We start from the raw sequence: 104,124 nt of genomic DNA on the forward strand, positions 1-104,124 counted from the left end.
ACTGAGTATAGACTGGATTTATGGGGCCTCAGATAATAAAACTAGACTAGGAGTTGCAAGGAGGTAGATTTTGGTCCAGCATGGGTGGATACTTTATTGGCCATTACAGCTGTCCAGCTCATGAGGTAGTGAGCACCCCTGTCACTAGCAGAATGCAAACAGAAGCTGATGGTTACTTGTCAGCGATGCCTTGGAAGTGATTCATAGGCGGTTTGCAGGAGATTTTAATCATCCAGAAGAATCTTGTCAAGTTGTTTTTAGATGAAGAAACTCACACCCACAAGGCCATACCCAAAGTCATACAGTTGACATCTTGCTCAGCGCAGTTTTATTTGCAGAAGGAAAAAAACTGAAAGTAACTTAAGTGTCCAGTAGTAGGGGATTGGCAAATAAACTACTGGACATACATCTTGCCACCAGTATCATGGTCCTGAATGGATTTGGAAAATCCGGAGGAAAATGTTTTTAAGATTTATCAAAAGTGACAGTGAGGATATACTATTGGCTGGAAAAGAGTATGTTCCCACTTTTGTAAAAAAATAATAAAAACAATATCTTTTAATGCATGCACGGGGGAAAAGATGGTTGCACACCACTGACACCAGTTCTTTTTTGCTTTAGACATTTTCCTGAGCTAACACGTACCAAGCACGTAGCATTGCTAGGCCCTGTTCTAGGCACTCTTCATTAATGACCCTGTGAGATGGTTAGGATTAGCCTTATACTACAAAGGAGGCACCCGAGGTGCAGAAGGGTTACAAGACTTGCCCAAGGGGACAGGACTGGGAAGTAGTAGAACTGGGATTCAACCCAGACATAAAGCCCAGATTGTGCAATTGGGTGTTTAACTACTTCCAAATCTAGGAACGTAGGATCCCCAACCCTCTGCCACCTCAACAGTAACGATGGAGAGAAGGTGCCCTGACCCCTAGAGATATCAGAGATAGAAGTTTCCATTCCCTCGTGGTCACCTCCCGGTTCTGATTTCTGGCCATCAGCACTTCTTAATAAGTGGGTTTCTATAAGGAGGGTCTCCCCTGCGCCAAGGATAGATAAGCGTGACCCTCGCTGACCTGGGTTCTGTACCAGCACCTTGTAAACCAGGCAGCTGGACTCACCTGCCCAGGGGGACCAAATGTCAGGCAGATGAACACCAAAGATTTCTGGTCGCTGCCAGGCCCTGTGCCCAGAGTCCCCTGATGGTTGTGTTCACCCATGGCAAGCTCAATGTGGGTGGCAGCTGGTTCCACAACACCAGAAACCCCTGTGCAGTTTGCTCCTGCCCCACCGAGGGACTCACTGCTTGGCAAGAGGGCCAAGCTCCTTGCCAAACAGGCTCTCTTTAATAAAGGGAGGTGTCCCCCACACTTGGCCTCTCCCAACAGATTTGTCAAAAGGGGAATGTTCTTCCTTCCCCTCTGACTCTTGCAAAAGAGTTTTCTGACTGTTTTCTGACTATTGTTCCAAATATTCTGTCTCTAAATCATCAAGGCAGCTCACCTGGTACAAGAAAGCACAGGGGATCTAGGGCAGATACGTCACAAAACAAATATGGTTAAATGTTCATTATTGAATCTAGGTGGGAGATAAATGGCTTTTCATTATATAATTCTTTCAACTTCTTCGGCATATGTTAGAAACTTTTCATAATAAAATGTTGGGGAAAGCACTGTGTGCACCTGCTGCTCCCTCTGCCTGAAACCCTCCTCCTGCCAGATAACTGCCCCCGCCTTCTCCTTCTCAGAGCCAAGCAACAGAAGACTAGGGACTTTTGACTCTTGAATCTCAGCACCTAGTGCTCCATCCATAGTAGGTCATCAATAAATATTTTTTAAAAGATTTTATTTATTTGTTTGAGAGATAGCGCACAGGGGGAAAAGAAGCAGACTCCCCTCGGAGCAGAGAGCCCAACCCAGGATTCAATCCAGAACCTATGGGATCATGACCTGAGCCAAAGGTAGGCACTTAACCAACTGAGCCACCCTGGTGCCCCTAAATATTTGTTGAATAAATAATAGCTGCCATTTCTGGAATGCCAAGCACCAGACCAAGCATTTTGCATACTTTATTCCATCTACTTTTCCCCTCTAGCCTGTGAGTACAGGCACAGTCATTCTGTCTTACAGATGAGGAAGCTTCTGCTCAGAGAGGTGATGTGAGTGCTCAATATCACACAGCTAATAAATGCTAGGGGTGGGACCCAACCCACATTCATCTGACGCCACAGCTTATGCTGTCAACTACTTTGCCTTTCCACCTTCCATTTAGTAAACTACTCACAGTCTCAATTTCCTTATGAGTCAAATAAGATGAGCTGCTCTACTTTCCTCACAGAGTTATTGCAAATACAAGAATACATAAGCATGAGTGGCAGCTGGGTTCTAGAATTGAAGGTGGGTGAGTGGTGCCATGTCTGTGGTATTCTAAGTGACCAGGCTTCCTCCAGGTGTGATGAATCAAGTCAGGGAGTCAGAATTCACACATAATCATGCATTTTCTGTAAAAATGGGACTCCATGAGAATGCTCACTATGCCCTCCTCATCTGAGTCAAGCATTGTAAAGCTCGGTCATGGGCAGCAAGCAGGAGGGAGGTGGGTCCTCCATCCTCTCGCTGGAATTTTGTCCACACTAAGAGTATGATCCTGCTCTGGGCATGCCTGGTTAAAGTGTGGCTAAGTCAGTCAGTCATTCATTCAACAAACATGAGCTTTGAAGTCAGGCAGTCTGGGTTCAAATGCTGACTCCAAAAATTATTAGCTACGTGAACCTGGGTATGATGACCAATATCTCTGTTTCCTCACCTATGAAGTAGGGAAACTTGTTGTCAATCTCATAGTGTGGTTGTGAAGATTTTTTTTTTAAGATTTATTTATTTGAGAGAAAGAATGCATGCCAGTGGGGGGAGGGGCAGGGGGAGAGAATCTTCAAGTAGGCTCCCCACCAGTGCGGAGCCTGATGTGGGGCTCAATCCCATGACCCCCAAAATCATGGCCTGAGCCAAAATCAAGAGTCAGGCACCTAACCAACTGAGCCACCCAGGTGCCTGACTGTGAAGAGTAAATGAGAAAGTGCACAAAAGTGTCAGATGTGTGGAAAATTCTCCATAAATGTTAGTAATTATTATTGCAAAGGTTGGCATGCTTAGTGTAGAAAACTCTGAAAGCGCAGATGTGCATAAAGTTCACATAAAGCACTCATGATTTCAACATCTCCAAAAACCAGTTCTACTTCTTTTTGTATATTTTTCAGATTTTTTTTCCTATTCATGTGAATTTACGCCTTGTTTCTTCTCCAATAGAAATAGGATTATACAGCACATACTGTTTGGTAACTTTCTTCTTTCATGAACAGTATATCATAAGTAATTTCCAAGTCCTGAAAATCTTTCTATAACACTATATCACGGTGGCTAAGAACCCATGCACTGATGCCAGAATTTCTGAGTTTGAACCTGAGTTCGAATCTCTTACTGTGTGACTTTAGGCAAAGAACTGAACTGCTCTGTGCCAGTTTTCTAATTTGTAATATGACATCAGTAATAATCTCCACTTCATAGGGTTGTTGTGAGGATCAGATCAAGGTGCATATGGTACTTAGAGCAGTGACTGTACATGGTAAGTGCTATGTGTCACCATTCTCCATGGCACACCAACTTCCATGGTAAGGATGTATGATCATTTGTTTGACCGGCCCCCTTTGCAGGATTATCTGGTTATGTCTAAACTGTTTTGGTTCTAAACACTGCAATGAATACCCTCATTAACAGGGTTCTCTGGGGGACAGAGACACATGTATAAGAAGTGGCCATCCCAATATCTGAACTTTTCTGTGACTCCTGCGGCAGAGGACCACAGTTCAAGACAGCAGGGCCAGCCCTGCCTGGTGGGCTTGGGGGATCAATGCTATTGAAAGAGGTGAGAATCCAATTTTCTTATTTGTGAAACAGGGTGTGGTGATCACTCTCCAAGCTATTCTGAACTATTCTGAGCTCAGGTGAAGCTCAAGTGAAAATCTCAACCCCTTGCCCATCAAATGTTTGAGGAGAAGAGGAGAGGCAGCCCTGAATTCTTTACTGGGCCTTGGTCTTTTGAATGAGAACCAATGATTTCCCTTCCCTGTCTTGCTCATCTGTAAAATGGTCACTGATCTCCCCTGGTTCCTGACTGGTCGTGGAGATACAGGAGCTGGAGGACTCTGTAGCAGGCAGGAGGCCTGCCTCATCTCTGCCCAGGGATGTGCCCTTAGGACACTAGAGAGCCATTTGAGAGTTCAGAGGGGGAAAGGCTGGCACTTGACTAGAGCCCAAAGGGGCTTGGGCTAGGGTGGGCCTGGAAAAGCGATGGTCTGGCTGGAGCAGGAGGACTGAGAAAGAAGGTGAAGGAGAAGGTCAGTCTTACTATGACCTGTGCTTGGGGTCTTGGCAAGGGGACCACTCTCATCACCCCACTCCAGCTAATCATCATATCATAAATCTAATCATCAATAACCATCTATAGGCACAGAACATGGTCTATAACTTCAAAACGTGATCTCACTCAGCTGTTCCTTGAGCTAAACTCCTCTACCAAGCCAATTGCATAATTTTATTTTCTCTAAGCCTCAGTTTTCTCATATGTAACATGGAACTAACACAACCTGCTTCTAAACATAGGGCTTGAAGAGTCTCCAGAGGCGACCTTGGCACAGGGTATACAGGTAATTCAATACTGGGTAGTTGGGACTAGAATCCAGATTGCTTCTTCTCAGACCATCACCCTGAGATTTTCTCTGTTCTCTTTCTCTCATATAGCCCTATGCCTGAAAGTAACTCCCAGTCACTCCATACTTCTGCTACAGCATGGAATGTCCTTGTCAGGATGGTAGGCTAGAGGTGAGCTCCAGCGCCTCTGTCATCTTTTCCCTGGATTACTCACCTATTCATTCCACAGTGTGCCATTGCTCCGTCCTAGATAACAGGGACATAAGGACGAATGGAAAAGATCATGGATATGGCTCCATTATAACCTTACTGAGTTGACTGTCTCTCTCCCAGGTAATCTGGGACCTTGTAGTCATGTAGATGAGATCTATTCAGATCTGGACCCCATGGAGTCTGGAGCCAAGATCTTACCATGTAATCTTCCTAATGCATTCAAGCCTCCAGCATATTGATTTAGGTCTTGTCTGTATCTTCCTCCATGAACCAATTCACCTTGGCAGTTGAAGCCTTTTTCTGCTGCTCCAAGCAGAGCATTCCATTCAGACCCTTTCACAAGGACGGGCAGCCTTGGTGAAAGTTTGAGCTCACAGAGTTTGTTATCCTTGGCCACCCAGTGTCACTTTATCAACATGCTGGAGAAAAGTGAGGGATGAAAAACAAGGATACTACTAACAGTAATTGCTTGCTCTTACCTACTGCGTGCCTGGCCCTGAAAGTTCATTATCCTGTAAGCCTTAAAACATACCTGAGTGGAAAAAAGAGGTTCTAAGATTCTATAACTTGCCCAAGCTAGTAAGCGACCAAGCTGGAATTTCAATCCTGGTCTGAAAAAAGCAGGTACTCTTGAAATTTTTCTAAACTTTATCTCTCCAGAGTATGGATCCAATCCCCCAAGAAGCTTTGTCTTTGGTGGATGAACGAGCCTCACCCAAGAAACCATAACTTAGGAGCAGCACTGGGCTGGAGATGCTCTGTGTGGGAGCAAAGGTAGGAAGGAGGGAAGTTAACGTTGCAGTGGGTTTGAGGACAGTGAGTAGATAAGGCTTGCTGGACTGGATAGGCCTGGAAAAGGAGACTGGGTTCCCAATGTGATAGCTCCGGATGCCATAATAAAAAGAATAAAAAGAATGGTTTTCAGGCACTGGAGGACCTTTAAATATTTGTGAGCAGGATAAAATAATGGAGAACAGCAGATGAGAATGATGAATTTGATACAAATCACAAGTTCCTCCTTGGGGGGGGTGTTGATGTAGGGGGTGATTACAGGGCAGGAAGAGGTCCACCCAACTCAGGGCAAAGTCAGATACCATCTGCTTCCTGGAAGTTTTAAAAATGTGCTGGAAGACCACCTCACAGTCCTACTGTTGGCACATGGTTAAGTTGGTACAGCTACTTGATAGGAGATTCAGCAACCATCAGAAATATTTAGGAAGGACGTATAGTAACATGGGACAATGTTTATATGAAAGAACAGAACACGAGATGCCTGGGTGGCTCAGCAGTTGAGCTTCTGTCTTCGGCTCCGGTGGTAATCCCCGAGTCCTGGGATCCAGTCCTGCATCGGGCTCCTGACCCGAAGGGGAGTCTGCTTCTCCCTCTGCCTGTGTCTCTGCCTCTCTCTCTCTCTCTCTCTCTGTCTCTCTCATGAATAAATAAATGGTTTTTTTAAAAAAAAAAAAAACAAAGAACACAGTACAGAGTTGAGGATCTAGTATGATGACTACTCTGTTCAGTAATAATAGCAGTAACAGTAATAACAATAATATCACTCATGGGGGTGAAAATAGAAAAGAAAGAAAAATTAGGATGCTGATGGTGGTCGTGTTGAGGTGATGAAATCCCTGGGTGTTTTCTTTTCCCTTCAGCTGCTTTTCGACAGCTTCCCAGTTTTCTTTATTTTTTATTTATTTTTATTTTTTTTCCAGTTTTCTTTAATGACCTTCCTTTTTAAAAAGAATCTTTGCTGTCTTCTATAATGTGATTTTGTCACTCCTGCGCTGCAAGGGAGTCATGAGAAGTCAACGAGCAAGTAGATGCAAGGCACTCAGCACGGTGCCTGGCACCAGCTCGTGCTCTAGGAGGGTTGGGTGAGAGGGGTCGCTGCCCGGCGACCCGACGTCCGGCGAGCCCGCCCTGGGTCCCCGCCGCACCGGCCCCTCGCCCGGCACCGACGCGTCCCCGGACGCCGACGCTCGCCGAGTCCAGCAGGCGCTGTGCCCGCGGAGCCAGCCGCACAGCCCGCCCCGCGGACGTGGAGCGAGGGTCGCGCCGCCCCACCACCCCCGGCTGCCCAGTGCGACGTCGCGCGCACCCACGGCCCCGCCCCCTCTGACGCGGCTTCCAGGGGGCGGGACTGCAGAAGCCCCGCCCCGCGCCTCCTCCGATTGGCCGCCGCGCTGTCACCACGTCGCCCGGAGCTGGCACGGTGTATGTGCGTGTGTGTGTGTGTGTGTGTGTGTGTGTGGTTTGCTTTGTCATTCGTACCCCCGTCGCGCGCTGACGCGGCCGCCCTGGCCGCACGCTCCAGGATCCGCAGAAGGGGCCCCCGGCGCTGACCCCGGAGGCTCCCGGGGGCGGGGGGGATGGATGCTGCGAGCCCCTTACATAATGACGCGACGGACTGGAGCACATGTCAGCGCAGAAACAGCACATGCCGCAAACGCAGGCCTCCCGGTTTCATGCGGTCCTAGTGATAGCGGGCAACGAATATACCGCGGTGTGCTCCAGCATGGACTATAATACAACGAAACGCAACCCAACAGTCATGAAGCGCACCTTCGCAGTAAGGCATAATATAGGATGTTATATTTATAGGGCCTATTTATAAGCCTCTATTTAAATCTTTTCTGATAGGCCCAGGCGCGCACACAGGCACCACACTGATTGGCGCATTCTTCTGCCCTTCAAAGAGGCGGGTTCTAGAATCCGTTTTGCCTCAGCGGGCCCTTGGATTGGCCAGCGGCGGCGTAGCGGCGCCTTCGATTGGTCCCGAGGGCCATCCGTCGGAGCCGAGGAGGCGGGGCAGGCGGCTGGCTGGTGCTGGGGCGGGCGGGCCCCGGAATTGTCATTTCTTTGTTTCCGAAGGCGGAGGAGGCTCTGAGCCCCCCCTCCCCGTCCCACCCCCTCCCCCCGGGTGCTGGCTCCATGTCTGTGTGACCGGCCCCAGGGGTAGAGTCCAGGCCCGACGCGGGGCGGGCCGGCGGCGGCGGCGGCGGCGGCGGCGGCGGCGGCGGCGGCGGCTGAGGTGAGAGACGGCGGCGGAGGCGGCGCGGGCACCCGGCCCCCCAGCGGGAGGATGAAGCGGCGGAACGCCGACTGCAGCAAGCTCCGCCGCCCCCTAAAGCGGAATCGGATCACCGAGGGCATCTACGGCAGGTGAGCGGCGGCGCCCCCGCCTCCGCCCGCGCGGGCCCCGCGGCCCCCGGCCGGCTCCGGAGGGGCCCGGCCCCGTTATGTAACCCCGACTAGGCCGCACGCCGCGCCGGGGGCTCTCCGGCGGAGCGCGGCCCGGGGGCTCCGGCCGGCCCGCAGGGGTGCGCCCGGGGGGCGCGGGGCGTGGCGAGGGCCGCCGGCCGGGCGGGGAGGGCGCGGCGGGCGCTGGCCGCGGAAGCCGCCGCGCCGCCGTTGGGAGCTCCCCGGCCCCGCCGGGGGGAGGGGCGGAGGGCCCCCTCCCCTCCCCTCCCGCGCCCCCCGCCCGCGCAGCCCGGCCCCGAGGGCCGCTCCCGGGGCCGCCGGGCCTCCGCTGCCCCCCACCCCCCCGCGCCCGGTGCGGCCCCGGCCTGGGAGTCGCCGGCCTGAGTCGGGAGACGCGTGGACCGTACGCGCTGGGGGGAAAGGCGGACAAAAGTTGGGAGCAGGCGGTGGCCCCACGGCCCCCGGCAGGCTGGGCAGGGGGCCACGTTGCCCCTTGTTTCGCCCTCTACTTCTCTTGCGGGATCTCACACTTGGCACCGAGGGCTGAAGCCGATACCCCCTAATCATGCCCCGTGGCCTCGCTCCAGACTCAGAAGGAGCTGATGATCATTTTCTCGGCGAACATTATTTTGACCATTCTAAGCAGATAGTTTTCTTGTTTTAAAAGGGCTTTTCTGCCCCCCCCCCCCCCCCCGCCAAGCTCGCAATTTTCTTTTTCTTCCGAAAAAAAAAAAAAAAAAAGCAGCGTCCCTTTAAATAGAAACTGGATTCACTGGCTGTGAGAGGGAGAAGGACAACAGGTTCATGGGGCAACTTAGTGACAATCGCAGCTTCCAAAGCAGAACGTGTGTGCGACCTGTTATTTTCTGGTTCGTCTCAGAATGTTCATTCTACATGGTACTTGCGTTGATAAATGATTTCGGTGGAGAAACAGTTGACAGAGGAGAATTCTCAGCATGTGCATTTCGGCTTAATTGAGTCTTCGTGGTATTTTACAATTTAGCCCCTGTAGCTGTGGGACTTAGAGAAATATGTGAAGTAGCTGATGACACCCAAGCTGTCACTAAGCCAGTGACCAAGTCTCAGCATGGCTGTACACCTTGCACATGCTGTTGTTTACATATATGAAGATTGCTTTTCCCAAGCAGCTGAGTGATGTAAACTTCAGGGGTTTTCTTTATTTCAAGTTTAAGAGCGTGAAGCAGTCAGTCAAAGTATAAAGGTCTTGTGTATTTATCCTTATATATAGGTATATCCTTATGTAATGAGACATAGATCATAGGAACAATTCATTCATTCAACAAATGTATATACTATGTGCCAGCCCGTCTTCCAGCTGTAAGGGCCAGGCCAAAATCTATGCTGAATCAGTCAAATCTGACCCTTTAAACTAAAACTGAAAAAACAAGAACCATTTTCTTACAGATTTAATGGGTCCAGGGAAATGTCTCTGTAAGTTAAAGACACTATGATCCTTTAGGAAGGATTTTTGAAAATTGCCCATTGAAAAAGATTTGAACAACTTAATAGTGACACAAGAATAGAAAAAGCGTATTAAACAGAATTATAGATCAAGGGCTTTGAATGGCTGCTATTCACAATAACATATGATGTTATACTTTTATAGAAAGAAGATTGGGGATCCCATATTGTTTACATGTGTTGTATTTTGACATCTCTTTGTATTTGAACAAATGATGCTGAATTTAGTACCTGCCAAGTAGTAACCACTCAGTCAATGTGAGCAATGTGGAGTGAATTCATTGTCTAATGAAGATTTATTATTTTAGTGATGATTTTCTGGAATTTGAATTTTCTTACCCTAAAGTAAATATGCTATGCAAGTGATTCAGAGTTTCGCTGTAAAATTTTAAAACCTAGCAGCTCTCAAATCTGTTTACCCTTCTTTGTTTGGCATTCTTTAAGTTAGATGTTAATCAAAGACCTAGATATATTTCTACCTGTCTTTCCTTTTGGAGTATAATATATCAAATCAGTGTTTTTATTTATTAACCTGTTTCTTAGTTTATAATATGGAGTGTTGGACTAAAGAACAAGATCAGAGTTTTGGTTTTTTCCAGTTCTATTTTAAAAAAAGAATTAGAAAATTGTCCTTTATTTCTAAAGCAAATAGAATGAGTGGGCCAGTTATAATTATGGTGTTTGACGATTTCTGAGTATCAAATTTCTGTGATCATCGAACTTAACTCTGTATTAAATTGTTTTTCATACCATTTATTACCCATTCTGTTTCTTAGCATCTGGCCAATTTTGGTCTCATTAAACAGAGAGCTTTGTTTTTTTCCTGAGGCTCTTTTGACAGTTTTGATGACCACTATCTACTGTTTCACAGCATAACCTTTCATGGACATTATTTTCATGTTCTCAGTCTGCACAACTTTTTGAGCCTGGGCATAGCAAGGAGGCAGCTGTGATGAAGAGAGCACTGGACTGGGGGGTTCAGAATCCCAGCTCTGCCACTTTGAGCCCCATTCTCTCATCTGTCAAATGAGTACTGAGGACTAAAGGAGCTCATATTCAGTTTGTGAATCTCTATAAATTCTAGCAGGCTCTACAAATATTATTTACCATGTTGTTGTTACCACATAACATGTTTAGTTTATTCTTTAAGGAGGCAAGAGAGACTATAAGATTTGTTACGTCTGTAAACAGAAGTTGTGTAGTCAAAACAAAGGGTCATTTGCTGCTTGGTCTTGCTGAAAAAAAATCCTGTTGCTGAGATGCTTTTAATTATGGGCTCCAATCCAGCAACTGTGACTGAGGTGATTGTCAAATGATATGATTATTGTCAGGGGCAAGGTAGAAGGAAGTTGGACATATCAGTATTATCTACACTTATGTATATGCCCATTGTTTGAAAATTGAAGTGTACAGAAATGTTATGTTAATCAATAATACTGATTACTATTATCAAATTAATAATCAAGAATAAGAGAAAAGAAACAGGAATGGTGAGTTTCTTTTATGTTATTAAGGACTAAAATTCAACGTCATTTAAGAACGGTCTGGGCCAGCACAGAGCCACAGTAGGAATTCAGCGCTCAATAAATGTTGAGTGTGTGAGTTAATAAATAAATGAATATAAACAATTCATCCTACTCAGTGAAGAACCTGCATTGTTCAGGGAATTGTGGAAGACACAGGATAAGACATGGTTTCTTGTCTTCAAGGAGATTACAGTCTAGTAGATCATTATGATGCCTTCTTAAATTTGTACAGCGCTTTTGAGGTCCCAAAGAACTTTGTGTTCTGTTCAAGGAAAAATATTTTCGTTGAATTACATTTTAGCTTGCTATTTTAGTTGTTCACCTGATGCATTTTATTTTGCCCTGTGCTATTTTATGATGAAGTAGACGGTCGCCACTAAGTGGGGGTATATTATTCTAACTCAAATGAGATAAATGTGAAAGAACTTCAGAAGTTATAAGGAAAGGTTATTAGTAAGAGAAAGCAAAATAAATGACTTGAACAACTTAACTGTGACATTTCCGAGGTCCTTGGGTTTTATGGCAGTGATTCCCTGTCCATGTCTGCCTTCACACATGCACCAGACACTCCCAACAGTAATGTCTAATTACATGCAGTGCTGCTCCAGGTGAGGTGGGGTTTGAGTGCTCTATAGTTTTTGAAAGCCTTAAGGGGATCCTCTGTGGTTTACCCACCTATCACTTTGCCCTGCTCCCCACTTCCTCTCCCCTGAGAATTACTGACTTTATAATGGGAAGATGGGAAAATGAGAAGATGAAGTGTGTTAAGTAGAAGACAGGTGCAGAGATGTTTATGTTTAAAGCCTCTGCAGTTAAAATTGTTACTTACCCAAGTTGGCATAATAGGCATTTTAAGTAAGGCAAATGCATTAAGCTTCAGGAAACTATTTTATATCTTTGTTACTGGTGGCACCTCTTCACTTGTGAATTTATGAATACTTCCTGTTGTCGGATGCCGGGTTCTGCGTGTAGCATGCTGTTTGAAGCTTAGGTGGTGCAGTACTGTACCTGACTCTTAGATTTTTACAGCTTCATGCCTTCAGACTAGAGCTGAGGACTCAGGACTTCCCTGGTAGATATAATACCTTGTCCCATCTTTGTTTCAGAAAACCATTTCCTGGCCTTTGACTTTTGAAATGATCAAAGTTTGCATCCTTCTCAGCTTCCTAATTTCCTTTTTCAGACCCTAGTCTAAATAATCGGATCTCCAGAGATTTCACTTTCCTGCTTCTCCTGCCTCTTTAATTAAAGATGTTTCCTAAGCCTAGTTTTAGCCTCCTTTGGGCTATGCTTATTAAAGCCACTAGAGGCTGGCATGACCCTTGGCTGCCTTGGTTGTACATGTGTTCTGCAACCGAAACCCCAGACACCAGTGTTGCAACCTCAGAGCTGAAAAGCATTTTGGTAATCTGGGGAGGCTTAACTTCAGCAACACTGGACCTGACATGAAAGTGATAGATTCCGTATTGTTTTAGAGAGGTGCTGGGGAAGGGGTTAAGTTTTGAATAACCTTTCCAGTGAGGTGTTCACCTAATCCTTATATTTGCAGTTACCATGAAATGCCATTTAAACAAATCTGCCACACTGGAGTTTTGTACTTGGTTTTTGCCAGTTGTGTATTACCTTAAAAGAAAGGTACTTTCCTCAAGTTTCATTTATGATGATTCTTGTCTGAATACTCTTGGCAGTTTAGTTTCATTTGGTGTTTTGAAAATCCCTTTAAATTTCTGCTACGAGTTGAGGCAGGAGAATGAAGGAAGGAATGTGATCTAGTTCAGATTATTTGCTTTAGAGCTTCCTGTTTTATTAGTGATAGTCTCCTTTTTTTTTTTTTATTCTTGATGGCCTTTCTTGAACCTCACTAGATTTGGAGATTGATTTTAATGGAAGAATTAATAACTTATTATTTTCATTTTCTTGTTATTTGCCAAATATTCTGAAGCCAATTCCTATTTTGTAAGAACTTGTATTTCCAGAGTCTTTTTCTTTGGCCACTTCTTTCTTTCTTTTTTAAAGATTTCCTTTATATATTTTTAAAAGATTTGATTCATGAGACACACGGAGAGAGAGATGCAGAGACGCAGGTAGAGGGAGAAGCAGGCTCCCTGTGGGGAGCCAGATGCAAGACTTGATCCCAGGACCCCAGCATCACAACCTGAGACAAAGGCAGATGCTCAACCACTGAACCACCCAGGCGTCCCAAGATTTTATTTATTTATTCATGAATGATGGAGAGAGAGAGGCAGAGACCTAGGCAGAGGGAGAATCAGGCTCCCTGCTGGGAGCCTGATGTGGGACTCCATCCTAGGACCCCAGGATCACGCCCTGAGCTGAAGGCAGAAGCTCAACCACTGAGCCACCCAGGTGCCCATCTTTGGCCATTTCCCCCAGATCTTCCCTTTGGGGTTTTGTGTGTGTGTGTGTGTGTGTGTGTGTGTGTGTTTTGTTTTGTTTTGTCATTTTCTAGGCTACCATCCAGGTGATACTTAAGCGAGTATAACAAAAATATGTATCTTGTGGAGTCTTGGGAGTCAGATAGAAATTTTAAACATGGTTAAGGCCTCAAAGTAAAATAACTGTAATTAGGTTACTTTTTTCCTTTCTTTCTACCTGTCATGGGGCTCAAACTCAAAACCCTGAGATCAAGAGTCGCATGCTCTGCCCACTGAGCCAGCCAGGTGCCCCTAGGTTACTTTTCTTGATGAAATTTAGTGTGCTCTTCTTTATATCCTTTCCTACATACTTTAAAGGATGTAGTTTAAAGATACTGATTACTTTTATTCTCTAGGTTTACTAGATTTGTATGTAATTATTTTACTTGGATTGTTTTCAGGAAGTAGGTCCAGAAGAAAAAAGTTGTTTGCTCAACAAGCTACCTAACTATAATGGTACAGACCAACAATAGAAACACATATCCTTTATTAGATGTTTTTTTTTTTTTTTCCCTCATCATAAATTTCTTCAAGTACCCAAGGAGTGATTATTTCCTCAGTGTCTCTCACCTTTAGGCACACGGATCCTGGTAATGGAAACCTAAAAAAAAGAATAATCAACTGTTAGAATATATTTGACATCTAACTTAACTCATGTCAAATTGGCCTCTGCTCATTAACCTTCCAAAATGCCTATCATCCCCAAGTTTTGAAACCCCCTCATAGCACTAACCTTCATTCCTTTGTTTTCCTCTGCTGCTTTTAAGGACAATGTACTCATGTTGAGTCATGGGATTGTGACATCAGAAATAATTTATCCCTCATCCATCTCTTCTGTTGCCTTTTTTTTTTTTCAGAGATTTTGCATTTAGTAGATTGAAATAGTGCATTTAGTCCACTTTAGGTGTATCTGTAGACATCATTGATGGATTTACACTGTTTGAAATCCATTTCCTTAACTAGCATAGGAAAGGTGGCTAAAAACAGTCTAGCTCTGTTTTTAAATTATATCATTACTTTGTTCATTTTCACAGCGCTTCAGAAAACCAAGTAAGTAGCTTAGTGCTAACGTCAGTATTTTGCCTATCTTGTAGTGAGGGCACTTGAATTATAGAGAGAATGCCATGTTCATGGTCAAACAAAATCTCCTATCTCAAATGAAAGAAATATTAAGGCTGGAGTCTTCTTACTCAGGTATAATAAGCATTATTTTCTTGCCTAGCTCTAGACCTGACAAGCTATACCTCATAGTTTGTGGTATTTATGGCTTTTTCAAAAAATGAATTATCTTTTTATTTTTGAAATACATGTTTCTCTATTACAGTGATCATTCTAGGAGTGTGAATTTTCCTGGAAAGCAGTCTTGAGTTGTCCCATCTTTTCTGCCATAGTTATTTCTGTAAAGGATATTTGACTTTAATTTTTTTCTATAGAGCTTCATAGTGTGTTTACTCATTGTTTATAAGTTTATGAATGAGATACTGAGGGTTTATTCTTTCATAAAGTACATCAGATCCTCATTTTTTAAAAACTTGGTTCTCTTGGAGAATTAAAGAATCATGTAACTTGAATGTGTATGTAGGAAAGGATATAAAGAAGGAAAATAATATTTATTGACTATCTAATGTGAGATGAGAAAGTCCAGTGTGATGGATAAGCATATGGACTTTAAAGTCATATGAACCTGACTTCAAAGAATGTCCCTGACACTAGTTGTGTGACCTTGAATAAGTCACTTATTTACTTTAGCCCTCATTTTTCTCATCTGTAGAATGAAGATGGTAAATAATACCACCTACTTTATAGGACTGCTATAAGGGTATTGAGATAAGTCACATAAAAAAAACTTTACCATAATGCCTGACACAGATAATTGCTCATAAAATTATTTGCTGTTACTACTACTACTTTTTTTTTTCTTTGTCTTACTTTGTTCCAGTTAGGGTATTAGCTTCAGTTTCATATGTGAAGAAACCAAAGTTGCCCCAGGTTTAGTTACTTGGTAGAGGCCCATATCTTTCTAACCCCAAAGTCTGTCCTCTTTCTGTTGTATTGTGCTACTTCATCATTTCTGAGTGATGTTTATGTGTAACAACTCATATGATACTTTCAGGCTATCTGCTGCATATAGGGCATGTATCTTTATCTTGGTTTTACAGGTGAAACAACAGGTACCAGGAAAAATTTTTCCTTCTCAAAATGACAATCTCAATTAAATAAATTAAAAAAACAGTATAGATATGACAACGGTACAAAATGTGATTGGACCAGGATCTCTTGATTGATCAATCTCTTATTTATCTGTTGCTTTAAAGGATATTAGTGAGGGGTGCCTGGGTGGCTCAGTTGGTTGAACGTATGACGCTTGGTTTCAGCTCAGGTCATGATCTCAGTGTCATGAGATCCAGTCCCACGTTAGTCTCACTGCTGAGTGTGGAGTCTGCTTGCAATTCTCTCACTCCCTATTCCTCTGCCCTTCCCCCCCCCCGCTCTCTCTCTCTCTCTAAAATAAATAAATCTTTAAAAAAAATAAAGGACATTAGTGAGATAATTACTGAAATTTGAATAAGGTGTCTAGATCAGATAATAGTATGTTACTATCAATGTTAATTTCCGGACTTTGATTTTAAAAAAGAATACAACATATATAGGGAGAGAATGATAAGAACATGATAAAATGTTTTATCATTTGTGCATTCTGAATGAAAGATACAAGGGAATTCTTTGTGCTATTCATGCAACTTTTCTGTAAGTCCAAAGTTACTTCAATATGAAGAATGAAAAAAAGTTAAAGTAATACATACTTGTTATGAAAAAAATGAATACAACAGTATATTAGCATAATGCAACAAACCTTAATTTAGTAGTCCTGCTTTGGGGTGATCACTGTTATATAATTTTTAAGTATTTTTTTTCTTTCTTTCTATGTAAGCAAACTGAATTTCTTCCTTAACAAAAATAAGATTCTGTTTTACATACAAGTTTCTTGGCTTTTCTCCTCACTTAATGTCTTCTCCATTTCTTTCCATAGAAATGTATTCATTAATATTTCTAGCAGCAGCACAGCTTTCCACATAGAAATCACTGTGTTCTCTTCAGTCTCCAGACTCCTGTTTCTGTGCTCTTTCACCAGCACCCTGCAGCCTCTCTGCTCCCAGTTCCTCAGGTTTCTTTCCTGTCAGAGGGTAATAACTACCCTGCGTCTTTCACAGTTGTAAGGCTAAAATGAGATAATTAATGTGAAAGTATTTGGAAAAATTACACATATGATGTAAGTGTAAAGTGTGATTAGGTAGATGATTACTCCTGCTGAAGATAGGAAGTGTAATCCTGTGGGTTGTTCTCTTTCTCTTCCTGTGCTTCGGCAACATCCACATCCCAAACCTCACAGAGGCCACACTGTCCAAAGTAGTATGTTTTCTTTTTTTCAGATGAAAGTATTTTTGAAGCAGAATTTCTTAAAACTCTAAATTCTCCAGTTGTGTTAAGTTACAGTACCTGTCCTTGATATCTCTGTAGTCTATATAGTCCTTTGTAAAAACACCATACTACACAATTTTTTTTAAGATTTGTTTATTTTAGAGAGCGAGCATATGCTTGGTGGGGGGGGGGTTGGAAAGGGACAGAGGGAGAGAGAATTCCAAGCAGACTTAACGCTGAGTCCTGCTTGGGAATGGGGCTCGATCTCACAACCCCAGGTCATGACCCCAGCCAAAACCAAGAGTTAGTCGCTTAACTGACTGCCACCCAGGCGCCCTACCACACAATTCTTAAAAGCTCTTTAAAAAGATTTCTATTCTAGGTTTTCTTTATTCTTTCTAAATGGGGCATATTTTGCACTAGATTTGTTATTGCAGTGGCTGTGTGTGTGTGCGTGCATATGTGTGTGTATGTAATTGACTCTCAGTGGTTCTCTTGGCAGTCTACAGGAAGCCTAGAATAGAAAAGACAAAATAAAGAGTACCTTAGGTCTTCTCAGGAGTCCCTCCTCTCTGGATTGCACACTAGGATGCGGGTGCAGAACATAGCAATGGGGGCTAGGCCATTTTACCTTGATGCTTGCATACAACTTTCTGTAGTACATAATTTCTCAATCATTTTTGTCTCAAGACCTCTTTCTGTTCTTGTTTTATATGGGTAATATTTATCAATATTTACTGTATTAAAATTAAGACACTTTAAATAATTACAAGCTGATATAAAAATAATAATCCAGTAGAAGAGTGGTGTGGTTTTACATTTTTGCAGATTTCTTTCATGTTAGGTTCAATAATAGAAAACACTTTGAGAACCCCCACTGTAGGCTGAGCCAGTCAGTGGCAGGTAGGCCAAGTGGAATGATAGTCTGGTAGGCAGAGCAAGGCTGATTAAATTCATTTTTTCCTGTTGGAGACCAGAACAGATGGGGAGCCAGGTGCAATGGTAATCTTCAGAGCAGAAGCTGTATTTGTCCCCTTTGTTGATGTTGCTTTTTCCTGATACCCTTCCTTGTCATCTGTGCATGATCTCTCCATCTACCTTCACTTTAAGTGTGTACTTTGGTAACAGCTTTACTATAGATCCAAAACACTTGTGTACTGCAGGTCATTCATTCAACAAACGTGTTAAGTTTCTGCAGTGTGCAGGGTACTGAGGATAAAGCAGGCAACAAAATAGGCAGCTCTTCTGTTCTTGTGGACTTTACATTTAAACAGTTAATTAACTAAAGTACTATTTATTTATAAGTGTGATTAAATGTTCCTATGGTACAGGATGCTGTGTGAGCATGTACTGGGTAACAGTCTTTACTGTGGGATCAGGGAGGCCTTTTTAATGAAGTGATGTTTGCTGGGTGTTGAAGGCTGAGTAGTAATAGAAGTACTTCATTTGGTTAAATTGTACTTAGGTGGGGATCTGGTCTGTGATCCCCAGAAAGAAAAATAAGAAAATGGAAGAATTAACCCTGAACAGTGTTCCCAGTTGAGGGAAGGAGAGTTGAGGTTTGGAGATAAATACTGATTATCTAAGTAGATGATGTTTTCTGAGATGTGGTAGTGGAAGTTCCATGAGAGTGAGAGATTTATACCATGGGCCAGTACGTCCCAAGTTTTAATGTATGCACAGATGGTCTAGGGATCTGGTGAAAAAGCAGGCTTAGATAAAATAGGTCGGGGTGGGCCCTGAAATACTGCTCTTCTAAAAAGCTGATACGTGATGCTGATGGTCCATGGACCACACTTTGAGTAGCAGGACTATAATTACACGTAATCAGATTTCAGTAGAAATATCAGCTGGACAAGAGAGGCTGGATGAATATTCTAGAGGTGATGTGGAATAGGGAGAGGTATTTGGTAACACAGAAGATAGTTTTGTGTAAGAAATATCATGCTATATACTGAAAGCTAAAAGCAATTCACAGTTGCTATTACAGAGGTGACAGGAAGGCTAGGGATTGAGATAGATGGCCACTAGCACAGCCAGTAAAATATTCTACAGAGTCATTTCTGTGGTGAGGACCAAGTGAACTAAATGGCCATTAGTCTGCCTAGGGAAAAGGTCAGGTACTGAGGATTGATGGCCACACCATGATAATTACATGGGCTCCAGAAAATGATCTAAATGACAGCAGCTAGTGGTACTGGAGAGAAGGTGCACTTTAAAAAGAAAAATGTTCAGGTCCACTTCTCATTAATCATAGACGATTAATCCATAGGTGAAGAGTATTGCCAAATAGATTTAGGTTAAAAATGGTTGTAAATGGCAAGGGTAGGAATAGAATGGGGGAGGGGAAAGAAACTTATAGTTAATAAGCACTTTGAAAGAATCATCACCATTAAGCTTAATAATTGCACATGTCTCTTCTTAGTTTCACTGGCTTCCGAAACAGAAGCTTATAAGACCATCAAAATTCACTATGTAATTGTGGAAACTATCTTTTCATTGTAGTTATGCTTAAATTTTTTTTCCTGTTCCATAATAGAAGTTTTATTTATTTTGTATTGATACTTTTATTATTTAAATTCAGTAAGCCAACATATAGCAATCTTTAAATATTTGTTCAAGATATTTTATAGTTATTCAAAATGTGTTTGGATCAGAGAAATAACATCAAGTTATTTTTTTTTTAAGATTTTATTTATTTATTCATGAGAGACACATGGCAGAGGGAGAAGCAGGCTCCATGCAGGGAGCCCGATGTGGGACTCGATCCCAGGACTCCAGGATCATGCCCTGGGCCGAAGGCAGGAGCTCAACTGCTAAGCCACCCAGGGATCCCCTAACATCAAGTTATGAGCCATGTTATGAACTGCATGTATGAATGTGTTTTATATTTAATCACATTCTCTTCATGGTTTAAAAGAAATATTGTAGAATGCCATAATAGCTTAAAACCTAACTTTCCCCCATTAGAATGTCATCTCTTTGGATTTGGCAAAATCTTGTGATCTTCAGAACATGGACGGAAAGGAATTAGGATTTCTACACTGATAAGCACTCATTTTTAGATTACTTTAAAATTTTTTACAGGAAAAAAAATTTTTTTACAGGTACTATAGAAGGATAATAAGAATTTGTTGATACAGAGGCCTAAGTGAATACTAAATCAGGCAACTGTTTTAAACTTTCTAGAACCCTGAAGGCAGAAATGAATCAATAGAATTCAGCACTAGTTCTAAAATAAAATCAACTTTTTTTTAGGAGTTGAGTAAAAATTATTTATTTATATATACTTAAAAGTGTGGTCAAACACATAATGTAAAATTCAGCATCTTAACCATTTTCAAGCACATGATTATGCAACTAAGCTCTAGAACTCTTCGTATAAAATTTGTAAAATCTGCTTTGTTAATTAGATCACCTCTTGATTTTTAGAGGCAGGCCCACCTAGAAAGAGAGCCTGAGGAAAGTTGAGGGTTTGGCATATATTTGTGAGAGGTCAAGTTTCCTCAGATAGCTGCACTTCTAAACTGTGACTTAGTAAAGCTGGGTGTCAAGGAACATAAAATGTACGGAAGCATTCTTTCTTTCAAAAGAAATCTATATAAAGAGCTCTCTCTCTCTCTTTTTATTTTTTAAGATTTTATTTATTTACTCATGAGAGACACACACAGAGAGAAGCAGAGACACAGGCAGAGGGAGAAGCAGGCTCCATGCAGGGAGCCTGATGTGGGACTTGATCCTCGGATCACGCCCTGACCCTAAGGCGGAAGCTCAACCGCTGAGCCACCCAGGCATCCCAAGAGGAACTCTCTTAAAGTCACCAACTTGGGCAGCCCGGGTGGCTCAGCGGTTTAGCACTGCCTTTGGCCCAGGCCCTGTTCCTGGAGACCTGGGATCGGACCCGGGATCCAGCCCCACATCGGGCTCCCTGCATGGAACCTGCTTCTCCCTCTGCGTGTCTCTGCCTCTCTCTCTCTCTCTCTCTCTCTCTCTCTCTCTCTCTCTCTCTCATGAATAAATAAATAAATAAAATCTTAAATAAAATAAAATAAAGTCATCAACTTGAAAATGAGTAGTTCACTGTTACAAAGATGATCATTTACGTATTGCCTTCGGTTTCAATGATTGGGTTAGTACAAAGTATTCAACAGGCTGTCATTCTTTGGATCATTCTATCTAAATAGTGCATAGTGCAACAGAAGGTTGCCTCCCAGACTGGGATCCTGCTGTGCCTTGGGAGCATTTGGGGCAGAAACAGTTGATAGTAGTCTACCTTTTCCACCTGGGGAGTGGTGACAACTACACACAATGATGTACTTGCCACATCTCATTCACCTCACCCAGGCACAGCCCCTTGGGAAAAAGTATTCATCCGAGAAGTAAAAACATTTCCAGGCATGCCATTTCTTAAATGCCTTAGAAACAGGGATGAGAGGCTGTTACCACTTCTTTAAAACCTAGAAACTGTCCTAGAGACAGGGGGAAAAAAACCTTTCAGTTTTAAAGCCAAGCAGCTTGGAAATCTAGTTTGAAATTAGATTTGTGTATCTGAGTGCCTAAGTGATTCAGCTGTTCCTTTTAGTAAAATATGCCTTGCTCTCCACTCGATCAGGGATAGATTTAATGGGTGAGAATGAGGGCCTCAGCCTCATCTTCATCTGGCTAATATGATTCTGGTGAAATGGAACTAAAACGTGAGACTTAGAATGCAAGCCTGTTTTCCTCTGGTTTGCCTTGGGTTCTTTGTATACCAAACCTCTTAATCAAAAATTATTATCAAGCCCTAAGACCATCTACTAAGAGTTAGGATTAGAAATTGCTCCTAGTTGCAAATTATGTGTCATTATGCTTCTGTATCATTGAGGGTCATACCTATCTGTTTTTTTCATCTTTTTTTTTTAATTTTTATTTATTTATGATAGTCACAGAGAGAGAGAGAGAGAGAGAGAGAGAGAGGCAGAGGGAGAGAGAAGCAGGCTCCATGCACCGGGAGCCCGACGTGGGATTCGATCCCGGGTCTCCAGGATCACGCCCTGGGCCAAAGGCAGGCGCCAAACCGCTGCGCTATCCAGGGATCCCTGTTTTTTTTTCATCTTAAACCTTGTGGCTTTAGAGGACTCAGAATCCTCCCCAGTGCTAGATCTTGGTTTTGTTGTCTACCGCTCCCCCCCCCCCAAGTTTATGGGGTTTTTTGTAGCTTATTTTAATATACTTAAAATGGTTTATGAAAGTCTTTATTTTGTTGGTGGTGTGTATTCAAACAGCTAATGTAATCACATCAATTTTGAAATGTCTGTGTTATACAAGTTTCTAGCCCAAATCAAAGTGAATTTTAGGTATTTCCAATATATATCTAAGAAAACCCTTTTTTTTTTTTTAATTAAATGCCTAAACTTAACCTGCTCCAGAATTGACTGAGTTAAGGACATAGAATTAGGGGTTTATTAGTAAGGGTTTTATTAATCTGAAGGCTTCTATTATGTATTGTACAACTCATGAACTAGAAGAATGGACTTTGAGATTTTAATCTATGTCCTTACTTTGTTTGAGCTACTGCAGTGGTTAAGTATGTGTCCTGCCTGGCTTTTCAAAGTCTGCTTCTACTTAACGTAAATCCAGAGGGAACTGGAAGTACACATTTACATCTTAGCTAGAGCAAGGCTGAGGTGCTTTAGGATTTTTTTCTTGAATGTACATTTTGTGCTCTCACAATGCATAGTAGTAATTGGCAACTCCTCCCTAAGTTAATTTCTGTTTGGGGAAGTCATTTGGTTTTTGTTTGGCTAATGCCAGGTGTATGCTACATAGAAAGGCAAGAAGAGAAAAGAGGGAAAAAGAACACGTCAAGCATATAAGGATGTGCATCAAGAATTTCAAAGACTCTTCAAACAGATGTAGAGAGTTAGGGAAACAGCACATTTGAAGCCTTTCAATCGTGACATTTTCTTCTAATGAAGAATAGCTGGAAAGCTGAAATTTTTGAGAGTATTGGCAGTATTTTAAAGTCAGACAGCACATTTTAAAATAGTGGTGAAACAGATTTTTTTTTCCATCTTAAGTGGAAATAAGGATTTTTGGTCATCATCTTACATCAATAGTTGTGGGTCTCAGAGCAAATGCCAGAGCTTTTAAAATTTAGGTGGATTATAACAACATCTCTCTATCCTTTATCACCATTGTTTTCATGGTATATGAAGACATTTTTTGTCTCTTAAAACAGTGCAGTTTCTTTTTCCAGTGTTTCACAAATGACCTTGAATTAATTCTTTATTTTTATACTTTGCAGTACATTTTTATACCTGAAATTTCTGGTAGTGTGGGCGCTCGTCCTCCTGGCAGATTTTGTCCTGGAGTTCAGATTTGAATACCTGTGGCCATTTTGGCTTTTCATCAGGAGCGTCTATGATTCCTTCAGATACCAGGGACTGGTATGTTTATTAATATATGTTTTTCAAGTCTAAGGGATTTAATTTTCTGAGAAAATCTTCAGTAACTGATGATTTAAAAAGCCCACTGACCAAATCATTATACTCCACCCCCCCCTTCTACCATTGTAGGGGGAAAAGAAGGGGAAGACCTGGGGAGGGAAGCAGGGTAGTGAAGGAAGCAATAGGTACCCAGTCCTACTCTGAAATATTTCTGGAGCCCTGTTACCATGTTAGTGATTGGGTTTGGGTTAGAGACAGAATGAGTGGTGGTTCTCAAACTTTGTGGTCTCAGGGCCCCGTTAAACTCTTCAAAACTACTGAGGGTTCCAAGGAGCTTTTATTTATATGGGTTAGATCCATATTTACTACATTAGAAATTAAAATAGAAAACAAATTTGAATGTTTATTATTAATTCACTTAAAAATAACAAGCCCATTACATGTTAATGTAAATTACATTTTTAAAGTGGAAAATAACTATATTTTCCAAAACAAAAAAATTAGAAGATTGACTACATTTTTGCAAATCTCTTTAACATCTGGCTCAATGGAAGACAGCTGCATTTTCATATCTGCTTCTGAACTCCGTCGATTGCAATATTACATATCTTGTAGCTTCTAGAAAAAGCCACCTTAGTCCTGAGTGAATGAGCATGAAAAAGGCAGATTACATCTTACTATCGTTATTAAAATGGTATTGACCTGGAAGACCCCCTGAAAGGATCTCAGAGACACCTGCACCCTTCCCCACACCGGGAATCCCCAGACCATGTTTTGAAAACTACTGGATTAGAGCAAGGGCACAGGCCCAGGCTTGTTCCCTTGGTTGACCTGCAGGTTTCTTGTGTTCCATGGCCATACCATAAGCCCGGAACTCTTGTCCTCAGAAATCCAGAACCTTGAAAAGCTGGCTTCAGGTTCATGTCCTCTTGGGAATACCTAGTGGTAGGTATGTCCTGAGAAGGGCTGCATTATTAAAATCTTCAACATCAACATGATTCTTACTATCATGGTTCATTTGTGCTCCAACAGCCTGTTCTTTAAGAATGAGGCTCTTTAGGAATATTTTAGAAGGAGAGAGGAGCCTTTTCTGTGTTAAAATTCTAGTTGTTTTAGGTCACCCACCTATGGAGTTCAAATGAACTCACTGTGATCCAGCCTCAGTTTGTTCTGGTCCAGTTCTTCTTCATGATTTGAGGACATAAATAGGATTACTTTTTAATGTTGGGTTAACCTCTACTTTTTATATGGTGGGTTTTAAATGTTTAAAATTTTCTGTTGTCACTGGCTCTACAGTTCTTGCATGACAGCTTCAGAGATTTTGTCCAACATGCTTTTGATAATCTGTGTTTGAAAATAACAAGTTCTAAGATATGTTTTTAATTTTGTTTTGTTTTTTCCTTTAGGCCTTCTCAGTATTTTTTGTTTGTGTAGCGTTTACGTCAAATATAATTTGTCTGCTGTTCATCCCCATACAATGGCTTTTTTTTGCTGCTAGCACATATGTATGGGTTCAGTATGTGTGGCACACAGGTAAGTCTTAATGGCTTCTTAGATAGAAATCTTAGATTCAAACACAATGTAATGATTTCTTTGAATGCATTATTTGGAGTTGAGTTTAATATGGACATTTTTAAGTGGCCTTTTCCTAATAGATTATAGCTTTAAAATATATTTTATATTTTTTTTCATGATTGAAGGAAAAGTGTTAACCTTTATGATTTGACATATCAAGTGTAGGCATTTTAATGATCAATTCTCATGATGAAGATATTATTTCTTCTTTTCCTTTCTTTTCTTTTCTTTTCTTTTCTTTTCTTTTCTTTTCTTTTCTTTTCTTTTCTTTTTTTTTAAGTTGAAGTGTTTTCTATTTAGGTAGACTCTAAGATAGCCATGTTCCACATAGGAAAACTGTTCCTGGAGTTTCAGCTTTGCAAGGAATGTCTGAGGTCATTTAGTTGAACCCTTATTTGGTATAAGAATCCCCGCAGCATCCCTGACACATAGTGGTTTAGTCTCTAATTGAAAGGCTACAGTGACAAGGAACTCAGCTTTTGGGGCAGCTGTAATAGAAAGTTCTTCCTGATACTAAGCCAGAATTCTCCTCCTTACACTTTTGACCTAGCACATCTTGATTGTTTGGGGGCTCATTTATCTCTTAGAGGATATAAGGAGGTTTCCCCCCACAAATATAGAGAAGTATACAAAACTTTTCCTTCAGATTCAAGGGGTCTGCAGACCATCCCCTCACGCCCCAACACTGCATCCCTGCATTAGAGCCACACCAAAGGAGTGTGGTCTCCCACCCACAGTTAACATTTCTTTAGAGATTTAAAGACACTGTTGTATCCTCTCAGAGCACAACATCTCTGATTTCCTTAGCTTTTCCTTGTATGGTATTTGAAGCACTTTTGCCATCCTCATCTCCCTGATTCTTAGTGGTTCTCTTCATCAAAATGTGCTGTTTCTGGTATGTCCTGACTGGCATGGAGCCATGCAGTCCCTCCTTTCTTCCTAGAGCTGTACTTCTGCTGTCTCAAACTAAGATGAGATGAGATGTTTCCATAGCTCCAGTCCACTGTGAAAGCCTGAGTGGGATGCATGGGGATGTGAGGATTGGCTCTCAGAGTGTTAAACTTGTCTACCAAGCTGCATGAAACCTGATTTTTAGACCCTCCCACAAACTGTAGGATTTTGACCACCTAGGGAGTGCCAGCTCCTAAAAGCTCTCTGGAGCAGCATTCATCCTCTTCTCAGAGGTGCTAAGAGGATAATGTTGGCCCATGTAGAACGTATAGGTCAGCTCTGTTATTTGAAGTATCTACCGTGAGCATAGTTTTCTCCATCTTTAGCACTCTCTCATATCTGACTTGATTTATAAGCTAACAAGACAGTTCCTTAGTCTGCTTTCCTCTAAATAAAGTGATTTTTTTTCAAACTTTAGTTTTTCTTATATTTTCTTGTTCTAGGTCTTAGTTTCAAGTGAGTTGTCATTTACACTTGTCATTTTGTCTAGGTCTCAGTTTCTTCTTCTTCTTCTTCTTCTTTTTCTTCTTCTTCTTCTTCCTCTTCCTCTTCCCTTTCCTCCCTCTTCCTTTCTTCTTTTTCCTTTTTTTTTTTTTTAAAGATTTATTTATCCCAGAGGTTGGGAGAGGCGGGTGATAGGGGCAGAGAGAGAATCTCTAGCACACTCCCCATTGAGTGAAGAGCCCGGTGTGGGGCTGGATCCCATGACCCTGAGATTGTGACCTGAGCCCAAATCAAGAGTCAGCCACCTAACCCACTGAGCCAGCCAGGCTTCCCCATCAGTTTCTTCTTTGTCAGGGGAAAGTGGAATAGTCAAGATAATGTCTAAGGGAGCCTTCCAGTTCAACAATCCGTGACTCTCATGAACTATAATGATTTCCTAAATTACTTTAATAATGTCTTAGTAGTTTGGAAAAACTACTCCTGTAACTATTAACAGAACCTGTTGGGAATGAGTTCAGTGGGTGACCTACACGGCAGCAGTGAAGCTAATATCATAAGTGATACTGGCCTCGCTTTAGCCCAAGGCTCATAAATGTATGCTGGAGTAGCTAAGTTGTGAAGTATGTTTTAATTTGGGATGATTAATGCTCAAATAAACAAAACAAAACAAACTTCGTGTTCTTATTGGGCCGGACAAATATGAGTACAATTTATATGACTTGGGATTAATTTCTCTTAGGACTTGTTAAAATTTAAAATTCTTAAGTTTATTAGGAAGGATTGGCAAAATTATATATTGCCATAAAATAATGATAATATTATATCGTAAATTTCTTTGCTGTTAAGAGGGGAAAAAAAACAAGATACAAAACTCTGTGTACAACATGAATCTTTCACTTGCTCAAAAATATTTTCAACATGATTTTATTTTATTATTTCATAAGTGTAGAAATATAGATATTTTGTCCAAAAATTTCTGTTTTTTTTTGCTGTAATATGTTTATTATGTATATGATAATTTTAGAAATTAATAGTATAGGGAGTTAGAGAATATAAATTTTTGAAATGAATTTGAAAATGCATTATCCTATGGGTTGCTGTCTTTGTACATTATGAAAATGCCCCTTATTTTGTAAAGTTAAATCTGTAAGAGTGGTTGAGGCCATTCACTGCCTTCACAAAGCTTCCAGCATTTTCTTACTGCATGGACTAGGTCTCAGGGGATTTAGGTTCTTCTCGGGAGCAGACCCAGTATTATCTCTGTGAACTTGGACCCAATTTGTATAAACTCTGGGCCTTCCTTTACTCTTTAGTATAATAAGGAGCTTGGACTAAATGATCTTTGTAGTTCCAAGGTGCTATGATTTTTCTTCTGTTTCATCCCAGAGGTCCTTAGTAAAAAGCCATTTAGTCCTTCAGGTCACTGATTTCCCGCCCCTGACTTGCTGTTCTTTCTTCTGTAACTCGCTTGCCTTACACAGTCTCAAATGAGTTCTTTCCAGAGTTATTGGGCCTCATGTCTATGAGTCCATCTCCATTTAAAAAAAAAAAATTTAAACATGTCCTGACATAGACCTAGCCTGCAGATTTTGATTCTAAAAATCAGTGAAAATTACCTCATTGTTTGTATTTTATTTACTGTATTGCAAGATATTTCTGTAGGGTAGATTCTTGGAATTGGAATTTCTGGGTCAGAAGTATACCTTAAATTTAATTATACTGAGAAACTTCCTTCTAAAAATGTTGCTCCAATTTATATTTTTGCCAAGTATGAGAATGAACCCTTTGCCTTACCCACCCTCTATTGACTTTTAAATTTTTGCTTATCTGATAGGTTAAAAAAAATGGAATCTCCCTTTTAAAACATTTGTATATCCCTAATCAGTAGTGAAGGTGAACATCTCTTCATGTTTTTAGCCATCTATATTTTTCTTTTATAACTTGCAAATTCTTTTTTTCAGTTGCCTTTTTATTAATTTATAGGAGCTCTTTGAATGGTAGGGCTGTGACTCCTTTCTTTTACATATTGTAAATAGAATGTTTGTCTTTTGTCTATGATTCCATCATATCTCTTGTCATAGAAAAGTCTTCAGTTTGGATCATATTCTTTTTTTTTTTAGATATATTAATTTACTTTTAAAGAGAGAACATGCAAGAGTACAGGGAGGGGGGGCAGAGGGAGAGAGAGAATCTCAGTCAGACTCCCTGCTGAGCATAGAACCTGATGTAGGGTTCAATCCTATGACCCTGACCCTGAGATCATGACCTGAGCCAAAACCAAGAGTTGGACACACATCACCCACTGAGCCACCTGGGTGCCCCTGGATCATATTGCTTTTTAATTAGTTTGAAAGTTATTGTAGGGGCACCTGAGTGGCTCAGTTGGTTGAGCGTCTGCCTTTGGCTCAGGTCGTGATCATGGGGTCCTGGAATCGGGACCCCGCATCAGGTTCCCTGCTCAGTGAGAAGCCTGCTTCTCCCTCTCCCTTTGCCCCTTCCCATACTCATGCACTCTCACTCTACCTCTTTACCTGTAACAAATAAATAAAAAAAAAATTTTTTTTTAAGTTACTGTAGTTGAGAGAAAAGTGACAGTCCCCAGAGGGAAGGAGCGTAGGGGAGGGGCAAAATGGGTGAAGAGGGGCCAGAGGTTCAGGCTTCTAGTTACGGAATGAATGTCACATTAGTAAAAGGCACAGCATAGGGAGGAGTATAGCCAATGATACTGTACTAACCTAGTGTGGTAACTACACTCGTGGTGAGCTCAACATAACCTATAGGGAAGTTGAAGGTGTTGAATCACTATGTTGTACACATGAAACTAATGTAACATTGTGTGTCAACTATACTCAAAAAATAAAAAATAAAAGGAAAGTTACTGTGGTCAAACTAGTTTCCCAAACAACCCATCTGTTCTGTTAGTTTAATATATCACTGATGCTTGTCTTTCTGCTGCTTTCCCACAGAAAGGGGAGTGTGTTTGCCCACAGTGTCCCTCTGGATACTCTTTGTTTATATTGAAGCAGCAATTAGATTTAAAGATCTCAAAAATTTTCATGTAGACCTTTGTCGTCCATTTGCTGCTCACTGGTGAGTATTATGCATATTCTTAATCTATAATTCTGTTCAGTGTGTTCAATGTAAAAGGGTAAGTTCAATTCTAAATTTTTCCTTAGAGATTTTAAGCATTGTTGCTTTGGACATGTCACCTCTCTAAGCCTTAGAGCTCTCACCTGTTATTGGGGACCTGTCTTGCAGAGTCATGAGAAAGATGAAATGAGGGGATATATGTTAAGTATTTAACTTAATTTCAAGCACAAAGGTGTCTGATTAATGTTATCTATTTTTATTATAATCAAATAATTTCTAAAATGTCTTGATGAAATATGTGGCTGTTTCATGAAGCTTAAATGAACTGACTTAATTTTTGCTAATATGGCAGAAACCAAAATAAACAGAAATCAACTAAAAAGGTATAGTTTCCAGTATTTGAAAGTCTTTTCACATGCAAGTGAGTTAAATGAACTCGGTCAATAAAACTTGTCACTTTGAATTTGCAGTGAGATCACATTTAGACTAATTATAATTTATAAGTTTGAATGTTAATGAAGCTTAATAATGAGTTTTGACAGTGTTTGTAGAGGCTTGAAATGATACTAGACTGATGAGTTGAATGAAAATATTTCAACTTTTTATCCCAGGGGTTAGAGTTATAAGTACAGCTGGTTTAATTTGGTGGGACAAAACAAATGTTGGCACTGATATTAATACTTATTTAAACGATTCTTGAAATTATTTATGACAGAGTATTTTTTTTTTTAAATTTTTATTTATTTATTTATGATAGTCAGAGAGAGAGAGAGAGAGAGAGAGAGAGAGAGAGAGGCAGAGGGAGAAGCAGGCTCCATGCACCAGGAGCCCGACATGGGATTCGATCCCGGATCTCCAGGATCGCGCCCTGGGCCAAAGGCAGGCGCCAAACCGCTGCGCCACCCAGGGATCCCAATGACAGAGTATTTTTGAACTGACTTTTCAAGAATAGCTGGTTGACAATACCCCACAAGTGGCAAGAATAAAGTAGTCACCTGAATTGACCCTGGCTGTAATATTAAAAATGAATATGTGTGCCTTTTGGTTTTTTAACACAGTGTTTACTTATGCCCACTCATAAAATCTCTACCCTATTAGTTCTTAAAAGCATACTGATGCCCAAGTTCTAATAGTGCACAGAGTTGTTCAGTGTTAATCAGAGACATTAGCCACTATACCCAACAGTCACTGGGTTAAGTTCTTGAGTTGGCTTGAAGATTGCCAGAGTCTGGTGGGCAAAACCTCTTATGGTCTAGCAGTCATGCTATTCCCTGGGGGTTTGTTCTATGTGCCAGCTGCCTCTCATTTCCATAGCAGACGTTACATATATTTATGTGTGTACTAAATGCTCTACTATCGATCATCAGCTAGAATTTATTTCTTAATTTCCATAATAGGTGCCTTAATGTGCTTTATGCATGTGTTGTTTGTGTTTAACTGGCAATTACTGCTAGATTTTCTTCTTTCCAGCATTGGGTACCCTGTGGTGACTTTGGGCTTTGGCTTCAAAAGTTACGTAAGCTACAAAATGCGGTTGAGGAAGCAAAAGGAAGTGCAAAAAGAGAACGAATTTTACATGCAGCTTCTTCAACAAGCTCTCCCCCCAGAGCAGCAGATGCTACAGAAGCAAGAAAAAGAGGCCGAGGAAGGTAGGTCTTTACCCTAAAGCTGTGTTGGCTCAGTAGATTAGTCATTATTTTGTCTATCAATAGAATCCCCCACCGCCACCACCCTCCCCCCAGAAAAGTTGGTAGGACTTTGGAAGATTCCCAAGGATTTTCCTGTTTTCTGGTGTTCCCCTTCAGGGCTGTTGCTTTGTTTGGTCATGAAATACAGGGTGTGGATGTTTTGCTACCAAGTGTCTAAAGATCATGTGCTTTTAGAATGTTTATTTTATTTTATTATTTTTATATATTTTATTTTTATAGCTTATTTTGTATTTCAATATTTTATTAAAAATATTAAAAATATTTATTCTCAGTAGCAATGTATATATAACTATGTGAGTTTGTAATTGAGGTAAACTAAGAACCAAAGTATAAGCAAGATGGAGAGAAACAATTGTTTTATAAGTTAAAATTATTTTGAAGAGAGCAAAGGTCCCATTCTAAATGGTTCATATAATGAATGCAATGTGGATCTTAAGGTGAACTTTTCCTAATAGGACCTCTCTAATGAGCATATACCCAATACAATAGATGAATTGACAGTTCGCTTTGGTTTGAGAGTTGGAAGTTTGGAGTCCTGTTTTTTGTTGGTATATACCAAAATCTTATTCTCTAGTATGGTGCAAAAATATTTCTTCAAGTAGACCTGGATAAACTGGAATGTGTAGACCTCACATAGAAAATTCTTTTTGAGTGGTCTAGTAAATGACATAACTTCTTCTTATCCCAGTGCTAGAGTCAAGGAAAGGATAGATGCCCTGTATCCTAACATCACGCTTCTCCTCTTGTTTCATTTCATTGCTCTCCTTTCAGTAAAGCTATTAATAGTCTGGTTAGCATTTTTTAAAATATGGCCTCTTAAGTGTCTGACCTACCTGGGTCCTCTCATCCCAGTGATAGATAAGTTTGATTTGACTGATATGTATGATTTAATTATAAAATCCTCATCTTATTTTCAAAGCCAAAAGTATAATGGTTTGGTGTTTATAAATTATGGTTATTTTCTAACTGTACAGCTTCTCAAATTTGTCTGGATTTGCTTCCCAAAGTTAGCATGATCTGGTGTAGTTATTGCTTCTAAATGAGTTTGCAAATTGATATAGTGAGTCTCTAAGTGTAGACAATGCAGTTTGTTGAATCAATCTGTGCTGTGTTTTTATACAACTAAATATTCCGGTATGGGTTTTTTTGTTTGTTGGTTTGTTTTTGGTATTGTAGCAGCCAAAGGATTGCCTGATATGGATTCCTCGATCCTTATACACCACAACGGAGGTATCCCAGCCAACAAAAAACTCTCTACAACTTTGCCAGAGATAGAATACCGAGAAAAAGGAAAAGAAAAGGACAAGGATGCCAAAAAACATAATCTTGGAATTAATAACAACAATATTCTACAACCTGTAGACTCAAAAATACAAGAAATTGAGTATATGGAAAACCATATCAATAGTAAAAGATTAAATAATGATCTTGTGGGAAGTACAGAAAATCTTTTGAAAGAGGACTCATGCACTGCTTCCTCAAAAAATTACAAAAATGCCAGTGGAGTTGTGAACTCCTCACCTCGCAGTCATAGCGCCACAAATGGGAGCATTCCTTCCTCATCTAGTAAAAATGAGAAGAAGCAAAAATGCACAAGCAAAAGCCCAAGTACACACAAGGACTTAATGGAAAACTGTATTCCGAATAACCAGCTAAGCAAACCAGATGCACTGGTAAGGTAAGTGTGTGCTGTGTCCTTACTACCACTTTCCAGTAAACCTAACTTAGATCTTGAAAACCATACATTTCCATATGGGCCTGTAGGAATTGTTTGTGATAAGTCAACTGCGACTGTTGACTTTGTGAGATTTGACATTTTCATGTTTATTTCACATGGCTTTGTGGGACACCTAGTGCCATTGTCCTGAAGCATTGACTCCAGCTCTTCCCAGTGTTCTGAGTAAGAGGTGACAGTGATATCTTTGCACATTTGACCAATTTACATGTAACTTGATGCTTCCTGTGGTATTGAGAGACATATCTATATTCCTGGTCCTTTTCTGTTTGCATAGGCAAAGTTCCTATGGTATAGACACCAAACAAAGAGTTTATGTCCTGTTCATGCACATCTCTTTGTCAGACAGGTACAGAAGGTGGGGTGTGGTTGATGTGAGAAAGTTGTCCTTACCACCTTGTGCTTGTTTTTTTATTCCACCTAGGTAAATACACTGTTAGACTTAAATTTTAATCAGAAATGTTCCTTTTCCCATCTTTAACATTTTTGTATTACCTTGAGTGGCTCAGCCTTAATTTTGCTGTGTTTTTTATATTTTCTAAAATACACATATGGTTGGGGTGCCTGGGTGGCTCAGTTGGTTAAGCGTCTGCCTTTGGCTCAGGTCATGAGGTCCTGGAATCGAGCCCCACATTGGACTCTCTGCTCAGCGGGGAGCCTCCTTCTCATTCTGCTGCCCAGCTTGCGCTCGCTCTCTCTCATTTTCTGTCAAATCAAGAAAATCTTAAAAAATAATAAAATACACATATGTTCCTTTTACCTTATATCTTTCAATTTGGAAACTGGGATCTGAACTGGACCTTTTTTATGTATAATTCAAGAGGATAATTATAATTCCCTCCCTCCACTAAGTTATCTTATATCTCTCTTCCTTTGGCTTAATTAAGAGCAGACAATTTATTCTAGGAGGGAAGGTTTCCAGTGTTATAAATTATATGAACTAGATTATTAATTTGTCTTAATTTTCTCGCTGGCAGTTAGATTAAGGGAAATATATTTGGGTTCTACTGCTAAAGGCTCTAGAGGTTTCAGAGCCCATGGCCACTTTTAGAAGCGTACCATGCTGTTGATGCTGCCAGGCTGGCATCCACATCTGTTCATTATGACATTCTGCCCATGATGCCCTACAGAGAAAACACTCAGCAGAGAACCCTCCTCCAGGCACCCATGGGAGAAAGGCCAATTAGTTGACCTATTTCAATGGAAATGTCCCACAAATTTACTTTATGCTATAAACAAAACGTGTGCCACAGGCTTTTTAACATCCTTTCTCCTACACAATTTTAATAATAGCAGTCAAGGCAAAACAGTGTTCCTCTGTTGGGTATTGCAGAGAGAGCAGACAAGGCTCAGTCTTGTGACAGCATCTCACCTGGGCCACAGTTGCAACGTTGATCGACTGTACCACCTAATCTGCCTTTAGTAAAGAAGTTCAAGGACTCAGATGGCCAATTTTCCTGCATGTGGGTCCAGTGGCCCTATGTCTCATCCTGGGTTGTATGCTCTTCCTGTGGACACTAACGTGTGCTCTGATGTGCCTTGATCTGGAGGGCCCCAGATATTACTCTGTTTTAGGAAACACCTGGTGTCAAAAACATAAATAGAAAATATTATATGGGAATAGTTTTATAAGCTTCTAGAGGATTATTTTCAATTTCTAATATATTCTTTTTTTTTTTTTTTTCTAATATATTCTAAAAAAACGAGGAGATGATATAAATATCTGACAACAGTGGAGAAATTTAAATAAAATATGATCCATCCATTTGATGGACTTTTAATATAGACATTACCAAATCATATTTTTGAGCCATATTAAACAATATAGAGGAGGGCTTATGACATAATAATGAAGAAAGAAAAGCAATTTTATCAAAAACATCTTTTGTTCCTAATTGATACAGTAAAATAATTTGAAGGGAAAGGAACTAAAATGATAACAATAGTTATTGCCCCATGATATTGTGGCTTTAATTTTTCTTTATACTTTCATGCATTTTCCAATTTTTCTAAGATGAACGACAATGGAAGTTTATAAAAAGAAGAGTATGTGAGCAAATTATTCAGCTTGGTTGTAGGAGGCCTTATCACATTTCCCTCTCTCCCTTCTTGCCTATCTCTTGTTTCCTCTTGTTTGACTTCATGTATGCTTTGATGGATATTAGTAAGACTGTAACTGATCCAAACCTGACATGTTTGAGGTGTTAGCTAGAGAGTGGGGTTGTTATCTTAAGATGGAGAGGGGCTGGATTCAGTGGCCCATAAGGCTCCTTCAGATGAAACGTACATGGACTGACCATGTGTAAGCAAGCCCTTTGCTGCTGCAGACATACCCAGGATTGTGTACGGACCAGGCTGGCTGTGGGAAGAAGATTGATCTCCTACTTCCTGTTTTACAAATTTTTTTTTTAAAAATCATTTGAAAAACCAGTACTGTATTATTAATAGTACATTAATTGCAAAACATTCTATAGTATGTGTATATCTCAATATCATGGTTGAGAACCGCTACATGTGAGGAACCAATTCTATGACTTTGGGGGGAAAATTCATTAGTACACTACTTTCAGAAAGAATTCTTGTAGATCAGTGTGGCTGTGAAAAGGTTTGATAGCTATTCCTTAGAAGGAGAAAGCAGTCTTTCAGGTCTTTTCTCGACCCTTCCGAGCTCCATGGATCCTCTTCAGTGTGCTATAGACCACAGGTTGGCAAATGACTACACACAGGCCAAAGCTGACCCATTGCCTGTTTTTGTAAAAAATAGTTTTATTGGAACACAGCCACACTCATTCATTTATGTAGCATCTGTGGCTGCTTTTTTCTTTTTAAAAATTTATTTACTTATTTGAGAGATAGAGTATGCAGGGGTGCAGGGGAAGGCAGAGAGGGAGAGAGAGAGAATCTCAAGCCAATTCTTTGCTGAGCTCGGAGCCTAAAGTGGGGTTGGATCTCATGACCCTGAGATCATGACCTGAGCCAAGACCAGTAGACAGAGGTTTAACCAACTGAGCCACCCAGGTGCCCCGCATCTGTGGCTGCTTTTGTGTTACTACAATGGCAGTTGACAGAGACCATATGGCCGACAAAGACGAAGATATTAACTGTTTAGCTCTGTATAGAAAAAGTATGCTGGGGAATCCCTGGGTGGCTCAGTGGTTTAGCACCTGTCTTTGGCCCAGGGTGTGATCCTGGAGGCCCGGGATTGAGTCCCATGTTGGGCTCCCTGCATGGAGCCTGTGTCTCTCTCTGCCTCTCTCTCTCTCTCTCTGTGTCTCTCATGAATAAATAAATAAAATCTTTAAAAAAGAAAAAAGAAAAAAAAAAGTATGCTGATAGATTGCTAAGGCTAAGGAAAGTAGGGGAGGGTGGGAACTTGGGAAAAATGTAGCCTGTAGGATCCTTCCAGGAAGAGTTCAGGAACTTGCAAAAGCCAGTCCAAAGTCCTCTCTTTGTTTGAAAAATACATCTTACAAAATGACCTGATTTCTGCCAGCTTGATTTTTGAACTCTTTACCCAAGATATTTAGAAACAAATGTGCAATGTGGGTAGCCAAAATATTTTTAATTTTGACCTGAGGAAAATTCTAGATAAAAACAGAAAAAAGAATGAGAAAGATCAGTTATTTTACTAAGTGCTGTGGCCATAGCGTTTGTGTGGGCTTTGTGTCCAGCTTTTTTCACTTAAATTTTATTGAGGGGTGCCTGGGTGGTGCAGTTGGTTGGTTAAGCATCCAACTCTTGGTTCTGGCTGAAGTTGTGATCTCACAGCACTCATTGCAGAGTCTGCTTCAGATTCTTTCTCCCTCTTTCTCCACCCCTCCTTGCTCATGCTCCCTCTCTCAAAGAAATAAAGAAAATATTTTTAAAAATTATATCGAAATCATTTTGTCAACCTAGCCTAACCCTTCTTTTCCCTGAATGTGGAATATTCCATGGCAGGTGTGTGAGATCACTGAGTAGTCACTCTAAGATGGGGCAGGTCAGGGTGACACCTGAGATGCTTTCCTGCAATTTCAGGGCCTGCAAGCAGAAGAGGCTACCGTTCTGTTTGCACTTGGCTCAAAGCTCCCTCAAATACAGCCAAAGACTAGAGGTGTTCCTTCTTGGTGATTGTTATTTATTTCAGTATCCTGGTCAAGAAAGAATTTAGAACTGACTACAAAATGTAAAGTGATCCTTATTCCCTTCTTTTTAAGATTTTATTTATTTATTCATGAGAGACAGAGAGGTAGAGATAGACAGAAGGAGAAGCAGGCTTCTTGCAGGGAGCCTGATGCGGTACTCGATCCCGGAACCCTGGAATCATGCCCTGAGCCAAAGGCAGACAGACGCTCAACTGCTGAGCCACCCAGGTGTCCCAGATCTATATTCCGTAGAAATGTTGAAGCAGAAGTCTCTTCCTGGTTCATTTCTAATCTACTCTTTTTTTGGTACCCAAGACAGAAGATTCATCTTTTTTATATATATAATTTTTATGCTTGTTCTTAATAAGATATCACCTTTGACTTTAAGTTAGGTGAATAGTATCTGGTATGAAGATTCACAAAGGGAAAGTATGCCTAACAAATATGCATTTTAACAAAACTGAGTAGAATTTAGAATGGTGATTATTTTTTTTGGAACTGGAAGAGTTCTCAGAGGCACCTAGACCAGCCTCCCCAACTCTGTCTTTTTATCAATGAAGTAAATGAGCCCTGGAAGATTATATAGTCTAGGTGATCAAGCTACAGCGGCAGTGCCAGGACCAGACCAACGTTTCTTGACTTCCGCTTTTTTTTGTTCTAATCATGCTGCTTTAAAAAGATATATCAATCTGCTTTATTTTTCTCTTTATATTTTTGTTTTTGTGTTTTTGTTTGTTTTAAAGGTGCATACAACTAAAGCTGGCTCAAGAATTGGCACCAGACCTAGATTTTTAAGCTCTCGTGGCTAAAATCTATAGAAGAAATGCCAGAATTCATTTATTATTACTTCATGAATTATTCAGAATTCACTCATTTTCTTTTTTATAGAGATGCTGTTCTAAGTGTTTTTAAAATTCTTGCTCTTGCCCAAAGACATGAGGGTGTACTTAATCTCTGAACATAAAGGGGCCATCATCCACTCAACCCTTGAAAGTTTATAAGGTCTCTGAGACTTCATCTCTGATGGGACTAGCTTGGGAGTTACTCTGGTTCAGACAGCCCAGAACCACCCACCATGGAATTTGCCCTTTTGGGAGGAATAATTCTGGAATAGGCTTCACTTGTCACCTGCAGATCTAAGAGACTGAACTGGAAGACTTGAGACCAGGAATGTAACCATCAATTTACCCTGAGGCAAGGCCACCAGTGACAGCTTGGAAGGCCTGGAATCCTGGGGTTTGGGCATTGTTATGATAGTAAGTTCTGGAGAAAGTTTGAAGCAAGGGAGCCAGGGAGAGCCTTTTCTTCAGGGAAACACTGAAATCTGGGGAAAGCTATACTTTTGAATACTCTTTCATTCCTTTAAATGTATTTTTAAGCACACCAAAATGTAATTACTTACACCTTATTTCATTCATATAATTTTGCTTATTTGGAGACTTGAAATCGGGAATGGTAGGGGGAAGGTAGAGGAGAAAATGTTTATCAGGATTTTTCAGATAATCTCTAAGCACGTCATAGTCCTGACTCAGAGAGAGAGAGGAGGGGAGGAGAGGGATAGAAAAAGACTTTAAGAAATTCTGACTCATTCATTTATACTGAGGAGATTGAACATTCATGCCCGGGGACTGACTAATATTACCAGACCTAGATCTTAGAGAAATATTTTTGGAGCATATGGATTGATAACATATTTTATTTAAAAGGCTATATAATGTTCTAGTCCATCAGTGAGTATATAGAGTATTGTGGGGGTTTTTTTACAGGCTGTGATGTGTTTGTGACTCTTTACTTTCTGGTTTAAGCTGGTGGATGAGCAGAATGTCATTGCTCTTCATTCCACTTTCTAACCCATATAAACTATATTTGTATTTATGATTCTAGGTTGTTGGTTTTTTTTTTTTAGATTTTTATTTATTTTTTCATGAGAACATAGAGAGATAGGCAGAGACTCAGACAGAGGGAGAAATGGGCTCCATGCAGGGAGCCCGACGTGGGACTCCATCCAGGATCACACCCTGGGCCGAAGGCGGCGCTATACCACTGAGCCACCGGGGATGCCCTGGATTCTAGGTTTTTCTTAAAAAGAGGGACAAAAGTAACCAGAGTTCAAAACAACCAGTTTTCCCATTTGACTGAGCTTGCTGGTGGCACAGATTGCCCAAATGTGGTTTGACTAGCAGTTCACAGTCTTCTGTATTTCTGAATTTAATCTTATCTTCCAAATACCATCATTTGAGATTGTTGTATAACCCCTGCCTTATATAAGCCTCCCTAGTATGATCTTTCTCATTGGGGAAAAACAAGAGAAGATAGTATTTTGTTTATTTTTAAAGATTTTATTTATTTGAGAGATAGAGAGCAGGAGTGACAGAGAGGGGCAGATTGAGAAGCAGGACCCTGGGATCACAACCTGAGCTGAAGGCAGATGCTTAACTGACTGGGCCACCCAGGCACCCCAACGATAGGAGACAGTTTGTAGTACTTCCTATTTTTCATTTCCCCACATTTCAAGTTGTCTATGCACAACTAAACATTATATATCCTTTGAAAAGAAAGGGCCACATTTTTGGTTACTGATCTTTAATAATCCGTGAATTCAGTATGACTTGGTGTGAATAACTAAAAAAGACCTATGTGAAGACAGAATCCAAGAAACTCCTATTTTGTCATCTCAGAGAAGCTTTTCAAAGCAACAAGAAAAATTAAGGGCAAATGCTATATACCAGAAGAACAAAGAGACACCAGTTCTTACAACTGTCCCATCTTTCCTGTCCCTTGTAGGAGGCTATCTAGGTACTTGCCCATCTCAGGTTAGGAATAAGTGGGGCTGGCTCCTAGCTCCAGGGGCAGGGAAGGGCAAGGAACTTGCTGGTGCCAAGTTGCAATAGAAAGTGGGAAAGGAGATTCGGTGCATGGAACTCAAGATTGTAGGCACAAAGTGAGAGTACAGTCCAAAGTTGAGACCTGACTATGATGAAGAAACAAGATAGAGCAGTGACTTCAGGAGGTAGAGCTGTTGAGCATTCCTGCCTGGGACAGGTGCCCCAGGGGAGATGGCATTTTTATGGACTATTCCAGACCTCCCCCAAGGTCTGAAGAGTGGGGAATCACAGTGGTGTGAGTGGGAAAGGTTACAAAGGATTCTCTTGGAAGATGGAAACTTATCTTAAAAGAAAGATTTTCAGCTAAGTTCTCAGGTACACAGAAAATTATTTGAAACAGTTCATTGTAGTTGATTATAGGGGATATTTACTTTCTATATTGCCTATTTCTATATAGTTTGAATTTTTACACAGGCTTGTTATACCTTAATAGAATGTAAGCTCAGTAAGGTCCGAGACCTCTTTTTCTCTTATCTGCCATGGTACACAGAGTAGATACTCAACAAATGCTTGTGGAGTGAGTATTACCTTTGTGTAGGGAAAAAATTAGAAAGAGAGGGGGAAGAAAAAGATGAGCCTCATAAGTGCAGTACAGTGTAGTTCAAAGTTGAGTTGCAGTGCTGAGGCTTTTGAAGTTAGGAAAGCTAAATGTTATGTCAGACCAGGCCAAGCACCAGTGTCCAGTGTCCCACTATTTGTTGCTCTAGAGTAGGTTGTTAACAATCTTATTTCTAAAACATAGGGTACTTACCACTCTAAGCCCTTTCCCTTGGTATTTCCTAGGAAGTTTTGAAATTTAGTACTCTGTGAATACGATTTTCTTTTTTATAAAAAGTTTATTTTATTATTATTATTATTATTATTATTATTATTATTATTATTATTAGAGTGAGGGGAGTGGGAGGGCAGACAGAGAGAGAGAGAATCTCCAGCAGACCTCCCACTGAATATAGAGCCCCACACGCTCTCACGACTCTGAGACCATGACCTGAGCCAAAATTGAGAGACAGGTGCTTAAGCAACTGAGCCACACAGGTGCCCCATACTATTTTCTATGGTTCTGCAGGAGGTTCAAGAATTTCTGGAAGTTATAAGGTGCAAGGGGGAAAACTCTGAGGGACTGCTCTCAGAAAGGCCATTTGCTTTAGCAGTGGATTAGTTGGGCTTCAGGGACAGGGAATCTAGGCACAATCCACACCTCAGCCCAGAACTTGGAAGAAATCTGTTTGCTTGTCTTACTCATCTATCCTGGTGAGTCTGGCCCTCTCTCTCCCCACCCCCCAGCCCTGGCCATTCATTCTCCTTGTCTTTGTGTTAGCTGGAGAGGGAGCGCAGATCCCACGGTTCTGCTCCAAGTAAATCCCCCAGGTTAGAGTGTGTGGACTGTTTGTGTATCATCTCTGGTGCTAGAGGGAGAATGGTGCCTTTGGTTGTTCTCGTTTGCGTTTGAATAGAGTTTGCTCTGTGTCTGGAATAGTTTGTGGAAGAAAATCTGACCTTGGGAGACAGGGATTGGGCTTTGGGGCTTTACCTTGGCTGCTGCCCTTGCGTGTGCCACTTGCACACGCAGTGTTGACAAACTGGGGCTACAGCATGACTTGCCTGATACCCTCCCCAGTGAGTGCAGGCTGCCAGAGCCGACCTTCCTGCTTCTGCAGGTACACACGGTAACTTAAATGTAACAGTATCATTCTTAGTTAGAATGAAGATTATGAAAACTGGCCAGTAGTTAGAGGTTCCAACTAGAATAAATTTGTTGGGGGATCCCTGGGTGGCTCAGTGGTTTAGCACCTGCCTTCGGCTCAGGGTGTGATCCTGGAGACCTAGGATCAAGTCCCACATCCGGCTCCCTGCATGGAGCTTGCTTCTCCCTCTGCCTATGTCTCTGCCTCTCTTTCTCTCTCTGTCTCTCATGAATAGATGGGCAAAATCTTTGAAAAAAAAGTAGAATAAATTTGTTGGATATAACTCTATCAAATTATCTGGAAAATTTTAAGTGGAAAAAATAAATAGTAGAGCCATAGTTCTATTTAGTATGTTTAGCATATTTGTTTTCTGTCTCTGTGGAAAAATGTTTTTGATTCATGTTTGTGGAGCGTTGCTTCTTAGCAGACATGATTTATTGCCATTTCTGCCATACTCACAATATTTATGGTACCTATAGGTTTTACTTGGTTGGTTCTGTTTATATTAATTCACAGTATAGTTTGAGTTTATTTTAACCATTGTAGTGATTTAAAACTATAATATTCTGAGATATAAGAAGCATAATTTTATACAAAACAAATTATTTGGGGCAGGGAGTCCACGTTAGAAACATTTTTTATGTTGAGTGCTAAAGAGTTTATTCTAACAAAACAGGGATTTCTAGTTAGACAATTGGAAAGTTTCCTCCCTAGAACTTAGAAGGAACTACTATAAACTTTGTGTTAAATTCTGAGTCAGTACCCCTGCTGGCACATAATGAATGGAGATTTCCAGCTCAGGGGATTAGCGGTGGATTCCCTGAAGGGGAGGTACTCCAAGGAAAAGGAACTATATTCTTTAAATGTTACTCACGCTATCATTTAGAAACTAGCTATTTGAATCCTTGACAGCCAGTGTGGGCATACTTCGGTCTTTGCAAATCTCTGAGACCTTTTTTTCTAGCCAGCTGGGACTCTTAGGACTAGAGCAAGTTTTGGTTTCTCTTTTATGGGAAGAATGACAGCTCCTCTCTCATGAGGTACGTTTCATCTCTCTTGGTAGAGTGTTGTAACAGACGGGGAAAAAGAAACACGGAACTAATGAACTGGAAAACCCTGTTGCCCTTATAACCTAAAGCTGATGTTACAGAGGCGGCCTACAGGAGTGGGACAGGACACAGGCAGGAGGGGACAGGCTGGCATGGGGGCAGGGGGTACCATCATTTGCATTCACTACCACACCTGGCCCCTGGGAGTCTGGGAGCACATACCCTTCCAATGCGACAGCCGATCGTTACCTTGGGGAATGGCAGGCCTAGTGTTGCTAAATTTTCTGAGATTTTGAAGAGATGCCAAAGATAGATATCTAAGTCTCCCAGTTATAAAGTCAAGGAGGGTCAAACAAAACATGTTTCTGGGCTAGATTGGCTTACCAGTTTGGAACCTCTGCACTTGACCTTCCTGTTATTCTTGCATTTTGTTCCCTCCCACCCCCGGCCCCACCAATCAAAACTTGACTCCTATAGGAAGGACTTTTCTATCAGGGAATATTGGGTAAATCCCATGAACTAATCTGCCACATGTTAAAGGGACCTTTTTGCCTTCTCCTTTCCTCCAGTTCATGGCATTCTGGAAAACACACACCTGTTGACAATGTCTCCCCCGACCCCCACTGCAAAGACCACCCCTTTTATAGTTGAATGATCACACCTGACTGTGAGGCTTTCAGAACATTTAGACGAAGGGACAGCCAGCCTTTTTGTGATAAGAAGAGTGGTTTGGGTCTCTGGTGTTCCTCAAACCATACAGTCCAGAGAGCTGCTTAGCCCTCCTATGCCTAGGCCTGGTGACTTCCACTCCAAGATGCTCCTCTACCGTGCTCTTGGAGCATAAAATACACCAGAATTCAGGACCTGATGCTGGTTATTCAGACTTCACAGCCAACTGGTTTAGAATCTGACCTTCCAGCACCATCCCTTATGATATGTGTCTACTGTGAAGCCTGATGTCAGAACAATGTCTGTTTTCTCCTTTCCAGAGGGAGCTAGATCGGGGCAATAAATTATAGCTCTGGAGTCTAGATTTAGAAAAACTATTGTTTAAAAAAAAAAAAAGAAAAAGAAAAACTATTGTTTTGATAGGAACTGATGAATGGGAAGTAGTTGATATAGATTTAGGAAGTGAGGCATTCTCTACTCCGGAAAGTTAAATTCCCCCTTTTTTGGAGCAACCTAAAAAGTTATAAAGTAAAAGAGTTGGACTTTCCCTAAGGCTTTCAGGTTATTCTGAAACTGACCTATGACATGGGCAAATCTAAGAGTAACAGTGAACATTGAAAAGCCATAGAAAGATTAACAGCCTCCGCTTTTATTTTAAGTTTTTATTTAAATTCTAGTTAACATATGGCGTATGTTCTCATTTCAGGTGTACAATATAGTGAATCAACACATCATGCAAGACCCTGTGCTTATCATAACTTGTACACTCCTTTATCCCCATCTCCTACTTAGCCCATCCCCACACCCCCTTCCCTCTGGTAACCATCAGTTTGTTCTCTTATAGTTAGGAGTCTGATTCTTGACTTGCCCCTCTCTTTTTTTCCCCTTTTTGCTTATTTGTTTTATTTCTTAAATCCCACATATGAGTGAAATCATATGGTGCTGGTCTTTCTCTGACTTATTTTGCTTAGCAGAATACTGTCTTGCTCCATCCATGTGGTTGCAAATGGCAAGATTTCATTCTTTTTGTGGCTGAGTAATATTCCATTGTGCACATATATACCACATCTTTATCCATTCATCAATTGATGGACACGTGGGCTGTTTCCATAATTCGGCTATTGTAGATAATGCTGCTGTAAACATCAGGATGCATGTATCCCTTTGAATTAGTTTTTTTTTATTCTTTGGGTAAATACCTTAGTGGTGCAATTGCTGGATTGTAGAGTACTGTTTTTAACTTTTGAGGTCCATACTGTTTTCCAGAGTGGCTGCACCAGTTTGCATTCCCACCAACAGTGCAAGAGGGTTCCCTCTCTCAACATCCTTGCCAACACTTATTGTTTCTTGTGTTGTCAGTTTTAGCCATTCCTCCTTTTATAAATGGAGCTCATACTATGTCTAATGTTTTGTAACTTGTGTTTTTCATTGACTATATCATGAGCATTCTCCTGTGTCATCAAAACTCTTCAATAATGGTTTCTTTCTTTTTCAAAAAAATTTTATTTATTTATTCTAAATAAGAGAGAGGCAGAGACATATAGGCAGAGGGAGAAGCAGGCTCCCTGTGGGAAGCCTGATGCGGGACTCAATCTCAGGATCCCGGGATCATGCCCTGGGCCAAAGGCAGATGCTCATCCCCTCCTGCCGCTCAAATGCCCCTCCACAGTGGTTTCTTAATGGTTGCATGTCAGTCAGACACATGAATATACAATTTATTTAGCCAGTCTTCTGTTGAATATTTAAGTGTTTCTGATTTCTTTCTTATTAGCAATAATGCTGCAACACTTTTACATAAATCTTTGTGTGTGTCTCCAATTCTCTGAATTAATGTCAGGGAATGGGATGCTGCATCAACACAAAAAATATGTTTAAAGCTTTTGATATAAACTATCAAATCTGACCACATCCTTTAAGGACCTTATTAAAAAATACTAGTTGTAGCACTCATAGCTTTATTCTTGAAGGGTTTCAAGAAGTCAGTTTCCCTATTTCCCTATATGACCAGTTATGTGAATGCTTATAGGACTCCTTTTCCCTTGTTGCATTCTTGATGAAAATGAATGTGTTTACCTTTTGTGTTTGACAAAGTAGAGAATAGAGACATAGGGTACTTTATAATATGGTTTTACTTAGTAATCATCAAGTTGTTGCTTATTTTTGGATATTTGTGCCTGGTAAGCAATTATAGTACCACAGTGAGACCCGAGGCAACTTCATTTCACTGTTTTCAAAGATGTGGTCTGTAAAACATGCTGGAGCAGCTTCAAGTTAGTGTAGGCCTGGGTTGCCTGAGTGGCTCAGTTGTTAAGCATATGCCTTTGGCGCAAGTCATGATACCAGGGTCCTGGAATTGAGCCCCACATCAGGTTCCCTGCTCAGCAAGGAGTCTGCTTCTCCCTCTGCCCTTCTCCCACCCCACCCTCCACTTGTGCTCCCTCTCTCTCAAATAAATAAATAAAATCTTTATTAAAAAAAAAAGTGATGTAGGCCTTACTGAAGATGGGGGATGCATTCAAGTTTTTATGTACATGTCCCATGCTGCCTGTCCTGTCAATGAGAATGACCTGGAAAGGGGGAAGGGAAGGAGTTGGTGGAGAGGATAAATACTATTTCTTTTGGAGACAGAGCTTTAATGTAGGAGTTCCGTGTTCTGCATAGACAGCTCTGTGGTCCTAAACAAGTCTTGTCTTGTATGATTAATGTGTACCAGGGGATCTCCTAATGGAATTAGGTCCTTACCAAGACCAAGCAGTTGCTCTTTATTCATTCTTTTCAAGTACACCTGCCTTCTTGATAAGCAGATACCCATTTACCCCTGTCTCCTTCAGCCACTATTAAACTAAAAATCTGATGGTCTGCTGTAGGTAGACCTGACCCTGTTCTAAGCACTGAGGAGATGGACACAGAGTGAGGGTTAGAAACAGTGGTCTATAAGAATTGGAAGAAACTTTAGAAATACTAGTTCCAGCTTCTAATTTTATAGCACAGACAGTCCCTGGCTTCAAAGAATGTATGGTCTTTGTAGAAATGAGATACACACACAGGAAAAGATTAAAAACCAAAACAAATTTAAAAACAGCCCAGGGCAATGGTTTAATGCCAAACAAGAAGCACCAACAGTAAGGGCTTTCAGATTTCAGAGGGAGAGAGAACTTTGGGTCCTGGATATCAGTACCTCATGCTGGAGAGTTTGTTTAGTCTTTGTTTTTATTTTTTTAACTGGACCCTAAAGAGTGAGATTTCAAAATTGGAGGCCATTTCTCCCCATGGGGTGGTATAATTAAAGGCAGAAGATGTCTGGAAACAAGGAGTAGGTAATTTTGGCTGGTGCAGCAGGTTTGTTAGAAGCACCCATCTTTCAGTCACTTAGCTGTATAATTTGGAGATGATCTCCTGAAGCCCCTTTTCTTTTCTTTTTTTAAGATTTTATTTATTTATTCATGAGACACACACACACACACACACAGAGAGAGAGGCAGAGACATAGGCAGAGGGAGAAGCAGGCTCCATGCAGGGAGCCTGACGTGGGACTCGATCCAGGGACTCCAGGATCACGCCCTGGGCCGAAGGCGGCGCTAAACCACTGAGCCACCTGGGCTGCCCTGAAGCCCCTTTTCTTACACAGCAAGCAACATTGTAAGTTGTATTTTTTTTTATTAAAGTATAGTTGACATAATATTGAATTAGTCTCAGGTGTATTACATAGTGATTCAATAATTTTATATATTTTATGAAACAACACAGTGATATGTGTATCGTGATATTATTGACTACATCCCCTATGCTGTACTTTTTATCCCCATGACTTATTTATTTTATAACTGTAAGCACGTACCTCTTAATCCCCTCCATGTATTTCACCTTCCCTCTCCACTTTGGCAACCACCAGTTTGTTCTCTGTATTTTAAGTCTGTTTCTTTCTTTTTTGTTTTATTTGTTTGTTTGTTCATTTGTTTTTTTAGATTCCACATATAAGTGAAATTATATGGTATTTGTCTTTCTCTGGCTTATTTCACTTAGCTTAATACCTTCTAGGTCTATCCATGTTGTCGCAAATGACAAGATCTCATTCTTTTTTTTATGACTTCAATATTCCATTGTGTTTATATACCACCACATCTTTATCCATTCATCTATCGATAGACACTTAGGCTGCTTCCATATCTTGGCTATCGTAAATAACGCTGTAGTAAACATAGGGTGCATAGATATTTTCAAAATACTCTTTTTGTTTTCTTCAGGTGAATACACAGAAGTAGAATTACTGGATTGTATGACACTTCCATTGTTAGTTTTTGAGGAGCCTCCGTACTGTTTTCCAGAGTAGCTGCACCAGTTGACATTCCCACCAGCTGTGCATGAGGTTTCTTCTTTCCCTACATCTTCGCTGGCACTTGTTATTTCCAGTTCTGTGCTGTCTTATGGAGTCTATAGCCTCTCTGTCACTAACTAGCTCTTTTTTTTTTTTTAATTTTTTATTTTATTTTTTTTATTTATGATAGTCACAGAGAGAGAGAGAGAGAGAGAGGCAGAGACACAGGCAGAAGGAGAAGCAGGCTCCATGCACTGGGAGCCCGATGTGGGATTCGATCCCGGGTCTCCAGGATCGCGCCTTGGGCCAAAGGCAGGCGCCAAACCGCTGCGCCACCCAGGGATCCCTAACTAGCTCTTTAGAGTTCAGAGATAACCAGCAGAGCAAGACTCCTTGTCTTCCTGATGGTGTCAAATCAGCAGCCCTAGAAATATACACTTAGGTAGTTTTCTGGAGTGGGCATAAAGTGTGACTCATAGAGTATTTGGGGAACTTAGTCATCCCTAGGTGAAGTCCTATATCAAAAAAGATCTGCTTTTTTGCAGGCAGGACTTACTTCCTAGGGAAATTTACTGCCTCAAAGACTTAAAGTTCTCTGAGCTGTCAGTCAAGCCTCATAAAGCCTCAGGGTTTATAGAACCCTGAAGTTATTGGCAGTACCCACTGGAGACTTTTACACCTTCAATGAAGTCATAGTGCTGTGGGCTGTAATTCAAGTAATTTACAGAAGATAAGGATTACAAACATTTAGACACAAGCATCTCCCTACCTTTTCAGATACTTAAAAACAATACCCCTTTCAACTAAAAGCAGACACTTGAATACTGTACTTTGTTATACAACCAGGTATACTTCAAGATACTCAGAGATATTTTTTCTACTTAGCTTGCCTGGAAAACTAATGTTAGAGCTTCATTCTTTTGGTCAGCTAGGAAGTTACCCCTTATTAAAATGTAAATCTTTCCTCTTAATATTAAATAATTATCAAGCATTCATATTATAACTTACTCTAGTTGAATGGGATAAGGGAGAAGATGAGCTAGAGTTAAGGTTTGGAGCAGGAAGAGGGATCCTCACCTTGGTACTTAGTTGGGCTTTGAAGGCTGCCTGCCCCTCTGTGTGATGACCCCACCTACTGCTGTGTATGAGGTAGTCTGCTGGGGAGTCAGAGGTCATTTCACAGGTTACAAGTTGGCTGCTGTCTTTTAAAATTATTAATAAAAGTGGCTAGGAAAGGTGTCTATACCTAATAGGTAACATTTGGGGTTAGTTAGAACCTTGGCTTATCTAACTGGGCACAAATGGACATATTTATTAGACACACAGACTCTAGCTTTGCCATGGAGCCCTATTTGTATCCAAAGTGTTAACACCATTGGGCAGACTTTATAAGGGTGAAAACTGGTGCTAGAGGAGCTGGGCAAGTAGGAAGTACGTTTACTTCCTGCCTGAGCCTTATCAAAGTTTGTTAAGATCTGTCTGGCCCGATTTCTTTTCTTTTCTTTTTTTTGGGGATGAGATTGCAGTTCTTCTGGAGTCAAGTTCTCTTTTATACCTTAATCTTTTGTATAAGGAAGAGAGTAGGCTTTAGCTCTGATAAAAGGGGCCAGAGCTTGTGGATGCATTTTCAATCATCCTTTCTTTTGATCCCTATTTACAGAAATCAGTTTTAAAGGTTATAAACTGTTACTTCTGCCTCATTTTCTTCCTGACCACTCACTTCTAATTCAGATTACAGCTATTGACATTTTCATAAAACCCCATGAATACATGTGAAGATTTTGCATTAACCTCTAACACCACTTAATCAGGACCTCTTCGTGCTTAACACCAATAAATTATACATCTGCATTTTATCTAGGAAGTATTGACCTTCAGCACCAAAGGGTTAAGTATTCCATTAAGATAAGTAGTAGTTATTTGTCTAATAAATGTCCCTGGCACTTTGACTGGCTTGATTCAATACAATTTACTAATTCACATAATTCTTTTAAAACTCATGTTCATTTTTCTTTTGAGCATATGCAAAAATTGAGATATATTATAGAAAATAGGATTGTATAGTGCATCCATACAATGGAATATTATGCAGCAATTAAATTGTTTATGAAAATTTTATAGGGGCTCCTGGCTGGTTCAGTCTCAGTAAGTAGAGCACACAGCTCTTTATCTCAGAGTTGTGAGTTCAGCCCCCCCCCCCCACACACACACACTGGGCAAGAGCCTACTTAAAAACAAAACAAAAGTACCTGATGGTGTGGAAAGGTGTGTACAATATGCAAACTGCATATATGGTACTCTCTCACCAGTAATAAAAAATAATGACATGTATGAAGAAAGAGAAAGAAGACATATGCAGAATGGAAGTAAACCAAATGTGAACAGTGAGTGCTTCTGTCTAGATGAGAAGATTAAGAATTGCCAACATTTTTATTCTGTATTTTTACTTTTCTGTTGTTGTATGCAGTTTTTAATCTTAACTGGGTGTCACTTTTGCAATAAAAAATTCATAAGGGATCGTAATTCATTTTACCTTAGTAAATATTTAAAATATAGTGAACATGCAAGGTTAAATTAATGCTTTCTCTGAGAGACCATGCAAAATTTCCCCTTAGACGTTTTTAAAATTCCTGAGTTTTCAATTTAGCACTTTAAGTTATCTTGTATGTCACCATACAAACAGTGTTCCTACACATCGGGGTTTCTTAAACTGGGAATGCTTGGTGTTAGCTCACAGGTTTGTGCAGCTATTTGGAGAACAGCGATTCAAAAATTAATAGCAGTTATGAAAATCCTGAAGCATTTTCATTTTACTTCTGGTCTTGTGAAATTAGGTTATTTTATTTTAAAAATAATCTTTTCATTGAAGTATAACACACATTCACAAAAGGGCACAATCATACAAATTTTCATAACCCTGGTAACCATGCTGTTTTATTTTTGTTTTATTGTCTTTGACAAAATTTCCTAATTCTACCTAAGAAAATATATTTTTGTTCAGGGTTCTGTGGTCTCTAGAAGTTACACTCAAGATATTTTCTACTTTTTGTTCTTGTAATGGCATTAACTCTGGGTTTTTACATTTTTCAAAGAGCTCTACATTTTCATTCAGAATATTGCTGTTTTTCTTAGTTCAGGGTAGGAAAATTGGCCTTCACAGATTAAAGCTGCAAAATAATAACTGCAAGAGTGTTGACATCTAGCCTCTGCAGATTTAATTTTTCTTTCATTCCCAACTGTGGCAGTGCTTTGCCCCAGTCTGCTAGTTCTGTGGAACTTGATTCCTGTGCCTCTGCATATGATACAGCTTAGGTTTGCTAATCTGAAGAAGCAGATCAGCATACGGCAGTAAGTGTGTCAGGCCTAGAAATCCTAGACTGAGCTGTGAGGAACTTTAGAAGTCCTTAGCCTACAATGGGGAAACTGAGTCCTGGAAGGTTACATGCCCTGCCCAGGGTCGCAGACTTGGCACCAGAGCTGGTTCTAGAATCCTGATCCTCAGCCCCATTAGTAAACTCCTCAGCCCCATTAGTAAACCAGGCTAAGCCCCCTATTCTCATCTTAAAACTCACCGTTTCTACTAAAAATGCAATCCTCAGACTGTGAAATCGACTTCTCCAGAAAGACAAATAACCTGACACGTTTTTCAGCCAAACTTCTTAATGGGGGTAACCTGACAGCATCGACCTGTTTTGGAAAACATCCCTTGGGTTACTTCGGGTGAATGAGGGATGGTGTGGGGATGGCATAAATGCCAGTCTGTAATTGTTTAGAGCAGTTCTGGGAGTACATTCAACTGGAATAACCCTGGCAATAGGGAGAGTGTGGCGTGATGTTGACTTGTGACCCTTCCCTGGGGAGTGAGCTATGTCAGGAGACATAGCACTGCTTCTAGAATACCGGGTCTCTAGTGTTCCTGAGTACTGGACAGGCTGCTGTGCCTAAGAAATGACCATCGAAGTTTCATGACCTTTTATTTTTGAGATTTTATTTGAGTTGACCAAAGGTAGATAGTAAACAAAGCTGCTCTTTGATTTTCTAAGGGAGGCCAGACAACATATATTTAGTAAGTGTTGATCACTGTGGTGGGCTCTGAGGACTTAGTGCTTCAGAAAACATGTCTGTAAGAACTTAGTCTATGGGGCTGCCGTTCCAAGGAGAGGTCACCACTGCCCTCTAGAAGTGTCGGTTCTGTTGGCTTGGTGGATTCGCGACTTGCACCAGGGTCTCATCAGAGCACACGGACTTCGGCCTGCCTGCTGGTTTGTCAGGAAGCATACTTTCTCCGTCCGGCCCGTAGCCATCCTTGGCCTGACCTTCAGGGCCAGTCTCCACAGTCCCATCCACCAGACCATTCTGCCCTCTTCTGGCTCTCTTCCCAGAGCACAAGGCTGAGGAACAGAGGCCGGGCTGATTGTTCCGTCCCCAAATATCTGTGGCTGCCCGCCCTTTGGAGCTTCGGAGCATGCTTTCCCCTTGTTGAGAATGTCCCGTCCTCCCCTTCTACTTCTCCAAATCCTGCCTGGCCTTCGAGGCCCAACCTGATTCCCCTTTCCTGTTGTCAGGGTTCCTGTGGCGCTTCTCCCACTCCCCCCTGCCATGGGTGCCATAACCACGGCTCGGCCTGCCAGAGAAGGGAGCAGGCTCTGGAGCCTGTGTCACCAGGGGCTGGAGCCTTTCCTGGGTCTAGACGTCTTCTCCTGTAAGAATGGGAGTGATAAATCACCCCCAGCCCACAGTCATGCAAACTCCGTGAGTTCATACCATTGAGGCCTGTGGAGCAGTGCGTGGCACAGAAGTTCTCCTTGAGTGCCAGTTGTTATTCCTCCTCACGCATATTTAATCCAGCCTGCCTCGTGCTGCCGTCTGACCACTGCAAGTTGCCATTTGTTGGCCCCTCGTGAAGTTACAGAGCCCTGTCCTGAAGAGAGTCTGGATTTTATACTTTCTGTTGACCCTTTTTTAGTCCTACACGTGCATATGATCATTCCCCAAAACCTACCGCTGAAAACAAAGCTGTTACTGTAGTAAGAGAAGGTAGAGGTTAAGGAACTGAAGAGAAAAGATAGGCTTCAGTCCACAGATGGAGTTTTCTGACAATTCTCAGAGTGTGTCATCCGTTCCTGTTTGCAGTGTGGTTGAGTTGGATGAGCTGCTTCTGTCACAGTCACCAGAAGTGTGAACATCATTTAGCAAGGATGCTAGCAGGTTCAGAGGTTGTCTTAGACACTTCTTCCCTGGGCCTGTGGTGGAAGGGAATCAAAGATGGTTAAGTCTGGCCTATCAGAACATCTCAGAGCAGGTGGGGCATGACCTGACTATTACTAATAAATCTCCCTTGCGGAAGAGCATAGGAAATTCACCGTGTGTGTGTGTGTGTGTGTGTGTGTGTGTGTGTACCCAGGCCTTCCGCCACCCTCTCTCTGCCTTCCCCTGCTCCTTTATTAGCAGCCCCGGAATTCACAAGCACCTCAATGTTTGGAGGAAATCAGGTTACTCTCTGATGGGGGGAAGAGGTGGGGACCCAGGCAGAAAGGAGCACTCAGCAAAAAACCACTTGCACACAGGAGTCTTGGTGTTGGCAGGAGCTGCCAGAGGGGTCTCCTGCCCTCCTCCCGGGACGCCTGGGACTTCAGCTGGGGTCTCCTGCAGAGCCGTGTCGGGGGTACCCTTTCCCTGATGAAAACGCCTCACTTCTTCTCCTAGGCTGGAACAAGACATTAAAAAGTTAAAGGCTGACCTGCAGGCCAGCAGACAAGTGGAACAGGAGCTCCGCAGCCAGATCAGCTCCCTCTCCAGCACCGAGCGAGGGATCCGCTCCGAAATGGGCCAGCTCCGACAGGAGAATGAGCTGCTGCAGAACAAGTATGTGCGCCTTTTGGGCAGGCCTTTGGTCGTGAGCCAGGCGCCCCACTGTTTCTGTGGTTTCCAGCGATTGGAGCAAACGATTTGTGATGACAAAGGAACCTGGCAGAGGCGGTTTTAAATGAAATGTTTAAAATATTTAATTTAGTACCACATAGTCAACATGCCATACAATCTAGAGAAACTTAACTGCATCTCAACAGAACAGTTGATTAATATTATCATCCTTCTTTAATTTAATAACTTCTTCTCTTTGTTTAAAATAGCCATTGAGCTTTGTGATAATATAAGTAAGATTCACAAGAAGTCATTCTGCCACAATTTGAAAATCTTGCTCCTTTGAATGAAAGTTTCCAGAGAAACAGACTCTATTTACTTTTATTTCTGGAACTAAAAAAATGACATTGAACTTTGGTTTTATTTGAAGAGGCAAACAAAAAGCCAGCACTTCTGTGTGAATTTGTTTATGCTTTCCATTGATTCATCCTGGAATTACTTCTTGACTCAATATCGATCTGTCCTTTTTTTTTTTTTTAAATCTCTCAGCAATGTGAGCCTGGGGTAGCAATTACTATTACAGGCTCTGGGCTTTCCCCATTGAAAGGCGAGTTCTTCAAAATCCTTGAAGAACATAACTCAAAAGCTAGAGCATCATAAGCACATAACTGCTCCATTGCTTCTGACCCATATATGCAATGACTCTTGTGCTGCTCATAGAGAACATCTTACCTTACACTGATATACCAAGATGAACTCCCTTTGTATTGCTATGTAAAGCTAGGGGTAGGAGGAGGCAGGGTAGGGAGTACGGGTGAAATTTCTATCTGAAATTAAGCACCCTATGACTCTAACTCCAGGGTCTATTTTAGGATACTTTGAGAAAACATCTCACAGCTGGGAAGGAAAAGCTGCAGTAGGCCTGCAGCATAATTATATTCAGGCAAAGAAAATCCTGCCCTCTCCTACCCTTTACCTCAGCTTCAGTGGGGCTGGTTCCGCCAATAGTTCTTTGATCAACTAAAGTTCTTTCAAGGTTCTTTGGGGCAGGAGAAGTAGTTCTACGGCTATCTTGCCCTCTGATAGAAACTTGTTCTATTCTTTTTTTCTGAATTGCCTTCTGTAAATCACTTACCATAATAGGGCAAAGGCTAGGTCTTGTTCTGTATCTTATTAGGCAGCTTGTTTGTTGGTGTTTAGGAATTGTTAAAGAATAATGAGAAAAAAAAAAAGAATAATAGTGTGTTTTTCTCGGGCACTCTGGGAGCTGACATTCATGATTTGCTGTTCAAAAGAGGATCCATGTTTCTCCAGGGTTTCTAGTGGGCATTTCTAATGACGAAACTCTATATGATAATCATTTCCATATAGATTACATAATGCTGTGCAAATGAAGCAAAAAGACAAGCAAAATATCAGCCAGTTGGAGAAAAAGCTAAAAGCTGAGCAAGAAGCCCGCAGTTTTGTAGAAAAGCAATTAATGGAGGAGAAAAAAAGGAAGAAGTTGGAAGAAGCTACTGCTGCGCGGGCCGTTGCATTTGCTGCTGCATCTAGGTATGTCTGCTCCCCCACCCTGGCACTGCATCAGAGGGGGGCCTGCCTTGTGCCAAGACAGGCACGGGAGTGTGAGGCCTCGGGCAGGGTTGGACTAGGACCATCTCACACGGATAGGTTGCTACCAAGTACTGTTTCATGAGCTGGCTAAGCCCCATCTGTGCAACCTGTGCTGCCTTGTAACAGCTTCATCCCTCAGTGACCTCATCTAAAAAGAGGGATGAGGGCATCACTGTGCCTCCCACACCTGAGAGGCAAAGTGCTGCTCTTAAAAGAGTTTCCAGTCACTTTCTGTATGGCCAGTAACTACTAAATACTTGGAGAGATTCCAGTCTGGAATTTTATTCCCTTTATGGAACTGTCATTACTCTCTACTCTCAGGTGTATGTGTTTCTGAAGTTTTTATCTTAAAATAGAAGAAAGGAAAAATCTTGGTTGTCCAAGTACTTTGTATTGACTGGCTGCTCCCATCTTTGTTGGGTATCAGCAAACCGTGACATGAGCTGGAAAAGATGAAAAAAATAAGTAAGTCACTATTAGATATCATTGAATTTGTGGAGTGATGAGAATCGGGGACTATTTCTATACCATTTAAAAGTATGCAAGTATTCCAGAAACTGAATTCCAGGAAGGAGAGAAGATCCTTAAGAGCCTTTGGCGGCAGGGGTCATTTTTACCTCACTTTATCACTTTCTCTTTCCTTTCTTTTTTTTGACAAGTGAAGTCCATCTGTGTGGTGGGGGTCAGTTACAGATTTATAATTGCAGAGTACGGATAAATTATTATTTATTTCATTTAAAATTTTTATCATAATTTGTATCTATATGATGTAATTCTGTAATTCTTCCTTAAATTTTTCTTTTTTGTATGTGGCATGTTAAAAGCCTTGCTTTGGGTTCTGGCATTTGTGGAACTGATGGATCATCATTTCACATTTAAGGAAATAATAGCCATAGAGACCTCTTTCCACCTAAATGGTCCTACCTCCCCCAGAAGACCCTGTTGTGCAGATGGCTGAGCTCACTGGGCCCATCAGCATCTATACAGACTCACAAGACACTTTGCCAGCCTGCCTAGGGTGTGGGGGTTTTGTTCATTTGTTTAAAGATTTGTAAGCATAGGCTTCTGAAAAAAGCACAGTTTCTGAAGCATTTACGCTTGCAGGAGTTTTTCTGAACTGTCATCTGTTGTGGTTTATGCTGGCTGAATTTATCCAGCACCTCCTACCCTGAGAAAAAGTCCACCAAGGAGGATATGACAGTTCCTGAACCATATTGTTCAGTATCTTATGCCTGAGAATCAGTAAATTGGTTTCAGTCTCTTTCCTGATTGTCTTTGGCTTCCAGTCAAGTTTGTTTGGGTCTTATCCTTAGATGGTCCTCCTCTGCTATCACTTAGGCAGAGGCTGTTTTTATTCTCAAGTAAATCTCAAGGTGCAAGTCTCTCATTGGACCTTCCTTTTTGGTAGGCAGAGGACACCTACTTTCTCCATCTGGCTGTTTCTGAAACCTAGACGGTTAGGTTTGAACTGGCCATTGCCATCATATTTTTTTTTAGTTTGTCCTTATTACAGCTGTGAGAAGCAACAATGCTGTGGCAACTTCACAACTCAAGAAAGGTCAACTTTCCAAGGCATAGACCCTCAAAAGTGAAACATTTTTTTAGCTCACTGCCCCCTGCTGGAGATAGCATACGTCTGGTTTTCTCTTGCTTGGCTCACAGGCGCTGTCTTAGGTCATATGGCCTGCTGGGGAGCTTGCTGCATTGGGAGGTTAGAAAACTTCAGTTCTTATCCCTGGAGTTCTGTGACCTACCAGCTAGGTGAGGTTGGACTGGTATTATATCTCTGTAGTCTCAGTTTTCTTATCTGGAAAATGGAACAGTATATCCTACCCTTACAAAGAAGGCAGATGGGTAAAATACCTCACTTGGTGTCTGGTTCATATTAGATAATTAATTATTTTAGATCATGTCAAAATTATCAAAGAACAGAAAATGAGCAGACTTAGCCAAAATCTAGAACTTGAGAGACTCTGGAGTATAAAAGAAATATCAATCTTGCAGCTAAGTAAACCTCTAGTCTTTTAAATCCCTTTCTTTCCTTCTCTTCTTTTTCAAAAGGGGGGAGTGCACCGAAACCTTACGGAATCGGATCAGAGAATTAGAAGCAGAGGGCAAGAAGCTCACGATGGACATGAAGGTGAAAGAGGACCAGATCAGAGAACTAGAACTGAAAGTTCAGGTATGGGGAGCACAAAAGACTTTCTCATACTTGGGTTCTTCTTCTGTGTTAGCTGTGTGCTCTGTGTTGCAGTGTAGAGATGGTGCCTCTTGATAGTAGGCCAAATCCCATTGTATCTGAAAATCTCTGTATGACAAAAGGAAGCTCTATCCTTGTGCAGTTCATTCAAGTCACATCAATTAGCTGGATTCTAATACAACCAAAAATGTTGACAATCTTTTGACACAGTTTATACCAGAATTTGACCTACTGTAGATTCATTTCACTTTTTTCAGGTTATAGGTTAGATCTGTGTGTTTTGGAGCTTATGTACCTCTTCTTAGCCCTAACCCTCTGTCCACCGCCAGGGAATTGACCATTCTGAATGCTCTCAGCCTTGTAGATTGCAATTCTGAGCAGTGCATGATGGGGAAAGCTGCCAGTACTGTGGACACAAGTTTTCTGGGCAATGTGTACCTTAGCCAAGTATTTGGCACTGGTTCTCCAAAGGGACATTTAAAAGTAATGTCACATACTGTAAAGTTACAGTAATTTAAATCACGTGGAACTGGTAGGAAATTATGGACGAGTCAGTGGAGTAGAATAGATGACCTAGAGACAAAGCCTAAAGCATGCAATAAGGTGGCAGCACAAATGGATGGGAATAGTGAGGACTGGTCAGAGAAAGGCTTCCAAACAGATAACTAGAAAAAAAATTAGAAACTCATCTCATACCATGCAAAAAGAAATTTCAGATGGAGCTGACTACAGGAAAAAAAAAAAAAGCATTTTGTTTTAAACTAGAATTTGATCTTAAAACCAGGAAAGATTTTCCAAACAAAAATAATGGAAGAAATCACAAAGCAAAACAAACAAAAAAAAAAAAAGAAAGAAAAGAGAAGAAAAGAAAAAATCAGAGAGCACAGATATTGGAACAAATATAAGGAATTAATACTCTTGATATATAAGTAATTCATAAAATTTGTTAAGTAAAGCTCAAATATTTGGAAAAATAGGCAAAGCATATGAACAAATAGTTCATAGAAGAAAAACAAGTGGCTGATAAGAATATAAAAATATATCCTCATCAATCACCAAAGACCTATAAATTTAGTTATCACTTAACTACTGTGAAATTTCTATTTCTCTTTTTTAATTGGAGTATATTTGGCACACGATGTTACATTAGTTGCAAGCATATAACATGATAATCCCACAACTCTGTATGTCATGCTGTGCTCAGTGCAGGTTGTAGCTACTAGCTACCATCTGTCACCATACAACACTATGATGTTGTTATAGTACCATTGACTCCATTCCCTATTCTGTACCTTTTATCCCCAGGACTTATTTATTCTGTAAGTGGAAGCCTGTACCTCCCATTCCCCCTCACCATTTTGCCCACCCCACCAGTTCTTTGTATCTGTGGGTCTGTTTCTGCTTTTGTTTGTTCATTTGTTTTAGTTTTTTAGATTCCTTATATCAGTGGAATCATATATTTGTTTTTCCGTCATATTTCACTTAGCATAGTTTCTTCTAAGTCCATCCATGTTGTCACAAATGGCAAGATTTTATTATTTTTTACAGTTGAGTAATATTCTGTGTGTGTGCACATATGTCTGTGTGTACACACACACACACACGTCTTTATCCATTCATCTTTCAGTGTACACTTAGGCTACTTTTATATCTTGGTTATTGTAAATAAGGCTACAATGTTTATTGGATGGGTGAATATCACTTTTGGAATTAGTGTTTTTGTTTTCCTTGGGTAGATACCCAGTAGTGGGATTACTGGATCATACGGTGTTTTTACTTTTAATTTTTTGAGGAACCTCCATACTGTTTTCCACAGCAGCTGCGCTGCAGTAGTTTATGTTCCCACCAGGACTCCCTGTTTCCACATCCTTGCCAATGCTTGTTATTTCTTATCTTTTTAATAATAGCCATTCTAACAGGTGTGAGATGATTTTGTGGTTTTAGTTGCATTTTTCTGATGATTAGTGTTGTATTCACGTATTGGCCATCTGGATGTCTTCTTTGGGAAAATATGTGTTCAGATCCTCTACCCATTTTTAATCTGATTATTTGGGGTTTTGGTGTTGAGTTGTATAAGCTCTTTATATATTTTGGATATTAATCCCTTACAGAATATATCTTTTGCAGCTATCTTTTTCCATTCAGTAGGTTGCCTTCTCATTTTGCAAAAGTTTTTTATTTTGGTATAGTTCCAGTAACTTATTTTTGCTTTTGTTCCCCTTATCTCTTGTGAAATTAGCAAAGAATGTTTAAATAATAATATCAGCCTAGGTGAGGATGAATGAAATAGGCTTCATAATTGCTGGTGGAGATACAACTTTCTGGAAAAGTTCATATACTTTTTAAGTATTTCCTTCCTGTTTTAAGACTCTTACTAAATAGGGATCCCTGGGTGGCGCAGTGGTTTAGCACCTGCCTTTGGCCCAGGGCGCGATCCTGGAGACCCGGGATCGAATCCTGCGTCGGGCTCCCGGTGCATGGAGCCTGCTTCTCCCTCTGCCAGTGTCTCTGCCCCCCCCCCTCTCTCTCTCTCTGTGTGACTGTCATAAATAAATAAAAATTAAAAATATATATATATATTTAAGACTCTTACTAAATATAAATATTTAAAAATCTCATCAATGATTGATATATGAAGATGTTCATCATATGGTGTGTAAATGAAAAAGAAAACAATCTTAACAAAGGGAGACTGTTTAATTATGATGCATATAAGTAGGAATATTATACAACCATTAAAAATCACATTTCCAGAGAACAGTTGAGATTATATAAGTTTTTTAAAAACTGTATTCAAGGGGATCCCTGGGTGGCGCAGTGGTTTGGCGCCTGCCTTTGGCCCAGGGCGCGATCCTGGAGACCCGGGATCGAATCCCACGTTGGGCTCCCGGTGCATGGAGCCTGCTTCTCCCTCTGCCTGTGTCTCTGCCTCTCTCTCTCTCTGTATGACTATCGTAAATTAAAAAAAATAAAAAATAAAAAATAAAAAAAATTCCTAAAAAAAAAATAAATAAAAAATAAATAAAAACTGTATTCAAAAGTACACATAGTATGACTTCATGCTAAAAGATACACATATACTTATAAAATACTAAAGAAAAATACATGAAGTCTTTCACAGTGTCAGGATTTTGAATGATTTTCATTTTCTTCTTTGAACTTTAGTATATTTCTAAATTCTCTGTAATATGTTTGGATTTCTCTCAAAATGAAAAAACTAAAATATTTGTGTGTGTATATATACATATATGCAAATACATATATCTGTGTATATATGTATCATATATATATATAGGTTTTTTAGATGTTTTAAGATGGGTTTATTCTGCAGTATTTACTGTCAAAATAATGAACACTTATAATCCTTAGTGCAGGTGGAGAATAGAGTTTTGGCAAATTTTTTTAATTAATTAATTAATTAATTTTTGAGTTTTGGCAAATTTCATTGCAGCATTACAACATTTGCAACTGGGAGCAAGGAAAAAGTTCTTTGTGATTCTGAATTGGGCTTGTAAGAAAGTGTTTCATCTGGAGACAGAATCCACTATTCCTAGATACAGCCTAACACAGTCAGATTTATCTATATCTATTAAAATATTTTTATATGTCATATCATCATATAAATACATTTTGTACTCCCTCTTAGTGGTGAGGACTTAACCCATTAAACACCAGGATTCTGTATTCTAGGGGCCAGGTCAGTAATAGTGGGATTTTATTTGTGATTTCAGGCTAATTTGTAGACATCGATGCCAAAACTATCTTGTAACATCTTGCTGCTTTGATGATGTTGATAGGAGCTTCGGAAGTATAAGGAAAACGAGAAGGACACTGAGGTGTTAATGTCAGCCCTCTCGGCCATGCAAGATAAAACACAGCACCTGGAGAACAGTCTGAGTGCAGAGACAAGAATCAAGCTGGACCTGTTCTCTGCACTGGGGGACGCAAAGCGACAGCTCGAGATTGCCCAAGGTAGGAGAGCAGCGAGCCCCATATGCGGTGGTGTGGCTGAGAATTCACAGGGACGCAAAGAGCAGAGCTCCCTTAGAGCTCAGAACCAAAAGCATTCTGTTTTCTTTTTAAGTGATTTGATTAAGTGCCCAACATGGACATCTAGGAATCCTCACATGAATTCATCCTGCAAACATATTTTGAGGTGAGAATACGTCAAGTGCAAGGCACCCAGAGAAGAGTATGAAGTTTCTGTGCTTGAGTTGCTCACGGTACTGTTGAAGAAATAGAGAGCTGCAGAGCCACCAAAGGGTGCCGGTGGGGCAGTATATACAAGGTTGTGGGAACAGAGGGGAGAGGCAGAGACTAAGCCAGTCTGAGAGGTAAGGAGGGCTGTTTCCCAGGGGAGCTGATGTCTGAGCTGGGTTTTGAGTGATGAGCAGGGGTTAGCCTAGTGAAGAAGCAATGTAGGGGGCAAGGGGCAGAGAGGCATATAAACAGAAGAAATCTCTTGGGTGAGGCCAGGGAAGCTAGGAGGGCCTGATGTGTTCCAAGCTGCAGCTGGCTCTGCATGGTTCCAAATGAGGGAGTGGTGGGAGCAGCCTCTGGATAGCCCGTTGTTCACTCAGTAGGTATTTCCTGAGGCCTGTGTGCCAGGCACTGCGAGACTCCCAGAGGGGAAAGGCAGTCACGAACAAGCATAGAGCGGAGCAGGTACTGATGGGTGCAGTGATGAAAATGAAGCAGTGTCGGGCAGGATGTGAGTGGGGCCTGTGGGGCCACTGGTTCTAAATGATGGTCGTGAGAGGAAGATCCTTTGAATAGGTAGCATTTGAGCAGAGGCTCAAAGTAAGAGAGTAAGTGAGCCCTGTCAGTCTTCAGGGAGAAGAAGCATGTGTGGCAGCCAGTAGGGCTGCAGCCTGAGGGATAGGGAGAGTTGTTGGAGTCGACAAGTCAAGACTGGCAGGAGCCACTTTCTGCCAGACTTTGTAGCCCATGGAAAGAACTTTGGACTTTACTCAGAGTGACACAGAAAGCTTTGGCAGGTTCTGAACAGAGGCATGACATAGCCTGATGAAAAGCAATTTGAATTTTGTCCAAGACATTGTTTAGCCAGCAATAGATTACTGAAAAAAAAAAATTCAAACACTTGGACATAGTAGTTGAAAAATATTTCAACAGGTACTTAAAGAGTATTCAAAGCATTGTATTAGAAGCTAAAGGGGAAACAAAGATGAACAAGATGCAGTTTAGTGGGGGAAGTAACTAGGGCAGTGGTGCTCACACTTTTTGGTCTTAGGGACCCCTTTACACTCTTAAAATTATCAAGTACCCCAAGGAGATTTTTTCAAGTGGGTTATATCTATCAATATTTATCTATTAGAAATTAAAACTTTTTTTCAAAGGATTTTATTTATTTATTTGAGAGAGAGAGAATACAAGCAGGGGAGGGGCAGAGAGAGAAGCAGGCTCCCTGCCAAACAGAAGCCTGACTTGGGGCTCAATTCCAGGATCCTGAAATCATCACCCGAGCCAAAGGCACTCAACCAACTAAGCTACTCAGGTGCCTCAGAAATTAAAACTTTAAAACATGTATTAATTTATTTTTAAAATAACATAATAAACATAATTTGTTAACATATTTTTATGAAAAATAACTAAATTTTCCAACCCCCAAAAAAATTGAATGAGAAAAATGGCATTGTTTTACAATTAGCAGATATCTTTAATTTTTGTCTTAATAGAAGATACTTCAGTTCTCATCTCTGTTTCTACAGATATGTCTGTCTTGTCTGTCTGTCTTGTAATTTTTACTTGCAAATTGTTTTTGGAAGGTACACCTGGGAGGGAATGTGTGTGAAGAAGGCAAGTGATATATGTTAGTATTATCACAAAGATAGTGTGGACCCTGTGGACCCTGTGAGAATTATTGCACTTGGGCAAGCCAACCAGAAAAGCCTGCTGCCATTACGTAGAAAGGCCAGAGCAGACATCAAGGATGGCTTCATGAGGAAGGGGATGTTGAGTGGGCTTTGAAGGATGAATTCTGAGAACAGAGAATGGCAGGGGAAAACATTGTTACCTGAGGGAAGTGTGTAAGCAAAGGAAAGAAGTGCTGGGAATGTCCAGGTGAGCAGGGCAGGGGCCTCCAGCTGGAGGGTATGGGAGGTTAGGAGGACAGTTGAGTGAGAATATGTTCCTAGATTCTTTAGGAGGAAGGGGTGACGTGTTCTGGCCATTTTGGAATAGCAATGTGAAGGATGGATTTGAAAGGTGAGATTGCATGGAGGTAGAGGGGCCTGTTAGGAAGCTGTCATGGTTTTTTGTCTGAGAGATGATGAGAGTGGGGGAAGGAGAATAGTCCAGGCAGGGAGTGAAGGAAAGTGGAAGCACTGGAGGGATGTGGGAGGATAAAGTTGCCGGAAACAAGGAAGAAGAGCAGACCAGATTCAAAGGAGAAGAAAGAATGAGTTTAGTTGGAGATGTTCTTTCTTTTTTTTTTAAGACTTTTAAATTTATTTATTCATGAGAGATGCAGAGAGGGAGAAGCAGGCTCCCTGTGAGTTGCCAGGTGCAGGACTTGATCCCGGGACCCTGGAATCACTGTGCCAAAGGCAGACGCTCAACTGCTAAGCCACCCTTGGTTGGAGGCACCCTTGGTTGGAGATGTTCTAATTTGGAGTTGCTTCCTGACACCGAAGTGGAAGACGGTTATCAGTCAGTGGGAATTTGGGGTCTAAACCCCAGAGAAAGGACCAAAATCCCAGGAGGGGGAGGAATATAGAAGTTGTGAGAGGTTAATGGAGCTGTAGGAGTGGCTTGGGATGGTCCAGGTGGTAGCGCAAGAAGAGAAGTGGATTGAGAGTCAGGCTTATTAATCTGTGAACTCAGGGGAAAGCATTTAAAAAGAAGGTTCCGGGGGAGTCACCTGGGTGGCTCAGCGATTGGGTGTGTCTGCCTTCAGCTCAGGGCATGATCTCGGAATCCCAGGATCGAGTCCCTCATCGGGTTCCTTGTGTGGAGCCTCTCGCTCTGCCTATGTCTCTGTCTCCCTCCCTCTCTCTCTCTGTCTTTCTGTGTGACTATCATGAATAAATGAATAAAAAATCTTAAAAAAGAAGGTTCCTGGGAATTCTGCTTTAAAGCTGAACTTCTGACCATACACTGGGTTTTTTTGTTTTTTGTTTTCCCCTCCTGGCTCAGCTTGCTGAGAAGTGGCCACCCCTTCCTGATTCATTTCATTGACTTGGATTTGTACACTTGGTGGAGATACCCCTGGAGCAAAGGAGCACCTGGTCTTAGAATAGCCAAGGGGAGTTTGGCTCCCCAGCACAGACTGCTTCCTTGTCAACCCAGGAATTTCTGTAAAGTGACAAAAAAGCAAAGAACAGTACCTTTTCCAAAGCTCTGGGAATGTTTGCATATTGCTGATTTAAAGAAAAAGTCAAACTTAAATCTGCATGAAAAAAAAGATACAGTGGCTCATATATCAGATGCTGTTAGGTATTTTATTCATCTGAGGCTTATTTTCTTCAAAGGGAAGGAGAATATGTGATGCTTACTTGAAGCCAAGGGGACATGAAGGAAGTCGGAGGGAGCAGTTCCTTTCTACACCGCCTTCCCCACTACTTCCTCCACTGTCAAGTTCGGAATATTCTAATAAGGATCAGCTTTGTAATTCAAATCAAACCCCTTGTTGCTTTTCTGCTTCCTACTTTCTATATCATTTGATTCGTCCCACTTCCAAAATGGCTTTCATCTCTACTACATCCTTCTTAAAAATATGCCACTGTGCTCTCTTACATTTCAAATACATTACCATCTTCTGTAGGACTCAAAATGAGTGCAGCTTAAATGCAACCTCTTTTTTTTTTTTTAAGCATTTAAATTTCTGAGGGGCTCCTCCTAAGTGTTCTTCCCCTAGTAGACCAGGGAGCTTCAAAGCATAATGGAAATTACATGGGCATTGGAACACTGGTGCTGGGTTTAAATCTTGCTCTACCTCTTGATAAGTGAATGACATAACTTGCAGAGCCTCAGCTTTCTGAAGGGCTGGGCACTGGGGATATAGCAATGAATAAAGATGTAAACAGTTTCTGCCCTCATGGAGCTCGTAGGCCACTGGAGAGATGATGGACACAAACCATCGCCCAGATGAGCAGTTACAAGAGCTGGATAAATGCCATACATAGGAGTGCAGACTCGAGCCAGACTGCATAGAGCTGGATTTTAGCTCTGCCATTTGATGTCTCTCTGCCTCAGTTTCCTCATCTATAAAATGCAGGAGGAGGAGGAGGAGAATTCCCACATCATAGGGTCATTGTGATAAATAAGTCGATGTAAGCACTTGGAATAATACCTGGCATGAGTGTATTAACTACTGTAATTAGTAACCTTCTTAGAAGAAAGTGACAAAAAGGCAAGTATGGGGTGTGTTGAGAATCTAGGATTTGGGGGGCAGGGTTGAATCATGTGGGGGGGGCGGGCCAGGGAAAGCTTTGTGAGGAAGTGGGGACCTCAAGACTGAACAGAGAAGGGCACCTGGGTGGCTCAGTAGTTGAGTGTCTGTCTGCCTTTGGCTCAGGTCATGATCCCGGGGTCCCAGGATCAAGTCCCACATCGGGGTCCCTGCAGCGAGCCTGCTTCTCCCTCTGCCTGTGTCTCTGCCTCTCTGTGTCTCTCATGAATAAATAAATAAAATCTTAAAAAAAAAAAAAAAGTGAACAGGGAGCAGGAGAAGCACAGCAAGGGAAGTGGCCCGAGGCAGGCAGGAGTTGATTGGATCTAGAAACTGAGTTTAGCAAGGGAGGCTGTGCTGTAACGTGGAAGTGTCCAGCCATAGGCAAGGTGGGCCCTCGGGCTGAGGGGCATGATGCCAAGACCCCCAGTGCGGCCGCTGCAGAGCTTCGTGCATCTCCTGTCAGAGAACCTGGAGGCAGAGGGTGCTGTGCCTGCCTCACAGTTGTCCTCTGTTCCTGGGGCTAAAACTCAGGTGTCCAGCCTCCCAGAAAAATATTCCAACTCAAGAGGTGCAGCCTTAGTGCAAAATCAGCAGCCTCTCAGGCTGCTGTGGGCCACTGCTGTACACACAGCGTGGCTCCTGCAGGTGACCCCTTTGCCTGTCACACCCTCATAAACAGAATCCCTTTTCCAAAACCTGTAAAAGCATGGCCTACAGGCCACATGCAGCCCGCCATCCGTTCTTTTACCACCCATGGCCTAAGAATGGTTTATTATAGTTTTCCACATTAAAAACAAAAAACAACGGAGACAGCCTGTGGCTCACAGTGCCTTACATATTTACTGTCTGGCCCTTGACAGGAAAAGCTCCTACCCTGACAGTCCACCAAAGCCAGAGCCCCACACACTGGGGATCGGCTCTCCACGAGGGCGTTGGGGTGTTGTGTTAGGGGAGCCCTCCCCGCTCACTAACGGCAGGTCTTTTTGATCTTCCAGGACAAATTCTTCAGAAAGACCAGGAGATCAAGGACCTTAAACAGAAGATAGCCGAAGTCATGGCCGTCATGCCCAGCATAACGTACAGTGCTGCCGCCAGCCCCCTGAGCCCCGTATCCCCCCACTACTCTTCCAAATTCGTGGAGACCAGCCCCTCTGGACTCGACCCCAATGCCTCTGTTTACCAGCCCCTGAAGAAGTGAAGGCCAACTGCGGGTTTTGTCCAACCATTGGGGTTAACCAGAAGGCATCACCAAGGAGCATCTCTGGCAGTCACGATAAAAAAAAAAAAAAAGTTTCTATTGTATTTTGTGGGACTGTACATGTTGTCGTTTTTAAAACGGGGGTGGGTGGGTGGGAGATAACATCCAAGTCTGATTAGAACTGCCCATCAGTTTTTCTTGTAAATTTTTAGAAGACCTCACAGAACTTTGCAGTTTATTTTTCTCGGCCAATACATTAAAACCACTCTTGGATTTCAAGTAGCCAATTTTGCCTTTTATGTATTCTTACAGTTTCCTCTTGAAGGAAAAAAAAAAGGCAGGGTTTTTGCTTCTCGATTCTTTCTGTTTTGTCCTTAAATAAGCAAGCAAAACCTGCACATCAGATTCACATGGGATGATAATGAAAACGTCTCATTTCTAGAGTGGAAGGTTAATAACCTCACACAGCTTTGATTTTAGAGCTGCTTCACAGAACGTGATTCTTGATATTATAGAAAACAAAAGTTGATTACCCCTCCAAGGACCAAACAAATTCCGGGAGTGTCATTTAAGCCAAGGGGAGCCAGGTGATGAGACTAGCTATGAGAGCGTCTCCGGGGTGGTGTTTGAAACGTTCCTATTCCCCTCAGGTGTTCAGTCCCAGAAAATTGCTTAGCAGTGCCTTGGGAAAAGACATTTCAAGAGGAAACTTGATGATTTGAAACTATTTTCCCCCTTTCCCGTCATCTGTTTCCTGTGTCGAGCTCACTGTGGATCCTGCTGTCCAGCCGATGGGGTAGCTGGGCTCTGCGTGACCACCACAGCTCCAGCCCCTAGGTCCTTTCAGAGAAAGCACCACGGTGTTCTGGACTCTTCTCGAGGCAAGCACCGTGGGGCAGGGGGAGCTGGGCGGCTTGTGTGCCAGAGACTGCCATGACAGCTAATGGAAGCTGCCGTTCTAGGTTTGGGTTTTATTTTTAAAAAAATTCCATTTCATTTAACTGTGCTTTCCTCTCTTCATCATCTTATGTTTGATGATTTCAAAGAAACTTGACTATTCCTCAGCTCTTGTGCCAAGGAGGGTTGTTTTTTTTTTTTTTAAGAGTTTTAAACTCAGAACTCTGCACAAAGATTTCAGTTTCAAGTGTATATTAGACACTTGTAGAAAAGTGTTTGCACTGGCAACTTTTGGAAGTGTTTAAGAATCAGGGTGGGGGCGGGGGGTCTGGGAGAGGGTGGGGCAAAGCAAAATTGTATTGGGAAACTAGGAAAATTAAGAAACCAAATAGATTGGTTTTGCTTCCTTGCCATGGATTCTAGAAGGACATAGTTCCTCTCAAATTTCTTGTTAATTGGCATGTGTGTCATATTTAAAGCAGATTAAGTAGGACAAGCAAGTCAGCAAAATAGAAGTATTAAAAAGAATCATCCTTTAAATCACAGATCTTATTTTGGGGGAAAAAAAAGACAAAACTTCTAGCTTTAGCCAGGTGTGCATGTTGCTGCCATTTTGCATTTTTGAATCATCTTGTGTAATTGTCACCATGGAAGTGTTACTCAGAATTGTCGTAGGTTTTTTTTCATCTTTGTGCAAAAACATGGAAAATTGTCCCTGACTTTGTGTTGAGGTTTGCCCCATTTTGCTGCCCTTTGGGACACTATTTTCGTTAAACACGTGGTCTTGGCTGCATTCTTCTTTTTTTTTTTTTTTCCTGTGGGGTTCAAAAGAATAAACATTTTCTTACAGATAAAACTAGTTTTCTGCCTTTTTAAACTTTGCAGGAGGGACAACAAGGTAGATTGTTCTGGAAGGGCCCTCCATGGTTGCTCTTGCTGTCTCCTTACCTTGGCGCCTTGTCAGGGGGCAGTGCCCCATGCTGGGGGCAGAAACAGGATGTGGTATGAATCCACACAGGGTCTCAAGCTGGTTTTAGTTCTAGTCCAACTTACGACACGACATATGCATTCTCGTTCTCTCTCCCTCATTCCTCCCTCCCCCCTTCCCTCCCTCCATCTTTCTCCCCCCCCCCCCCCCCCCCGCTTTCTTTCTCCCTCACCTCTACTTAGAACCAAGGCAGAGTTGTTTTCTGAAACCCTCCTCTCCTGAAAAAGCAAGTTAGGGGTGGGGTTGGAAGGTAGTTGGCAAGAAAATCTTTTGAGAGCAAATTTCCTTCCCATTTTCTGGAATCTTTTGGGGCCACTTTGTGACCAGTAGCCTGTTGGATTCCCTATTTGCTCTAGATCCTGAACTGATCTCCAAGATAGCCACTTCTAAGTCCTCCTGTGTTTCTAGAAGCTTCATCCGTTTTCATCTTGAGATGCCAGATGCTTTTCTTGGTCCCTGCTTCCCTCTCTTGGCCATTGTTACAATTGATCTTGGCTCTGGTTTTGGAAAATTCTCCTCTTGGCACCTCACCGTCTGTCCCTGTTGCCGGATAGCCTTCCTGAGCCTCAGCCACTCGGGCTCTTGCAGACACACCACACTTGATGCCATGAGCAGAGCACATACACCACCACCCCCTTGGCTTTGGCCTTCGCCTTCCCTGGAGGAACGTGTCCGCCTGAAGCATTCTCACTGGCACGTTCTCATCCCCCAGGAAAATCTCCAGTTGTTGTGTTCGTTGCTTTAGGCCCATGACGAAGGGGTTCCACTTCTCAGTACACCATAATTTATTACATCCCAGAAAGCCGTGTTTGCCATTCTGGATGTTAAATATTTACAGAAGGAGTGGGCTGGGTATATTTTCACTGGCTGAATAATCTCTCTTTATTGACATCCCCCAACTTGACAAGGAAATAGCTGTTGTGTGTCGCTCTCTATGATAATCTCTCCAGGAGATCCTATAAAGTGAGAATGAACAATTCCTCATGGCTCCAGAATTGAGGGAAGGGAATAGTCCTATCTCCTACCATCGCAGCTCACTGAGCTCTGTTCATGGGGCAATGCAAGCCACCAGGAGGGCTGAACCTTCTCCCGGTTGCTGTCAGATTGCTTCTTCCAAAAGTCACATCCCACTAGAGGGAGCTGAAGAGGTAAGCCGGGGTCCACCCAGGAGCGAGTTCAGTGAAGCCCATCTAGTAAAGCGTTGCCAGGCGGGCTGGGCTGTGGCAACTAGCCCTGGTTGGGTTTAAGGACCCCCCAAGCCCACTAAGTGCCTGGTCTTCTGTTTCCTCAATGCCTTTACTGCTGAGCTGGCTTCCTCGTGGCCTGTGGCACTTGCCCAAGGGTCCACCTCTCTACTGGCTCTGGTCTGCTCCTGGCCGTGCAAAGCCTGGTGGCTTGGGCAAACCCTCTAGATGGGATGGGAATCTGCTCCCAGCTTTGGAGCCACCAGCACTGTGACTTCTGGGGAGGGTGTGGCTTCCTTTAAGAAGTATTGTTCCTTGCTGCCCTGCCTCCTGGAAGGAGTTGCTATGGGAACTAGGTGAGCTGACAGGAAAGAGTGTTCTGCAAACTATCCAGGGCCTCCCAAAAGCAAGTCCGGAACTGTAGCAAGGAGTCATGGTGGGGCAAGGACCATCCCCCCCAGCCTGACCCCTGAGAGTTCTCCCTAGGCCCCCCCACTCCAATCTGAATCTGCATTTTAACAAGATCTCTAGATAGTTCTGTTGCTTTGCAGTGTTAATTGTGTAGAAGCCCCATCCTGAAGACTAAAACACTGTCACTCTCTCTCTTCTAGATCAGAAAGAGCCAACGCTCAGACTTTGAAAATCCAGAGTTAGGAGCTTGGTGGATGAGGGGCAAGCCTGAGACGAAGAGCCCAAAGCTTTATACGTTTTGCTTATTTTGTTTATTTTCCCCTCCCCCTTTGGAATGCAAGCGCTCTGAGGGCAGGGATGTTCATTTGTTTATTTATTGCTGTAACCCTGGAACCCAGAACAATGACTGCTACCCAGTAGGGTCTCGGTAAACATTTATGAATAAGGTTAGTAGGTCAGACATGTAATCTGAAATACTGTCTCTTAGCAGAGCACGTCTGGAACAGAACTGTTAGAATGACAGTATGCACAGAACTGTTTCTAGGAGACGGGAAAACTTGAAGTGGCATGTTTACCATGACATCTTCCATCTGCCTGTCTGGTTTCTGCGGAAACCTTGTTTTCTTGTCAGATGTTTCTCTACAAACGCCTGCCTGACTTCGCCAGGTGCAAAGATCTCCTAAACAGCTGGATGCACAGAGAAAAGTCACTTCTCTGTAAGGGAAGCCTCACTGCAGGGAACCTGCTGGGCCCATCCATCCATCCATCGGTCACCCAGTTGGAGCCGTAGTCCCGATTTCCCCAAATGCTGGCACTACTGCATCTTGAGTCACTATGGGGATTTTTCATTTTGACAGTAATCGAATTATAAAGCATTTCCTCCAGGAAGGTTAAATGAATGTCTCAAAGATCTTCCATCTGACTACAGAGGCCACCCTTCTCGAGTCTTGTCTCCCTCCTTCCTTGGGCTTCCTCTGGTCCTGCTTTATTCCTATCCGAATGCTTGCTTTTCACTCCTCTGCCTTTGTCAGAGGTTCAAATCTTAACATCCCTTCAGGGATGGGCTTCATAGGGTTCTGGAATCCTCCTGCCAGCTACCTTAAGAATCCCAGGCTCAGCTTCACACAGTGCACGTGGCCTTTTAAGCACCATGCAAGAAGCCTGAATGGTTTGTTTACTCTGGAGACAGCCAAACTGGCCCCCGTTTCCTAACTATGCAGCACCAGGCGCCTTAGGGTTGAGAGGGAGTCCAGACTGTGCTCCAGTGACCTTAATGAGATGCGTCTGGCCTCCCTCTTGTCCTTGAAAGCCTTTGCTGTCATTACACACTATGGAGTACCAGGCCCCTACTTAGCTAGAACAATGGTTCTCAAACTTCAGGGATCATCAGAACCACCAGAATGGCTTGTTAAAACCTAGATTGCCAGATCCCATCCTCAGCGATTCTGACTCAGGAAGTCTAGGCTGGGGTCTGGGAAAATGTGTTTCTAACAAGTTCCCAATTGAGGTGGGGTCCTGGGGCCCCACCCTGGGAACCAGTGACTTAAGAGCAAAGACTGGCCCTGGGGCCCAGCCCTGCCTGAGCCATCCCCTCCAGCTGCCACCAGGGGGCACCTGTGGCCTTAGCAAGGGGTCTTTCCTCGTCTCCAGCAGCCACTCTTCTCGCAGCTGAGGTTCTTCCCTGAAGATTTCTAATTGTGATTTTTGTTATGTATTAGGAAGAAGAGATGTTGATCCAAAAAATGAGGTAGGTTCTCAAAATCTGTCCCTTGACAAATATCAAAGGTCAGATGGACAAACCTTTTGTTTTTTTGTTTTTTGGGGTTTTTTTTTTTTGTTTTTTGGGTTGTTTTTTTTTTTGTTTTGTTTTTTGTTTCTGTTTTGTTTTGTTTTGTTTTGTTTTGTTTTGTTTGGACAAGCCTTTTGAAAGTGTTGAATATCCCAATCTCGAGAAATGGAACTTTGCCCCTGAGGGGGGACTCCCTTCTCAGCACGCTGATGTAGGGACTTGCTTTCAGAATATCCTGAAATCATTCCATATTCAGACCCCAAGGGACAGTTAAGACTATAGGTGATTTTCATTTTCTTCTTTATACTTTATATTCCAATTTAAAAAAAATACATTTTATTTATTTATTCATGAGAGACACATAAAGAGAGAGGCAGAGGGAGAAGCAGGCTCCATGCAGGGAGCCCGATATGGGACTCGATCCCGGGTCTCCAGGGTCATGCCCTGGGCTGAAGGCAGGTGCTCAACCGCTGAACCACCCAGGCAGCCCTGTATTCCAAATTTTCTATGACAAACTTAATATTACTTTTATAATAAGAATCTATACTTGTTTTTAAAACACATTTTAAATATACTTAAAAGCCAAAAAGCAACTAAAAAAAAAAAAAAAAGACACAACCACCAAGGGAGATCTTGAGGTGAGCAGCTTAGGATAAAGAGAACCCCCAACTGGAACTTGCCCCCCACATGTTGGTTCTGCCCAGGTATCTACCTGAGTGTGAGGGGAGGGGGGGCCCAGTAAGCCGTGTGTGCTCGGGAAGGCCCAGCTAGGACCAAGGGACGGATGATGACGTGCAAGGGCTCCGTCACCTCTAGTGCACCTGTTGCCAGGGCCTGTGACCCGACGCCCAATCCAAGCCTGGCACCACATCCCATTCAGAGCCACTGTTCTGCACCAGGGCCTCCCCAGGGCCAAGCAGAGGGGAGCAGGCCAGAGATGGTAAAACTTAGAGACTTTATGGCCCCGGGGTTCCTATTTGGTGGCCTGCAGACATCTTGCTTGGCCTGCCTAGAATTGAATAAGTTTGAACGAAACATTGAAAAATTGGGAGGTTTCCTATTATCCAGATTTTTTTTGTTGTTTTCTGCTAAAATTCTGTAGATCTGAAATCCTAGGGCTGGCCTCCCTCCTATGGACTGTGGAGCTTGGGAGAAGTCGGCCTCAGGTCTCAACCCTGGTTACTCATTACAAGCACTTAGGGAGCTCTTAAAAATGCCCCCCCTCTGGGGCTGGCCCCCAAAGAGCCCGATTTAATGGGGAACAGCAATGCTGTTGTTGTTGTTGTCATTGAAATGCCCAGAGATTTCTCATGTGCAGTCAAGGTAGAGATACTGGGAAGTGGAGTGCAGTAGGAGGAAGCCTCAGTCCTGGCTGGGGCCTGGGCCCCAGAGGGCATCTGTGGGCCAGGAGCTGGGCCAGGATGCAAGGTGTTTCGCTGGCCAAACAGATGTGAGGGAAGGGGGGTCTGTCTTCCCACCTTCCCTGTAGAGACCCTTGTCAGCTCTCTTCGTCCTTGTGACCCCTTGGGTCCTTGTCCTGATTCTCCTTGCCAACCACATCTATCCCACTGACTTTTATTTTTATTTATTTATTTTTTAATTTTTATTTATTTACGATAGTCACAGAGAGAGAGAGAGAGAGAGGCAGAGACATAGGCAGAGGGAGAAGCAGGCTCCATGCACCGGGAGCCCGACGTGGGATTCGATCCCGGGTCTCCAGGATCGTGCCCTGAGCCAAAGGCAGGCGCTAAACCGCTGCGCCACCCAGGGATCCAGAAGGTGGGTTAGCAGTTTTTGTTTTTCTTATTATTTATTTATGATAGTCAGAGAGAGAGAGAGGCAGAGACATAGGCAGAGGGAGAAGCAGGCTCCATGCACCGGAGCCCAACGTGGGACTCGATCCCGGGTCTCCAGGATCGCACCTGGACCAAAGGCAGGCGCCAAACCGCTGCGCCACCCAGGGATCCCTCCCATTGACTTTTAAATCCTTGGCCCTCTGGTTCCCAAAAAGAAATTCCGCTAGCATCATTTCAAATTTGTTATTATGCGTCCTCTTCTTATCTGATGTACTTTATTTTGCAAGCCACAGGAATGGGCCGTGGCCAGTATAAATCCAAAAGGGAACTGAGAGGATACGGGGTGGTCTGGAAGCTGAGAAGCTGAGAAGCTGGGAGAGACAGGAGCCGGCCAGCTGGGGCTCTCGGAGGCAGAAGCTGCTCAGCAGGCTGGGCCTGCCCTGGAGTGAAGGAATCCTTGACCCAGCCTCTCGAGGAGAGTCAGGAGCTGCGGGGGACTTGTATCATTGTTCCCAATTATCCACCCCGTCCCCACTGAGAGGACGACACATCCCCCCTCCCGGGGGTCAGAACTGGCTTACAGAGCGGGAGTGGACATCATAGATGCCCGATCTGAGCAGAAGTTTTAAAATGCACCTGGGTGTTCCGTTAGCTCCTTGTTGTCTCCACGAGGTGAACAGTATTTCACAGACAGGGGCCATCCCCTGGCTGAGAGCTGAGCAGGGTCAAAGCCAACCCTCATGCCCACAAGCCAAAAACAAAACAAAAAACAAGAGTGCCCAGGTGGCCTGGTCAGTTATGCAGCTGACTCTTGATTTGGCTCAGGTCATGATCTCAGGGTCCTGGGATAGAGCCCTGCATAGGGCTTCACTCTTAGCAGAGTACTTGCTTGGGATTCTCTCTCTCTCCCTTTGCCCCTCCTTTCACTCATGTGTGTTCTCTCTCTCTCTCTCTCTCTCTCTCTCTCTTTCTCAAATAAATAAGTAAATCTTAAAAAAAAAAAAAACTAAAACCAAACAAAACCCTGAGACTTGGGGGCTATTTGTTACCACCGCAAAAGCTGACCAATACAAAGAGAATCCAAGCTTGTGTCCTATGCCCTCCCCTTGGCTGCACCCCGGCATGGAGAGCAAGAGCCTGGAGAAGGAGGTGCCGGGCGCTCAGCTCCACGTGGGAGCACCTGTGCCCCCAGGCTGCCCACATGAGCAGAAAGGTTACAGAAGAGAAACCAAGGGTGTTGCTGGGCTGGAGATCAAGCCCCCCAACGGCCACCGCGCCAGCCGTTCTAGGAGCCAAACCCCAGGGCAGCAGTCCTGCCTTCCCAGCGCCCTGGCCCCTCCAGTATCTTCCTCTGCCACCCGCTCCCCGTTTTAAGGATTTGGCCCACAAACAAAAGTAACTACGCGTATTAACTGGACAGTACGCGTGTCCTGTTAGTTGGGAATGCAGCTGCTCAGAGACGCTCTGATCGACCGCCGCGGCCAGTGGGGCTGAAGAGCAAGAGAATTCAACCTTTCGGGTGACCCGTGCAGCCTTTTTGAAATCTCACAACTAGCGTGGGAGCGCGTGCTGCTGCGTCGAGGCCTCTGGACGTGCGGCCCGGGGAGCCGGCCCCGAACCCGCGCCCTCTCCTGAGTGCGTCCTTCCAGCCGGTCCTTGGGGGCCAACAATGCGTCAAGCCCCAGAACTGGCCCGGCAGGTGCCCGCGGTCCCCTGGGGAAGGGCCTGGGGGGCAAGGCTGCTCCGCCCACGGGTCAGCCCTGACTGTGAATCATCTGACTCCCTCCCGAGAATGGAGGGGTTTGCTGTGACCCCACCACCCGGATGCGTCCTGCTGGAGACAGCGGGAGGCCGCATCACCTAAACTCCCCGTGCCTCACTCTTCCCATCTGTCAAATGGGGAGATGAAGAAGGCTCCGGCCACAGGGTTGCTGGGGGAGCTCAGAGGGCCCCCCCCCTCCGCCAAGCTCTGCGCCGGTTAGCACTTGACCTCTCGTCCCTAGTCCTCACCACCAATGCAAGAGGAACATTCGAGAAGTGGGCTGGGGACACTGCTACAAAGATGACGGCAGCCGTGTGTTAAGTGACCGTGTGCACACGTGGGCGTGCCAGCATTCACCCAGCCTCGCCCGGGGGGATCTCCCCTCCCTGGCTTCTAGAGTCTTCCCTTCTGTTTCTTTGCTGACAACTCCCACATTCATAATCTGCAGCTTAGACCTCCCTCCTCAGCTCCAGACTTGTATTTCCACCTCTTGACATCTCTGGGATGCCTCGTGGCACCTCTGACTCAATGTGTTTAAACTGAATTCCTAACTTGACCCAAACCTGTCTTCCTCCATCCTCCCAGTTGCTCAGCCTGTCCCGGATCCCTCTTTCCCACCCCACATCTGACATCCAGTCAGCTCTGCCTCCTACAAAATATTTCCGGGACTTCACCTGTTCTCATCTCCTCCACTGCTACCACCCGGACCTGACTCACCATCCTCTCTCCCCTGGACTTCTACAGCAACCTCCTCACTTGTCTTTCTGCTCAGCTTCTGCCCCATGGGGTCCGTTTTCAACAAAGCAGCCAGAAGGATGCTGCGAGAACACAAGTCCAAAGATGTCAAAGCCCTCGGCGGTTCCACACCCATCTCAGAGCAAAGGCTGGCGTCCTTAGGATGTCCCACCGGCCTGCACACAATCCACCCCCACCTACTCTCTGTCCTCCTCACCTCCCACTCTCCCTTAAGCACCGCCACCTTGCTGATCCCAGCAGGCGCACTGCTGCCTCGGAGCTTTGGCACTTGCGGCCCCCCTTTCGGATCAACGTTTTATTTGGGAATAGTTTTAGTATTACAGAAAAACTGATAGTACGGAAGTTCTTGTATCCCATACCCCACAGGCAGTTTTTCCTATTATTAACATCTTACGGGGCACCTGTGGGGCTCAGTCGGTTGGGTATCTGCCTTGGGCTCAGGTCATGATGCCGGGGTCCTGAGGCTCCCTGCTCAGCGGGGAGTCTGCTTCTCCCGCTCCCTCTCCACTCCCCCTGCTTGTGCCTGCTCTCTCACTCTCTCTCTCTCTCTGTCAAATAAATAAATAAAATCTTTTTTTAAAAAATCTTGCATTAGGGACACCTGGGTGGCTCACTTGGGCATCTGCCTTCAGCTCAGGGCGTGATCCTGAAGTACCAGGATCAAGTCCCACATCGGGCTCCTCGCATGGAGCCTGCTTCTCCTGTCTGTGTCTCTGCCTCTCTCTCTCTCTATGTCTATCATGAATAAATAAATAAAATCTTCCAAAAAAATCTTGCATTAATATGGTACATTTGTTATAAATAATGAGTCAATATTGATACATTATTTTTTTTAAGATTTTATTTATTTATTCATGAGGGACATGGAGGGGGCAGAGACACAGGCAGGGAGAAGCAGGCTCCATGCAGGGAGCCCGATGCGGGACTCGATCCCACGACCCCAGGATCACGCCCTGGGTGGAAGGCAGGTGCTCAACCACTGAGCCCCCAGGCGTCCCTGATATGTTATTATCAACTAGAGTCCATACTTAGGTCAAATTACCTCGGTTTTTACCTGGTGTCCTTTTTCTATTCCAGGATCCCATCCAGGATATTTACATTACATTAAGTTGTTATGTCTCTTTAGACTCCTCTTGCCTGTGACAGTTCTATTTTTTTCTTTCTAGAATGTCTGACTTGTTTACCTCCTTCTGATCATTTCTCAGATGTGACCTTCTAAGAGCTCTTCCCTGGCCAGCTAACCAATTGTCTCTACCTGTCTTCTCTGCTTTCTTCTGCTCAGTATGTATTACTATCTACCCTATTTAAATTTTTTAAACTTATTTTGTGATTTGTCTGACTCTCCTGACAGAAATACCAGTTCCATGAAGGCAGATTCTGTCTGTTCCGTTTACAGCTGAATCCCTCATGCTCCATATCATGCTTGGTGCATGGTGGGTGCTCGATAAGTGTTTGCTGGCCATCCAAAGAATGAGCACTAGAATCTGATCTAGAGCCTCCTGCTGCCCTTCCCATCCTTGTTCTGCACGTCCTCCCAACAAGTCGAGAAAATCTCTGAGTGAGCGACTCCCTCGAGCCAGGCCCCATGACTGTATCTGGCTCATTTACTCCCACGACAATCGGGGGATGCTGTAGTTATCTTGTCCTCGTGGGTGAGGAAACTGAGGCTCAGGGAGGCAGGGTCACACAGGCAGGAAGTGGAGAAGCATTTGGCCCCCAACCTCCCAGCCTCCCTGAGAGCCCCATCTGGGTCCCATCTGGGACTCCTCCTGCAGTCAGAACCAGGGCCTTTGCACACAGGTTTGCAGAGGGAGTGTGATTCCGCGCCATCAGAGCATCGTGCATGCGCAAGGAAGGGTCTAGTGGGCAAGGTGCCTTCCTGGGCCTCCCCTCCACTGGACCTTCACCACAGCTCTGTGCAGGTAGCAGACTGAGGCCCTGTCTGAGCTGGGGCACCCACAACCAGCAAAAGGAAGAGCTAGGCGGGGAGGCCACCTTCTCTGACTCAGAGGGCCCAGCAGCTCCCTTGATGGGGAGGGGACCTGTCTGCAGGTTCTCAGCTTCGGGCAACAGGAGTGAGTGGGCAGGTGTGGCCACCTCCCGGCATCTACCTGCCTTCTTCCCCCTGAACCATGGCTTTTGTTGAGGGGGGTTCAGCTGTCTCACCTGCCCACTTCCCGGGGGTGGAGTCAGTCCACCAATGGCATCCTTCAGACCACACTGATCGGTTCAGGGATGGGACCTCAACCCAACAAGGGCCAGAGATTACCCAAGGAAACACTACCCATCTTCTGAGAAAGAGCGCTTCCTTTCTCTCCCACCCAAACTGCCACTGGGTGTGAGCCTATGAAGTTCAAGGTGGAAGGAGCCATTTCTGGTTGGCTGTCACAGGTTGTACACCTGGCATTGGGTGAAGAGCCTCATGCAAGGGCTGGCCAGGTGACGAGGGGACGCAGGGCAGTGCTTCCCTGGTGCTTACTGACCACAGGGCCTTGCATGGCCCAGGGATCCCACAGACATCCGGCATCTAGCTGCCGCAAACTTTTCCTAAATAAATGAACAGATGGATGGATGATACCAGCTCTCAGCTCCCCATCCCAAATGTCTCTAAATCCCAGTCCCCTAACATCTAAGTGTAATCCTAGTAGCTAGCTGCCTTCTAGAATTATTGTGAGAACTAAACAAGTTACTACATATCTGACTCATAGTAGGTACATAACAAATGTCAGTGATAATTATCATCACCATCATTTCCCTCTGGCACCTCAGTTTCCTCATCTGTGAAATGGGAATTCACTTATTCATTCAACAAACTGCTGGTCATCATCCATGTGTCAGGTATTATGGTTAAGATCTGGGGCAAGTACAGTGATGAATGGGCCATGGTCTCTGCCTTCAGGAATTCACCTAATCGTGTGGCAGGAAGTCAAGAGTTAAAAGCCAATGGGAGGAGAGCCATGGTGTATGGAAAATCTGCTGTACAGATGTGGGGTGTCTTGGGGTGGTAAGCAGCCTCCTCCAGAGTTGGACTAATTGAGGTGAGGGACGGAAGTTGACTCCATGTCCTCTGATCTTTCCAGTATATTGAGTTGGCATGAAAATATTAGAGATGGGTTGTTGACCCAAGTCAGGTGATTTAAAGTAAGTAAATAGATAAAAGTTGAAGGTCAAGGAAGAAAGAACCAACTTTTATTCAGGTGTTCTTCTCCTAAAATATCATCTTCATTTTTAAAAGTTATATGATATAATGTATAAGTCTAATTCTTTAGACTTTTACCTTTTTAGAAATGAGTGAAATTTTTATTTTAATGGAAGTTAATGCTATGAGCCGCCAAGTTGCACCGCCACCTGGTGGCAGCATACTAAAGTGCCAGGTTTGTTCTATTTTGTTTGAGATCAACAAAACACTGCAAGCTCAATTTGGAGGTGACCAGAGATATCAAAGCCATTCCCCACTTTCCCCTTCTCCCTACCCTTTTGCTAAAACCCAGCCTCCGTAGCTGAAGCTCCCAAGTTCCCAGCTTTTCGCCTGAGCCATGGCTGTTCCAGTTTCCCAGCAGAGAAGTCAACCTGTTCGTCCTCCATGTCCTGCTCTTCATTCACCAGCCTTGGGCAGCCTCAGGCCCACCTGTATTCCCTCCAGCTCTACCTCCGCACTAACCACACAGCCCCCCCCACCCCACCCCTGCCCCTGCCCAAGCCTCTCAGCCCTGCCCCCAAGCAGAATGTGGGAATAGGGAGAGAACCTAGCCCAATGGTAACAGTTAAGAGCAAAGGTGCTACAGACTGATGTGGGTTCAAATCCCTGCTGATCACTTACTGGTGTGGGTCTCTGGCTTCTCCAAGGCCTCTATGAGCCCCACTTTCCCCATCAGAGAAATGGGACCAAGTCTGGATTCAAGAGACTTCTCATGCTTTCTACTCCACGTCTCTCTACTCCTCCTGACCCAGAGCTGGAGTGAGCAGAGACCAGGCAATGAAGGGCAGGAGCAGGTGGAGAGGAGCCTAGAGGCAGAATGCACCCCACCCCACCCCCACCCCACCCCACCCCACCCCAGGCCACTGCCTGGAGCTCCTCCCAGGCTCCTGGGCCCCCATCGTAGTCCTGCACTTGCTCCTCCAGCCTTCCTGGAGCCTGGTTCCGACACGTGCACCACCCGCTCAGGGTCTGAAGGGGCAATGGCTGAGCACAGGGCCTCCTTGGTGTCCAGAGGGGACAATGCTTCACCCTCTCAAATGGCTCAAGTGCACTTGGGAAGCGGTTCAGAGCTGGGCTTGCCGGGCCTTGGCAGCCCGCGCGAGCCCGTCCTGCAGCTTAGGAAGCTGCCTTCCGCCCCCATGCTGGTGCTGCCTTGACCCGTGGCCTTGACCAAGTCATTTACCCTCTATTGGTAAAAGGGAGCTCTCCAATCAACTCCAGCTGCTAGGGCTGCTGAAGAGGGGGGCAGGGTTGGGGTGTCCTCTCCCCTCCCTACCTCCTTGGGGAACCCCAGGAGCCTGCTTGGAGGCGGAGGCTCTGCTTCCCCTGGGGAAGTAAGTCCCAGCAGAACTCTGTGGTGCTCCCTACTGTGGGGAGCAGTGCTAAGTGCTGTATTAATTATTACCAACTCCCCCTGGGAAGCAAATTCAAAGTGAGGTCACCATGGTAACCTAGAGGTGGCAATGTGACCAAATATTTCAAGTGCTCAACGTGTTCCAGGCAAATTACCTCTCAGTGGAAGAGAAAAGAACAAAAGAACGGGGCCTCAATCCCACACTTCAGTGGCCCGGGAAGAAAGGCCCAGGAGCTGTGGGTGGGGGGGGGCATCCTTTCTGCAGGAGAGGGCGAGGTGGGGGCAGGGCTGGGAGCTAAGACCAGTGCAGGCTGCAGCAGATGACATCCGGGCTTCTGAATGACACCTGGCCAGGGAGCCAGAGGCCCTGGGTTTCAGTCCCAGCTCTCCTACCCTCTTGTCTGCAACCCCCCGCTAGTACCTTGACCTCTCTGGGCCTCCAGGAATGCTTCACCCAGCAGTATCTCTTAAAGGACCAAAGAGATGAGCCAGTGGGTTGTTAACCTCACTTACTGGCAGTGAGGCGACAAAGTGGGGCACAGGGGTGTTGCTAGTCACACCTTCAAGGCAGACAGACTTGGATTCAAATCCCACCACTGCCACCCAGCAGTTGTGTGACCTTGGGCCAGTGGCTTCACCCCTCTGAGCTCTGGCTTCCTTACTATAAGAGTCCCTCCCTAAATAAAATCCTTTAAAAAAATAAAAAAATTAAAAAAAAAAAAAAAGGATCCCTGGGTGGCTCAGTGGTTTGGTGCCTGCCTTTGGCCCAGGGCATGATCTTGGAGACCTGGGATCAAATCCTGCATCGGGCTCCCTGCAGGGAGCCTGCTTCTCCCTCTGCCTGTGTCTCTGCCTCTCTCTCTGTGTGTCTATCATGAATAAATAAATAAAATCCTTAAAAAAAAAAAAAAAAGAGTCCCTCCCCTCGGTGCGACTGTGAAGCTTAAGTTCACAGGATCCATGGAAAGTGCTCAGCACAGCACCCTGCATAAAGTAGGCACTAACGTCATCGCTGTTGCTGCCACTTACTAAGTGTCCCGTGTGCCAGGCTCGGAGTTACACGGGATCTACCATCAAATCGCCACCACGTTCCTCCCACGAGGTGGGTGTTACTACCATCCACATTTCACCCACGTGGAAACTAAGGTTAGCCAGGGGAGGAGGTGCACTGAGGCCCACGGGGTGGGGTCTGCATTCTGACCCAGGTCCCATGGCCTCCAGGACTCAAGCCCCTAGCCCTTCCCTACACGGCTTGAGGATGAAACGGGTCAGCTGCTGGGTGCCCAACACGAGTGTATTGTACACAGTTGGTGCTCACTAGATAGTGAAATAGTGGGCCCCCGTGGGCGCATCTGAGTTTCATGTGACAGCCACCGTATTGCCCTTGATCCCTACACCTTCTGGGGTCTGGGATCCTGGGTCTAGAGGGTTCAGGTTCAGGCAGCAACAGGGAATTAATTAGAGGCAGGGTCCCCCCAGGAAGGCCCCCTCTCAGGGCCTTGCCCCAGGGGGGGCCCCTGGCCATCTGCATTACAATGGCTCTGCTTATCCCTGGGCCCCTGGCCAACCTCACACTGTCAGGACACAGGCGGCCAGGAGCTGTCCCTGACCTCATCCTACCCTAGCTACTCTGGCCTTGCAGGGCCCCCACCTACCCTTTCCTGCTGGGTCAGCGTCCCACCCCACCCTGCCCTCACAGCCGCCCCCAGGCAGAACCGCTTTCCCAGGACAGAATGAGGTCAGGCCTGCAGAGTGATAGATGGATTTAATAACTGGCCATTCCTACCGCCAGCCCATTTGCCCTTCACAGTCCCAGGCCCATGTAGGGGCCAGAGGTGGCCTCATCTGCCAGGGGAGAGGAGTCAGAGGGGTAGAGGCCATCCCCCTCACTCCCCTCACCCCCCACCCCAGCCAGCTCAGGGCCCTCCAGGAGCCCAGAGCAGCTCAGAGCTAAAAACTTGGGACATGGACACCCTCTCTGTAGCCCCTTCTCTCGATGGTCGTATGTCCTTGAGCAGATCCCTGCTCTTCCCTAAGCCTCAGTGTCTCCATCTGCAAAATGGACTGGAAGCCCCCCCTTGTTTGCCTCTTGGGGTTCCTGTGGGGACTGAGCCAGCAGCAGACGTGATCTCACTGCGTAAATCTCCATGCACATGCAGGGGTGATTCTGGTTATTGACCATCTTGCCTGCTCTTTGGGTCGGGTCCCCAGAAGCACACCCTGAGATAAGGAGGGGAGACATTCCTTTGGGTAGTGATCCCCAGAAGTACTGATAGGGAAGAGGGGAACTGAGGCAGGGGAGGAAGAATCCAATATGCTAGTAAACAGGCCACAGTGGGAACAGGTGAGGCTCAGCCTCTCTGGAGCCTTCCAGGAGACAGTAGAATGGGCCTCAGATGTGTCCTAATGAAGAGGTGACAGGACGCCTGGGTGGCTCAGGGTGTGATCCCGGAGTCCCTGGATCGAGTCCCACATCGTGCTCCCTGCATGGAGCCTGCTTCTCTCTCTGCCTGTGTCTCTGCCTCTCTCTCTCTCTGCGTGTCTCTCATGAATAAATAAATAAATTAATTAATTAATTAATTAATTAATTAATACATAAATAAAATCTTAAAAAAAAAAAAAAGAAGTGAGAAGGCTGGGCTATTTACCCACCAGTTCCCATCCACCCTTCACTGAGAACTGGTCCCAAAGACATCAAGGTCCCAGCTCACCCAGCCTGCCCTGTGTCCCTGTGTTGGTGAGGATGCCCTCTGGCCAGAGAAAGCCCTCAGAGGGTTGCAGGTACTCACGGGAGGCTGCCCTGTGCTCAGGATGGTGATCCACCCGAGATGTGGATCTCATTTACTATTGTCCACAATCAGCCTTCTAAAGGGTGTGTGATTAGTGGCCCCATTCTGCGGATGAGGAATCTGAGCGTCAAAGAGGTGACATTCACTTGCCCCAGGCCACTCAGCTCAGAAAGGCAAGGATTAGAAGTGGCTGCGGCCTTTGGTCCTTCCTCTCTCTCAGATGGGCAGGACCCATCTGCATGTGAGCTGCACCCAGGAGCATGCTGGCGGTGTAACAATAGGAGAAGAAAGCCCTGGCTTATAGTGGTCGCTGGTTGCCGGGTGTAAATACTCCCACCATGGCCAATTTCATGCTACCAAAGTGACGGCTGTCACTGAGCACAGAGCTGGGAAAAGATGCTAACAGCTGCTGGCTCCAGCACACCACCGGTTGGAGCCCAACGTTAGGCCTCCGGACCAATCACACCAAATTTCTCTCCAGGGTGCAAACCCAAAGGCCTGTTCCGCCTCCCACCCCCCTGGCTTCTATCGTTCCTTCCTACTGGAATGTCCTTTCCCTCCTCTCCATGTGTCCAAACCTTACTCACTTTTAAGATCGTGCTCTGGTCCTAGGCGTGCAGGCTGTATCAGGCTAAGTATCATTAGATGCTACGACAAACAACCCATGATCTCGGTCATTGGACACAATCGACGTGTATCGCGGCCTCATCCTGCAACCCACGGCACGTGGTGGTGGGGTGGGGGTGCTGCTCCCCCTGGAGCCCGGCTTCCTTCCACCGCGGACACTTCATGTCCAAGTTCATCACAGAATGAGAGGGAGCCTGCAGGGTCCCACGAGCTTGAGTGCCAGGCCTGGGACTGCCGCTCGTCCCTTCTACCTACTTCCTCGGCCAGGACCGCCCCCCCCAAAAAAACCGCAAGGGGCCAGGAAGGGTAGTTTCACTGGAAACGAGATTTTTCTTCCCAGGAGAAAATGAAACCATGAAAACTTCTGTTCTACTTTCCTCCCACCCCAACTTCCACAGTCCAACCGACTTCCTTCTAGACTCTTCCACAACATACTGTCCAGAGAGTGTTTTCTTTGGTCTTTGACTCAGGCTGCCCAGCATGGTTACTGGGTCAGTCTTTTCTGCTTCCACAAGCTCGCAGAGGCTGAGCTATGGAAGGTCCCTAGAAGCGGGGCTCCCAGTGCTTGCTTTGCATGTGAATCATCTGTGGATTCAGGGTTCCCAGACCTGATAATGCAGGGTCTGGGGAAGGGCCCATCAATCTGTATTTTTAACCAGCTTAGGTAGTTCAGATGTAGAGGTGACATTGGAACTGCTGATCTACTCAAAATGTCCCATTTCATGGATGTGAACATTGAGGCCCCAAGAGGGGGAGCAATTTGCCCTATACCATGGAGTAAGCTAAAGCTGGATCTGAAACTTGAACCCTGGGCTCTGTCTACATACTATGGTGCTGTTTCCCCAGAAGACCCAAAGGTAAATTCCAGCACAAGACACTGGTCGATGCTCAATTGGTCACAGGTCATCAAAAGGAACTGAGTGGACAAAAGACAGTGAGTTGGGACATCTGGGTGGCCGAATGATTGAACTTCTGCCTTCAGCTCAGGGCATGTTCCTGGGGTCCTGGGATCGAGTCCCATTTCAGGCTCCCTGTGGGGAGCCTGACTCTCCCTCTGCCTGTGTCTTTGCCCCTCTGTGTGTCTTTCTCTCATGAGTAAATAAATAAAATCTTAAAAAAAAAAGTGAGTTGAACGTGAGCTCTAGAAGTAGGCAAACCTAGGTTCAAACTACCTTTCCCACCTATTTGTTTAGGGACCTTGGGCAATCTCTTTACTTCTCTGAGTCTGTTTCCCCATCTGGAAAATGGGGGTGATAATGGTACCTATCCCAGAGGGTGGCCAGGAGGTTATCACATACGGAAAGTGCTCAATGCCATATCTGGTAAATTCTCAATCTGTATTTATTTTGGCTCTGATTATCTGCCACGGCAAGTGGTTGTTCTCAAGGACCACTAGGGCCTTCTGGAAAACACCTCAAGGGTGAGCCTTATCCAGGATTGAGAGCCTCATCTGGGTAAAGTTTCAGCCACTGCGCAGACAGAAGTTTCATGAAAACCAACCCCCAAAATGGACATGCCCAGCCTTTGGAAATTGAAGCCACACCGCCTGGCCTTGGTTTTTATCCAATTTGGCACATAACTCACGGCTTGGAAATATACCCAAGCTGTGCGTGTGCGTATGCAAGCCTGGGCATGGCTTCTGTGCACAGGGGTGGCGTGGGGCCCAGCCCCCAGCAGCGCCTGGGCGTCAGGGAAGGCCGGGCTCTGCTGCAGTAACAAACGCCCCCCAGCCTCAGTGGCTCCTGATGACAAAGGTGACTCTCCCAGTCGCTGTCCCCGTCCTCCGTGGCGCGGCAGGCACTCAGGAGCAGAGGCTGAAGGGGCGGTTGCTGTCCCCATAGCTGAGGGAAGGGCTCTGCAGGGTCTCACTGTGGCCTGGCAGGGCTTCACATGTGCACCGAGTCTGAACGCAGACAGCGCCGCGCTGAGCCAAATCCCGGCGCCCATCTCCTGCCCTCTCTGCACCAAGGGGGTGAGAACAGTGCCTACCTCAAAGGGCCGGCGTGAGGGGCTTCATGGGACGATGCTGAGGAACTCCTGAAACCGCACCTGGGACCAGGGAGAAAGAACTGGAGAAATAATGGATTATAAGAGCCAAAAAAGTGGAAACTACCCAAACATCCATCAGTGGATGAATGGATAAATAATATGTGGTGTATCCATAGGAGGGGACACTAGTCAGCCGTGAGAAAGAATGAAGTGCTGATACATGATAAAGGACGAATGCTAAAAACACGTGTGCTAAGTGAAAAAGCCAGTCATAAAAGGTCTCAGACGCTAGGGCTCCTTTTACATGGACTGTCCAGAAGAGGCAAATCCGGAGACAGAAAATAGATTGGTGGTTGCCAGGGGCAGGGGGCAGGAAAGAACTAGGAGGGACTGTTAAGAGGTACAATGTTTCATTTTGGAGTGCTGGAAATGTTCTGGAATTAGTGCAGACGGTCATGTGACATCATGACTGCGCTAAAGCCCACTGACTTGCACACTTTAAAATGGTGAAGTTAGGGGCACCCGGGTGGCTCAGTGGTTGAGCGTCTTGCCATCCTCCCTGGATCCTGGGATCAAGTCCCACATCAGGCTTCTTGCCAAGAGCCTGCTTCTCCCTCTGTCTATGTCTCTGCCTCTCTCTGTGTGTCTCATGAATAAATAAATAAAATCTTTTAAAAAAGAAAAGAAAGCTTATGTTATATGAATTACATCCCAATATTATTAAAAAATGAAAATCTCAATATTATAAACAATTACAATAAATAATGATGACAAACAATAAAGAATGAGTAAACGATGGTCAAATCCCCCCCCCAGACTTGTTCGCCTCCACCCCAAAACTGCAAGTCCCTGTTATAGTGCCCTTCTCTACGTTGTTCCTGCGGGGTGGGCTGTCTCCCTGGCCCAGGAGACCTTCAAGGGCAGGGCGAGACCTGGCTATTTCGTTCCTCTCTATGGCCCCTGCTCCCGGCCTGCAGTGTCAGGTGTATGATGCACGCACTCTCTTCTCTCACTCTCACGGACAGAGCTGTGTCCATGCTGTCTGTGTGTGTGTGTGTGTGTGTGTGTGTGTGTGTGTGTGTGTATCTTGGGTCTGGAGCCTGCAGTGAACCGGCCTCATGTCTGTTTCTGCCACAGGGATGACCTTCCCTCTCCAGCCCCATCCCTTCTCCCGTGGCCCCCAGGATCCTGTGGGATGCCTGGAAAGGGAGAGCCCTTGGCCATCAGACATGCAGCCCCTTCCATTCAGTAACAAGAGATCCAGGTCCACGAGGGGGGATTTGCCCGATGTCACACACTGAGATGATGGCAGAGTTGGACCAGAAACCCAGGCACCCCATAGCAGATCCTGTCCCCCCCGCCATGGTGATGGTACATCAGAGGGCAGGCAGCGGGGCTGGGCCAGTGCTGAGAGATTCTTGGGACTTCTCCGAACCCCTCACACCAGATAGGTGACCAGCCTGGTGTGTGAGAATGTAGAAGGGACAGAGGGACGGCTGATCAAGGAAGGTGAAGTCGGATTAAGAAGGTCTCAGTAGCTTGCTACTTCCTGTTTTTATCAACATTTTAGTCATGGGAAACAGTTGTCACCGCAAAACTGTAGCATCAAACCCACTTGCTTCCCTTATGCCCACACCCATCCCTCCCTGCGGCCTCTCTCTGGGACCACGTCTGCCCCTCCCCTCCTACTCCAGGCCCACAGAAGTGCGGTCCCCCTTGTCAGGGATGAGGCTGGACCCTGAGATGAATTGGCCCCTGTGGGAGCCACCACTGTAGCCAGGCCCCCAGGCCCCCCAAGGTGTGGCCCAGCCCTCTTCCAAGAGCTCTGCACTCATGCACTTACTGAGCACCTACCACTGTCTGTCAACTCCTATGCACTGGGGTTAAGAAGTGTCAAAACCAGCCTGTCCAAGACCCCCTGAGACAGAAGTGACCAAGCCGAGGCTGGGGGTGGCTCAGGGCCCAGCCCATTCCCGGAACCAGAGGCCCCAGCAGCTCCCACCCCAACTATGAAAGGTGGCTCTAGTCTATGTTCAGGACTCCCCGGGAGCACGTTTTTGCAAGGAGGGGACACACTCATGAAATGGGGTAGGGTAGGCAGACAGATGCCACGTTCGAGGACTCACACTTACAGTGGGTGAGCATGTTTTCCATTTCCGACATGAAAGGGGAGTCCTGGGTGGGTACGAGCCGTCTCTCTGATGTTTCTGACCTTTGCTAACTTCCTTTTGAACACGTAACACTGGCTCCCAGATTCAGAACACTTGGGACACCAGACCCCAGCTAGAGTTTAGCACGTTACTTGATTAACGTTGTACTCATGCAACTGCTTCGCTTCTATTTATGTCAATCGTGCAAGTTTCCCGTGTACACAATTTCCTTTGAAAATAAATTATTTAAGTGAAGATGAGTGGATTTTTCTAAAAAACACTGAGCAGCTATCAGCACAGGAAGAAGGGAAAGTGGACTTGAACGTTTGGGAAGTTTGAGAGGCAGGCCGAGGTGCTCAGGGTCTGGCATGTCCTAACCGCTGAGAGGTGGCCCGAGTCTGTGGCTTGCAGAGCATCCGGGTGTCAGGCTCCCTGCCTCCAGAGTAACCCTGGGGTGGGCCCTGGGTGCACTGCCACCTGAGTGGAGGCCACCCTCCCTCAGAAGCTGCCTCCTCATGGATGTGGGAGCTGCTGTGTTGCCTGTGACTCAGGACCCGGGAGCATCATCCTCCCCTCTTCCCTACTCCTTCCCCTTAGCTTTGCCTACAGACCTCAGACCTCGCAAATCACAAGCAAGGGGTCTGATTGCTTGGCCTTCCCCCTCGCTCCCTACTGTGCTAGGTAATGTTGAGGCTTCCTGGCACAGAGGCTGACCTGGCGCCCCATTCGCTGGACCATGGTCCACCTTCCCTGTGTCTCTCCTTCCAGGCACAGTCCCCTACATGGCTCCCTGCTGCTGAGAGAAGCTGCCCTTAGTGGGTCTGAGGTGGTTTTCCAGCACCTTCCTTTGAAACCCTACCACCACCGCCACCCAGATCTGTGGGAATCCCGTAGGACAGGACTGGGATGAGGGGGAGGCAGGTGAAGTGCCCCGGGCGCAAAATTTATGGAGCACCATTGTGGGTGGCCACCCCAACGGTGGGTGAGGGTCTCCCTAACCATGGGCCCTAGCACCTGGCTTGCTCCACAAGAGCCCCGCGCCTGTTGCAGAGCACCAGAGAAAGAAAACCTGCTGCTGAGAAGGGTGTTCCAGGGATTATTGGGGTTCTGAGGAACTTTCACAGCAGTTACCCCCTTGGGATCACACAGCATCTCAGGAGCTGATCTGCAAGGCTGCTGCCTGCACACAGCTGTGTGGGGTGTGCACTGAACAAGGGTGGGAAGCCAAGGGGAGAAGGGTGGCTGAAATCCACCTGTCTCCACCCTGTGTGTCCGAGCGTGGGGTCTGCCTCCACCTGGAAGAGAGGTCACCTTCCTGTATTTTGGCCATCGCTGGCTGCGCCTTTCGGTACTTCCTATGAGAACATGGAAGAGCCAGCGGTGGCCCAGCAGACAGCACGAAGCAAAGGTGGTTAGACAGCAGTGGGGACTCACCCTGCGACACCCACAGCAGGGCCGGGACCTGAGTTTCTGGAATCCTTACTTAGTCTTCTTCCCTTTACTTTCCATCGCTCGGGTACAATGCGTTAGGCAGCTGGCTGAGTCCCGCAGGCAGAGGTCAATCTAGCATGTAATGTCCCTTTTCTGTCCTTTCTAGCCCGCCACCCACACCCACCCCTGCCCTGCCAAGTCACAGTTAATTCCCTCCCGGGGTTTTCAACGGCTTGGCCTTGCCTCTAATCCCGCATGTGTCTTCCCACCGAACTGCGGATTCCGGGAGGGCAGGGACCGTGTCGGTGGCCTGGGTCTCAGCACAGGGTCTTGGAGACCTTCCCAGCGCTGTGCCTGCGGAACCCACGTTTCCAGGCTCCCCTGGAGGCCCGGCCTCAGCCCCATGAGGCCAGAACACTTAATAAGACACAGACCATTAAGCAAAAGTAATTTAAAAATAATTCCAACTGTGACTTGGGTCTCTCTAATACCCTTAAAATCCTCTTCCCTCTGTGTCCCTGTCGCTTTTCCTCTCTTTTCCACTCCGTGACACAAAACCCGGGGACCAGTCTGTCCAAAAGCCACAGTCGCCTTTCTGGGAAGGGGGAGGCCTTGAAGCTCAGCTGGCTGTGTCCTCCCCACCCTGTGGCCCTCATACAGCCAGACAGGGCGACAGCCCGGGGCGGTGACAACCAGGCTCCGGGGATGGAGGAGCTATAGGCTGGAGGGGGGCAGGCCGTGAGTGGGCAAGTGGAAGCCTCCAGGCCTGCTCTCGGGCCTGGGCCTGCTGCAGGGGGCGGGAGTCACTTCTGTCTTCCTAATGCTGCTCTGTTGGGGGGCTTCTGGGCCTCAGCAAAGAGCAGTTTAGTCTCACCCACAAGTCAGCGAGCGGCGAGGGCAAGAGGCTGGCTGAGGGGTCACGACCAGAATTATCTTCAGGAGAAAGGGGCAGCGGAGTCCGGGGCTCCCACACGACGGGCTCTGTCCCCGCACACATTAGAGGAATGACTGAGGGGCCAGGGGGAGCCCCAGGGGGTGCCTGCGGTGGCAACGAAGCCAACGGTTTCTTGTGTAACTAAAGGGGAAGGGGAAAGACTGGGATCACCCAGCGTCAGGGTTCAGGGCCCACAGACACTCAACTGTGACAGAAGCAACCTCTATTTTACCCACCACTGTTCTTCGAAAGGCCCCTGGCCCTGCCGCCCTACTGGGGGGGGGGGGGCTAGAGCAGCCCCCCTCATTTCACAAGGGCCTCCTCAGGGGACAGTGGGAAGCCTGCCCAAGGTCACCCTGGCCGTTAGAGGCGGAAGGGCCAAGGAAACCCCCAAGAAAGGATTTGGAGCCAAAAAGGATTTGGACCTGGAAGCAGATGGGGAAACCAGCAAGGGAACCTTCCCGAGGTGGAAAGATTAACTCAAGAAGCTGTTAGCCAAAGACAATGGATGGAAATGACCTAAGGAGTTCCAGGAAGGAGAGAAGCCTGTGCTGGGGCACCTGGCGGGCTCCCTGCAGCTGCCCAGCAGCCACCATTCACACCCCCGGCGCTGGGGGGGGGGGCAAGAGACGTGAACGCTCAAACCCTGAGCTCTGAAAAGGAAATGCCAGAACCACAAAGTTCTGATGTGAATTGTCTGAGCCAAAATAGACAAAATTGGTCTCGGGCAGGGCCTAGAGCCCAGACGTGGTGGAGAGGAAAGGCCTGATGGGCCTCAGGCTTCCCAGGTAACATCCTTTCATTCAACATTCCCTGAACGTCTATGCAGCAACTCCGCTGTACCCGGCTTCCCTGTATTCTAGGGAATACAACCAGGAACCAAGCAGAAAAAAAACCCACATCTTCCGGGGTCCCCACATGCTGGTGAGGGAAGCAGACCATAAAAGACAACCACAAGAAATAAGTCAGTTCTGTAGTGCCAAAGTGCACTAAGTGCCTAAAACAAAACAAGACCAAGAGCAATGGAGAGGACGCTGAGGACAGAATCTTCCGAGCCCAGGGCAAAATGACAACGTGGGGCCCCTCTTCTAAGAGCAGAGCAAAGGTGCCGTTAAAGGTACCCAGGACATTTTTCCTTCTTTCTGCAGTCTCTCTTCCCTCTCCCCGTCTCTCGACTTGTCACCACTTTTTTGTATTTGCTTTTTAATGTCATTTGAAGTAAAGAAAAAAAATTTAAATTATCAGCATGAGTTTTACCATTCATCTTTCGTATTGTGCAACACCGGCTTTGAAATGAAAATGTTAGAGCATTTAACTCACATGTGGAATCACAGAAGTTACACAATTTCTATTTCATGGCTTGTCCCCAAGAGGGGCCCCAAACCTGCCAGGACAGGCCAAGCAGAAAGACTGGAAAGAGAAGAGAGCTGATGGGCCCAGCCACCCAGCCAGAGGGTAAGGGAGCTGTCATGGGCACAGAGATACTCTCAGGGTAAAAACTCTTTGGGGTCCCCAGGGGCCCTGTCGCACTGACAGTGACCAAGGTCCCCCTACCGAATTGTCCCTCCCACCATATGCAGGAGTGATGCATAGCCCCCCAGATGAAGGTGGGGCCTGCAGAACTCAAGCCAGGCCTCTCCTTCCCGTGGGTCCATGGCTCCAAACCTTGGCAGATGGGCAACCTCTAAAGGTCTTTAAACTTCCATTCTAGGAGGTGCTCAGTACTGGATCAGGGTCCTGCCCCCCACTGAGATATGCCCCCTGGCCAGTCACCTACCAGATGTGCTGTGAAGCTGCCAGTGCAGGGTGGGGATGGCCATGTCCTGCCTCAAGATCCTGTGGGGTGCATCCACCTAATGTCCCCTCCCCTGTCCCGTGTCTGTGATTGGGGTCCTGCCAAGCACCAAAGACAGCCACAATCATTGAATGGGGCCAGAGAGGCTAACTGGGACCAGAGATACTACTGGGCAAGAACACCAAACATCACATGTGAGCTGAGGCCACGTTCCTGGCACATACTCCCTTGTCCCATCAGACTTCACTTACAAAACACAAATTCAAAGATAAAATTATTGAGAACTTCAAGATAGTGATGATGAACATAAAATGCAAAGCATGGGCCCTTCTGAGCACAGGGTCCTGAGCAAGTGTGCTGGTGGTGCTCGCAGAACCCAAGCCCCGGAGGAAGGAAATGTTGTCATCATTCGGAACAAATGTTCAGAAAAGACGTTGTAAGAAGATGATGCTGGAGCAAAGAAGAATGAGAAGGAATGAGCCACTCAGATTTCACAGGGAAGGGTGTTATTGGCAGAGGGAACAGCACATACGAAGGCCCTGGCTTGGGCACGTGTCTAATGTATCCATGGGACAGCAAGGAGGCCCATGTGGCTGGAGTGGAGGGATAAAGGGTCAGTTCTGCAAGGCCCTGGGAGACAGTTCAAGGATTGGGGCTTTTAGTCTGAGAGAAAGGGGAAGCCAAGGAAGGATTTTCAGTAGAGGAGTGACGTGATCAGACTTAGGTTTCCAAGGGATTCCTGCTGGGTTGAGAGTAGACTGCAGGAGGCAGGAAGACAAGCAGAAGGCCCTTGCAATAGTCCAAGAGAGGGACAGTGGTGGCTGGGACCAGCCTTGAAGGATGCGTGGTCAGATTCTGGATATTTAAGAACAACCTAACATGTATTTATTCAGGCCCCAGTATGCCGCCTACGGTTCAAGGCTCATGGAGTTAAGCAGGAGACCCAAGGTTCCAGCTGTTGTGGAGCTGACATTCTGGTGAGGTGGGAGCAGATGACAACCCAGAAAAGAAGGGCCTCTCTGACATGTCATTTCAGCTGAATTCTGAGAGACATAAGGAGCCACCGTGAGATCAGGGGAAAAATCATTCCCAGGGCACAGGGCACAGCATGTGCTTCAGTGCGCTCAGGCTGCCAGAACAGAATATTGCAGCCTGGCTGGCTTACACGGAAATGTATTTTTTTTCACACAGATTTGAAGCCTGGGAAGTCCAAGCTCAAGGTGTCTGTCAATTGAGTTCTTGGGGAGAACTCTCTTCCTGACTTGCAGACAGTCACCTTTTTTGCTGTGGTCTTCACCTAGCCTTGCCACAGTGCCCACAAGTGATCTCTCTCTTTGCTCTCCTTATAAAGGCCACCAATGCTACGAGATTAGGCCACCACACTCTTGACTTCACTTAATTTTTGTTACATCACACTGGGGAGCTTCAACATGTGAACTGTTGCGGGGAGGAGGGGGACACAATTCAGTCCAAACCACCCTGAAATGGCAAACAGGCTTGGCCAATCCGAAGTAAGGCAAAGAGAAGGCCAGTGGGCCGGTGGTGGGGGCGGGCTGAGAGTGTTCCAGAGGTGGGCCCCCCCGCAGGCAGCAGGCAGCTCATGTGGCCTTACAAATTATGCCCAGAGATGGTTTCTACTCTAACTGCTGATTCTTGTCTTTCTTTCTCTTTCTTTCTTTCTTTCTTTCTTTCTTTCTTTCTTTCTTTCTTCTTTCTTTCTTTCAACTTTATTTGAGAGAGACATTGTACACAAGCAGGGGGAGGAGCCGAGGGAGAGGGAGAAGCAGGCTCCCCACTGAGCAGGGAGTCCCACAGGGGCTTGATCCCAGGACCCTAAGATCAGGGCCTGAGCCAAAGGCTGATGCCCAGTCGGTTGACTGAGCCACCCAGATGTCCTAGTGCCCACTGTTTCTGATCACTTCCTACATGTGGGGTGTGTGCTAACGGCCCTATGGGCATTGTCTCATTTAATTGTCACAGTAAGCCTGTGAGGTAGATATTATCTCTGCCAGTTTCACAGGTAAGGAGCTCAAAGCCTGAGCAGCAGTGTTTGGAGGAGGGAGCACAGCTCGTTCACCTGTCGCTGTGCTCAGCCCTCCAGGGGAGGAGTACAGAGCAACCCTTAAGTTGAGCCCGGAGGATAGGCCCTCCAGACTGGGTGGCCTTGGCAGCACTGGGCACTGGATTCCATCCAAAAGAGGCATACTGAGCACCCGGTCCGGGTGAGGGGTTAGAGGCCTCGATGTGAATCAGCCACAGTCTGGTAAGTTAGGACAGGGTTTCTCAGCGCCAGGTTCTCAGTCCTCTATATCCAAAGGTCCTGGGGCACAGATTCCCGCCCTGCTGGTAGCCAGGGAGGCTCAGAGGGTGTCGCCAGGAATTTGCATTTTAAAAAAGCATCCCCAAGGGGAACCGCTCCTGCAGCGGGAGGGGCAGGGCAGCTGGGCAAGAAGCTGGAAAAAGAGATGCCAACTGTACCTGCAGGGGGCCTGGAGACTTCTGCTGAAAGACTTTTTATTTTTTAAGATTTTATTTGAGAGAGAGAGAGAGAGAGAGCAGGGGGGAGGGGTAGAGGCAGAAGGAGAAGCAGACTCCCCATGGAGCAGGGAGCCCAATGTGGGACTCAATCCCAGGACCCCAGGATCATGACCTGATCCAAAGGCAGAGCCACCCAGGTGCCTCGAGTGACTTTGTGAAGTACTGTTGCAGCTGGGCATTGACGGGGGTGGGAAGTGTGTGGGGGGGGAGGGCACTCCAAGCAGAGGGAGCTGCGTAGGCAGACTTGGAGGCTGACCAGAGGACAGGAGGACAGCAGGACAGGAGAAGCAGCCAAGAGGTGAGAGGAGGCTATGCCCAAATTTTCTTTGCCCCCCACTGTGACCAAGGGACAAGGCCAACAGAGCTAGCTTCAGTAGCCAGCAGCCGGCAACAGCTGTGGGGACAGGAAAATTGTAAGGAGGCCCCTGTCGGCTGCACAGGTAACCCCCCTTTGCCCAGGCCCCCAAGAGTCATAGACGGATCATCTGGGTCCCTGGGCCCAGTTGCTGTTCTTCCTGCTGATGGAGGAGATAGCTGGGCGATTTCATAGACAACAAAGGGGCCGAAGGCCTGGGGGAGAGGATGAGTAAGGACCTCTGCGTGGAGCATGGTGACTTTATGGCCCTTCCCCGGTGGCTGTCAATGGGTTGGGGTGGGGGTGGGGTGCCACAGGAGTCAGCCTGTCTTCCGACTACGGCCCCAGCCTGCTCTGGCTGATGCTCTGCTCTGAGCAGTCACACCCACCACCCACGGGGGTGTTGGAGCGGGCGCTGGAGCTGGGTGGCTCACAGGAGCAGGCTGTTAAAATATTCAGGAACCTTGTAAACTGGTTGTTAAACTTTTGGCAACTTGAAATTGGCCTTGGTGGGTGTTTTTACTGCATGAAAAAAAAAAAAAGCAAGGTTAGTTTTTTTTTTTTTTTTTAATTCTTCCACATAGTTGGTTAATCAGCACTCCACTGACAAGGGAGCCACAGCCACTGGTGATGTGAAAACAAAGGCAAAAGAAAAATTAAATTTCCTTGCTACCTATAGCCCACTGACAAGTCCTTGAAACAGGCAGAGTGACATTCCTCTAGGGACTTAACTGCCTCGTGTTAATACTTTGCTAAGGGCAACAGGTAATCTCAGCCCACCCCCTGGATCCTGTGAGTCTACTTTAACATAAGAGTTCCTTTAGAAACTTCCTTTATCTCTATCTATCCCCCAAGATACATGTTGGCAATCATCCCCCAAGCATATGACCCACCAGTATACATCTGAAGGGTCTCATGACTAAGGTCGGTTTTATTAGACAGTAATACATGACCAACAATAGCTAGGCCCCTCAAGGTCCTGGAAACCTTGCTTCCAAATTCCTTAGAGGCTTACGCTATCCCTAACCTCCAACTTGAAAGTATTCTTACTAAACTCCCGACCTGCCTTCTCATGAAAGTATCTAATGGGCCACTCCTCATGACCCAGTGCAGCTCTTTATGCCCACGGGCCCTTTCCCATGCTTTGATATAACTACCTTTTTGCACCAAAGCTGTCTCAAGACGTTTTTCTTGGCCATCAGCTCTGAGCCGTAACGTCTTTCCTCCATCACTAGCACCACGGGGCAGGCAGCAGCCAGAGGCCCTTTCCCAAAACACATCCTCTGTGCAAAAGTCCCACACAGAGCACAGAAAACATCCAAATATATTAGACACTCTCAAGTGTCCCTGCTCTCAAGGAGCAACCGATCCGTAGACAGAAAAAAACAACCTGGGACATCATCAACCAGAGAAAGAACACTAACAACAGCTGCTGTCCAAACCTGAGTCTCTCCCATGTGTCATGGTGCTGGGAACTTCCCACACATCATCTCTACTCCTCACAGTAGATGCCACCATACAGGTGGGGAAAATGAAGCTCAACAGTACGAAGTCACCTGCCCAGGATCACACAGCCGGCAATACCAGGTCCAAAACCCACACTGTTCTGACTCTTGAGCTTATATGGAGCCTTCATGGCTACAATGTCCTACCTCCACATAACATGCTGCACTATGGAGCAGCAGGTGGGGAACAACTAACCCTGCCTGGGGCAGGTGCAGGGGTGGCACTGAGAAAGGCTTCCTAAGAGTGGGGACATTTGGTCTGGGCCTTGAAGGATGAATAGGAGTTTGGCCGTTTTAGGGCAAAGTGAGGAAGGGTGTTCCAAATGGAAGGAGAAGCATAGGAAAAGGCATGGAGGAGTAAGAGGGCATGGGAGACAGGGGAAGAGAGCACAGGGTCATATTACAAGGTAGTGTCATGGGGAAGGAGGCAACATGAGAAGGCAGGTTGGGAGTATAGTAAGAAGGACCTTGAAACCCAGGCTAAGAGATTTGGTCTTGATCTTGAAGGCCTAAGGGCCACAGAAACAAAGGTCCCTGGCAGTCACACCCTTGAACTATGTAAGTTCTGTGGCAAGATTGCTACCATGTCGGTTTTACAAGGTGCTCTAAAGCAATGCTTCCCAAACCATCTGTGGAGAAGGACCATTTTTTAAAAATCTCTAATCTGTCACAGACCAACACTTTTATAAAATACAAGGAAAATGAATTACTTGAAAAATCAAATGAAAAAAAGATACAAGCCTTTTTTTTTTTCCAATTATGAGATTCCAGACATACGGCTGGTCTATCAAATTGCACAAGTTTCCAACCCTTAATTTCGGTGCTCACTTTGACGGAGATGAGCTTGCCAGGAAGTCTCTGTGACAGGCACACAACTAGGACAAATGAGGGTTCTTCTAGTAGGAGCTAAGTGCTGCCAAACAAATCCCATTTTGACGATGAGGAATCTGTTGTTCAGAGAAGGTGAGCATCCTGCCCAAGATCACACAGCAGGTGAGAGGCAGGGCTAGGACTTCAACCCACGGCTGTCTGCCTCAGCCCACCTGGCAGGTGCAGCCCCTCTCTGCAGAGCCTTTTGGCCTGGCCCGGTAGCCTTGTCCCTGCTCTTGTCACAAGGTCAAGAGCCCTGCAGCTGGGGAAATGGAGCCAATGTAAGAAAGGAACTTCCTTGCCCAGGGTGCCATGCAAGAGGTTGGCAGAAGCAGCCAACCCCAGGTCTCCCAATACCAGTCTGCGCTCAGTTTTGCCACTCTGCTTGCCTCTGTGTCTGTCCGGTGACCTCTGGGCCAGACGGTGCCAAGGAGGGCATGGGGAGGAGGGCTGCGAAGAGGCAGGGGACTCATCAGTGGCTGGCAGTTACATGTGCTCTGTCATTCCTAATTAGCTCAGCAGCTCCATAAGCAAAGACCTCCCCGTGGAAGCAGGAGACAGCTGCTGCTCCTACCCAGGTGGGCAGTCTGGGTGGGGAGGGGCCGCTTAGAAGCACTTTCCCCCGCCCCTTCTCCAACTGCAGAGGGTCACCTGCTTGCTGGGCGCGTGCTGAGAACCAGAGGACAGAACTGAAGGCCAGTCCTTGGATGTGTCCTGAGCACCTCCTCTGTGCCAGGAGTTGATCAGCTGCTCCCAAGAACCCTGGGGTGAAGGGTGATTTCCAGCCCCCATGCTTGGGGGTATGCTCAGCTGCTGGAGGAGGTAAACAGGTTCCCCAAGAACCATAAAACATGAATGGTAAGTAACCCGACTTACTGTTTACTGAGCACTTGCCACATGGCAGGCACTAGGCCAAGCATTTCCCCCATATTAGCCAACAGAAGCCTTACAAAGCCCTCTAAAGCAGGTATTATTCCCACTGTACAGATGGGGAAACTAAAGCCCAGTTAGATAAGATTGCATATATATAGACGGAGGGTATGGTTTTAGGGCGCAAATATGTAGAAATCCAAGGTCAACAGTTGTCATCTGGGGCCAGTGGAGAGAAGGGGGAGGAGGGAGTTTATGAGGAAAGACAAGTTTGTAGGTAGCTGTAACTGGGTATTAGGCCAGAGGCCAACTAGACCTTCATGATAAAGGTGGGTAGGTTGGGAGGGTTGAAGAGGCAATCTGGCTGGATGCTTCTGAAAGAGGGAGCAGTATGGGAAACGTCTGAGGAGGGAAGGGTTTAGAAGCAACTGGTTGGAGCTGCTGGATCAGTGGGACACAGTAGGGAGGAAAGGCCCTGTGGGTCAGGTGAAAGGTCAGAGCCTAGTCTAAGCAGTAATCCCTGGGCTTCTGACTCACCAGTAACTCAACTCTGGGAGAAGACTGTCTCAGATCTGGGCCAGAGGTGGAGGGGGACATCCTATCTCCCTCGTCAGGAATGTGGGTGGGGACTCTGGGGTGAGGCTGGACTACCAGCAGTTCAGACTGAGCCAGTCTGGTTCCAATCCCAAGAGAGCTCCCTTCCCTGGGGGCCAGTCAAGAATTATGATAATAACCATCCCACATTACTGTTCATCCAGTCAGGAAAGTGATTCCAGTTTTATTTAAAAAAAAAATACACACACACACAGCACTTATTACAGGCCAGATATAAGTCTAAACACATTCCAAAAAAAAAAAAAAAAACCACATTCCAAACGTTAGCTTTTTTAATTCTTGCAACCATTCATGACATACCATCCCCATTTTACAGATGAGGAAACTGAGGTCCATGGAATATAAGTGACTCACCTAAGATCATCAAGTAAAGAAATAGGGGAGATAGGACCTTAGGCCCCAGTATCCACGTGTTTAAGCACTGTGGTCTGCTGGTGGAGTTTTTACACTCTGCTGGTGGAATTTTTACACTCTGCGGCAAAAACTCCTATTTTACAGATGGAAAAACTAAGGCCAAGCCAGGTAAAGGGACTGGCTCAGGCAAGTAGGGAGGACAGATCGCTTGAGGAAATCAGGGCTCCTGGTCCTAGGCTAGGCTTCTCTCTTGGTCCCACTGCAAGTCCAAGTTACAGCTGGAGAGAAGCTAAGAGCCCTCCCAACCCACTGCCACTCACTATTCTCAGGCCCAGTGGGGGAGAAAACAGTAAAATTACAACTCTGCCACCATTTTCCTAAAGATAAAGGCCAATCATAACCAGAGGTAGCTTCTCTTTCTATTTATTTATTTATCTTTCTGATCACTAAAGGCTATATGATCATTGCAAAAAATTTTTACTAAGTTAGATCAGATGAGAAGAGAGAGAGAGAGAAAAAAATCACCTTAAAACTCTTCCTTGAATACTGGTGTATTTTCAAGATTTCTCGGCTCCGTCTCTGTTTTTATAAGCATCCAAGCCGGGAAACAAGAGACTTGGCTTCCAGTCCTGGCTCGCGGTGTGACCTTGGGCAAGTCCCTGTCCTTCCCTAGGCCTCAGGCTCCTCACCTGTGAAATGAGGGTTTGGACATAGTGACCTCAGAGGAGACCCCTTGCAGCTCTGACCTTCTGTTTCTGCTTCTGTTCCTGGATTGGCAGAAGGGGCACAGGCAGGCTGCCCCTCTGCGGGGGACGCATGGCTGACAGCTCCCAGCAAGTCACCTCCGGGATGATGTGATGGGCCTGGAAACAGCCTTCACTGCGGGCTCAGCATTCCCAGGCCTGCCTGCTCACTAGGCCCATATGGTGCCCCCTGCTAGCCGGACACCACCAGCTGTCCTTCACCTGCCAGCGCTGGGTGATTACTTTTCCTTTGGGCTCCAGAATGCTCTCTCTACTGCCCCAGGACCCAGCTGGCTTAGGGTAAGAGAGCTGGGGGGCTCAGCCCTGAGGACCTACCTACCCATTGCCATAGCCCTTTGTGGGAGAAGACAGCCTCTTATGGTAAAAAGCTAGAGAGAGGGAGGGAGGGAAGAAAAGAGGAAGGAAAGGAGCGTTGACTGTATTCCAAATCCATTTAGACCCCTTGCTAGGCGTTCAGACATGAATCAGAAAAACTTACTGCCCTTGAAGGACCCAAAGTCTAGTGGAAGCAACCAGAGTAGAAACAGGCAGCAGCAACACTCCACAATGCTGAGAGCTTAAGCCTATGGACCCCAAACGCAGAAGCCTAACAGATGAGTGACAGTCAGGGAAGGCTTTCTGGAGGAGGCAATTTCACAGGTGAGCCCTCAAGGACAGGTCTCTGCCTTTCTAACTCATGAACTCATGTTTTTAATTCTTACAGACAGCCCTGTGGAATAGGTGTTATTGCCCCTTTTACAGGGTGAGGCTCAGAAAAGTGAGTTCACAACCACCAAAAGAAGGGGTCAGGTTCAAATCCCCAGCATTCCTCTCTGACCTACAAGCCTGGGTTTGAGTTTGATCCCAACCTCTGACTTGCAGAGACCCTTCTTGAGTGCTTCTCTCCTGGGCTTTGGAATCATATCTGGAAAGTGGGTGGATTGCTGGCTGCAGTGTTTTGGAGGGAAAAAGGACTGATGGCCAAAAAGCATTTAGTTTACAAACAGAGAGGAATGTTTAGTTACAAACAGAGATGTCACCACCCAGCTGGGGACATCACAGCCCCATGTTTCCCCCAATACAGGAAAATTGCTCCTGTGTTCTGAGCTAGGAGCAATCCTAGAGGCTGAAATTCACCTTGCTGAAGCTCTCCATCTAAAAGAAGCCACGCGGTGGCATGGACACGTGTTCTCTTTTGACTCCCTTTTGCAAAGCCTAATGGAAAGGTAGAGGATCCTAGAGAGAATTCTAAAGCCTGGACTTAGAACATCTGTGCCTGAGGAATTCTAGAATCCATGCTCCCCCCCAAAATGCCTCCTACTAAGCATGGCAGGGTCTGGGTCAAGGTCACGCTGTACTTGGCCCTGGCAGATTGGAAGGATCACTAGAAATAGAATCCTATCTCCTTTGACAGATAAAGATTAAGACCCAGAGAAAGGAAAGAGTTGCCTAAGGTAACAGAGCAAGTCAGTGTCGTAGTAGTGGGTACCCAGGTCGTATCACTACAAGGGGAGTCGGGTAGGGTGGGGCAGTCCAGGTGTCCAGGGTGGTGCCAGAGAGCAGCCTAGGCGCTCTAGGGTGAGTAAAATGCCCAGCTGGTCTTACTAAGAAAAACTTTTAAAGTCCTGCCCGGTTCCCAGCAAAGTTCTACTACTCCCACGTCTCCTAAGCCTCCCATCGCCCTGGGCATCACCCTCCTGTTGGACAGGACCCTCTGACCCTAAGTCTGATCACCTGTAAAATGGGCCCCAAGTACCTTTCAACTGGGCTGCCTAGAAATCCTAGGAATAAGGGGACGGGGAGAGGGAGGAAAGGAGCGGGCAAGTCGGGCTTTGGACCTTACCCTAGGGGCACCGTTTGTGGGGACCCCCTCCGGGAGCAAGAGCAGAAGCCCGCACTGGGCGGGGCGGGGCGGGGCCGCCGGGGCGGGGCCGGGGGCGGGGCCCGGGCGGGGGCGGGGCCTGCCCGGCCATCGCCCCGCCCCGTCGGACGTCGGCGCGGAGCTCGCGCCGCGGGGGGAGGAGCGCGGAGCCCGCGAGCCGCGCGGCCCCGGCGGAAAGTTTTCCCTGACGGAGTTTTGGCGGCGGCGGCCGGAGCGGCCATGGACGCGCTCAAGTCCGCCGGGCGGGCGCTGATCCGGAGCCCGAGCCTCGCCAAGCAGAGCTGGGGGGGCGGCGGCCGGCATCGGAGTGAGTGTGAGCGGGCTCGCGGGGCCGGGCGGGGGTCGGGCCGCGCCGGCCGGCCCTGCGGGGCCCGAGGTCGCCCGGGGTCACGTCGGGCTCCGGCTCCCGGGCGCGCTCGGGGCGGCGGGGCGGCGGGGGGGGCGGAGCCCGGGCCCCCCAGGTGCGGGCGGCGAGTCGGCGGGGCCGCAGGTGAGCGCGAGGGCACCGGGCGCCGCGCCGCGCCGCGCCGCTCGGGGGAGGGGGAGGTGCCCGCGGAGCCCCGGGCCTCCCCGGCGCCCGCCTCCCGCTCCCACCGCCCCGTGAGGTCGCCTTTGACTCGCCGTCGCCCAGGACCCGACCCAGGGGTGCGAGCGGGGTTGGCAGGTACCTGCTTGAGGTTGGGGGCGAGGCTCGGCCCGGGGTCCCAGGACGTATCCAGAGCGCAGCGCCCCCTCCTCTTCCCACGTCTGGGTGGCGGGGCTGGCTAATTTTGAAACCTGTTTTCTCTCGCACTTTCCCCCTCGGGCTTCCAAAGCCCCCGGGCGCCCAAGCGAGTGGCAGACTCGCCGCCACCTCTCGCCTCTCCCGAGGGTGTCTGGGAGGCGCCCCCCCCCCCCCCCCGTCTCAAATTACTCCCAGGGAACCCGTCACCTGGCACCTTCTTCCCATGAGGCCTGAGAAACCCAGCCCAGGTCCGTTTTTTTTTTTTTTCTCCAGGAGAAAGGGAGTGGATTGCCTGGAGTCCCAGAGGCCTTCCTGGTCGGTGGGGAGCCCGACCAGGACTTGTGTACACTCCCACCTCCCACTCCTGTCGAGCACCTGGGGCTCCAGGTTCTCCTCGCACCTAGAAACCATTGACACTACAGTCACACCCCACCCCCCTTCCTCCCCTCCTGGGCTCCTTCGGGGGGAGCCGAGTCCTCAGAGTCCTCAGTGCCAGCGTGTCTGGGCCTAGGAAGCCCGCCCTGCCCCTCCCTTTTGCCCCAGTGTGCTGTTGCAGCCGTAGCCACCTCCAAAACCAAGGCTGGCACTGGGAACATGGACTGGTGCCTGCTGGTGGGGATGGGGTCGGAGACCCATTAGGGCTGGTTTGGGCCAGACGGGGGATGCACCACCTCCCCCATTTACTGGCCCTCTAAATAGCCCTTTTAAGTATTTTTGGGATTTGACTGGGACTTCTGAGAATAATGGTTTGTTCCGGTGGGGGAACCCTGCAGTTTTCTCCTGGGATGAGGGAGGAAGAGGGTGCTGGGTAAGGGAAGAAAGCTTAGAAGCCTCTGATTCTGAGGAAAGGGGAGAGGTAGGCACCATGGATGGTGGAAAAGAGTTTCTCCTGCTGCC

At 45.2% G+C, this 104,124-nt stretch overlaps 2 protein-coding genes across 3 annotated transcripts in view; both read left to right on the forward strand.

Annotated features, from left to right (window-relative positions):
* Positions 1-7,790: 7,790 nt before the first annotated feature.
* MACO1 (macoilin 1) lies at positions 7,791-67,055 on the forward strand. The gene is made up of 11 exons (XM_055332789.1): positions 7,791-8,075; positions 23,261-23,402; positions 24,809-24,935; positions 29,339-29,462; positions 30,933-31,111; positions 32,348-32,849; positions 53,340-53,498; positions 54,867-55,049; positions 57,171-57,291; positions 61,107-61,281; positions 66,718-67,055. The coding sequence occupies exons 1-11, from the start codon at positions 7,996-7,998 to the stop codon at positions 66,918-66,920; spliced, it is 1,995 nt and encodes a 664-aa protein (XP_055188764.1). The 5' UTR covers positions 7,791-7,995; the 3' UTR covers positions 66,921-67,055.
* A 35,581-nt stretch (positions 67,056-102,636) lies between these two features.
* The window catches only part of LDLRAP1 (low density lipoprotein receptor adaptor protein 1), a 23,664-nt gene continuing 22,176 nt past the window's right edge, over positions 102,637-104,124 (forward strand). For both annotated transcript variants that reach the window (XM_055331859.1, XM_055331860.1), the window contains exon 1: positions 102,637-102,810. In XM_055331859.1, coding sequence (XP_055187834.1) covers positions 102,723-102,810 — 88 coding nt within the window. In that variant the 5' untranslated portion in view covers positions 102,637-102,722. The remainder of the gene's footprint in view (positions 102,811-104,124) is intronic.

The sequence above is a fragment of the Nyctereutes procyonoides genome, unplaced genomic scaffold, assembly GCF_905146905.1.
Source record: "Nyctereutes procyonoides isolate TBG_1078 unplaced genomic scaffold, NYPRO_anot_genome, whole genome shotgun sequence".
NCBI lineage: Eukaryota > Metazoa > Chordata > Mammalia > Carnivora > Canidae > Nyctereutes > Nyctereutes procyonoides.

What these genes read in the sequence shown, in the direction of transcription:
- MACO1 (XM_055332789.1), top strand. Translation starts at nt 7,996, where the DNA reads ATGAAGCGGCGGAACGCCGACTGCAGCAAGCTCCGCCGCCCCCTAAAG. An exon ending in ACCGAGGGCATCTACGGCAG is followed by an intron (nt 8,076 to 23,260) that starts GTGAGCGGCGGC and finishes TATACTTTGCAG; the next exon opens with TACATTTTTATACCTGAAAT. An exon ending in AACTAGAACTGAAAGTTCAG is followed by an intron (nt 57,292 to 61,106) that starts GTATGGGGAGCA and finishes TGATGTTGATAG; the next exon opens with GAGCTTCGGAAGTATAAGGA.